Raw genomic sequence first — 144,179 nt, 5'->3', positions numbered from 1 at the left:
TGCGCAACTGTGATTTTGCATCAGATCTCATCTGACGGCTGCTATGAGACTGCATTTAATAGACAGGAGTTTCAAATTTGATGCCTGCCGAAATCAAAACCATTAAATGATGCAACAAGTCCAAAGCATTCAAATTTTGAAGGGAAACTTCACGTTCCAAATTCTACATGATGAAATTGGCAATTTGGGGTAGTGCTCAAGCATTCTTTTAATCCAGAGTACTTTTATTTGAAGCCGGTTGGAACTGCTTTAAAAAACCCACAACCAATCAGGGACCGAAAACTATATTCCTGCACTTCACGCTGTGGGGAAATCGCTGTGTGTGTTTTGGGAGGTGGGAGTGATTGAATGCGCACCCCGTGGTTTCAGGGTGGGATTTCCATCCTTCCACCAAGAAACTGTGACTGTTGGGCTGAAAGCATAAGTTGAAGAATGTATGCATGCAGCTATTGAGCTAGGGTTTGAATTGCAGACCAAAATCTCCTGCCCAGTCAAGCTGGTTGGACTGACAGACAAGCAAATTCTCCAGGATTTTCTAAGTGCCTGCTGGTTTGTGTGCTGCATGAGAGCATGAGGACGAAAGGTGGGCTTTCTCCATCCCACAATCCCCACGGAATCATGCTGCAATTGTTGCAGTGGAACTTAGGCAGTCAAATAGCTGAGCAGGTGCAACGGGTTGGAATGTTCTGTTACTTAAGCAACTGAATGGAGTTGTTGTTGTTGTTGTTGTTCCTGTGGAGAAAGAGAAAGTTCATTGTCAGTCTTCTGGGATTAAACACAGAATTGTTGCAGGCTGGGAGGAGGTCCCAGCGGGAAATGAAGCTAAAGAACTGGGGGCCAGGGGCCAGGAGTCCGAAGGAAGCGTACAGAAAGGGCAATTGACTGAGAGGCAACTGAAGGAAAACAAAGTGTATAATGAGGCATGATGAAAGATCAGAGGAGACAGGAAACTTAGGCAAAAGGCAAATAGGAGCCTCTTCAGTGTTTAAGATGAGGAGCTACTGGCTCCTTTGATTTTAGAGGAGACTACCATAGGCAGGCTTTTGAAAATTGCTGTTGTTCCTTGTACTGTTGGTTCATTTTTTAAGGCTTCATCTGCCTGGTGTAAGCAGCTTTGCATGGGGATTGCCTGGGAAAACAGCCTATTAATACATGCCTATTTTTATAGAGTTATATACAATGCTATATAAATCTGGAACATACACAGGTGAAACTCGGAAAATTAGAATATCGCTGAAAAGTGCATTTATTTCAGTAACACAATTTAATAATAATAAATAATAAATTTGTATTTATACCCCGCCCTCCCCAGTCAAAACCAGGCTCAGGGTGGCTAACACCAATAAAATTACAATAAGACATAAAAGAAAAGAAAACAATTAAAATACAGATTAAAATACAATATTAAAATTTAAAATGCAGCCTCATTTTAAGTAGTCCATGAATCCAAACCACACAGGGGTCAGACTGAATCCAATCCAAAGGCCAGGTGGAACAGCTCTGTCTTGCAGGCCCTGTGGAAAGATGACAAATCCCGCAGGGCCCTGGTCTCCTGTGAAAGAGCGTTCCACCAAGTTGGCACCAATACTGAAAAGGCCCTGGCCCTAGTAGAGGCCAATCTAGCCACCTTATGGCTCGGGATATCCAGAATATTGTTGTTTGTGGACCTTAAGGTCCTCTGCGGGGCATACCAGGAGAGGCGGTCCTGGTATGGTGAAACCAATATATGAGATAGATGCATGACATGCAAAGCAAGATATGTCAAGCCTTTGTTTGTTGTAATTGTAATTATTTGTCGTTAGGCGGGTCAATTATAAATGGAATGTAATTAATGAAATGTAATAGCGATGTTTCTTTTTGTATTATTGTAACTATTTGTTTTATTACTGTGGAATTTACAAAAGAAAGCATTTGTAAAAATTAAAAGAAAAATGAAAAATAATAAGTTGCATTACTGAAATAAATGCACTTTTTGACGTTATTCTAATTTTCCAAGTTTCACCTGTATGTGTATAATACTATGCATACCATATGCGATAATTCTTTGCATTTTTTAGTGGAACTGAGGATGTGGGGGCTCACTTCTAATCAAGATTAAGAAGCAAGATGGAAATTAAGAAGAAGCCCACATGGATAAGTTTGACATTGAGGTTTTCAGAAAATCCCATCCCTAATCATGGAGACAGAACTCAGTGAATAACACTCCACTGAGTTACAGAGATGCAAATGTAGGTGAGGCCACTAGGCTCATGTTACTGATGAGAAACCACTCAAACTAAAAGAATTCCCTTAAATCCCACGCACTGTTGACATAATCAGGTCTCCAAGTAGTCTCTCAGAGAAGACTGAGACTTATTACCAACCAAGATCTCTTAACTCCTTGACTTTTGGGTAGCTTTCTTTAAAGGGAATTCATTCATTGCTGCTTTCACGCAACAGTTTGAAGCCTGACTCTCCTTTGGGGGGTGGGGCATTTTCTTTTGGCAGTAGGGATGGGAGCCAGGGGTGCCAACCTGAATAAAATATTGAGAGGGGCAGGTAAACCCTGCTCCACATAATCAATCACAAGATGTGATGCACATACAACATTAAAATGGCAATTCAGCTGTGGAGTGTGTGGAGAAACAGTTCCCCTTAAGCCTAATTTGTTATGTTGGAAGCTGCTAGATATTCCAGAGTAATGAAACTGAGTGCATATCTGTTCTTTATCAGGCTCTCAAGGCCAATGCTAAGGGAAATTGGTTAAGGAAGAACTTGTGGTGTGAGCAGGTGCTTGCTGCTTTAGCACAGGAGGGGTAAATGCCCATTTTCTCGAAGGCTCTACCAATTGGACATCCTGATTGGCTGCCTTGGGTTGTGAGACTTGGAAGCGTTTGCTTATATTTGGGCTATTGTGTGGCAGCTCTCATTGCAAAGGGATAACTAGTACCTGTCATGACGCCAGATTGAAGTCTGCCCTCCAGCTCAACTTCCAGTATTCTGTGTAAGTGTTGCTTAATCTTTAGTCAGATAAGATAGTTTTGGTGTTTTCTTTGCTTTTAAGTTGCTTTAACTTGTTTTGTTATTTGAAACCCCTTTTCTCCAACAAACCTTGTTTTTTAAATAGGAGATACAGTGGTACCTCGGTTTAAGTACACAATTGGTTCCAGAAATCTGTACTTATCCTGAAGCGTACTTAACCTGAAGCGAACTTTCCCATTGAAAGTAATGGAAAGTGAATTAATCCATTCCAGACAGGTCCGCGGAGTACTCAACCTGAAGCGTACTTAAACCGAGGTATGAGTGTGTGTGTGTGTGTGTGTGTGTGTGTGTGTGTGTGTGTGTGTGTGTGAACAGCTTCTAGGATCCGTTTGCATAAACTTAAGCATAAAGTATCATATACAGTACAACCCTGTGCTTGTTTATGCAAATGTAAGTCCCACTGTGTCCAATGGGACTAACTCCAGAGGACGTAGGATTCATATTGCTGTCTGAGGCAATATTAAGGTATCCGAGGACCATAGGAGAAATTAGATCTAGCTTCTGATTTCTCTGGCAGGGAAGCAAAAGGGATTGACAAAGATTCTCACTTTCAGCCGGCTTCTCAGTGCTGGTAACAGGAGAGGAAAAGCTTCTTCGCCTTTGTTTGCTGATGTCAGTTATTAAGCTTTTATGTTGCCAACTCCCATCAGCCCTGGCCAGTATGACCAATGATCAAGAAACAAGGGTGTGAATTCTAGTCCAACGACTTCTAGAGGGCACCAGTTGGGCTACCACTGCATTGAAGTGTTTACCACCTTTCAGAGGTGAGAGTGTGGCTGCTACCATTTCTCCAACCTTTCTCCAATGAAAATAGGGACATCCTGTGTTAATTTCCAACGTGGAAACAATACACTTGGAATTAAAGCACATGAGTATGTTGCATGGGAAATCTTCTGACGAGGTTCTTGTTCAGTGACTTGGAGCTGTGATAAGTAAGAGGGGGGTATTACGGTACTCCTATCACTCTTTCATGATCCAGAACCGTGGCTGCTTGAAATCTGAAAATGTTTTAACTGGGAAAGTCACAACACAATGCCTAGGCTATATAAAGGTGCATTGACATGCACAGATTGTTAAGTAATTTTAAAACATGATTGACCCGGTAGACATCTGGTTAGCAAGTAACGTGGATTACAAAATGAATAGATTGCGCAGTGGGAGGTTGAGCGGAATATAGCACAGATAGCTCTGACACAGGCAAATATGGTTGCTATTAGTAACAAGTTAAATCTTTGCAACTCAAAGCCACCCAATATGAAGTCTCGCATTACACTAGGGAAAAAGGTGTTTTCAGTTGTTGACGTTTAAAAGTGGTAGTAACAATATTAAGGTTGCCTCAGTCTTTGAATGGAAAGATGACAGATGATTAAATTAATTCCTGCTGCACATCAGTGCTATTGAAGGGGGTGGTGGAATGGGAAGATTTGCACAAAGAATGCAGGAAGAGCAAGTACGATGTAGCTATTTCATTGTTCAGGCAAGAGAGTATAGGTTGGAATACTGTAATCAAATAAGTACTTTGCAGTTAAGATGGATGAGCTAAGAGGAGGAAGCCACTCTTCCCAGTCAGTGGCAGAGCACATGCCCGCGCTGCCCAGGGCGGGTGCACTCCCAAGGGGGGCAGAGGGTGCCCTCCCAGGTGCGGGATAGTCGCTCAGGTGCACGGAGTGGCGCTCACCCTGCAACTGGGGGCAGAGCGAGCCGCCCACCCGCAACTCCCAAACCTCCCCCTGAGCTGTCAAAACGAAGGGGGGGATGTTGCCAGCAAAGTGGCGCAGCTCCACACTTGCCACGACAGCTCGGGGTAGGCTTGGGAGTTGCGGGCGGGCGGCACACCAAATTCCACCCCCCTCAGCGAGGACACTTGGGGTGGTCCAGCCCCACCGCACCCCCTTCCTCCGCCCCTGTTCCCAGTGGACAAGCTACAAGCTCACTCACTATTTTCATACGGGTCTGTGATGCTGCCCAAATGTGGCCAATCAGGGATAGTAAAGATGGAGATCTGAATGTTTTGCTCTCCTTCCAAGGTGGCCAGTCTATAACTAGTCTAGATGTTACACTCACCTGTTGAGTGTTTCCCACTTCCTGACCCAGTTAGCAGAAGCTAACTGTGTTTCCCTGCCCTCGGCCACCCCCTCATGGATTTTGGGCTGTGACAGCTAACCACATTTTATTTTTTTTGGCCGTATTTTCTTATATGACGGACCCAATTCATGCAGGGAGTTATGCTTCACACACTGGGGTGGAAAATGTGCCTTGGGAATACTCATCACTTTGGCAAAAGTAACATCCAAACTGGAAAACTCACAAGATAGCTCTAACTTACACCCTGGTTATATACACCAGCTATGCTAACAACAGTATGTTTCCAACAAGGTGAAACTATGGCCCAGAACAGGGCTACCAAGTGATTTTCAAAGGCCCCGTTCCCCTGAATTTACTAGTGGCAATAGTGGAAGATTGGATGGCTTCACTGGCAGCTTCAGCAGTAGCACAGAGCAAGAGTCTGCTATTTAGAGGTGGTTGGAGCAATCTGGAGGTGTGCTCCGATCTGCTCCAATGTTTCCTGAGTGTTGACAAAGCATCTGAGCAGATTGGAGTGCTCATTCTTTTTTCTGGAGCAGAGCACTCTCGCCTACTCTTAATGTCAGTGGGTTGTTCACCACCACTGAAGTCGTCACCACCATCTCTCGTAACTGGAATGCCTCTCGTTGCTCACAATAGTTTCTCTCATTCCACCACTGCTGCTGAACTCAAGCGTATGACTGGGAATCGCGGCATCACAGAATTGTAGTTTTTGAAGAGACCACGGCAGTGTTCATCTAGTCCAACCCTCTGGGGAGTGTGGGGTGTGTGGGTGTGGGTGTGCATGCAGGTGTGGTGAGGAGGGATGGTGGAGAAAGTGCAGACCTAATCTGCACTTTCCCAAACAAAGATACAAACCAAAACACAGCCATCAAGCCGAATAATGTGTGCCGAAAAGTATATACTAGGGTAAAATGTGCATATAAATGCATATATTAGTGAAAACACACATTTTATCATGGGTAGTGGCTTTGTATATTAGGCAAAGTTGCATAGAATAGTGTGTATGTTAGGAGAAATTTGCAGTAAAATGCTGGTGGATTTTCCCAAGGAGTTTAAGAAGTAATAATTGCAAGCTAATGTGGAAGTCAGAGCATAAGACCGGGGGGCGGGGGGGGGGGGAGATGAACTGAACTGTGAATGTGACACTGGTGCTAAAAGAGGTTATGTACCCCTGATTATAAACCATCTCTGCATGTTTCGATTGCATCCCAATACCCATTGAACTTGGTGGGATTTGCATCTGAGAACATACGTAGAGGGGACTGAGCTACATCAGAGAAGAAAATATTAGATTTCTCACCATTGGCGTTGTGCAGTTCTTCACCATTTGTGAAAATGGCAAAGTGCACCTGGGATTAATTGGTCTGCTATTTTACATTCAAAAATTGAGGCAACTTTCAGGTTTCAGAACCTCTTTCAAATGTCAGCATCTTTAAAAAATCCATTGTACTCCACAGAAATTCACATGAAGAAATGGAAGTGGAGATCAGAGATTCACTAAAAGAAACAGGATATATAGGTTCTGAATAACTCTGACATTTGATCGAAGCTGCCAATCAACTTTCTTTTGGTGATGTATTTAAATCATACAAATAGCATCAATTTCTATTACCTAACCATCTTCCATATAACAGAACTATGATCAATAGCAGTAGGGGGAACCTTTTTCAGCTGAAAGGCTTCATCCCCAAATGTAGAACCTTCTAGGTGCCAGCTTCTTTACCTGAAGCAAAAGTCATCAGTGCAATAAGTACAATTCTTACCTTTGTACAAGAGGCTGCAGTGCTATAAGTCAACTTCCTATGTGCTCCTAAGTGGCCAGGCAACATAGAAATGCAAGGATCAGAAAATTCTGATCTGGCAATGATGGCGACTGTCTAGATCTGCTGGGGGTAAGGCTGCCCACAAGAATGCATGTTGCTCTCTACACCTTGACCCTGTTAAGTATAACAGATTTTATTGACACAGAAATGGGAAATGAAATGTATGTGTATTAATGAAGATTCAACATGAGGAAAATCTATTGCTAACATTGGGTTTTTTCCACAGTAGGTTTCTAAAGGACTCTGAGTTGTAACTAGTTAATGATTACCTGTTGATTGTTTCTCTACTCCATGCTGAGAGTGAACATTGGATCATGTGATGAAGGTAAAGGTTAAGGTAAAGGGACCCCTGACAATCAGGTCCAGTCACGGACAACTCTGGGGTTGCAGTGCTCATCTCGCTTTACTGGTCAAGGGAGCCGGCGTACAGCTTCTGGGTCATGTGGCCAGCATGACTAAGCCGCTTCTGGCGAACCAGAGCAGCGCATGGAAATGCCGTTTACCTTCCTGCCAGAGCGGCACCTATTTAGCTATTTGCACTTTTGACGTGCTTTTGAACTCCTGCAGTAGGTTGGCAGTAGCAGGGACCAAGCAACGGGAGCTCACCCCATCGCGGGGATTTGAACCGCCGAGTTGCCTTTGAGTCTTTGTCTCCTAAACTCCATAGAGTGAAAATGTAAATGAAGCTCGCCTGAAGGGAGAGTAAGCAGCCTAAGGCCATTGGAAGCTGGAATGCAGGTTGTGGGGAGAGACAGACCTCTGCTTCTAGGTCTGTATGGGTTATTTCGTATTTTCTAAGATGCTGAACCTGTGCTGGACAGCACAAGACTTTGCACTTTATTGAACAGATTTAACAAAATACATTATCAATCAATTTAACCAATTACATTCCCCCCCTTTTCATACCCTCCCCTCCCTCCCACTCCCACCCTCCCCAGACTTCCCTCAGCTCCCCTCTCTGATTTGCTTGTACGTAATGTTTTCTGCATGTTATAAAATTGTACATATCATTACCTTATCTAGCGCATGTTCTACTAATAAATTGCGAATGTTTATTCAAAACCTGCCAAGGAGTCAAAGTCCTTTTGTTGTCTTTTTAAAGTTTGTAAAAGGTTCTCATTCTTCTTTGAAGTCACGGTAGTCCTTCTCACGTAGAGCCAGTGTGATGTAGTGGTTAAGAGCGGTAGACTCCTAATCTGGGGAACCGGGTTCGTGTCTCCGCTCCTCCACATGCAGCTGCTGGGTGACCTTGGGCCAGTCACACTTCTCTGAAGTCTCTCAGCCCCACCCACCTCACAGGGTGTCTGTTGTGGGGGAGGAAGGGAAAGGAGAATGTTAGCCGCTTTGAGACTCCTTCGGGTAGTGATAAAGCGGGATATCAAATCCAAACTCTTCTTATACGTCAACTTTGCCAGTTCTGCATAGCTCATCAAGACTTTGCATGGATATTTTGGTTGCACCTTTGATGTTTATGTTCAACTTTTGAAGAGTTTTGCCAGCAAAACTTTGAATAATATTTTTATGGGCCTGTACAATGATTCCTTCCAAAAGGAGTCAGTTCTTATACTTTCAGTTGCTTCAAACTGTGCAATATTAATAGCTGTGTTGTTGTTTAGTCGTTTAGTCGTGTCCGACTCTTCGTGACCCCATGGACCAGAGCACGCCAGGCACTACTGTCTTCCACTGCCTCCCGCAGTTTGGTCAAACTGATGTTCGTAGCTTCGAGAACACTGTCCAACCATCTCGTCCTCTGTCGTCCCCTTCTCCTAGTGCCCTCAATCTTTCCCAACATCAGGGTCTTTTCCAGGGAGTCTTCTCTTCTCATGAGGTGGCCAAAGTATTGGAGCCTCAGCTTCAGGATATGTCCTTCCAGTGAGCACCCAGGGCTGATTTCCTTCAGAATGGATAGGTTTGATCTTCTTGCAGTCCATGGGACTCTCAAGAGTCTCCTCCAGCACCATAATTCAAAAGCATCAATTCTTCGGCGATCAGCCTTCTTTATGGTCCAGCTCTCACTTCCATACATCACTACTGGGAAAACCATAGCTTTAACTATACGGACCTTTGTAGGCAAGGTGATGTCTCTGCTTTTTAAGATGCTGTCTGGGTTTGTCATTGCTCTTCTCCCAAGAAGCAGCTGTAACAGACCCTAAATGCAGGTATGAAAGGATGAATGGTGCAGATGTTTTATTTGTGTAGAAAGCAGTCTTTCATTTGTCAACATGGAACAGTGCACCAAGCAGACACACAGAAGTCTCAAAGTGGAGCTGCGCTTGATCACACTGGGGGAGACATGACCATTTGAGAATGGTTGAAACTGCCTGAAAAATGAAAGATAATGTTGGTAGGAATTTTGTTTAGTGATGGGTCCCCATGGCACCATGCAGAACACCATCACAGAGCAACACAGGCCTCCCGTGTGACCTAGGTGAGGTTATTTGTCCTTCTGCTAGACCAAGCAACAGTGGAAATGCCATTTAGAAATAGCATCTTGTAACTGGACACTGAATGTGTAGCTTTCCTCCACAGTAATTGGCTCTTGTGATGGTGGGGAAAGTTTCTAGGGAGCTAAGTGCTGTGTTGTCATGGCCCATCATGGTTACGGTTTCTCTTTTGTGCATTTACTTAGCTGCATTCCCACCATGCTGCTGCAAGATGTTGGTTATTGCTTGTGAGGTCACGCCAAGTGATTTCTATCTGCTGCTGAGACATTCTGCGTCTTCATGTGCAAACATGATTTCACAGATCATGACCATCTGTTGTTGCCACAATGAGCTAAATATCAGGCATTTAGCAACTGCAGTCCTTGAAAATGATGCCATGCTTCTCTCTTTCTCTCTTTCTCTCTCCCTCTCCCTTTCTCTTACACACACACACACACACACACCCTTCCATGCAAGCAGTCATTTTAGCTTTTATGGAACAAAATGATTGATTGATTATTTTTTCTGTTCTTCAGCAGAAACAAAAAAGAAGAAGCTCCCAGCTTGCAGTGAAAATTAGTAAGATGGCACTGCTCAGACTTACAGTCAAAGAGATGTGGCATGAAAGGAAAGGGAATTGGGAGGGAGGAGGAAAAAAACAAATCCAGGCAGTAATTATTTCTGATCTGATTATTACAGTGAATTGTCAGATATTGCTTCAATTAAAATGCTGCTATTTGTACTTTGACCCTTCCCTTGAATTTGGATACAGGCTTAAACCACAGGAATACACCATATGTGTATTCATAGTAAAGGTAAAGGGGCCTCTGACCATCAGGTCCAGTCGTGTCCAACTCTGGGGTTGCGGCGCTCATCTCGCTCTATAGGCCGAGGGAGCTGGCGTTTGTCCGCAGACAGCTTCTGGGTCATGTGGTCAGCATGACAAAGCTGCTTCTGGCGAACCAGAACAGCACACGGAAACGCCGTTTACCTTCCCGCCGGAGCGGTACCTATTTATCTACTTGCACTTTGATGTGCTTTCGAACTGTTAGGTGGGCAGGAGCTGGGACCGAGCAACGGGAGCTCACCCCGTTGCAGGGATTCGAACCGCCGACCTTCTGATCAGCAAGCCCTAGACTCTGTAGTTTAACCCACAGCGCCACCTGGGTCCCTCATGTGTATTCATAGGGACTCGCTATTTAAAATTTCCTTCCGGATCTGTTTTGAAACCATACCAATATGGTATGTGAGGCATATTAGTATCTCACTTCCCAGGAGGCTCTATGCATTGGAGAATGCCAAATCTTTCTCTTTTTAGGTCAACCAACACGGACACTTTCCAAGCAGAAAATATAATTCAAAGTGACAGCTTTCCTAATAAACTTTCATGTTGGTCCAAAAACGTTTTACATTGAGGGGAATTTCCCCACACACACACACACATTTGCAGCCAACGCCGTACGTTATAGTGCTTGAGCACTCCTCTAATATTCTGCTTTACCTACTCTATTTACCTACGATATCTCTCTGGGGGTGCTGTTTGGATTAATGAGTGTTTGAAGATGAAATGTATTTACACACTGTGAGAGCAAACTATTACATTTATTAATTTCCATTTGTATACAGGTTATAGATTTTCCTTATGCGTATGCATCTCTCTCTCTCTCTCTCTCTCTCTCTCTCTCTCTCTCTCTCTCTCTCTCTCTCTCTCTCTGAATAGGTAAATTAATTTTTCAAATAACATACTGATTTTTAAAAAGAGTTTTTAGCACATGCTTGTGCTCATGGTGTAGTTCCTACAAAGTTGGCCACTGGAGAATCATTATGTGTTCTCATTTAGGTGATACAGTCTGCTAGCATATTTCTGTTCACATAAGCATCTGTTGTACCAAAAATAGAAGTTTTATTTTTGCAATTTTCTTCTGCATTACTCAGCCCTTAAGAATAATTCAAGGAGAACACTTGGTGATATTAAACTTAGCCATACTTTGAAATCAATGGCCTTATGTCTATTGATTTTGATGGGGTCTGTTCTGGTAATCACCCATTCACTTCATTGTACGATAGCTGCACTCTTCTCTTAAAGGAGAGTCAGTTTTTACTGTCCAATTATGATTGGAAGCTTGATACGATTAGCAGCACAATAAATGCAATCACTGGTTTAGCAGAACAAACTAGTGCATTATTGGACTTGAGCTAAACTCTTCTTGGCAGGCAAGATCTTACAAGTGTACTGAGTACTCTGTTCTGTTGATATGGCATTGCCATATCTGTTCTGTTGATATGAAATGCTTGCCTATTTCATGTGCACTGTGATTGTGATGCCATGACAAATGTTTTTTTTTAAAAAAAAAAAAAATCATATAATGGATCAGGCCAAAGAAGGCAGGAGAGAAACCGCAGAGCAGATGCCAAACACCAGTCCCAAGTTTTCTTGCTCAGCATTGGAAAGCCCACGCAAGAAAGTGATAAACAAGAGGCAGACATAGCACTGCAGATTGGATTTCCCATAGTTCTTTGCTGTTCTGCAATAAATAGCAGAATTCACAGGTGTGGCACTAGCCATGCAGTAAGTAGGGGAACTGCAGTTGCTTTCTCCTGTGAGCCGTGTGAGAATGTTCAGGGTGGCAGGAGAGGATATATTGTTTATTAATAGCCTTACTAACTTGCGCTAGCAAGTTTCTTGACTTAACAGAGTTTACATTCCCCTTTTACATGCGTTCTCGGTAAGTTCCCTTTAATCCCTCTTAAAAGAATAAAGATGTGACAATCTTATTCAAAGTCAATAAAAGAAGTTTACTTACATCAGTTCACAGTTGGATTCCTGAAGGCAGGCTTAGTTACAAATATCTACATGTGGATCTACCCCATATGGGGAATAATCCCAGTGTTCTTCTAGCTGAGAGCTAGCAGTGTAGTCCTAGCTAAAAGCTGGTCAAACAAAGAATGAAGTGAAAAAGAGAGATGTGTGCTGCGTGACTCATCCTTTTGATACCTGGACAGGTTAGGTCACGCCCACCTATCACATGCAAAGGGAAGGATGCTGCAGCCTGGAGGAGCAGGAAGTTTCAAATGGCTGGACCAAACATTCCCTCACATGTCTTCTCTAACATTACAAGAAATGTTGTACTTGACTGCTCTCAGTGGATTACGTTCCACAAGCCGGAGTGGCGACCGGTAGCAACTGCTTCAATATGGAAGCAGCACAAAAAAATGTTTCAAATAATTAATAAATACATTCAATTGTGGAAAGGTCATGGTACGGAATGGTGCTTAGTGAAGACAAAATAATAATATAAAGTACCCAAAGCAACAAGTGGGTGAGTCAGGTCAACGGCAAGAGAAATTGAAGGAGTGTGTTAGGGAAAGCAGATGTGGAACATCTGAGTCATCAACATGCGTTTCATAATCTCTATGTAGGATGGTGGGGATGTTGTTGGAAAGGACCATACCTCAGTGGTAGAGTACAGTGGAACCTTGTGTTACATACCGTCCTCCTTACGAATGCTTCGGGTAACGAGCTCTGCCAACCTGGAAGTAGGTGCTCCTGGTAGCAAACTTTGCCCTGGGATGTGAGCAGAAGTCATGCGCCGGCGGCAGCGGGAGGCCCCATTAGCGAAAACGTGCCTCATGTTAAGAATGGTTTCGGCTTAAGAATGGACCTCCGGAACGAATTAAGTTTGTAACCGGAGGTACCACTGTATCTGCTTTGTATGCAGAAGCTCCCAGGTTCAATCTCCAGGTAGGACTGCCTGAAACCCTGGAAAGCTGCTACCAGTCAATGAAGACAGTTCTGCAATGTTGGCCAAACTAGGCCCTCCAGCTGTTGTTGGACTACAACTCCCATCATCCCTAGCTAACAGGACCAGTGGTCAGGGATGATGGGAATTGTAGTCCCAAAGCAGCTGGACAGCCAAGTTTGGCCAACACTGCAGTACTGAGTGAGATTGATCAATGTTCTCAGTCCATAAAAGGTAGCTTCCTATCCTCCTAAAATGGTGAGCCCACTATCAAAGCCTGGGGTGATGTAGAACAGGGATGGGGGAACCTAATGTCTGCCAGATGTTGTAGGACCTTTGCCCCAGCAGTATGGCCAGAGATGCTCAAAGATGGATGCTGTAGTCCTCATTCCTGATGCAGAGTTGATATAGGATGGCAACCATCCTCAGGGTTCCTTCCAACTCTACAATTCTATGATTCTGAGATCTGTGAAGGAACATTGTGTGGCAAAGATCAATGAGATCAAGTGGGTACCTATGTGGGGTGGGGGAAGGCGATATTTCAAGCAAACTGATCCAGAGCTGTTGTGGACTTTAGATACTAACAGTAACACCTTTAATTTGGTCTGGTAGCATATCGACAGCTGGTGTAGGTTCCTGAGTAGGGTATAACACGCTGAGAAGGTCTCCCTCCTGTCAGCATATGTGCAGCAGAATTCTACCTTGTGATGTTTCCAGACAGAGGCAGCTTGAGGGTGGCGTTACCGCTGTAGTTGCACTGGGTGCCGAAACAATGCTGGGAGGCGGCGGCGGGGGGTGCCGACTTTTAGCATCACACTGGGTGCCGCTGAAATTTGAGAGCCCAAATTCCACCACTGTTCCAGACCAGCTGCTGTTTCTTGACCTTATGATAAGTAGTAGCGCTGTCAATCTGCTGAAGCATGTAGGTCTCATCAGTGGCTATTTCATGTTCAGTGTTGCAAACAGCAGGTCAATGAGGCTGCGACCAGCTGACCAGGCAGAACAATAGGAAAAACAGCTGGGAAAGTCACCTTGCAGAATTGTGACTATGGACCTGGGAGGATGAGCAGCAGGCTGTAGATTTTTTGTGTGTGTTATGAATTAAAAAAACCCAGTAATTAAGTTAAATGATATTAACTCCTAAAATTTTACAGTCTATATTTTGGAAGTCTGTAGTTATTACTGTTGAGTGCAGACACTCCTTCCACAACATTATGTAGCATTTTAGTATTCAGCTTTTCAGCTTCCCCTTCTGGAAACAAGCCTAGTAAGTGATAATGATGAAAACTATAAATAGTAAAGGCTGCATGTTGTTGGTTTTCATTTTCCACTTCAGTTCTGCAGTACTAGTTTGGAAATCGGTGCTCCTTAAAAACCTGGTGCCCGTGTAAAAATCCTATTTTTATTACTTATTAATTTTCTATACTGCCCTTCATACTTAACATAGTAACAAACAAAAACAATTACATGTGCGTGCCCCCAAGTCATAGATTTTTAAAATTAGCCAAAGGCGTGGGAGCATATGAAAGTTTTTGCCTTGTGCATAAAGATATGCAAGGAAGGCACTAGGAGAGCCTCCCTGGGAGAGCATTTCAGAAGCAGGGAGCCACTGCAGAAAAGGCCCGTTTTTGTGTTGCCATCCCTTTGGACCTCTCATTCCTAATTCCTTTGGATCCCCCCCACCCCCATTACAAATATTTTATATCAACAATGTTTCTCTATATTCTAGCCTTGCACTTTAGCATTAACATATTGTTATTCAGGCTATAAAATCAAAGCCTTCCCTCAGCGTTCCTACTCCTAGATTGTCTTGACAGTAGAATGACTCATCCATAATCATCGAATCGTAGAGTTGGAAGAGACTACGAGGGCCATCTAATGCAGCTGCCTGCAATGCAGGAATCTTTTGCCCCGTGTGGGGCTTGAACCCACAACCGAGAGATTAAGAGTCTCATGCTCTTGGACTGCTCCCCTGCCCTAAAGATTTTTTGATATTTCTGCAAACCAGGGGTTGCCCTGAGGTTGCTAAGGCCACTCTCTGTTCATGTGGATGGTCATGATGAGGAATAACTCATGCTTTTGTAAGGTTCAAGTCTTGACACTAAGTCTATGCATTTCTCTTTCTGCAAAGTCCTTCCAAAGTTCTGCATTACCTAGATCTTTCTTATTGGCTGTTTCGGGGTCTTAGATGCCCAGTTTCCAAGCATACTGAATTCTCTTCAGCAGTAGAGGATGGGGGAACATAAACCTGATAGAACATCTAGAAGGTCACATGGGTGGTGTCTAGGAGGTCACATGGGAGATGCCTTGGTCTCCATCCTCCTCCTATTGATTTCTGTTTGATGTTATTATGCTCATATATTTCATAAGCTGAAGTGTGTTCACTGGTCTTGTTTTCTAAACACATTTTAGCATCTTAAACCTTAACTGTTTACCACCCACTTGCCCATTAGGGCAGATTAAGAACTCATTTTCACAAAGTGGGAGGCAGGGGGGAGGGAAGTCAGCTAAGTATGGCAAATGCTATATATATTTTCTCTGTTTTGGCACAGTATTCCAGAATACATTTTTAGAATGACCAACACCAGAGTCCACTACTGCTCAAAATACTTCTGGTAGCGAGAAATGCTGGAAAATCAGAGGGCCCATCTTTAGACTCTTGGTGACATACTAGAGGCTACAAAGCATGCTTACTGCTGACAATCAAGACAATTACTGCTGCCTGAATGGTTTATACCAAATTATGGATTGCATTGACCCCAATGGCCACAGCAGAAGCTCTTGGACGTGCTCAGAGGCTTCCATTATGTCACCAAGAATGTGAAAATTTAAGATGGGTCTTCTGCTGCCATTGATCTTTCCTCCCACCTGTTCTTCTCACAACTACAAGGTAAATTTGGAAAAGGAAGGAAACTTTAAGCAAGAAAGACCGGGTGGGGTTAAGCTGTTAACAAGCTACCCTGATATTGAGATGTGAACTTGGCATTTGCTTGTTGTTGTAGTTTTTGGACCCATCAGTTTCAAGGTTTGCTGTATATGCCAATTCAGATCATATTATTATATTATATAATTATTATTATTATTATTATTATTATTATTATTATTATTATATATTTTGTAGAATTCTTTCTCTTTTGGATATGTGTGTGTGTTTAGGAGGGCGGCAGGCTGCTATTCATACTGGAAACGCAGAATTGTGTCCTGAAGCCGTTGGCCAAATTTTATTCCAATATCTCAATGTTTAAGAGAGATTATGTGCTGTAAACAAACTTACCAACTAGAGAATACTAACTGGGTGAATTAATAGCTCTTCTCTCAACGAACACTCTAAGCATGCAATAACTCTATGCATTCATATTGAATGCTAACTCTATGCACAGCTTATGTTCTTTGAAAGGCAATTTTAATTTTGATTCCGGGCTTTCATCCTTTAATTGTGTTTTGTATTCCTGGCTTTCATCTTTTATATTGATAACTGTTGCCTTTTCTGGCAAATATCCATGGTGTGGCATTTTTCTCTATCTCTGTTTAGGTGGATTTGACTTATGTGACCTCATGGAAATAGAAAATGGATATTGATTTATTAGAACAGTGGTTCTCAAAAGTCAGATCTACATGCATCCATGGAAATAAAATCAATTCTTATGGGCCAGAGCAGTCTAGCTCTTATTAACCAAGCGATTTCTGGTAGTTCAGTACAGGGTTACTATAGCAGAATTGAAATGAGAAACAACAGCAGTAAAATCAGATGTGCATGGCTGTTACATTAGCAAACTTGCAGAGTTGCATCCAATCCCTCTCTTTTTCCCTGGATTGTATTTGATTTGTACTTGCTTTTCTACTTACACTGGAGTTTCTAATACTGTATGTCTCTCTGCTGATCTCTGTTCTAGCAATTCTGTTAAGTTATGTCGCTCTGCCATTGGCTCCTCTGTTCCAAGCATGCCAATGTTGGAATGCATTGGGGAATGTTACAGATCCTCATTACTTAATTTAATCCTATGGGGGCAAAGAATAGAGCACGTATATTTACCGTAAAAAAAAAGATAAATCAAGTGTGGACATTTATCAGCTTTTGTAAGGCTATATCTTTTTCCAGCACTTTTATTTCTTCATGCCCTGCTATAGTTGTTTTGTCTGCAATGATGTCTTCTTTGCAAGAATCTGAGCCTTAGGGCAGATTTCCCACGTGAAGATGTCTTCAAAATTTAATCTACGGAAGAACCTGCCTCACAGGGATAATTCCCAGCTGCCTGCAGATATGATTATTTCCAAAGATGCATATAATGTCGCTAAGTCACAAGGTGCAGGGATGTAATTAAACTATATGTAATGGAAAATTAAAGTGATAAACAATTAAGGCATTGAAACCCAAAAGAATTCAGCCCTCATACATTTGCATAAAAGGTCAATATTTCACCATGTAATGAGGATTAGAATCTTAAGATGATGATGATGATGATGATGATGATGATGATGATGATGATGATTTTATTCATTAAATTCTATACCGCCCTTCATCTGAGGATCACAGGGTGGTTGAAAATATAAAAACACAAAAATACAGGAAAACACATTTCAACAAGTTGCATCAAGAATATGCAGGCCCTTCATGAATAATAGGAAGCAATGTTACACAGCAGTTTTACTGGCTTGCAGTTTGTTTCCAAGCACAGTGCAAAGTGCTGGTTATAAAGCCCTAGCTCTGGAAGAGGTTACCTGTGAGTCTGCCCAAGCACAGATTTTCCAGAGAGGCCTTCTATTGACCCCCACTAACATCTGAGCCTAAATAGAATAGGCACCCTAAGGGACTTTGCTCATGGATTCCATATAACCTTTTCTACCAGACTTTTAGAAGACATCTGAAGGCAGCCCTGTTTAGGGAAGCTTTTAATGTTCACTAGATTATTGTATTTTAATATTCTGTTGGAAGCCACCCAAAGTATACATAATAAATTATTACTATTATTAATTATTTCTTAACCAAAGAAAACGTTCTATGTTGATAATGCATTGTAAACAAGTCCTCTTTCATAAATGCTGCATCACTTTTGCTCTGATGCATAGCTATGCTTAACTTTTGACAGTATAACTCAGGGGTTCCCAACAAAATTTTCTCGAGGACCCCTCATCGAGCCGCTATTGTGACAAGGACCCCCATTAATTCCTAATCCTAAAATTAAAAAGTGAGAGCCAAATTTAGAGTCTTTTTTATACGTTTTTTTTACAGTTACAACAGAGTACTCCATCAGTATACAGTTAGTTTTAATTTTCAGTTCTTAATGAGATGAGTTAAATCTGTCCTTTGAGTTCATTATTTCTGAAATATTAGGTTCCAAACTTGAAACTTTCACTCTGAAATCTGACTGCAAATCTCTACCTGCCTACTAGTCAGCAGAAAATAACTTTTGGCTCCATTAGCACCTTTTTATTAAACAATTTTGGCTGAGTGAAACATATCCAGCGCCGTGGTGCGAAGATCCCTCCGGCGCCCCCCCCCCAAAAAAAATTCCCAAGAATTGACAACCTTTTTTAGGCAGGGGACCCCCAAAGTTGTTGACCATTTTTAGGAAAGGTTCCCCAGAAAAGAAGCTGACAAGAAGCAGCGGGTGGAAATTAGCAAATGCTAAGGAAAGAAGGGGTGAAAGAGATAGGGAGGGAGGGAGGGAGGAAGGAAGGAAGGAGTCAGAGAAAGAAAGAGAGGGAGGGAGGGAGAGCCGTGCACAGCGCCCAAGCGGCTCTTGCTTTTCTTGCTGGTACAGCGAGCTGGGAGAAGGGACGGACTGACAGGAGCTCCCGTCCACCACCACCCCTCCCAGCTCGCAGCAAAGCAAGCGGAGCAGGCTTGGTAACTGGCAGCTGGGGGGGGGAATGGGGCATCCCAAAAGTGCTCCTCCTGCCTTCCGTGCCTGCGTTCCAACGGAAGGCAGGCAGGGAAGGCAGGCGGCTCAGCCCGGGAGAGGCTGTTGCTTTTGCAAGCAGAGCTACAGCCTCTTTGGGGCTAGAGCGCCTGCGTTCCGTGGGCTCCTCTAAAGCAATTACTTCGCTTGCTTTAAGGAGAGCCAACAGAAGGCAGGCAGGCGGCTCAGCCCGGGAGAGGCTGTTGCTTTTGCAAGCAAGGTGACAGCCTCTTCGGGGCTAGAGCGCCTGCATTCCATGGGCTTCTTCCACCCAGTCACCCCTCTGTGCAAAGGGGGCTGATTTGTAAGGCGCCCGCACTGCTCCCTCACTGACAGAGGGGGTAAGACCACCACCCAAAAAAACAGTGGCCCCCTCTCTCTCTGGGGGTGGGGGTGGGCGGTGGAATGGGGTGGGGGAGGGGAAGGCGCAGCTGCCGAGGTGAAGAGGTGACCTCGCACCCGCTTCAAAGCCTCCCACCGGGTCCTGAATTGAGGGAGCAGGGGCGCCCAGCAGCGAGTCCGCCGCCCTCCGCCGACTCGGGAGTCTCGTTGGGTCTCCTCGGAGGAGGCGGAGCCACGCCAAAAACTCCACAGAACAGTGCTGCTGGCCACAGGCAGGGAGAGGGCGGGAAGGAGGCAAGCGAGCTCTGGGGCTTTCGGCGTGGCGCCTCCTCCTCTGAGGAGACCCAAGGAGACTCCCGAGTCGGCGGAGCGGATTGCTAGGGGCGCCACGCCGCTGCAGCAGTGCGTGGTGTTCCCGCTGCGCGCGCACCGCTCAGTACGCGCATCTTGGGGAGGTGATCTTGCGGACCCCTCTGGCATAGCTCGCGGACCCCTGGGGGTCCGCGGACCACTTGTTGGGAACCACTGGTATAACTTATTACTTTCATATTGGCATTTGGATCTCTTAGGAGTCACTCTTAGATACAATTGGAAATGCTGACATCTTCAAGCCAATAAGGTGTGTGTTTGTTTTTTCTGTTGTGAAGAATTCTCCTCTCCTCCAAGTTTAATTTCACCGAAATGAGTTTATACTATGATAATGTCATTGTTATTGGTGATTATGAGCTTTGTTAATTTGCTCAAAGCATATCGGCAAAAGAAACTCGGAAACAGAGCTGAAAATTGGAGCAAGCCAGAGTCTTAGCAAGGTCTGCTTAAAAGATCTTTCCAAAACAGCAGTGCTGCTGCAGTCATTACGACAACAATGCAGGGTTACTGATGCATTTCTAAGAATCCTTCTTACAGAAAACAGTTTGCCAGCTTTGATCAAGAACAAAACCATCTTGAATAGTAATGTGATTTAGTGGGCTCTTTTTCATTTTCTGAAGTAAACCTTTATCTCTCCACAAATCATTGCTAATCACAAAGCTATTTTACCACTTTTGTAATCCCTAGCCGATGCCTGAACATAAAGGGAATTATCATTCCATGTAATTTAGGAAAAGAAATATACATGTTCACGATCCATGGGCCAAACACTACATATTCTGGATATGTGAAACCCTCACAGGTGCAATTCCATCTTGAAATCCATCTTTTCTGGTTCAGCTATATGTCAAGAAAAAGATTTCTGCCTTTAAAGATTTTGTCCTGTTCTGTTGGCAGTACAATGCTGTAGAATAAAGTTATTGCTGATAGTTATTGCATGATAGTTGCACGTGCTAGAAGTGATTACATATGTATGCCCTGCTTGTAGGGACACTGCAACACAGATTTAGTCTTAAGGCTATACAAGCAGTTCGCCATTCTTAAGCATGCATATTGTAGCCCAAGCGGCATTGTACTAGGTGAGATATTGGCTGTTCTCAGGAATGCATGTAAATAGAATGTTTGTTGCCTGGCCCTACTTATGTTAAAGTACATTTCCTCAATGAAACATTGAGAGTAATGCAGATTCCAGTAAGTCTGCTTGCAGATTAATAAACCCAGAGCTTTTTTTCTGGGGGTACGCATACCCCTAAACATTTTGTGAATCTTTGTACTTTTGTCCATTTACTGTATTTATTTCTCTCGATTTGAACTATAAAATGGTGATTTTATTGAGTCAAAATGAGAGTACCCTGAAACTTTTTTATAGAAAAAAAAGCCCTGCATAAACCTTAAAACCCCCAAATTTCAAATAAAAATATTCTCCAATATTATACTGTATAACATATGAAAATAGGTACAGTTGTCTAATAAGTGAGAGAGTGCTTCATCATAGTGTGGTGGTGGCCCAAAGGGCTACAATAAATGTGATAATGTGTACCCCTGGAAATCATTGAGTGCGCTTCTATTAGAGAAGTTATGGTAACCTGTTGCTTTAAGAAACTGATGATTTTGCAAGTTGCCACCCCCTATTGGGGCAAAAATACAGCTAATATGTAAATCACAAAGATACAGCTGAAAGCTAGAACATCAATTGCTACATGGTGCAAATGGCTACACATTACACAGGTTCCCAACATGCATACTAATACAATGTAGCAGATCACGGTAAAAAATCAACACTGAATCAGCAAAATTGCCAGTGCTTATTGCGAAATTACATGAAATGAGATAGAGTAATGATGTACAGCAGTGGTCCTCAACCTTGGGCCTCCAGATGTTTTTGGCCTACAACTCCCATGATCCCTAGCTAGCAGGACCAGTGGTCAGGGATGATGGGAATTGTAGTCTCAAAACATCTGCAGGCCCAAGGTTGAGGACCACTGATGTACAGGACTGGTGAAAATTGAAATGCTTTGTTTGAAACCTTATAAATACCACTGCCTGAACCATCGGGCGGGGTTGCAGTTTTGCAGAACGATCCGACTGTAACCTATTGCTTTGCAAATGTTTGACTCCAAACCCCTCAAGCTTCTGGGTTTTATTGGCATAAACTCAGGAGATAAGCCATTTTTGGCTTACAACAATAGTGCGATAGGAAGCACACTGCTGCCGCCACTGGGTTGTAAGTCGTGCTGAGAATGGACCCACTGACATTAATGAGGTAGATTCAAGTAACAGGTTTCCCTGGCAGAACCTCATGCAAGGAGTGCTGCTAACCCAACTGGGCTTTGCTCCTCTATTTCCCTATTTCCTCACCTGATTGGCTTGAGTGGGTTGGGAGAACCCACAAGACAGTGTATGGGGATGGGGGGAAATTTCTTCCGTCAGGCAAGGAGAAATGCTTGTGATGATTGAGTGGGGTCTCCTTAGCGCTACACTGAATTGCCACCCACTGGACCTTAGTTACGTCTTTTAATTTATATGGGTGGGATCCAACCAACTTCTTATATCTGTGGACTTTTTGAGTCCACGGCTCCCTTGACCAACTACATTCTTTCTGCGGCACCCTTGTGGGGCTCAGGAGCCCAGTTATGTCACCTCTCACACTTTTCCGAGCACCCTCCCTTGTGAAGTGTTCCCTCAGCCTCCTCTCCTCTGGCACTTCTTTAGTTTCGCTTTTACTTAGTGTCAGATCACCAGCATCCATAGAGGTGAATACCAGGTCTAAGGCATGTCCGCGGCTACGAGTTGGGCCAGACTTATTTGTAGAGCCTAATTGTCTGAATTGTGTTGTTAAAGCACCATTAGCTATGCTCTTTGTATTTGTAGACACTGCATATAAACATTTTATCAGTGAAACATCTGCTTGTTTCATTTTTTAGGTGCTAAATGAGCATTCAGCTCTTGTTCTGCACAACATGTAAGAACTGAATTTAAATCAGTGATTTGGATACTAAAGCTCTTTATCACGACTTTCCATTTTTAATCTCAAAGAAATGTTATGCAAAACAGTGTGCTGGATGTTGTTGTTGTTTTTTATAAAGTGCTGTACAGTAGCGATGGGATTTGTTGCTGGCGGTTGCACATGTACATTACTTATTTCTAGGCTTCATTTGGTATATTCCACAAATACTCTTCCAAGAAATCTTCCGTTATTATCCCTTCTTACATATAAGTTGTGCCACATGTTTAACAATGGAATGCAGGGCTTTTAGATTGTACGTGGGCAGAAATATGAGAAATGTAATAAGCACAAGCCCCACTGATCAGAAGGTCGGCAGTTCGAATCCCTGTGAGGGGGGTGAGCTCCTGTTGCTCGGTCCCAGCTCCTGCCAACCTAGCAGTTCAAAATCACGTCAAAGTGCAAGTACTGTAGATAAATAGGTACTGCTCCAGCGGGAAGGTAAACGGCGTTTCCGTGTGCTGCTCTGGTTCACCAGAAGCGGCTTTGTCATGCTGACCACATGACCCGGAAGCTGTATGCCGGCTCCCTTGGCCAGTAAAGCAAGATGAGCACCGCAACCCCAGAGTCGTTCGCGACTGGACCTAATGGTTGGGGTCTCTTTACCTTTTGCCTTTACTGCACAACTTGAGTACACTTATTTGGGAGGAAATTCCCTTGAGTTTCCAGGTAAGCATGCATAAATAACATTGCAACGAAAAAGACTCCCATTTGGCAGATATCAGAATCATGTAAAGAACCCTCAAAAAGCAGAAGAATTAATAACTGTATGGGATATAAAGAAATACATTTAGGTAAAGTAAGAAATGTGAACTGAGTTCAGTGACCAATAATTCTGTCCTCAGGATGAGGACAGAAATCATGTGCCAGTGGCGGGAGGTCTCATTAGCTGATCAGCAAGCCCAAGAGGCTCAGTGGTTTAACCCACAGCGCCCTATATTTCCCCTTCACTAAACCACTTACCAGTACATCCCGATTCAAGGCCACTGTGGGAATCAGAATGTGGATTACATGGGTGTTTTGGCTGATGCAGCAGGACCCATCTCAAATTGTTCTCCTCTAACTATGCTGTAAATGGTGAATGGGAAAACTGGGAGGAGATGAGCTGGGAGCTGACAGATATACAGGTGAAACTCGGAAAATCAGAATATTGTCGAAAAGTGCATTTGTTTCAGTAATGCAACTTGTTATTTTTTCTTTTTCTTTTAAATTTTACAAATGCTTTCTTTTGGAAATTCCACAGTAATAAAACAAATAGTTACAATAATACAAAAATAAACAAAAATAAACATTGCTATTACATTTCATTAATTACATTCCATTTATAGTTGACCCACCTAACGACAAATAATTACAATTACAACAAATAAAGGCTTGACATATCTTGCTTTGCATGTCATGCATCTATCTCATATATTGGTTTCACCTTTTAAGTTGCATTACTGAAATAAATGCACTTTTCGACGATATTCTAATTTTCCGAGTTTCACCTGTATATGTTTCTAATGAGGAAAATCCTTATACTCCACTTTTTCCCACCAGGTGGGCTCAAAGAAGCTCAAAGAAGATGTCCACATTTTAAAAATACATCAACAGTGTGCAATTATTGACAAAAGAAGCAAAACCTGCAAAAGAAAAAAAAACACTTTAAGAAAACCATATAAAGGAACAGCATAAGGTACATATTTATTTATTTATTTGTAGAGCTTTCTATATTGCGTCAACATATAAAATACCAGTGTAGTGTATATTTTAAGGCATGAAAGCATATATAATATGAAATGCGTAAAAACAGTGGAGCATCAAGATGGCTGTGTGATGCTACAAAGAAAGTTTGCAAGACTAAGTAAGTAAACTAAAGGCATTCAGATGAACACCTAACGCAGCTATGTTTTAGTCAAATGCCTGAAGGAATGCAGTGTCAGGACCTGAGAGATATCACTTGAGTGGACATTTCAGCACTATCCAAAAGGCTCTGCTCCTAGGAGCCACCAATCACACCACCAGTGGCCTCAGATGTTGACCTGAGCATGTGGGGAGATTAAGTCACTGGTATAAATCATGGGTACCTTTGTGGAGCCTAAGTTCTGCAGTCATGTTTGATAGATAAGACTACTCACACACTCCCGTTTACTCCAAGCAAAGAGATGGAGGGAGGTCTTGGTTGGGCCAAGGGGAGAGAATGTGCAGAGGGCTTTCAAAAAAAATTGCCACTTTGATGTTTAAAATGGCACCCAGTCAAAAAAGGTGTGATGCACATGTTAATATGCTAGGATCTGAAAGCAATTCAACAGATGGTTTTTAATATATAAGATATCTATGTGCATAATACTAGCAGCATTCAGAAGAGATTGCTAATTTGATGTTTTGAAACGCGCATGAGGTTGCCACACCATGAGACTTAGAGAGTTCCAAAAACCGCTCACTCTGTATCCTCTCTCTCAATAGGGAGATTTGATCTTTAAAACATTTTAGCTCAAACCAATTCTTTCCTCCTGCACCCTCCAACCCACGCAGTGACACCCTCGAGTCTCATGGGAAGAGACGACACCCAAAAGGTTTTGCTGTGCCCCACAGGGGGGAAAGGTCTCATCTGCGCTGGCCCCTATTTTCTACCCCAAATTCCCCTTTCTCTGCCTTTCTGGCTGCCACTCTCTGCCTTCTCTGTTTGGGCCCACAGCAGACTTTACGGCTAGTATCACCCCTCCTCCATTTGTGCCTTGGTCCCACTGCGTGATAATTATAGCCCACATTACTATGCACTTTGTGTCAAGAAAGTATATTTTAGTTGAGAAGGGAAACATATACGGAACCACTTATCCATGCCCGGGTGTGATGGAGCAGTGCTGTTGCTGCAGTGCTGGAATTTTGCAGCATTTCTTTCCTCCTTTGATGAAATTAAGGAAGTGGGTAGCTTCTGGTGCAATGTTTGCAACAGGCAGAGTGACAAAAAAAAAAGCAGCTACCCAGAAACTAGCAAGATCTCTCAATATTATTATTAATTATTATTTGGCAGGATTGGACTTCCACCAGCAGCACCCTATCAAATCCCTCCATTGGGTGACTCTGCTCTGCATTGGCGAGCGTCTAATCCTTTTCCACTTCAAGCTTCCCCTGTGCACACATTTCGATCTATGCTATTTATTTTCCCTGTAAGTGCCACTGCTCCGCCGTACAAGCTGGCACACACCGGCCTCCTGGGCGACCGCCGTGGCTTCTTTCTCTCTCTCTCCCCGGGAGCGAGATCTGCCCCGGGGGGCGAAGTGGGTGTGTGCGCGCGGAGTAGCGGAGACGGGGCCTCGGGGCCAAAGCCAGGTGGTGGGCGAGGCGAGGGCGCCCGGGGTAGGGTAGGGAGGGGTGGCCTTTGGCACTCTCGACGCCGGCGCCTCCTTCGACCCCTCGGCGCGAAATGAAGGGTCGGGAAAAGAAGGCAAGGGGCAGGCGGGGCTAAAGCAGAAGGTCCGCAGATGATCGCAGGCAGTAACTCACGCGCGCAGCCAGAGACGTCTTCTGCCGCCGCCTCGCCAACTCCCGCCTCCCACGAGCCTGAGGAGGGGGAAGAAACCCACGCGAGTCGTTTCCTCCGCGCAGGCTGAAGGGCGGCTGAGCAAGAGAGCAATGTGGATTGATCCATTCGCTTAGTGCTGAGCGGGTGGAAGGGAAGGGGGAAGGCGAAAAAGCAGCCTCGAGAGGGGAAGGACTCTCTCTCTCTCTCTCTCTACGCCCCCTCCCCTATTTTTTAATGTTATTTTTACACGCAGCTCCTTCGGCGGCGAAGAAGCCGTAGGAATGGGTGGCAGCAGAGCCGCGGCTGCTGCGCCCCAGTTGGTGGCAAGGCGCCTCTAAGGGACTCTCCTCCTCCTCCTCCTCCTCTCTCCCTCGGGGACGCACGCCATACGCGGCGCGCACCCCCAGAGCAACTCCTCAGGCGCGACGAAGCAGCTCGCTCTCGGAGTGTTTTTTGTCCCCTGTCCCCCCGCTTCTGAGGGAAGGAAGGACGGCAAGAAGAGGAGGAAGAGGCTGGGAAGAAGAGGACCTGCCCAGAGATGCCTTTGTGCCCGCGAGAGGCGAGGAAAGGGCGCCAAAAAGCGGCCGCCCGCCTGGCGGACTGCGGCTAGTTTGTGCCGAATCCGCCGCCTCTCTTCTCGCCTCCCCCACCCCACCCGCGCAACTTCCAGGAGCGGATTAGGAAGAGGAGGACGATGCCCGATTGAGCTGCCTGCTGCTGGAAGGTAAAAAGATAAAGTGATGGTGATACCCTTGCTCCTCCTGTACGTGGCGGGGTCCTGCTGGGTTTGAGTAGGGGAAGGAAGAGTTGATTTCTCCCCCCAAAAGAGGGAGACGGGGTGGGTGGGGTGGGGAGGGGAAAGAAAGAAGGTGGTCCAAAAGAGCAAATGTGTTTGTGTGTATTGGAAACAAGGGGAGGGAAACAAAAGTAAGAGAGAGGAGAGGAGAGGAGGAAGGTTGGAGAAGAGAAAAGAGGGAAGGGTGCAGCAGTCATACCAAGTCCTACCACCTTCTTTCTTTCTTTCTCTCCTCCCTCCCCCCCCCAACCCTACAAACTGTGGATTGGCGACACTGGCTAGCCTGGGTGTATTATGTCTGCACTGCGAAGGAAATTTGGGGACGACTACCAGGTAGTGACCACCTCGTCCAGTGGCTCTGGTTTCCACCAGCAGCAGGCGCCGGCACACAAGAAGAAGCGCCAGCGGTTTGTGGACAAGAACGGCCGGTGCAACGTGCAACATGGCAACCTGGGCAGTGAGACGAGCCGCTACCTGTCAGACCTGTTCACCACCTTGGTGGACCTCAAGTGGCGCTGGAACCTCTTCATCTTCATCCTCACCTATACGGTGGCCTGGCTTTTCATGGCCTCCATGTGGTGGGTCATTGCCTACATGCGAGGTGACTTGAACAAAGCCCATGACGAGAAGTACACTCCTTGCGTGGCCAACGTCTACAACTTCCCCTCCGCCTTCCTCTTCTTCATAGAGACAGAGGCCACCATTGGTTATGGCTACCGATACATTACGGACAAATGTCCGGAGGGCATCATCCTTTTCCTGTTCCAGTCCATCCTGGGTTCCATTGTGGATGCATTTCTCATTGGCTGCATGTTCATCAAGATGTCCCAACCTAAGAAAAGGGCAGAGACGCTGATGTTCAGCGAACATGCTGCCATCTCCATGAGAGATGGCAAGCTCACCCTCATGTTCAGGGTGGGCAACCTCCGCAACAGTCACATGGTCTCTGCACAGATCCGCTGCAAACTCCTCAAAGTAAGTTCAAGGCTCTCTTTCTTGTCATCTGTGCTAACCACACATGCACGTTCCTCTCTACATTTCATATTTTTTTTCCAAGTTTGCACTCTACACCTTTCTTCATTAAACGAGATTTCATTGAAGCATTCATGCCTCCCTTTTTGCCTTTTGCTCACCTCTTATGGTGTCTCCTTTGCCTCCATGCAGTCTTCAACACTTTTAAGTTTGTTGGATCTGCTGTGCTTTTTCATTAGAACCTCAAGGTCTACCAACCAGAGCCAGGTGTTGAGACATACTGTATACGTTAAAGGAAAGAAGAGGGTGCCTCTGCCCATATCGTTTTGAGCCTTGGAATTGGTTTTCAGTACCAGAGCTCCTAGTCATTTTAGACAAAAGTCCACTCCTCAATAGCTTTCTTCATTTAAGCTGCTTCATTTTGGTGGGGAAAGTCATTTTGTTGCTGTTGTTAAGCAACGAAGAGTAAGAAACTTTTGCAATCAGATTTCAAATCTACTAGCAGATCCCGATCAATCTACTTTCTGCCCACCCTATGGAGATCTCTCGGCACTTCCTTTCCTTGGTTTTCCAGCTCTAGCGCAGTTGCATTGTCATTTCTCATCAGTTCTCTTCAGCGAATATCCCCTGCCTGTCTGTGGTTCCTTTCTCCTTGTAGTCCCTACAGCACCTTTAAAAGGCATGGATTCCTTCATATCTTTCCCAGTTCTCAGGGCATACCCCCTTTCCACAGGCAAATTCCAAAAACTGGAATTCACAATAAACTCTGAGACATCCAGCCTTTAAATCAAGACTCCCCTACCTGCTTCTTTTTGTAGTACTGTGTGAAACAGTCCACCAGCATGTTACCTGTTTAGAATCCTTTAAATCCATTAAACCAGTTATTCTTATAAGTAAAATGGAAATATTCTTGCCCCCCCTGGAGTGTTTGGTGCAGTTTAATAGAACAAGAACAATATGTTTTTCAGAGTGCAATCCTTCAATTGAAAATATTGATCACCCCCACATCATAAAGGTCAACTGAGTTCAGTGGAGTATGGGTGACAAATAGTGATGTCACATGTACCTTCGAAGGACTCGTTTTTTCTACATCCAGAATATTGCTTTGCCTCTGTTTTAAGACCGATCAGATAAACAGAACCCACAATCTAGAGTTGCTCCAATAGCCTCAGGTCAAAATAATATTCTCCACCGGCCACATCTATGTACACAGTTAGCTTGCTTAAATGTATACCATGTGATCTGAATGTTCTAAAGCACCATATACCGTAGATGTATTATCATCACTGTCCTTGAGGGTCTGTGTATAGGAGTATAGCTACAGCCTTTTAAACACCCAGTTAAAATACTGTCTACTGTACATGGTTATATAATAACAAATAAGGGCAGTTCATGCCACCGAGGCTTTGTGAGATGCAGTGCTGTCTATCTCCTAATTGTTGGGACTGCTCTATAAGCTCTCACGCTCTTCCCTTCCCTAGTTCTTCCTTCCTTTCCATTTTGGAGTTAACTACAGTTACACCTGTTGTGGCATTTTCACTACCCTGAATCAGTGCCAAACTGCATTTTGCAGTCGTGATTAAAGGCAGGTTTGCAAACTGTTTGGGCTAACTATGGCTAGAGTGAATACTGGTGCAGAAAGTAATGCTAAGCTTAGCGTGGAGGAGATCAAAAATAGATTAATGATGAAAGACTATTGTGACAATAAAATCTAGAGCTCTTTGTTGAGAGGGACATGTTCTTCTCTGGTTTTGTAATTCTTGAAGGCTGCTGTAACAAGAATCCCCCCCCCCATTCTGCTAGGTTTCCCCCCAAACACTCTTTCAAGACTTTGTGGTAGAGGCTTAATGGGGCTGAAAGTCTTATTGCATTTTAAGTTGATGGAGATAACACTGGCTTCCTGGGACTCTCATTGTGGGTACTAGTGTCACTCATGAATGAAGATTGTGAAGAGAAAGTTCCATATAGGTTTGAGTAGGTTGCCCACATTGCTTTTTAGCACTGTGGGCTAGATGGGACTTTTATTAATAGTAATTGAATCCGAACCCCTAAACATCAATACAACATCCAAGAGTGAAGAAATTCAAAACATTAAGAAAGAGGTCAACAATAGTTAAACCTTTGTGTGCTCAAGGAGTCACTGGTTCAATGAAACTTTTAGTGACACGCCTAGTTCTTAATTGATTGGATAATGAAAAGTAAATTACAATAAATTTAGGAAAGTGGACCATGACATAGCACACCCCAAGCTATTATTTATTAAAAGATGATCCTTAGCTGCATTAGGATAAAATTCATAACTGTGATAAAAAATGCATGAAGAACTATTGCAGCTTTTCCTACCAAGACATACTTAAAAAAAACAAAACCTGGAAATTTCCACTAATAAGCATTGTAGTCACAACTTTCCAGTTTCCATGTAGAGAAGTAGCTTTTTATCGGCAATGTAAATCAGTAAACTAAATTGCAGGTTCAGTATCCTCATTAGTATTTGTCTGGAGGGCACCGACATATACCACAGAATGGACTTTCATTATTAGGCTGTAATAACCAATTATGAAGTACAGACGATGGAATTTAGCACAACCCTGAATTTAAATTAATTATTTCCCCGAGTTCTGATTTGCGTCGCACACCAGTTACCATGCTGATTGATACATTATGAAGTTGCTCCTTTCTATAACATTGAGATGTCTCTGCATATGATTTACTAGACAGCTGAAGCAGCTTTCTAGAGTTAGGCAGTCGCTCAGAAAATGTGATCAACTTTATAGGAGGGAACCATACTTCGCAGCTACATAGCTGTGTAGTCTACGCTTGTCCAATGAGTAGATTGTTTCAGAATATCTTTAAGGATATATTCATTTTAACTCTTCTGAACATGTGTGGGTGGGGAAAAAGGGGATTTAGACCCAAAGCATTAAGAATTTAATGTTGTATTTTAAATGTGTACAGTGTCTATCTATCTTTCATACTATATGCTGTGCCCATTAACACAGAATGATAGTTGCACAGATGTCATGCTTGTGTGTGAAAGCTGAATTGCTGAACAACCCCAAGAAAAGAAAATAGTAAATTGTGGATGACATACTTTAGGGTGGAGTAAAGGATTTAATGCTTAAGAAGCATCACAGCAAATTCAATAAAGTGAAATCTAGATCCAATGTCAAAGTGGCAGTTATCTTTCCCCTCATCTCTTGACTACAGAGAGCAATGTGATATATGTTTGTTGAAAATAATTTGAGGTTGAACAAATTAGGATTGTAAGGACATCATATTTGGAAAAGTTAGCATAGAATATGCATTTATTTTGCAAGTATGAGATCTCAAAGGAACCCATTCAATCATCTTAATGTTCAGTTCATACACTCTCTCTCTTTTTTTTAAAGAAAACACTGTCATGTTGGTGAAGCAAGGTTCAGAAAACATGAATCACAGTGAATGGCACCTTAATTTGGGTGGTATAGTTTGTGAAGCTAGGTATTAACAGTAGATGAAGAGAGATAATTCACACTAAAGGGCCTGAGTTAGATGGTGGAGAGAGAGTAAATTGCATACAGGGAGATGGAGCGTTGCAGTGGGGTTAGTTCTATTTTATTCTAAAACATATTTATGTGTTCTAAAATTTATACCCAATCAGCAATTCAGGAATGGCTCTAATTGGTGGGTTCTCTTATTCACACCCTTGTGAAATAAATAGGGCCAGGCAAGGATACGGCAATGTTCACAGGCTGTTGTCATTCAATTTGGTGGGGTTTCCCTTCAAGTTAAGAAAACAATGTGGAAAGAAAGAAATTAAGTTCCCCAAGAATGATATTAATGAAAATAGTTGGGTTGTATCCAAATATGTCATATTCAGAGTATGACAGAGCAGTCCTAAGTTCCCCATTTCTGCTTCCTCGTTAGATAGGTTGTGGGGAGCAGGTGGATTGGGCCAGATCCCTGTGCCAGCTCTAGTCTGGCATAATGATCAGGTCCACGTAAGGCCTGATGCCAACTGTTGCTGGCTGTGAGAGCCATTCAGGATCCAGTGGTAGGGACTTCTGCGCTCAGTCTAAACCCTTTTGCAGCCTGGCATACAGATGGTGGTGGTTTGATTGATTGAAGCCTTTTCCATGCACCATTGATTTCAGTGGAACAACTCTGAGTGTGACTTAGCCCAATACAACCCCCATGTATTTGATCAGCTGATATGAATTACAAGCAACTCCTCATTTACACGGAGGTTGTGTTCCAAGGCCCTGTACACATTACTGGGATGTGCTGAATCCCACCCTTTTCTGCCCCCGCCCCGCCACCTTGCAGTATCAGTGGTCATGCGTGTTCCAATCACACATGGGGAGTTGCCTGTAGTTTTAGAACTGCTGTTTTAAAATATTTCAAGCTTAGCCGTATGTTTGGCCAAAATCACCTGCCTAATTAACAATGTCTGCTTATACTGCTGCATGTTAACTGTAGTTGTACGCCTAAGTTCCAAAAAAGAGTAGCAAATGTTTCTGAATACAGTTGCTGCCTGATAGCAGTAGATGCCGGAGGAAATACCGTGTTTCTCATATTATAAGACATGTCTTATATTTATTTTTTCCTCAAAAAAACACACTATGACTTATTTTCAAGGGATGTCTTATTTTTTTCCTCCTCCTCCTGCCGCAGCCGGCATTGCTGCTGCGCCTATCACTATGTCTTATTTTCGGGGTATGGCTTATATTCCTTGAATGCTTAAAAATCCTGCTATGGCTTATTTTATGGGTATGTCTTAAAATATGAGAAACAGGGTAGAAGCAATATCGGAATTAATAGAAACATTCACCAAGAGTAGAAAGTGTGGCATGTGGTGGATAGAGTATTTCCTCAGGGTTCAACTTCTCACTGTATCATAGTCACTGAATATTCTTGGGTATTTCAACAACTTTCAGCCTAACTTATTCACAACATTATAGTGAGAATAACATGGTGTAACACCATGTAAAGCATGCCGTGTCCCTTGAAAAAAAGACAAATTAATATAATAATTGAATATAAATAGAACTGAAAGAAAACGGACAACAAATTCTTAGTCTGAATAACTTCAGAGATTGGTCAAGGGTCATAAGAAGTTCTTCAGCACACACCCCTCAAATAATAATAGTGAAAATAAACAAAGGTAGATGCATCCAGCTATATCTGTTCTAGACTGTTTCCCTTACCAAACTAATGTTCACTTTTGAAGTCTCTCTTGTGGTCTTCTCCTGGCTCTTACCTGCCCAACACTACTATCTAACACTTTTTAAAGGTTTCAGGCCTTTCTCTGTCTTGCAGCTCTTCAATTTTCTGATTCCATGACTAATTTCCCCTATTTCCTAATCTTCTAGTTTGACAGTATTTTCATTTTTCCTGCCAACATTTTAGGGATGTTGCCAATCAGAAAGGGAATAGTTTCTGTTTCCCATTAACTGCAAGGTTCCTAGGTTGTGAAGCCTTGACCCTTCTTTGCAAAGCGCCCACTAGCAAACCTTTGACCTTCCTGTGCTCCACTTCCCCTCTGAACTTTTAACTCTCCTGTGGTAGAGAGCACCTGAAGCAGGAAGGAACCATTTCATAGCAACCAAATAGAACACGAAATGGTGGAACAGTATCATTTAGTCACACACTGACAGAATTGTTCAAGTTCCAGAGCCGTTCAAGGAACCCTTCCCAGTAATTCAGATACTGGACTGTTTCATACCGAAATGCAGAACAATTGCAGTTGCCTCTTGTCCTACAGTGACACAACTAAAAATGATGTACACACTTTTCTTTCGCTTGTTTTAGCAGCCACATCATGACACCCAACAATTCTCCAAAGCTCATGAGCTGCTGAACGTTTAATTATAGTAAGATGTATTTATAAATAATTCATGCATGTTCTGTAATGTTTGGCTCCTTCCCTCCTCCCTTTAAAAACAGCATTTCTGCATGATCTTTTTGTTTGGATTTTCTCTTGGATGATTGATAGTGGGAATTGTTGGCAAGGATGTGACTTGCTGTCACTCTCTTTAAACTCACTGTATTAGCTTGTGATTTCTCTCTCTCTTTTTCTTTCTCCATGTTTTACATAGTCTCGGCAAACCCCTGAGGGTGAATTTCTCCCCCTCGATCAACTTGAACTGGATGTAGGTTTTAGCACAGGGGCAGACCAACTTTTTCTTGTTTCGCCACTTACAATCTGCCATGTGATAGATTCCAAAAGCCCCTTCTATGACCTTTCTCAACGAAGCATGCAGACGGAACAATTTGAGATTGTTGTCATCCTAGAGGGCATCGTGGAAACAACTGGTGAGTACAGTGATCTCAAAGTTGCTCAAACCACATGTTTGTGTTTGTGTTCAAATATTATTCCTCCCTACCTTGGCACTAAAGGCAAATAAAACAAAAGGTTATTTATTAATGTTGATATTGCATTAACACACAGTAGGTTGTACATGAGGTAACCGAGTTGATGCTTTGGATTTGCTTTCCCTGCCTCCAAGACATAGTATGATAATAGGTGCCTGATAGATCTGTCCTGGGCAGGTGAGGGGAATTCATAGGAATTCTAATTCTAATTCCAGTATTTTCCACGCAGCCCTGTTTAGAGAAGCTTTTAATGTTTGATGGATTACTGTATTTTAATATTTTGTTGGAAGCCACCAGAGTGGCTGGGGAAGCCCAGCCATATGGACGGGTATTAATAATAATCATAATCATAATTTTCCAGAAACACTGCTATGGAGACTTCAGATCAGAATACACATTACAAAACCACAAATATAGACCAGAGCTGAATTGTAATTGTGCAGAGGTTGTAGAATTGAGCCCCACCTCTTTAGTAATATGTTAATTAGGGATTTTGTTGCTGCTACAAGTGATGAGTCTAAGTTGTGGTCCTCTGAGTGTTTAAAATGTTGTGCTGTCTTTTAAATCTGTTTTTAGAAACTGTGTTCAAATGGTTTTATTGTATTGTAACCTGCTCTGGTGTCATGATGAAAGGTGGACTTGGATTTTTCTTGCAAGTAATTAATTAGCCTCACTTTGTGAAATTTGGCTGGAGAATGTAAGAAATAATAATCTTTTGCATTCACTGTAGCAGATATGGATTAACTTTGGGTGCGCATACAACCTTCAAATTATCTGCAGTGGTTAGCTCCGGATCCCCTTACACCAACCTTGCATGGAGCAAAGGAGTGGGTTCCAATGCTAGAGAAAGTTGTCTGTCTGGTTAATGCAAAGCATATTACTACAGATATGTGCTTATCCCTCCAAGCTATATCATGCTCTGATCAAGGGGAGCAGTTTAGAGCCTGTTAGTGCTTCTTACCTCTGTTTGGTCTATCCCCACTTGCTTCCTACGGTAGTATGTCAAATATGTTTATGCTACTACAACAAATGAGCCCCTCCAGTTATTCTTTGTGTTTTGTTTCAGTCGAAATCCAGAGTTGTGTGAAGGCCACACCAGTTCCGCTTGCTTTGGTGGTTAGGATGTTGCTTGTTTTGTATCCCTTTTTGATAGTAGGATAAAACAATTCAGACTGTAGTAGAAATGAAAGGGGAAACTACTGGAGCTCAGAAACCTAATCAATATGGTTATTAGCAATTGTAGCTGGAGAATTGGAGTTGAGTGTAGAATCAAAGGCAGCTAATAATATACCTAACGGAGAAAGGGATGGTGCTGTAAGTTGACAGAGATGAAAACGGAAACTGATTTCATGCAGGAGACGTATACATTGGGTTTCTGTGCTATAGATTGATTTTATTGAATATGTTTCAGAGAAGAGAAATGGCCAGTGATATATAGGTAAGGAAGCTAAATCCAAATTACAATGTGGGTTCATTCAGTGTACATTCATTAAACCAAGAAGGTTCGGAAAGTTAATTTTAGCAGTAAATATAGTGGGCATTCTGATACCTTGATGAACTGCTTGCCCCAGATTGAGCTTTGCTATTTCCTTCCTTTGAGCGTGGAGACCAAGCATCCTCTAAATGTCTTGACAATGATAGTGTTTTAACAGTTGCAATTGTTACCAAGGAAATCCTGATTTATAGTCATGAATATCGTGGGGCAGTTCCAAGGTGGAAGTGGCTGTTACCCCATTGAGCCACATCTCAGGGTGGACCTGGTTTGGATGTGAAAACATTGTAAAACAGTGTCTGTAAGCCTATACAGGTACATACTTTCCTGGTAGTAAGCCGTTTCACTCTTTAGTTTGTGTAGCAAAGCAACCTAAACCAGATTGTAAAAAAACAAGTTAGCAGAAGACAATGTTGGAGAAGAGTAGTAAATTTCAGTCTCCCAGTAGTTCTGTTTTCTAGCAAATGCTGTAGGTAGCAGAAATGAGTCAGTTTGAATAGTTTACTCACATTTGTACGTAGGACTTAAAATTGTAAGTCAGTTTGAAGTGCATCACAGTCCTAACATTAATTATATTAAATAATTCTGATTTTTAGGTTCTAAAGGGCTTTTTAACAAATGGATCATTGGGTGGCTGTCTGCAAAATAGGGTTATAGAGAGTTGGTATTAATTTAAAACTTAAGGAATCTGCATTTAAGCAACCTTTAAATCAGTTATGGGAATCCTCTATCCTATGAGGCTGTTTTCCCCAAACAATGACCACCTGCTCAACACCTGACATAATATGTGACCTCAGGCAGGAAAGGACATGAATGGAATCAGCTGCACTAAATAGTTCCTTGTTAGGGAATGACTAGTGGTCTGAGATTATGGGACTCCTATTCCAGCAACATTTAGAAGGCCACGGGTTGTCCACCACTGTATTAAAAGGTATGAAGCATTATTTCAGATTTGTGATTCTAGTTTTGTTTTATTGGGTTTTATAAACAAGAATAATGTTATTCAAATAAGTATACCAAGTTTCCTCTTGTCATTTGTATAATCACAAAGTTAGCATAATAAATGTAGAAAAATATCTACAACATGTTTCATTATTAATGGTCAATGTATAGGTTCTTGGTTCATGAATTGGTTCCAACAATTAGGAAAAAGAAGGGAAAATGAAAAGGGGAAGAGGGGGAGGGGAAATGGTGAGGGGGTGAGGCTGGGTGCTTATGTTTCTATCATTCTACTGGGGGGGGGGGTTGTGTCAGTGTTACTTGTATGGGTTCTCTTGCTATATTTCCTTGGTGGTGAGAGAGGTTGGGGGGTGGCTTAGAGTGTGGTTGGCTGTCTTTGGTTGGCTGTAGGGAGAATTGTTTTTATGTGTGAGTGGGGTATGAGAGTGTATTTTTGAATCAGGTTAGCCAGATTGATTCGTATTCTAGTTTTGATGTACTATGTGTATTTCAATAGCATGTCTACTCAGTAGTAAGCCAACGGGGCTTATTCCAAGGTTTAGGTTGTAGCCTAACGAAGGGTATGTCACCATGCCAGTGTGGTGTAGTGGTTAGAGTGTTGGACTAGGGTCTGGGAGACCCAGGTTCAGAAAACCACTCAGCATGAAATTCACTGAGTAAAGGTAAAGGGCAAAGGACAGTGTTCGAAACTCCCATTGTTCTAGGCACATTTTGCGACAGGGAATTTCATTAGTGCAAGCAGTTTATGAGCTCTGAGCCGCAGTACTAAGATTTCAGATTAAAAGAGGAAGGAAAGGAGGACCTTTTTCTGCTTCCCCACTTCCAGCTACTCTCTGAAGACTGGAGAAGAGACCCTCTTAAGAATATTAGCTGGGTGGGCAGGGGAAAGACTGGAGCATGTGAAAAATGCACATAATATTTTAGCTGTAGTCCATTCATTTTCAGCTTTGTATTCTTATTTTTAAAAAGTGCCTGGACATTCCATTGTTGCGCCCATAATCTAGGTTTAAGGTGCCATTTAGCTCCTTGCTTTCCCATCTCAGTTTCTAAGATTGGTAAAGGACCCCTGGACGGTTAAGTCCAGTCAAATCTGACTATGGGGTTGCGGCGCTCATCTCCGCTTTGAGGTTGGGGGAGCCGGCGTTTGTCTGCAGACAGCTTTTCTGGGTCATGTGGCCAGCATGACTAAACTGCCTCTGGCGCAATGGAACACCATGATGGAAACCAGAGCGCATGGAAATGCCGTTTACCTAACCGTCACAGTGGTACCTATTTATCTACTTGCACTGGCATGTTTTCAAACTGCTCGGTTGGCAGGAGCTGGGACAGAGCAACGGGAGCTCACCCTGTTGCGCAGATTTGAACTGCCAACCTTATGATCGGCAAGCCCAAGAGGCTCAGTGGGTTAGGCCACAGTTAATCTTGGGTAAGTCACAGTCTCAAAGCTTAAAGTACCTTTCAAGATTGTTAATAAGGATAAAATAGAGATGGGGAAGAGGGAAACTGTGTGCAACCTTGAGATCCTTGGTGGAAATGTGAAATATAGATGTAATACAGATGTGTTCTTACATTGACCAGGTCAGTGCCTTTAAACCCTGATCCAGATATTTGGGGTTGCAATTACACCTCCTGAGCACTTTTTGTTTCAGAATTTACACAGAAGTAGATGTACAGTGTAGTCATTATAGAACATTGTCACCTGCACAGTAGTAAACAATACTTCGAAATTTCCAAATAGGTACCGCTACAGAGGGAAGGTAAACAGCATTTCCGTGTGCTGCTCTGGTTCGCCAGAAGTGGCTTTGTCATGCTGGCCACATGACATGGAAGCTGTACGCCGGTTCCCTCGGCCAATAGCGCGAGATGAGCGCCGCAACCCCAGAGTCGGTCACGACTGGACCTAATGGTCAGGGGTCCCTTTACCTTTACCTATTGGGAACATAGCATTGAATTCAAAGCACTACTGCCTCAATACTGCAGAGCGTGCAATTCAAAGACTTCCTGAAACATACAAATAATAATAATTCAGTGCAGTTATTGGGCAGCATTATTGGTTATGTACCTGATATTAAAGCCCTAGTACCTTAAAGCAAAATGTAAAAAGCATGGAACAATGATCTACAAAGTAGCTCTTAAGGTTTTTGGGAATAGGATCATTTTCTTTCTCAGTCATTCCTAAAATATCACTGGATTATAATTCAGAAGTCTTTTAAACCTTAGCCAGTTTACATTTCACTTGTTTGCCCTGAGCATGGGATTCTTCAATGAACAAAAGAAATTTTCAGATAAAGTTTGTAAGAGTTATTCATTCACAAACATTTTTACTAGCCAGGCTACCCACTTATTCAATGCACGCAACACTGATAATAGAAAGGGGGGGTAGAAAAGGAGAAGCAACTGTTGCAAAAAAAATAAAAATAAAACCTCTGCTTCGTCACCGGTCACCTGGAGGCAATTCTTAATCACGAGGGGTAAAGATTTAAGTTGCTGGGTTGCAACTATAATAATAATGTACAGTAACTGAGAAAAATCTTACCCCAGATCCAACCCATATTTGTTGTCATGCATTGCCTGCGTCTCATTCTGTTTGTCCACCCTTCCCTTCATGTTCCTGTACTGAATGTACAATTAGCACACAGGTCACGATAAAACATTATGGCAGAAATGATGAGACATTAATAGCTGAAGCCTAGGGCTCTGGCAGGTCTCCCAGCAGCCATAGGATTTTGAGGACAGAGGGGCCGGAATCCATGGGCACAGCAGTAGGTCAGTATATAGGGACTGCCTTATTGCAGCTGTAAAAACCTCCATGGCTATTCCTCAACAACTGTTGGTGCTCCAATGGAAGAGGGGTAGAAAAGGCAGCATTCTGGGGTGTGTCATGAAGGGATCTGCTGGGTCCAAAGGCACCTTGATTCCCTGACGCATCCCTAGAATACCTCTTGGGACTATTGGGAGGGAAAATAAGAAAACTGGTGATTTGACAAGTTGCACCCTCTTACTTAGCTTCTTTCCTACCAGCGACCAGTGCCAGATTTATGTACTGTATAAGCTAAACAAGCTATACCTGAGGGCCCCACTCTCTTGGGTCCCCCCAAAAATTTTTTAGGAAAAAAGAAACCTAGATGTACATTTCCAAAATATAAGATAAAAAACAAATAAAATAAAACCTACATACAGCAGCAGTGTTTTGTGTTGTGTAGGCTCCTATTTGTTATGTGCAAATGGCTTTAGATACCTGTCAGGTCCATAAATTGCCATATAGAATATATTCAACACAAAAACAGTGGCAATTTGTTGTTGACAAAGGACAGCTGGACATATAAAGGGCCCCATTACCTTCAGTAGCTTTTGACCCAGCCCAGTAGGATTGCTTTGTAATGTAGTCATCATGCAATGTTATTTTAAGTACAGTGTTGTGAAGTTGCCCTCTGTTTATATAAAATTGACTTGCACACAAGAGTCAGCCTCATGAGCGATTGATCAATACAGAGGTAATAAAAGTGCCACATTGAAGAGTTGTGTTTTTCTTCCTTTCATTTGCAAAGAGCTCCCCAAAGGTACTACTTGATCCATGCTGCCTCTTCCTGCTTCTCATTAAGATCTTAATCCTGAGCATTCACTAGGGCTAATGTGTCAGAATAAACAGAAAAGGTCTTCATGCTTACTATTTATAAAGCTTATTGAATTTAAATGGAAATCCAATACCTGCCTGCTTGTACTAAGCTTTTGGGATAAATTTTGCTTGGGTAAGCTACTTGCAAAATAGTATAATGAGCATGAGGCTTAAATATTCCGTTTCTCCCTCTTGTGAAGTACACACACAGAGATTCTTTTATGATCAAGTCAACAGGCAAGCCTTCTCTTGTTAAACGCTCCCTGTTTTTCCCAAGACATCGGAGCATTGCAGAGAAAAACAAAATCCCTAAAATAGAAATTGTGTGTGGTGCTCAGTAGTGAGAAGGAAGAGCTTTGGGTGGCATCCTAGCTCTGATTTTTTTCCACCCCCTATTCACTCTATAAGCTCACTTCTACCATGTTTTGTTTGTACTGTATACGTGTTATTAGGAGGTGCATGTTGGAAGTCTATACTGTCTTGAATGTGATGCAAATGCGTACAGTTCCAGTAACACACCTATTGCATATGCAGCTTTGATGCAAAAAGCTCAGTGCAGGGACAGTACCGGCCTTCTGCAAACTGTGGTGTATAAATACACCATACAGTAACCTTGTGCTGTATGGATTTCCCTAACCATGGATAGTGAAAGCCAGCTTTCCCTCAAACATGGTTTCAGTCTCTGGTTGTGAGGGAGACACAGTTTGTACTAACCATGGTTTTCGTCAGTATACATAAACTGAGAAACTATGATTTGATGAGAGGAAGGAAGAGGGAAAAAATGCTCCAGAAAGGATAGGTGGGCAGGGGGAGAGATAGTTCGTGATTTGCAAACTATGATTTGCAGAGAGCCATGTGCACAGGCCAAAGTGTTTAGTTTTGTTCATTAATTCTGGTGATTCCTTAGTACTAGGAAAACTTTTTATTGTAGGCAAAAGAATGTTCTGTTTCTATGACCCTCTTCCCCATTCTGCTTTTTGGAAAGGCAAATATATTGTCATTAATATAGCATGTTGTTGATGGTGATATTTAGTCCAGTAAAAAAAAAAGTTGATTAAAACTCTTGAAAACATAGAAGTTGTCTCTTTTAAATCTGTTTTCTTAATTTTATGAGCTTTTCAGCTGTTCTGAAGACATTGTTAATATATATGCTAATATTTGACAGAAGTTTATATCTACAAATGGGAATAAAAATACAAAGTAGCAATATTTTGGGATTATTTACAGAAAACTGCAAGTAAGTTTCAGGTTGTGTTGTAAATTTCCTCAGCTGCCTCAGAAGGGGTTCATGTAAGTACTTTGGGCTTATTTTATTAATTCTTTTCATGGAGAGGACTAAGCAGATGTTATTCATCTATTATTGGTATGCTTTTAAAATTGCAATACCTGTCCTAAAACAAAAAGTAATAAGTTCCCTGAAAGCATTTTAAATAACAACAACAACAATCTTATTGTCTGAGCTTTGAAGCAGAGCCAAAAAGAAATCCTCGGCGTTTTAAAAATAATATATTTAATCTGGGTGCGACAAAACTATCAAATGCTATTATAGGGAGAAATGATACATTGGAAGCCCTTTGCCTGCTTATCTGTTGTTGGTAGCCTAATAAAACTGCAGTGTTACCCTGCAACACAGTGATAAGCTACAGAACGTATTACATGTTCCTAGCTAATGAGAATTTGAAATACAGAGAAACCTCAAAGGAAACTGGTTCATGGATTCATTCTTAATGCTCTCTGAAAGTGTTCTTAATGTTATTTCAAGAACACCTTTAGCCTTGTTTTCTACAGACAGAACTTAGACTGTACTTGTCATGTCGGAAAAAAAAGAATAGTTCATCACAGATCTGTATTAAAATGGTTTCACCAGGGTGAGTGGGAGAGACTGAGAGCACCATAGGCAATATACACCGGCGAGCCTGGTAGCTTGCCCCCTGCATTTGCCATGTCACATTTGTGTGTTCAAGGACAGTTACCAGGTTCTGCTGGAAAGGTCAGGGAGTGAGCAGGGATTGGCATATTTCATGCCGGGGGACACTAGGGGCAATGAAAACCTCCAGAAAAAGACTGTCGCATGTCCTGGCCCCATAAGACTCCTGCTTTTATATTTCACCAGCTTCCGAGACTGTTGAATTGCTGATATCATTTAACTTTTTAAAAATCACCTGCACCTGTCCTTGTTTGCTAAAGAAGTACTTGCTCAAACTGAAAAGTCTTACTATGCATTTGATAGGATGATCATGTCCCCCCCCTTTTTTTTTACCACAACTCAGTCAGTTAAACAGAATAGACACTAACCTGTAGGGAATAAACAATGAAATAAAGGTGCTATGACGATTACTCATCCAAAAGACCCATGTCCTCTTTTCCATTAGAATATGTTGGCTCCTCAAAATAGCACAGAAGCTCCAGATTTTCAATGGTTGGGTAGCCTTCAAAGCTCCAAGAAGGGACCCATTTTCACTCTATGCTCTTGAGGACAAGGCTCTGTGCTTTTGCTGGTACACAGAGCACAGAATGGGTGGGATAGACACTGTAGGCTTGCTGGTACAGACAACTGTTAGGCTTTCTAATTCCTGGCTTTCTGTTCCATTAGGCTTCAAGATCAGGGGCTACCCTTTCCCTCCCTTTCTCACTTTACTTTCACTGTGGAAAAGATTCCATATACATTGTGTCTCTGGGTTTTTTTGGGGGTAGGGGGATAGATAGGGATCCTATTTATTCTTTTAGATCAAGTGTGTAAGCTGTATGATTCTCTGTTCATTAAAATTACACTCTCTGAAGCAGCATCCATATACTCTGTTTTTTTAAATTGATATGGTTTTAATTGAATGTTTAATAAACCAATCTTTCTTTATTCCTCTTTTTTGATAGCTTCCTTTTTAACCAGGCCTTTGGTTGATCCGATTTACATCCTATGCCCTTTAAAAATGTGGTTTTTTTTGGGGGGGGGGAGAGTGCTATAGGATTGTTATTTTTGTTTTTATTAGGCATTTTGTGTTTTTATATTCTGTGAACAGCCCCAAGACTGTATAGGGCGGTATATAAATTTAATTAATTAATAAATAATAATAATTAGGGCATAAGGTTAAGAGTAAATACATATTCACAATGGATGCATATTATAACTCCAGCAAAAACCTCTTGGGAGTGTACGTAGGATTACATGTGAGGGCTGAACCATTCATGTGAGTCCCAATGTCGACATTGTAACACTTATAATCTTTTCCTTCAAATTCAGACCTAGAATTACCACTCACACCTTGATAACTGTAAGATTAGACTACCCGTGTGTGTGTGTGTGTGTGTGTGTGTGTGTGTAAACTTCAATCAAAACAAAATGTACTTCTGAAAGAGATGATCCACCAGGAACACATTGTATGGGTTATTCTGGCATAATATCTAGTCCCTCTTGTGTTTCCAGAATATTCTTCCCATCTCTTAGTGGTGTCATGGCCTGCTTTAGCATACCTGGTGACAACCTGAGAGAGGGCCTTCTCGAGGGTAGTACTTCTATTATATAACAGGCTCCCTTCAGAGGTCTGGTGAACATCCATGGCTGTATACTGTCCCTGGCAATTCAAAATATTTTTGTCTGCCCAAACATTAACTTGATCCTGATTCGTTTTTATGCTCAGTGATTCCCTGTGTGCTGTGTTTTATTCTGTTTCTTAAATAATTTTACATCTTACATTGTACACCGCTTTGATACCTGTGCAAAAAGTGATGTATATGTTTTTAAATAAATAAATTCTGCTCTTGCAGAATTGGCTTAGGTTCTGTATCCCCGTAGGGAATGTAGAAACCTGTGGCCTCCAAATACCTCAGACGGCAACTGTCATTATCCCTGACCATTGAGCATGTCAGCTGGGGCTATCATTAAGCAACATCCAGAGAGCTACATGTTCCCCATCCCACTCCACCCCACCCCTGCCTTAGAGATTGCCTTCTTTATGTTCTCACCATGGCCACTATCTTAGATAAGCAGGGAGAAGTTTAATAAGCATACCATTCATCTGCATGCAGAGTAGTTTCTCCTGATCTCTAGAGGAGTTACCTAGAGAAGTTACCTCTTCTGTGGCACAATTTGTCACTTGCTTTCGTGGGTTGTTGTGGGTGTGGGTTTTTGTTGTTGTAATCTTCCAAAGTGCTAAAGGATTTAGTTTCTTTTTCATTGAATTATGCATCAGCATTCAGTGCAGGAATTTGAATTGGTCTCTTTTCCTAAATTAAAAAGTTATGAATTCAATTGGCAGTTGTCTTTTTGACAGATAATTAAGAGCTGCCTTAGTATATACAGTAAGCCCACAAGTTACATACATTTAACTTGTGTGCATTCAGCTTTACGCACGTAGCAAATCTTTCTTTCTTTTTTATTAAGAAGTATTGGAAAGGTGCTAGGTTCTAGGAAAAATGACTGGCAGTCCCACTCGGCATTGAACCCAATGGGTTTTGACTGCGTAAGTTGCAGGCTTACTGAACTAAGGCTTTTCATAATGCATTACAATTAAAAACACTAATCCAAACAAAAGCCACAACAAAAAGAAAGAACGAAAGAGAAGAATACAAAGTTCTCTCTCGCAGGCAGGTCTTAACTCCTGTCTCGCACAGAAAGAGACTTCCTTTTCCTCTCCCAGCCTCCCACCCTAAGGGAGATCTTCCCTTCTGTGCCTCTCACACAGGGTCCTTAATCTGTGTGCAATCCCCTCCTTAACCCAGAGTAGAGGACAATAACAACAACAAAAAACAAAGTGGAGCAAAATAAAAAATAAATCAAATTAGAAGGAAAAATAACAAAAAGATAAAAATAAGGGACCCAGGTGGCGCTGTGGTTAAACCACTGAGCCTAGGACTTGCTGATCAGAAGGTCGGCGGTTCGAATCCCTGTGATGGGGTGAGCTCCCGTTGCTTGGTCCCAGCTCCCGCCAACCTAGCAGTTCGAAAGCACGTCAAAATGCAAGTAGATAAATAGGAACCGCTACAGCGGGAAGGTAAACGGTGTTTCCATGTGCTGCTCTGGTTTGCCAGAAGCGGCTTTGTCATGCTGGCCACATGACCTGGAAGCTATACGCCGGTTCCCTCGGCAAATAATGCGAGATGAGCGCGCAACCCCAGAGTCGGTCACGACTGGACCTAATGGTCAGGGGTCCCTTTACCTTTACCTTTAAAAAGAATGAAAGAATGAGAAAGAAAGAAAGAAAGAAAGAAAGAAAGAAAGAAAGAAAGAGGACTTCCAATTCTTCATCTCAGTTGTATATATAAAAGTTATTCAAAGTATTCAAAATGTTTACTCCAGGGTTGTATCCAACTGTTCTTCCTCCTACTAGGCAATGGTTACTCAGGCTTCAAATCCAAGCATCCAGAATTCCCCCCCCCCTTCCACACAAAAAGTCTAAAAGAGGTTCTCCAATTACTCCAGGCTTCCTCAACCTCGGCCCTCCAGATGTTTTTGGCTTACAACTCCCATGATCCCTAGCTAGCAGGACCAGTGGTCAGGGATGATGGGAATTGTAGTCTCAAAACATGTGGAGGGCCAAGGTTGAGGAAGCCTGAATTACTGTTAGTTTCTCCTTTTTTTAAGGTGGTGTGTGTTTGTCTGCTAGTGGCATTCCAATTAATGTTGCAAGAGCTGTGTAGCCCCAAACAGCAATTTCCCAGGATTCTAATGTTGGTCTTAGTATAAAGTGTTTTAATTTAATACCTGGTTAGTAAGAGGTGATGATGCTTAAAAGGTGTTTAAGCAGCCCTGTGGCGTGATTGGAGGACTTCGCAGTCCCATGATAGACAATGCTAATGTTAATTGAAAACTGCTTTGAGAGTTTACGTGAATGATCATTGTTGACAATTATACAAAAGTGAGTAGGTAGTCATTAAGTACGTGAGCTAGAAGATGAGTTTGAATCAGGAATAGACTGCTTTTGTAGATGAACAGTGCTGTTTCCAACATTTTGGACTGATGCGTTAGTTCAGGACAATGGAACTTCTCTCTGGCACAAGGCACTTCAGTTAATATGGAGTCTTCAAAAAGGCTTAAAGAAGAACGAGGAATATTATTAGTTGTAATCATGTTCTGACATAGTTTTAGTCTGTGGAGCTTTTGAGTCAAAGGCAGACAGAAAGAGGTGGGGGAACTGGTGCTGCTAAAAATGGGAAAGATGCAAAAACGAACATGTTTATTTCCAGGCTGTGCTGCTTTTAGAATTCCAGTAAGCCAGTTTGTGCTTTCCATTACTTTAGTGAGTGCGTTGCGCTGGTGCTCAACCAACCAGAGCAATGGGGGGAAGGACAGGCAGAAAAAAATTGGTAGTTTGTATAGAGTTTGCAGTGAGTTACCAAATTTTTGTATGTACATTTACACTATACCTTCGTCTGTTGCTTGTGAGGGATGTATGATCCATGCTGTAGCTTCACTTCCCTTTCAGTGTTTTCATGAGCAAGTGCTAGAGCAATAAACAAGAGGGATTGGCTTGTGCTGTGATCCAGAAAACTGTGGTCTCCGTGGAATCCATAAACCCGAGAAGTGCTTGAAGCAAGATGTTAATTCCCAGTTTACTAAGCACTTGTGATCTATATTCCCCATGCAACAAGGATATTTGTATTTTCTTTAGGAACGGTTGTATAGTAAATGATGCCCAGGATGCAAGTTAACCTTTGGGTAATGGTAATAAAATGAGAGCGCAAGCACGGATGTGTTGCATTGAATCATAGACGATCCTTGAACACAGGTATTATGGTGATGAAGGGAAGGTAAATGGAGATCAGGCGTCAGTAGTTCCCAGAAAGGAGCCTAGCAATTCTTGTTATGTGTCTTGCGTTACAGCATTTGGTTTAGGACACATTCTGTTAGAAAAACCCCTAAACAACCTTCCTACCTTGAATATTTTCAAATGCATGAATGGGAGAACTATACCCGAGAAACCTGGGACTTCCACTGGGAAATAAATAGCACCCCCAAAGACGGTTCTCTCCCCTGTCTGAGAAATGTAATAAAAGTTGCATACCTTCTGTCTTGATACCACCATGTTGTGTGCTTTCCTGACAACAGTACCCAGCTATGTTGCACATTCCCCTGTTCACACATGGAGTGTGGGCAGAGAAGAGAGACAGCGCAATAGCGCCAGAGGATGAGTAAGTTCTACCACACACACACAATGTGCCATTTAATTCTTGCCCTAAATCACTTGTCCCACAATGAAGTTCGTGATGAAAAAGAAAATACCTTCAGTCCATATTTTGGCAAAGTCTTCTTATTTCTTTGATTGTGAATAGGTGTTTACTTTTCAGGTTGTATACAGTACTGTATCTTGGTGCTTGGTGGGTGAGCTCTTCACAGAAGTCATCCCACCTGCCTTTTATACCACATTCAGATCTTTACATTCTGCTTCCCTAAAATGCTAGCTATCAATCTTATATTTTATGTGCCCCAATGCTACTGAATCCTTAACTACAGTAATTGCAAGTGCAAATTAGAATCTGTAGGTGGTTCTGTGTGGATTTTTTTTTATAAAAAAAATAGAGCAATATTTCAGAAAAAAATATGAACAGACGAACCTACTAAACTAACAAAGACAAGCAATACACTGTATAAGACATTAAATTTGCTTTTATTAATAAAACATTGTTGTGTCCCGTCAGGATTCCCTCCCCTCTAGCATTTTAGTCCAAATCCCCTCAAGACAATTGGTCTGCAACCCTGTACAAACTTTGAATGCTTAAATCCAGCTGAAGCTAATAAAATCTAAGCAACCTAATTGTGTAAAGAATTGCAACCTTCATTTGAAGAAATATCTAGGCTTCCCTGATTGCCAAGACTGTATCACCCGCTAGGTTTTACTGACCTTTCCTACCCCAATTTTTCTTATGTGTCAATCCCATCCTTGCTTTCAGTTTGGAAGATAACGATGGTTAGCACTACGTTTGCACAAATCAGCATTAGCACAGATTAGGTACAATTCCACATCTGTTCATGGTTTTAGCTGTGCTTTGATGAACAACAGCATCATAATTTGTATACAGCGTGGTTGCAGACAAGCGCCTAGCAGTTACCCAAAGACTTTCATAGCAATCAAAAGACTCATGTATACATTCTGTACATATAACCTCTGTCAGTATTTTTCTTTCATTTTGCTGAGTTAACTAAAAGCTTGCTTTAAAAAGCACATATTAAATAAGCCACAGAATGTATGTATACACAATGTACTACATTATTTCCTCAGTGCCGCAGTGATAGAGACGTGCGACTGTCGGTATTTAAATTCTGACCTCTACATTATTGCTTAAAGCCAATCACTTTCAAAACATGTTGCAATTCAAAATTGCTATTAGAATGTCAACAGTGTAATGTATGTCTCAAATAAAACCACTAGCACAACATCAACACATTTACATGACTATATTGAGATGGAGAACTTGCAGGGAGGAGGAAAGAATGCAACAATCCCTGACACAAAACTGAATTGGTTATTTCCCCTCTCTTTCTAATGTGGATGACAAATAGTATCTACAGTATGCAATACGCTATTCTACTCTATGGTTTGAATGAATAGCTGTTCTTATTGTGCACGTTGTTATACTTGACAGTTACATCATTAATAAGCCTGAGTTATGTGACAGCAAGCATTACAGCAAACCAATGCTATACCACTGTTCTTCCAAAGAAGCTGGCAGTGTTATGCTCATTCACCAGTCGTTTTTCAAACATAGACTTTGTTTTTTTTTTTTAATATAATTTTTATTAGATTTTAACAAGAAATACAGGAGAGAGAAAAAGGCACAAAAAAGAAAAATACAACAATCAGAAAAAAAAGAAAAAAGACAGAAACAAAAAACAAAAACAAAAACAGATTCAGGCTTCCTCATTTCCCCTTCTTGAGTTCTTATTGTTAAAAATAGTTCTCGCATTTTCCCATTCTAACTTCACATTCTTTTTTCTAAGTTTCAACTTTTTCATTGCTATTATCCATTCTCCTTATACTTTGACCTCTTTTCTCTTAACATCCTCTCTCCAAAATTATTATTATCTAATCTCTAATCTCTTTTCCCTTACCCAAAAATATATAAGATTCGCATCCAAATTTATTACCCATTTACTTCCACCCACACAACAAAGTTCCCGCCCCCCCTTCCCTGAAATCGAAGTCTCCAGATGTATCAGCCAGGTTCTTCATACAATCCTTAATACATTCCGAGATCAGACCATATTATTTCAGACAATACCAGATAATCCAGAACCCCTCAACCCACCCCTAGTCTGTCCCATACCAACTTTTGCCGAACTCTTGCCCCCCTCTTCTGTAATTCAAACATAGACTTTGAACCCAAACTCTGAGGGCCACCAGTAAAATGGTAGTTTTATTTTAAAGCTGCAGGGTATGATGGCAGGAAAGCATGTATTTGTGATTCTTCATACTCTTTCTTGCCTACTTTGATAAAACATTGCGACCAAAGAGCCAAAGAATAGTCTGATTGTCTTGAATGAGTTTTGCACTCACATATTCTCCCTGTCATCTTGGTTTGGGCAAATCAAGGTTTGCTTTGATGTCCAAGTTGAACAAATTATGGTTTATGCAAATCATAGGTTCCCACCGAATTGTGGTTTGAATTAGGTTTTCACTTCCGATGCGGAGATCATGTCCGATTCATAAAACTATGGGGAACTGTGGCTTGTTGAAATCAGGAAGAGGGGGGAAATGAAGCAATGCATGTAAGGGACTGGAAAGGAGAGAGCAAATGTGCCTGAATCCCATTCATGATTGCCTAAACCACGGGTGTCAGACCCAAGGCCCGCGGGCCAAATGCGGCCCGCGAGACCTCGCCATGCGGCCCGCGAGACCTCGTCATGTGGCCTAGAGCGCCAGAATGCAGGGGGCGCTGAGCAGCCCGCCCGCCGCCCGCTGCCGCCACTGCCACCGCCGCCGCCGCCCTGTGCTGCCTGGGGCCGACTCCCGCGTCTGCAGGGGGGCGTAGTTGGCCCCCTGCACCAGCCCCTCCCCGCCGCCGCATCATACCCTCTGCCAGCCAATAGGGCTCAGGGGGGCGGAGTCCAGCTGCAGCGGGAGAATTTCTCTTTGCTGGGCTTCCGGCGAGGCATCACGGCGCGCGCCACGGAGCTCCTGAGGGCAGCCAGCGTGTTCGCGCTGCCCAAAGGGCTCCTAAGCCACTGAGACCACCGCCGCATGAGTGCCGGGGGTTCCTGTTGGACCCCCCCCCAGCTGAACAGAGAGAGAGAGAGAGAGATCGACCCTACTGCGCAAGTGCCATTCATTTCCATGGGAGTTCGCCCTGCAAAGCCCCCTGAAATGAATGGCGGCGACAAGAGTGGGTCGTTTCCTGAGCCATTGAGCAAGGTTAGTGGCCGCTGGAGACGCAGGGAGGGAGGGAGGGAGGCTCTCAGAAGCAGCCGGAGCCCACCCGGGCAGATTAACCCTTGGGCTGCTGGGTACCATCAGCTCATTCACCCGCTGCCTTTCTTCCGCTGCTTTCGAGAGAAGTCCGGTTAGGCGGCAAGGCTGGAGTTGCAGGCTGATGCAAAGGAAGGGGCTTGAGGAGCTGGGGACGGGGAAAGAGATCTCTGCTGGCACCAGAGAGGGATGGCTGGTCGGGCAGTTTCAGCTCACGGAGGATTGTTTTCTGTTTGAGAAGTGGGGAGGCTATTGACAGGGAAGCGAGCGCTCACTTTCCCTCTGGAGAGCTCAACAGCTGCTCTCGGGCTGGCAGCGCCTTGAAATCAATTTTAAAGAGAGGGAAAGGGGAGGAGAACAAGCGGGGATGGATGGAAAGAAGGCGGGAGGGAGGGAGGGAGAGAGAGGAGGGAGGGAGGGAGAGAAGGAGGGAGGGAGGGAGGGAGGGGAGGAGGACAAGCCGGGAGCCTCTGAGGGGGAGAGCGAGAGAGCTAGGAGACAACGGGGAGCAGCCGCTTTGCAGCCGCCTCAAGATCTCACATCTATACACTCTCCGATCGATGGCAAGGAGGGATAATATTTGTCAGCTGCAGTCCTCCCCCACCTTTTCCATTCTAACCCAAGAAGGGAGGGAGCTAATGTCTAAGAGGCATTTCCTCTCGGTTCCAAAAACAAAACAAGAATTAGCCCATTATAAAAGAGGAGAGAAGAACCCCGCAAGCGAGTAAAATCTAGTCAGAAAAGTTTAAAAAAAAGTTAATGCCTTGTGTTTGCCACATGTGTAATAAACAGTGTTTGGCAATATTTGTATGTTTTTTTAAAAAATTACTCTCTGTTACCAAAAATCATTTTTCAATAAATTGTACAATAATTGTACATTTGAATACCTACTTGCCATTATTCTGACTATGTTTTTGCTTTCAGAGCTAGTTATTACTTACATTATTACAAAAAACAGTAATAATTGAATGCAGTGACAATAATTTATAATAATAAAGAGTGGACACATAGTCCTACAGATACAACCGGCCCTTTGAGGGTGAGCAAACTGCTGATGCGGCCCCCCGATGAATTTGAGTTTGACACCCCTGGCCTAAACCATAATTTGGTTGTTACTGCTACTGGACCAATATCATCAACATTTTATTTGTATGCTGCCTTTCCATAGTTAAAAACAATGCTCAAGGCGACTTACAACATGACAAGATTTACATAATTACAAAAGTCATAAACAATAAATAAACCGCATCAAAAAAATACACAACCAAATGGAAAACAATTTCCACCTAATTTGAAATCTAAAACTAAGAATACAACATTAATATCACAATTTAAAATGTGATAGGTAAAAAATAACAGCATTTTTTTAAAGAAAAATGTTAATACATTAACAATATGTAGCTGATGAATTGGCTTGCTTGTCATGTTTTGATGTGTTCTAGGCTAGGGTTGGGCGATACCTGGTTTTCAATATCATGATATATTGACAGCTAAACATTGTGATATATCACAATGTCTGAAATAAGGCTGGAACTTAAAACGATCTGGGAAAATATTGGGGGGGGGGGGAGAATCTATATTTGATGTGTATAATTAAATGAAAATTTACTCAGTGATAGTATGCTTAACTAAACCATTTCTGGAGAAAGCATTTCTGTTCTGTTAAGGGCTTTATATACCCATAGTAACACCTTGAACTTGGCCCTGTAACAAATTAATTAATTTAGTATTGCAGGTTGCAATAGATATTAAGATGGGAATATTAGTTGTTAATTTCATAGAAATTTCATAGAAATTGTAGAGTTGTAATGCACCCCAAGGGTCTTCTAGTCCAGCCCCATGCAATGCTGGAATCTTTTGCCCAACATGGGGTTCGAACCCACGGCCCCGAGAGTCTGGTGCTGGAAGTCTCAAACCCACGACCCTGAGAGCTGGAAGTCATAACCACAGAGTTTCCTTGTTTTGAAAGTCACATCCGAAACTTTCCCTAGCCAATTCTGTTAACTAACCAAATGCATATTAAATAGATTTCCTTCCTGCTATTAATGTAAATGCCTGAGGCTATCTTACGTGGTGCTGAGAAGCAGCTTTTATCCAGCATAATTATTACCCTCGCTGACTCTTTATTTCCGCCTTATCTAAATTGATTCACGAACTGTGCCGCTCAAGTCAATATATACAATTAGTTCTATAGCCTGATTAATACTTTTCATTGGGACTAAATATGGCTAAATGCAATTACTCTAAGTCTTGCCTAACTCGAAGTTCATCTTTACTCAAGCATACTGTGTTCATTTGCATACTGCCATATATTGAAACAGGCCCCACACACTGTGCAAAAGGCACACACCCCTTGTTGTTATTGTCTTACACTGAGCATGGTGTTCATGGGAATCAGTTTTGGTAGTTTGATATGAATGTGAGGCAGAGAAAGGGCGGGGAGTAATATAAAGTGTATCACCACATTCGTGATTTTATACTAGTTGCTGTTCTAATACACTAGATTAGATTATTGTGATATTACACTTAATTTGTTATTGTCCCTTTCTCAGTCACACATTGTCCATGTTTGTGTGTCATGGCCAGTTCCCAACATCCTATGTTTTTTGAGTGCTTTGAACTGTCATGCTCAGACAGTGTCAAAGCAATTAGCAGCAGACCAAAGATGACACCTGCTCTTGAAGCCAGGTCCTGTGGTAGGATGAAAAGTCTTGGAAACAATTTCCACTTCCCAGGGATGGGAAAGGTCACGGGAGAAGCTGGGTTAACGGTGTAGGGTTGAAACGAAGGAACAAGACAGAAATTTTTGTGAGGACTCCAGTTCATGCCCCAGGGCTTTTAATAAATAATGGTGATTATTGTTGCAGCCTTTCCAAATCCGGAAGCCTATACTGTACAGTTATGCACAGCATTTGACTTGTAGCTGTTTTGTGAACACACACACACACACACACACACACACACACGGCACTTTCTTTTATGTTTATTTAGACTGCTGTGAAGTGACAGTGCTGACTGTTCAAAGCATAAGGGGTCACTTTCTGTAAGATAGTTTGTGAAATTCAAGTTTCTGAACTTAAAGAAGTCTTTGCTTACCTGAGTTGTTCTGGCATTTTTCAAGGCATTTGCTCAATTGCTGTTGACAGACACAATAATGGCAATTTGATTTGAACATTACAAGAGGAAACGAAACCCTGTAGGAATTCCAAATCTGTTATTAGTGTGGTGGGTTTTTCTTTCCTTATCAGGAGTGGGGAATCCCATATACATAGGGTTCTGGAATTAAATATTCACAAATATATCATTTTACTAAATCTCCTCCTAAATATTTGGCATTCTGGACACTACTCTACTGTAACCATTGTTGTTTTATCTTTCTTATTATATATCCTGTTATGTTTATAATTTGAAACATCCAGGATCATTTCATCTGTTCTGAGTATAGGAAAGTGCAAGACATAAATGGTCAAGCAAGCAAGTAAAGTCATGAGGACAGAGGCTTTTGTAGAGCAGAGCTTGCAGTCCACGTGTGGACATTGTCAATGCATTGTGTATTCTAAGCTTGGCAGGATTAGGTACCATAACTTGAAATCTGCTGTTGGATGCTCAGCTTTAGAGTTGTTTCCAATACACAAAGACAGACAGAATAAAAATACAGTGGTACCTCGGTTTATGAACACAATTGGTTCTGGAAGTCTGTTCATAAACTGAAGCGTTCATAAACTGAAGCGAACTTTCCCATTGAAAGTAATGGAAAGTGAATTAATCTGTTCCAGATGGGTCCACAGCGTTCATAAACCGAAAATTCATAAACCGAGGTGTTCATAAACCGAGGTTCCACTGTAGGTAAAAGGCACCTTAATGAACAGACTTGAGATTTTCAGACACTTTCTTACTACATCCACTTGTATCCCTTGGAAAATAAAAACACTTCTGAAGGTTGAGGACTGCACTGCAAAGCAGTTTGCAAATTGGCACAGAGGGGTGTGTTTATACATACATATATACTAAGAATATAGGTGTGGGGGTATCTGGAAATGGTTAAAGATATTTGTATTGTTGGGCTCTATTCTGATTCTACTGTTGTTGTTGATTAATCTAGTGACTTTCTTCACAAAAGTGACCCAAAGCAACTGACAAACACAACCTCTATAAGTGACTTACAATTACCTTTTTAGTGACATCTAGACTATCTCTGTCTATTTCAGAAATAATCTGAGGAATATGGATTCTGTTGCTGAATATCCTTCAACCCCATCTGGCCTCCAACTTGAGTCCAGAATGGATGGCTCCTTTTCCAAGCCTTGTTCTTAATTTCCTTTCCAAACTCAAGGGCATCAGAATTGGGTTGCATTGCATACCGAGCCTTTATAAGGTTCTGGACACTTCTCCAGCCTACACAGAAGCATTAAGTAACAATAGCAACCATGAGAAATGCATGTCCTGTGGCTTTGCTATAATTGTCCAAGTCCCAGTGAAGGTCCTGGAATACAGCACAGGGATGGTGACCTTTCGGCCTCCAGGTGTTGCTGGACTACCCACCATCCCTCCCCTCCCCTCCCCTGCTCTTATGGGGTACAAATGGCCTGCAAAGGTTGAGGCGGGGAGTATTTGTCCTTGGTGCTGGGGAACCAGAATTCAGAATCAACAAGTCCTGCTATCTCCAGTAAACATGAATTTAAATTCAGCCTGGCTACCTCTTGTAGAGATGCTAAGTGATGAAACTGGGCTCAGAGTATAACTGGCAGTTTCCCACTGCTTCAAATGAAAAGATTGCTTCCTATTCCAGACAGGTTGCAGCCTTCAGCAGCAATAGGGAGGCGGTTGCTATTTGAAAGAAAGCTTGCTGAAGAAGGTTTACTATTAGAAGTAAAAGAAAACATGATTGTTATAGAAGAAAAATAAGGAAGAAAAGGTCTAGATGAGAGAGAGTACCAGTTTGAGAACATCACTATCTCTTCCTGTCCATTTTCCTTTGTTGATAACCAGGCTGACTGAGCATCTTATAATTTAGGTTTATAGATGGTCTACATATAATTCAGTAGATAGAAGATACGTTGCTAGTCTATTTGTGTTTTGAATAACCTTAGTTTCTGTTTACCTTTCTTCACAGTCCAGAGGACATTTAGATTATTGATAATACTGTCGAGGTGTAATGACTGGGCAGGGATTGGAAAAATGTGGGTTCAAGGTCCGTTCCCCCGTGAAGCTTTCTAGATGACCTTAGACCACTCACTTTATTTTAGTGCAACTTACTTTTCAGAGTTGTAATGAGGATAACATGGAGGCAGTAGAATGAACTGAATTGAGCTTGAGCTTCTTGCAGTAAAGGCAATATAAATATAATAAAGGAATATATATATTGAAGCATGGCAGGACAAGAAGGCAAGTGCCTTCCTGAGGATCATGCCACCATGATTCCTGAGGAAATGGAGAAACGCTGTTGCCTCTATGAACTATCAACTAGCAAATCCCACTGTGGCCAAATCATGGGTTTAGACTCCAATATGTCCTTTCTGGTGGTGGGTAGTACTGTGTCTTTCAGCCCTGTGTTTATTTCTGCTACCTGAACATAATAATGGCACTCCTGTTGTAAGGCTGAAAACAATAAACACATGAGATAAGTGTAGGAGTATCACTTTAAATTTCCTAACACATACTCACAATGGGGCAAACCACGTGCCACTTGGTTTTATTAAGTGAGAATCGAGTGTTGCTGGGCAAACCCCAAAGCTGGTTAGTTGACTCTGTAATTGATCCATCAGCTTCAGTGCATTCCTGTAGCAATTTGCTTCAAGGAGAAGGGAGCATAGACAATGAGGGTTGAGGGTGGGAAGGGATGACAGGGACTTAAAAAAAAAAAATCAGCTTCAGTACCAACAACATCTCGATGATCACAGGTCTTGTCTCCCACCCACCCCCACCCCCAGTTTTAGAGAACATATTCCGTGTGTGAGAGGATAATGTATTTATGTGCATCTTAACAGATAATTTAAAGCTTATAACAGAGCCCACGAATCCCAAAGGTTTCCCCTCCCCATCAACAAAGGGAGTTAGTTATTTTGTTTTCTTCGACCTCACTTCCCAAGAAGGATTATTGGTTTTGTAAATTCATTCCTGAATGTTTTTAGATTAATAGCTTTAAGTTGTACAATGTATTCTATGGCAGTGCCACATTGCTGAACAGAACTGCCTTAACAGAAGAAGACAAACACTCTGCACAAATCTCTTAAGTGACATAAATTGGTTTTCAGCAAACAGCTAGTTTTAGATAGCAAGGACTGAAGTACTGTAGTTCCATTATGGCAAGGACTTTGGTCTACTTGTTGGAACTTCCCTTCCTTCTTCTTCCCTCTGGGGGGAGACGCCAGAATCTGTTCTAGGGGTTCCTCCAACCCTCTGGAGCAGAATTGGAGAGGGTGGAGGGCACATGAAATCCTTGTGCTAATGGATGCCTCTTTAAATACAGTGGTACCTTGGTTCTCAAACTTAATCCGTTCTGGAAGTCCGTTCCAAAACCAAGACACACTTTCCCATAGAAAGTAATGCAAAATGGATGAATCCATTCCAGACTTTTAAAAACAACCCCTAAAACATCAATTTAACATGAATTTTATTATGAATTAAAAAAAATTCTTACCTGCACTGATGATAGTCATTGTGTGGATAGAGTTTCTTTTTTATCCATTTCCGCAGTTGCACAATCAATCAATCAGTAGCTGAACTCGGTTCCACACAGTCACAAAAACAAATTAATCTCAAAAACAAAAATGCAAAATAAATAGCAAAAACAAAAACACCAAACTTAATCTGTTCCGGAAGTCCGTTTGACTTCCGAAATGTTTGAAAACCAAGGTGCAGCTTCTGATTGGTGCAGGCGCCCCAGAAACAATTGACGACAACCGCATCAGACATTCGTCTTCCGAAAAACGTTCGAAAACACTTACTTCCGGGTTTTTGGTGTTTGAAAACCAAAGTACCACTGTATGATGTAGTGATACTTGTTGATCTTAATGATGGAGTTGTGAGGTTTAGGAATGAGAGATTTGTTATTGAGGGTTTTGGCATAATTATTGATGTATTTGTTCTAGATAGACTAGTTTATGGCTGTTTGTTGTGATGTTTGTGAACAAAGGAGAGGCTTCCCCCATCCATGCATCTCTGCATGTGGGGTTCTTCTCTCTGCCTTAAAATTTTGTAGTGCTTGGAGTAGCACCTTTATTGATACGGTATCCTGTCTATTACACAGACTTCCTAAAAAATATTTCTAAGCCACATGATGTTTTCCGTTGGATGATCAAACTTTGATTAGTGGAAAAGGCATCTATGTTCGCTTTGAGGCTGCTTGTCTTAACATATTTTATAATTGCTATTATTTTACTTGGCTTACATTTTAGCTGTCATGATTTAACAGTTTTTGTGTATTTCTTTGAGCGATCTTGGATGAGCAACTGATATACTTTATAAATATATAAGAAGGAAGTTAAAGTGTTAGTTCTGAGATTTTACACTTGGCAGTTGTCATGCCCTTCAGCATATGTTAGAAATATTGTTATTTTTATTTATAAATGTATCAAAATAACTAGATCCTTGCACTGTCATAAACTGTTTTAATTATTGGAAGACTTCCCCCTAATTCAAAAGAAACAAGGGCATATTACACAATGCAGATTTAGATAGTTCATGATCATTCAGGAGTTGCGGGGAAAAAAATTCATGGCTTTGGGCTCAACATGCATATATCTTCTCTCTAATTTACAACCACATGCTTTGAAAAACATCCACATTACAATGTTTATCATCGGAGGCTGATCAGCTTTTGTGGTTATTCAGTAAGCTAATACTTTTTTCTTTTATTATTGTATGGCTCATCCCATAGCAGCAAATTGTATAGCAAAGTACTATTTCAAACTATGCATGCCTTCAGGTGATAGTATGGTGTTGTGAAAGCATTTTGTTCAGCTTCATGTTTAGCTTAAAAAAAAGAGAAATCACCTGCCTTCACAGTGAATACTGTTTTCGGTAGTAAATACTAGTTAGAGCTTTTTGTATGTTTGAGAGTAGTTCATTATATAGATACTTGAACGAAGCATGCATGCAGAAACATGCATTATAATGTTCAGAGTTGTTGTCACAGTTTCACGACTCTGTGTGCAGGCACTTCAATGCAGTGGGAGGCCTGTGTTTCTCTACCTACCCATATGTATCATGGGACATACTTGTGTGCACCAGCAAGATATTGCTTTCAAAGTTGCCTCTGTATTCATGACTAATATACAAGTCCCATGTTGATTTTTGTACTTTTATACAAAGTACTGTATAAAAATGGCTGGAAATTTGATTTTTTAAAAAAATATATGAAACTGTAGGAAACAACTGTTTCCAATCCAGTCTATCTCCTGAATTGAAGATAGAGATTTAAATACACTTTAGAAGTTATAATTTGGAAAAAAGAATGTGATTCTAGAATTGGGAACTGCAAAAGTTAGTGTGTTATTTAGAACTCAAGAAGGGGGAATGAGGAAGTCCGAAATGTTTAGATCTGAAGCTAGGTAGTAGATTTTTTTTTATCTTTTTACCTTTTTCTTTTTTTCTTTTTCTTTTTTCTATTTCTATTGTTATTGAAATGTGATGAATTTTGGGGAATAAGATTTGTTGAAATTGCTTTATATCCTTTCTGTATTTTTCTATTGTTCTTTTTTTTCCTTATATAAAATCCAATAAAAATTATTTTAAAAATTAAAAATAAATACACTTTCGATCCTTAACATACTCCTTTGTCCAACAACAACAACAACAACAATTTATTATTTCTATCCAGCCCATCTGGCTGGGTTTCCCCGGCCACTCTGGGCAGCTTCCAACAGATGATTGGAATTAAAACATTTAAACATCAGTCATTAAAAATTTCCCCAAACAGGGTTGCCTTCAGATGTCTTCTAGTTGTTTATTTCTTTGACATCTGATGGGAGGGCATTCCACCGGGCTAGTTATTTGTGTTGATTAAGGTTTTTTTCGCCTGATGTTTGTGCTAATTTGTGTTTGGATGGCTTGTGGCCCTTCTGCCCAGAGGAGGAACCCCCAAATGCACCAGCCCATTGGGATGAGCAGGAAGGGGGATTCTATCAACAGCCAGTAGACCAATCCCTCTAATCTTCCATCTCATCAATTGCATCTTTGGGCATTCTGACATCAGCATCCAATTCACCAATCTGCCTACCTGCCCCACCCCACCGGCATGGGTTGAAACCTAGCATAATGGCAAGCTGGGCAATTTTGCCATTTTTTAATGCTCCCATCACTTGGTACGCATATTCCTAATGATAAGGAAAACTCCAGGATAATTGTTCAGAATGTGCAGAATTTAAATGCAACAGTGCATATTTTTAAAGACCAGGTTAAAACTGTCTATAAGCACTCAGCCGGATCCGCCTATTGAATTTTGGTGTTGACACTTTACATTAGCCAGCTCTATTGCTTTAACAGCAAGAACCGAAGAAGGCTGCAAAGGCAGAGTTTCCCCCAAAGCAATCTATTTTAATAACATTTTGTTCCAGTGTTTAGAATGATTGCATAATTGTCTTGTCTGATCTGGGAAATGTCGGTGTGAAGGGAGTTCTTCCAACATTTAATGAAACGTATTGTTACTGAATATCAATGACAGAATGATGACCCAGCATGATTCTAATAAAATATTAATGCAAGTCAGCTGTCAGGAGGACGTGATGAAGGAATGGCCTATTAACATTTAGAGTGGCTTCTTATTTACAATAGAGAATATGTTGAAAAGGATAGTCTTTTTTTCCTTTTCCTTTTGAAAAACTGGGATTGCAAAAGATAACAAAACAATGAATAGTCCAGACGAGAATCCCTTGCACTGCAGTAATAATAACTTGCTGTTATACAATACATGATTACTGTGCTTTGGATCCCTAGAAATTGTAATTATTATATTCATTTTTGTGGCAATCCTATACTCGCATGCCTAGGAGTAAGTCCCATTGAACTTAATGGATTTACTTCAAAGTAGATATAAAGGTAAAGGGACCCCTGACCATTAGGTCCAGTCTTGACCGACTCTGGGGTTTTGGCACTCATCTCGCATTATTGGCCGAGGGAGCCGGCGTACAGCTTCCAGGTCATTTGGCCAGCATGACAAAGCCGCTTCTGGTGAACCAGAGCAGCACACGGAAACGCCATTTACCTTCCCGCTGTAGTGGTACCTATTTATCTACTTGCACTTTGACGTGCTTTCGAACTGCTAGGTTGGCAGGAGCTGGGACCAAGCAACGGGAGCTCACCCCGTCGCGGGGATTTGAACCGCCAACCTTATGATCGGCAAGCCCTAGGCTCTGTGGTTTAACCCACAGCGCCACCCAAAAAGTAGATATAGGATTGTGCAATAAGCAGTGTAAAGCTATGGACAGCAGAACAGTCCATACAAATGTGCAATATGTCAAGGCATACAAAGCGTTTATATAACAATGAAACCCTGTGTACTTACTTGGAAGAAAGTACCTTAGAGTTCAGTGATGCTTACTCCTAGATGAATGGAGTTTGGATTGCAGTCTAGGTCTGAAAGAGTATTGTTTATTTTGTGGTAAACTGATACAGGGGAAAATGGAAGACAGGGGTTACCCCCCCCCCCCCCGGTTTTACCTTTTAGCAAACATATTTGGCTAGCAAATTCACTACAAGCAATTGTCTTGAGAAGGGAGTGGAGAACCACAGGATAAGAAATCTAGCACATGCAGACCTCCAGGAATGCTCTAGTCTAATGCATGGGTTCATTTTATATTGTTCTTTGCACTCAGGCCTGCAACAATTTTGTTGTTGTTTTATTAAGTCAGTTAGATGTTTATTTTTCCCAGGGCAACCCAAAGCGACTTACAAACAAATGAGCAGACAACAAGCCCCACATAGATACATTAAAACTAAGAGACAAATGCATCAAAAACACCCCACCCACTTCTAAACGGCTACAAATTCCTGGTTACACAGTCATACCTTGGATCCCGAACGCCCTGGAACTCAGACGTTTTGGCTCCTGAACACTGCAAACCCAGAAGTGATTGTTCTGGTTTGCCAACGGTCCTTTGGAACCCGAATGTCCGAAGGGGCTTCTACGGATTCTGATTGGCTACAGGAGCTTCCTGCAGCCCATCAGAAGCTGCGATTTGGTTTTCAAATGTTTTGGAAGTCGAACGGACTTCCGGAACGGATTCCATTCGACTTCCAAGGTATGACCGTAGAGGGAAGTTTTTTGCCTGGCAACTAAATATATATAATGATGGCACCAGGTGAGCCTCCTAGGGGGAGAGCATTCAGTAAATGGGGAGCCACCACAGAAAAGGCTTATTTTTGTGTTGCCACCCTCCAGACCTGTTGTAGAAGGGTCATGTGCAGAATTCTGCTAACTCGTCCCCCCCTCCCTCCCTGCTCCTGCTGAGCAGGAATAATCTGCATGTGAACAGCAGCCGGGGAGTAGGTACCTGGATTCCATGCCTGAAGACATGAAAGAGATTTCTGTTTTTGTGTCATAGCCTGTGGCAGGCAGAGGAATTGACATGGTACCACTGTGGTGCAGTAGGGGGAAAGGGAGATTATTGCTGAATTGATACCTATGGGATAAGTACAGCTGCTGTGACACCGTGATCACCATCTCCAAATCCCCCTTAGATGGGGGGAGGTTTCTGCACCTTTGCTTCCATGTGTGGGTCCCATTTTCTTAAATTAAGTGAGGTTTATTACCATTGGTTGCAGGGGGAAAAAGCGTTTTAAAATGTTAAAAATGCATTTTCAAAAGCATACAGCTCAAACAGTTATTAGTTACCAATAATGACTAATAATGCTAGTTTCAGGGAAGTAAAATAGACACTAATTAAATAACGTCAACAATCTAGAGGGTTTTTTTTAATCAACATGTATTGGCCTTCTTAAGAGAAATCTTAGTAATACCCTGCTATTTTCTAGCAGAAAGATTCATTATGTAAATCCTTATAGAACACATTTAGACAGCTAATTCAAGCTGTTCTTCTCCTCAGAAAGATGCCCCAAACCTACCATTATAAAGAAAGAGGGGAAAATCTATTGCAGTTTCTTAGCGGTTTCCTGTTAAGTTTTCATTTCTCCATTAGTTTGTCAAATTACTATAGAGTATAATAAGTGAACAAATCCGTCACTTGAGTGCATTTCTGAAGCTTAGTTTCAATCCCTGCAACTCTGATTAGATCAGTGTAAGATGTCATGCACAACGCTGCAGAAGTGGTATGCTCCACATATTCATTAATGCAGCTCAAGTCTGAAAATAATCTGTGGTTTTCTTATTTCAAAGAGGTAAGCAGGAAAATTCTCAGCTTGGAGGAGTTATTTCACCCCATAGTACAAGCAGAAGGCCAAGTACTGTTAAGTACCGCAGCATTCAATATGTTTATGTTTTCTCATTTGTATGACAAGGAATGGCTTCGGTATTAAAAATGGATTTATTGGTTTGCATTTTAAGTTCCCACGAACATATAAAAGCTGGCAGCTCATTTTCTGCCCATGTAATATTTCAGCGTTGCTGTCATTCTGGTTCGTATTACAGATACGCGAGACATGGGAGTCTGCCACTTGTTTCCGTGCTCAATCATGATATGACTGCTCGGTGGAAAAGGAAATGCTTCTTTGTCTCCACCGTGGCTTCTGCAATATATTATGAGGCTGACCTATTCCAAGCACTCTGCAGTCCCATGGATCTCAGCTGCCTTCAGTTTGTTGCTGATGTTGAAAATGGTCTTTTTCTCAATAAGGTCATTGAGTATGGGGGGGGGGGAATTTGTTTTCCAGGGAAGAAGCAAGAGCTTGAGGGTATGAAACTCAGTTCTCTTTTTTAAGTTCAAGCCTGTGTTGTTGAGACATTGGGAGTTCTTGTCTTGGCTCCCAGTAAGTTTCCGAACAAAATTCAAAGTGTTGGTGCTGATCTTTAAAGCCCTAAATGACGTCGGCCCAGTATACCTGAAGGAGCGTCTCCACCCCCATTGTTCTGCCTGGACACTGAGGTCCAACTCAAAGGGCCTTCTGGCGGTTCCTCACTGCAAGAAGTGAGGTTACAGGGAACCAGGCAGAGGGCCTTCTTGGTAGTGGTGCCCACCCTGTGGAATGCCCTACCATCAGATGTCAAGGAAATAAAGAACTACCTGACTTTTAGAAGACATCTGAAGGCAGCCCTGTTTAGGGAAGTTTTTAATGTTTGATGTTTTATCGTGTTTTTAAATTATTTGCTTATTTGTTTATTTATTGCCTGTTGTGACTAGTGGATGGGAATATGAGGTGTAGTGTAGAGCCATTCAAGGGTTTCTGTCCCTCTCCCACTTAGTACTCAAATCACAGGGATAGATGGCTTTCTAAATATATTGAACCATACACCCACACACATCAAATATTTTTCCACAGCTGGAGCAAGAGAAAAACCTTGTTCTTTGTATTCCTCCCTCCGCACCTGTTGCAGATACCCAAAGCTATGAATGATCTTGCCAATGCACAACCTGACCTGTCTCGTTTTATAGAAATGATGTTCTTCTTTCATCCCATGTGGGGAATTGATCCTTTGCATGCACAAAGCAGTTTCAAGGGCTTGAGACCCAGCTGCCACCTTCCCTGTCGCTTGCTTCTCCTTCCGCTCCTTTCTCTCCCCACCAAGGACCCAAAACGTACAAGGAAAGGGCAAGAGAACAAAATCAGAAGATGAATTTTGAGCAGTGACAATGCGGGCAGTGAAGAGCTCCCGCTGCTTGGTGGATTGTCATGTTCCTGCCAAAGGAGGGCATGGTTACTACATGTTTTAGTGTGTCTTTCGGGAAATAGGTTACAGGAATAGGTTACAGGAAATATGAGGTTTTGGGGTGGTTTTTTTGGTTTGCAATCCCAGTTCTCTTGTGGGGTAACTCTTCAAAGCAGCTGAAAGCTGGGAATTCTTCTCCAGCTGAGTTTCTAACCTGAACTTGAGCAGAATTCAGGTGGTTATAATGCTTGCTTTTCCAAACTCCCAGTGTTTGCTCTGGATTTAAGCTTTGTAAATTAATACGAGCATCTTCACACAGAAGAGCTGTGGATATTCCGCAGTGAGAATTAACATTATCCCATTTAATCCTGCTCTCTGTTTGAATTTTCTTTATATAAAGCAGAGGGCCTCGACTGTATATTAATACAGGAACCCCCTGCCCCACAACCCATCTTTCAGAGCCTTAAACTACACTTGGATAGACTTTTTTTTTAATGCACATTTTTAACCTTCTGGGTTTACTACAATGGTACCTCAGGTTACAGACGCTGTGGGTTACGCGTTTTCAGGTTGTGTACCATGGGAAACCCAGAAGTACCGCATGTGCAGAAGTGCCAAATCGCGCCATGCGCATGCACAGACGCGGCGCTGCGGGATACAAACGCTGCGGGTTGTGGACGTGCCTCTGTCATGGATTACTTCTGCAACCCGAGGTTCCACTGTATTCCAACTTTGTTCATTTGTTTGTTAGAAACAGCTGTGGCGTGTTGGAAAAGAGTGGGTAGAGACACTGTGGCACTCTCCCGGCAATGGTGCTGCCACTTACCTCTTTGAAACCCAGCCAGGTGGGTGAGGTATAAATAATAAGTTGTTGTTGTTATTGTTACCAGGGAGGAGATGAGGCAAGGTGACAGCTGGAGGCCCTGGGTTGGTGATGACAGTGTCACAAATCCATATGTATTTGCTGAGCTGCATTCCTATGTTCATCAATTTTTTTTTTATTGCATTAGCATTTAGCCATGGCATACAACCCAACGGAACAGAACAGAACAAAATTCCTATGTTGGCAACTGGCTGAGCTGTTGCCACTGGGAACGGTGGCACGCCACCCTTCTCGCACACAGCTGCTGCTGTTCAGTTTTGTGGTTAGTTTTAGTACTTTTTATTATTATTATGAAAACTGCCCTGAGCATTTTTAATGTAAAGGCAGTCCAAAAATAGAAAGGACTGCCTTTCCATTAGAAAGGCCTGCGATCAGCAACCTGTACCTAAATAAGCAATTAAAGCCCTGTATTTTGATCTCCCAAGTCCGTATTTTTTATTTGGATTTTAGCCATCATCACAAAGCAATCCCAGAGCAGGGCAACTACTGTAGAAACTCAAGAAAGGTCAATGAGACCTCAGGGAGAGCCTCAGGGGCAGCAATTAACAAAATAAACATCCAATCCAATGAATACAAGGTGATGAAAACCAACAAGAGTCAACGCTAGCCACAACCCAATCCAAGAAGGGAGGGCATTCCTTAGCTGGGTTGTCAGCACAGAGAAGAACTTTGCCCAGGTTGCTGCACAACTGATCTCAGCTGGCTGCAGCACAGCCAGTGACCTTAACATCCTGGCAAGTTGGTATGGTCCATGACACCCATTCTTGCTTTCTTTTTCTTTTCTTTTTTTTCAGTCCAAGGAATACAACAAAAACCAGACGCTCCCAGGAACTGCCACATATGGCTAGCTGGCTGCACTTGGGTTGGTGTAGAATGGAATTTAGTTTCATAGCTTTGTCTGTTATGGAACCGTTCATGATGAGGCTGGTTGTGAGCTATCTTATTAATGCTGCCCCTTTCTGACATGTTTTGTATAACATTCAGGAGACGCGCTTCCTTCTTTATTAAAACAGGTTGTAAAGTCAAACTGTCTCTGAGGTATTCCGTGCAGTTAATGCCTAAGCTGTTTAGCTGCTCATTAATTGTCCTTTTATCTAAGCCGTGGTACTTTATATGAAAGTTGAGGCATTGTGGTTGCATTAGAATGTGACAATAAAGTATTGTTTATTATTTTATGAATGAGCATAGGTGAGCCTTGGGCTTATGTGGCCACAAGCAGGAAATTTGAAGCATTCACTTCTGTTTTTGATTAATCACAGTTTAGCATTATGTTTGAATCCAATGATTAGGGTTAAGTGGTTAATCTTAACAAAATATTTTAATATTTTGTTGGAAGCTGGCCAGAGTGGCTGAGGGAAACCGGCCAGATGGGCAGGGTATAAATAATATATTATTATTATTATTATTATTATTATTATTATTATTATTATTATTATTATGACTTGTTGAAACAAGCAGCTTCATGAGTCACAGTTTGAACATGGCTTGTTTTGGTAAACCATAGTTTGTCAAAGTTTGGACATAATGCTAAAGCAGGGGGCCACCAAACCCTTTTAAAACCGTGGTTTGGATTTTAAATGAAGTGCCATGAACACCATTCTCTGTGGTCTCCCCTTGTAATTTGCATGGGGAAAACCCTTCCCTTGAAGCCTCCCTCAACAGAAATGGTCCCATTGAAGCCTCCACAGAGAGGGAATTCCAGAGATGAAGTACCCTAGCTGAAAGCAATCTTTCTCCCTTTCCTACCTACCTCACGTCTGATGGCTGAGGCACTTGGAGAAAACGAATGATTGCAGTATATAGGCAGGAACAGGAATTACTCTTTGGCATAGAAGACCAGAACTATGCAAACAGGGACTACATTTTAAGTAGATTGGGGGCAGGGGCGGGGGGAGAATAAGGGATCAAGAAAGGGTGCTGAAGAAGATTGTGTAATTTTCACGTGCTTGTGAAGGTCGTATTTTCTATTCTAAATGCTTTTGGTAGTGCTGCAGCAAAGAGTCCTCAGCTAATGTGATTATAAAGATAAAGATGGCCTGCCTCTTGTTTCTAATTAAAAACTGTTTTGAAGTGCTGCTTATCTTGGCTATAAGACAAAGGGTGCTATCGCGTTGTTGCTTATGAAACACATCAAATTGTGTTTAACGCTATGTGTTATTTTGGATGTGTGTTTAAAATAACAGATCACAGGGTTTTTTACAGACATTATAGATCAGTTATCTTCAACCTTTTTTGGAACCTACTTTTAACCCAAACATGCATTTGGGGACCCACTTCTTAACCTTTCTCCATATAACTGTGTGGTGGTTGTGCTCCTGCCCTGTTGTGATCTACTAGTAGTTCCCAAAAGAGATGTGGGTGGTGCTGTGTTCTAAACCACAGAGCCTAGGGCTTGCCGATCAGAAGGTCGGCGCTTCGAACCCTTGCGACAGGGTGAGCTCCCGTTGCTCGGTCCCAGCTCCTGCCAACCTACTGGTAGCAGTTCGAAAGCACGGTGGCGGGAAGGTAAATGGCGTTTCTGTGCGCTGCTCTGGTTTCGGTGTTCCGTTGGGCAAGAAATGGCTTAGTCATGCTGGCCCAGAAAAACTGTCTGCAGACGAACGCTGCCTCCCTCAGCCTGTAAAGTGAGATGAGTGCTGCAACCCCAGAGTCACCTGCGACTAGACCTAACTGTCAGGGATCCTTTTCCTTTACCTATTTTAGTAGTTCCCAACCCACCATTGAAGATCAGTGTTCTATATTATGTGAATATCTTGTGCTATACAGTGACATCTATTCAGTTATCAGTGATGGCCAAACATGGACCTCTAGCTTTTTTGGGACCACAACTCCCATCATACGTAGCTAACAAGACCAGTGGTCAGGGATGATGGGAACTGTAGTCCCAAAACAGCTGGAGGGCCAAGTTTCGCCATCACTGAGTTAGGTCTTTGTGCTACCTTTTTTATTTTTTGTATAGTGCTTGTTTTGTACATTGTTTTAGTGCTATATACAGTCAGGATAAGTCCCCCCCCCTTTCTAAGAGGCTCAGATTTAACAGCTGGGATTTCCGCTATGCCAATAGTTACCAGGTTCCATTTATTAATGAACTAACACAGGCTTCCTCAACCTCAGCCCTCCAGACGTTTTGAGACTACAATTCCCATCATCCCTGACCACTGGTCCTGCTAGCTAGGGATCATGGGAGTTGTAGGCCAAAAACATCTGGCAAGCCAAGGTTGAGGAAGCCTGAACAAATATATACCTTTTCAAGCCATGATTGGTCTGGAATGGAAAGTAGTTGATGGTGACATAATTGGGCAAGCATGAGCAGATGACAAATACGTGTGTGTGTGTGTGTGTGTGTGTGTGTGTGTGTGCTTGCTTGCATGCATGCATGCATGCAGAGACACACATACATGGACACAGACTAATTTAGCTTGTATTCCATGACTACTTCTTCTGTACAGTACTTTACTTTAAAAAAACCCTTTGATATGATTCTTAGGTGGAATCTACACACACACATATTAAAAAAAACACTGTGAAAATACCTTTTTAATAAAAGTTTTGAAAAATGCATTGAATTTTGCATAGCTCACTCTCGCCATCTGGTGTCACATTTGTATATTGCACTTTTCAACACATTTAAAACGTTTTATTTGCAGCTGTGTAGATGAGTCCTTAGACTGCAGCCTTATCCACACTTCCTCTTGTCGCACTTGGGAAAACTGCTCAACAATGCTCAGGTTTTCTGCATAATTGCTGTTCTTCAGATTTAGAGCTAAAGACCAGTCTTTCCCTGGGAAATGAGTGAAGCAAGGGGAAAACTTATTGAACCCATGCCCAGAAAGTGTGCCCTGGAATAGACTTAATATTTGGTTCCTTAAATAAAGGGTCAGAATCCATTTCTTTATTCTTTAGTATTCTTTTATTTCTCTCTGAAACATTTTATTGTTTTCTTTTACTGTGCCGGTATTTCAGTTTTTTATATGTTCTTAGATTTAGATCTTGCTGAAATAAAAAAGCACTCACATATATTTAAATGTCTAAAAGTAAGAGTGAGTAAAAATAGGTAATGTGAATTGCCAGATTCACTGCTTAAGGCATGTTCAGTCCTTGATGTAGAATTGGCATTTGGCTGAGATTTTTGTATATGGAGTATCACGATTTCCTAAATCTCATTATCACAACAACTGTGAAACACAAACACACACATCCTTTTCACCTCCCCTTTGTGGTTTAGCATTTTATGTGAAATGTCTTGCCAGAGTAGCATTAAACGAATATATTCACTTTTCTACTCAGTGATCTTAAAAAACAAAACAAAACATAGCTGTCACTCATGTTGCCATAAACCATATGTCCACTGTATTAGGGCCAAATTCTGTGGATAGATGCCAATAGAAAGTTCCAGTTAGCATCAGTTGAGTAGAAAAAGATTTGTTTATATCCAAAGGAATTAATTATTTTTCTGTTACCATTTTAAAAGGCATTTTTTAAATTATCTGTAGTGAATGCTTTCTTTTACGAAATTACTTATTTAGAATGGAAAGCAGTGAGGGTGAGACGTTAGTACGGCTTCAAAAGCATTTAATATACTCTCTTTTTTTCGTGCATATTATAATTCTAGTGTGTGAGTGCACATAATGATTTCATTTATTTATTTTTTAAAAACATTTTATATGGTTTATCTCTTTCATGTTGTAGTTACAAATTAACCCATGCCATTCTAAAGCAATTGCCCTGGAAGAAAAAAAATGGTGGCCGGGGGGTAGGGGGTGGGAATGCCTGACCAGGACTATCAGCTTTGCATAATTCTGCGCTTTCAAAGTCATTGTTATTTGTTATTATTAAGTATCCGGTTCTGAAACTCTTTGCTTATGCTCTTAACTTAGTTACTCGTGGTGGTTTCATCACGGTTGCAGTCTTCCTTTTCTCTTCTGTAGCATGAGACAGCCTTGGACAGATTAGTATGTGATGGGTTTTGTTTTGTTCTTAAAAAAAACACTCTAAGGCACAATATTCAAATGTACTTTATCCTTGTTATAATAAAACTCGTATCTCATTTATGGTGTCTTCCAGTTTCTTGCTGATGAATTATGTTACGTGTCTGAAACAGCAGAGACTTTAATTAGGTTTTAATCCTAAATTACTAGCTCTCATAGATTTTATGACTTCTCCTAGACTACTAAATGTATGTGTATCGATTTGGTAGTTTGCAAGAAGGAGGGAGCAGAGGAGAAAATGAGAACATGTTTCATCAGTAGGTGTTTGAACACCCACAGCTGCTTCTTAATTTTCCTCTGGTGATAATTCTGTTTACATTCTTTTTTCTGATTTGTCTTTTCCCATTTAACAGTGCAGCATTAAAACAAGCCTTTTCCCCCGTGTTAACCTTTTCTGATTATATAAGTTTTCAAGATTTAGAGAACTACTGTATTTTGCTTATGTGAGCCTTCTCACTTTTTTCTTACCTCCTTTAATTGCCAAGCTGTTCTAATTAAGTGACCTCTAATTTCACCCTTCACTTGATCCTGTTTGAGGTTGACATGAATGTTTCAAGTTCAAAAGTACTTTAGGATATGCACTTCATGGTCTGAGAGCAGAAACAAGTCATTAGGACTGGGGACTTGTGACTCAGATATGTTTGTGAAGGTATATTAAAAATCACTGGATGTGTAAAAAAAAAATCTATATATCGGTAGTCTCGTTCTCCCAATGCCTTCCTTCCTTCCTTCCTTCCTTCCTTCCTTCCTTCCTTCCTTCCTTCCTTCCTTCCTTCCTTCCTTCCTTCCTTCCTTCCCCAAACTTGGTAGCAAACTGAGGGTCTGAAGATATGAAACATAAGCCTCCCTCTAAATTCTATCATGGATTTTTTTTACCAGTTAAAATTAGCTTCTTTTTGCTTCTATTTTGCACACTTAATATGTGCTTAATTCATACATAGTCCCATTTAAAGCATCTGTGTCAGTCTAAGTCTGCAAATCAAGAGGTAACATGTGGCTAATGCGCTTTGTTCTTCAAATAATTGCACACATTTTGGTAAAAGATCCATTCTCCTTGACGTGTGACAAATGCGGAGAGCTTTGGGGATAGGCAAATTTGGTGATGAAATTTGTGGGTATAAACACTGGAAACAAAGCAAAATATTTTAAATCGTTAGCAAGGTGAATTGAATAGCCTTAAACTGGAGTTAAGCAAAATAATTTTTAATCTTGTAGTTTTTAAGGTGTTTGGGGGGACTCCTTTGGAAATTGTGGCCCAGATCAGATCAAAAAATCCATGGCAAGAGTCAGTGGAAATGAAAGGAGTTAGCTGAAAAGAGATATAACTATTCTACAAATATCTATATGAGGAGTAACACAGGACTAATACTATTTTGTTGAAAGATAATTGTGGGAATGAGATCTGGTACCTACAACAAGTTTAATGTGTAAGGCGGAAATAAAGATTTTAAACCAATAAGATGTACCGTTTTGAAATAAAATCTGGATAGAAAAGCCTTCCTGGAGCAGTTGTAAATATGCTTGCAATAGATATCTTACAAGATTTGTTCTAGTGCATCAGAGGTTGCTTCACTGTGGCATGAAGAGCTTTCATCCCACTTAAAAATAGTGGGTGTATTTATGGAACCTCACTTTATGTATGCCCTAGCCTAGCCAGAGAGAGAGAGAGAGAGATGGTCCTTTAGAATCGTTTTCTTCCATATTGTCCCAAAAGAAAGTCCTGTTTTTGCAATATTTTGTTTTGTGCTAGAGAAGAACACAACTCACTTGTTTCTCTTATTTGAAGCAAATCACTTTAGAAGCACCATAATGCTGAATTCTTCTTGTCTCTAATGAGCTGGTTTGTGGCTGATATGTGGAACTATAACATGAATGGTCTTGAACTCTTTCACTTCTATATGTTACTTAATCTAACTTAGTTACTACTCAGTGGAGTTCAACCAAACCACCAGTGTGCAATAAGAATAACATTGGTAATTCCCTCCCATTCTGTTAAAGTGGAGATTCTAGTTTGTTTGTCATCACCATACTGAACCACAATTATACATACAAAGTACATAGATGTTCTTTGTGGCATGTACATGTAGATGTAGTATGTGGCAAATGAATCGAATAAGGTTGCATTCTTATACTGTGAACTTGTACCATTAGTTTACATTTTATGCATATTAAACTCTACTACAAAATAAGACTCCCAAGTGTCGGAATCATTTATGAAACAGAGACTGGTGCTGAAGTTGCTTTGTTCATCTATAGGAAATGAAGCCTCTTCATACCTGCAAAAGAAAAGTGTAGACAGGTCGTACTTCGGAAGTCGAATGGAATCTGTTCCGGCAGTCTGTTTGGCTTCCAAAATGTTCGGGAACCAAGGCGCAGCTTCTGATTGGCTGCAGGAAGCTCCTGCAGCCAATCGGAAGCCGCCGAAGTTGCGGCAGAGGTTCACGTTCCAAAGAACTTTTGCAAACCGGAACAATCGGTTCCAGGTTTGCGGCATTCGGGAGCCAAAACATTTGTCTTGCAAGGCCAAAACAAAAAAATTTTTTTTTCTTCCAGTAGCACCTTAGAGACCAACTAAGTTTGTCATTGGTATGAGCTTTCATGTGCATGCTCACTTCTTCAGATACGTCTTGCAAGGCGTTCGACTTCCGAGGTACGACTGTACAGTACTAAATCTTTACCATGAGTTTACTTTATTTAAAATGATACAACCATGTGACATATCCTTTCAGGATTTCAGTACTGCAAATTCTCATCAATCCCTTCAAAGGGAAATAAATTATTAAGGTTGAAAATACTGAATGGAATAACTTTATTATAAATAGTTAGACTTTTCATTACATGTTATCTTTGTACAGCAATCTTGCATTTCCCCCCTCCCCTTTTAAACTGTCTTCTAATATTGAAAATCCTTACTTGTTCAAAGACTTTTTAAAAGGTGCAAGAGTTGTTTATTTATCTGTTGTTCCAATCTAGTTCTATGGTACTGATATTCTAAATAATTTAAAAACATTCATTTTTAATTAGTATGTTTATAGTTTTGGTGCAAGCTGCAATAAACCTCTGGACACCATACACAATTTCTTTATTAATACTTATATATGATGGTTATGTAATATGTTATACTTTTTGATTCCTGATCTAGACAAGACTTGAATTTACATATCAGTGGCAAAGGGACTTGTTCATGTTAGCACATTTTGAGTGTCCCCCCTCCATTGTACCTAGCATTTACTTTTTATTTCAGTATTCAAGGGGGAAGGGAAATGGTGCAATCTGTAATGCACTCTATTATTCCATTCTTTTAAGGTAGTGTCAAATCTTTCTCAGCAGGTGATTCAATGCTTGCGAAGTAAAGAATGCATTAACAAATTTGTTTTTGTTTTAAAAAAAACATTACTGCTTGAAGGGTTGAGCTTTTTACATAGGGAGCTTCATACTGTGAACACTCTCTGTGTTGATAGTATCTATCTTTAATGTTTGTATGAACTGTCATACAGTATTAGCTATATCAGCCGCATCCCCTAGAGCGAGCAAGCTGACACAGCGGTCCATAGGGTCTGGGCTTCACTAGAAGTTAAGGCACATATAGCTGTTCCATGTGCCTTGTGTGCTCCTTTCCAGTATGCCTAGTTTCTGGGCTGACCAACCTATGAGGGAAGGTGAGGCAATCGCCTCGGGCAGCAACATCCACAGGGGCAGCAGATCCTGATGTAGATCTTTACAAATATAGAGGGCAAATGGGAGAGGAGAGGAAGAAAGTCCCATTGTGCGAATGTCTACTACAGTATCAAGTTAGGCTTTCTGTTTCTTTGCCCAGTACAAAGTCACAAGCGACTGTGTTGCTTAATACCTGGATCTAATTCAAGGAACTAATGCTTGTGTAGTAGGATTTGGATGATTTTGCTTTACTAGTGGTTTTCTCCTATACCAGGACAGTTTACAGTAAGTGTGGGGCTGTAGTAATGGTGGCCATGTTAAATGAATGTCACCTGCTGTCATTACTGACTACTTTGGTTGGACTTTTGTGACTTCAACAGCTCCTTGTGTTTTAGCCCCACCTTATTTGTTGACCGGTGAGAGCCTGATTGGCTGCTGGGATGCCTCGCGAACCTTCAGGGAATTAAACGCAGAATTTGCACAAGAAGTTGAAACATTTTGATACTGAGGCTGCTGGTTTAATTCTTCAAGCGTCTCCTCTTATTAGTCTAGCTCTCTATTTAGTCTAATCTATTTCTCAGATTGCTGCCCTTGGACTTTTATATCTGGTGTCAACAGACTGTTTGTCTAACATTCTTGCCGCTTTGCCTGAAATTCCAAGTTGGCTTCGTTTGCCAAAGGTTGTGGCTGCAGACTGGGGCACTCTGCAAAGATTGTCAGATTTGTTTGAGAATTCCACTTTATTTTAGTTTGCCTTGAGCTGTGTCCCTGGGTGTAACCTGGATCTAAGGTTTTGGGGTTGACACCGACAGGTTTTTTCCTGTAGGCTCACCTTGGCACAAGCCTGCACTAACCTCAAGTGAATGAAAATGATTAGAGATAATATTTGTTTGGCAATGGAAAGAGGCAGATGGCTCTGCTTCCCTTCTCAAAGTTGGGATGCTGTAGCAGCAATGGCCCAAGTCACTTTTTCTGCAGATACCACTAGTGCTGCTCTGTGAGATCAGGGTATAAGGTTAAAGCTGCACTTGTGTTGTAGTTCATAAATTAAATACCACACCATGATTTTCTTGTATGAAAAGGCTATCTCTAAAAGGACCTTTTTTCAGTCAAATAGTTGAGCATGCTCGAAACCTGAACTTTTAAAAAAATCCATTTTATTGCAGATTGGATTTTAAAGTGTAGTGAGTGCCTGAAATGTCATCGTCTATCAAAGCTGTTTAAAAGCTAAAGCTCTATTCCCAGAAGCATTTGACCCGTATCATATCTAATATGGTAATTTAAAAATTACTATATAGCAATGCATAAGTATCTGCATAGCTAAGAATTATGCACTTATTTGATCTCTCCTCTGAGGAGAATTATTTTTAGCAAGTTTATTTTTACATGAATGAAATAGAAATTTCACGGTTCTCATCAATGTTTTATTTATATGATACATATTTATATGAACCATTCAACAAAGTCAAGTACAGTCTTACTGGATGGAGATATAATTCACAATTCAAAACTTCCCGGAAAAATGTTATCAGTGGTAGCAGTGGGATAAAATTAGCAATAAAACTATGCACTTAAAAGTATGTCTATACTTTATACTGATATTACAGAGCTGGCATTGAAACAAGGATCCAGTATCAGGCTAAAGTTTAAGCCCAAGATTTGAACAGCTACTAAGACCCCTAGATCCTTTTCACATGTACTACTAGCAGTCCAGGTGTCCCCCATCTTAGATTTCTTCTGCTGGTTCTTCCTGCCTAGGTGCAGAATCTCACATTTGTTCAACAACAGATGAGGCCAGGACAGAACCCTATGGCATTCCACTTGTCATTCTTTTATATAACATTTATATAAAACTCTTTTATATGGATTGGGTCTAGGCTACCTGAAAGATATCATCTCCCTATGTGAACCTGCCTGGGTACTATGATCCTTGAGTGGGCACCTCCTCTCAGTTCCATTACCACCAGAAGCATTGTTGTTGGTGACTTGATAGAGCTTTTTCTGCGGCTGCTCTCATGTTGTGGAATTGCCTCCCAAGAGATGTAAGATTGGCATTGCCTTTCCGCCAACCAACTAAAACCTTCCTATTCAGATAGGCCTTTGAAAACTAAGCTTCAGACCCAATCACTGGGTTGCTGTCAGGGCAAACTGTATTTTACTTGCTGGCATTGGATAGGTTATAAGGTACTGTATTTTAATTATTATTTTTAACCAGCTTGTTTTTAGTATTCTATAATTGATTTTTTTTTAAAAAAAATGTTGTAAGCCACCTTGAATCCCAACTTGGGAGAAAGGCAGGATATAAATATGTTGGATAATAAGTTAAGGAACCAACATTATATTTTTAATGGGAACTGTAGCATTTCACAATAAACTTTTGCTCCGTTCCAAAAGACCAACCTTTTGTAATTCCTTAGCAACAATAACTTTTGCAGGAGCAGCTAGTTAGCTCTTGTTAGCAAACAGCATATTTACTTGCTTGGGGCACATATCACATTTCTTTCTGTTCCTATTGAGCAGACCATTCCACTATGAAAACCGAGAATGTTTAGCTTTTGGTCAGGCTCAGGTTATTCATGTCAGTTTGGATCACAAGCATTTAATATCAAGTATGAATTTGGCAAATTGTTACTAATCCAGATCCACATACTGCAGTAAATACCAGCTGTCACAGTGTGTGGGCATATGCACAAGAATTATTCACCAAGTAAAACTGACAAGGTACAATAATCTCATGTTGACTTTTCCATATCAAAAAAGTAACATGAATCGGTCCTTGGCGGCCAATCGGGAGCAAACTGTGTGTCTTCTGTTCCATGTCAGGAATGTGGCTTCTGTTCCATGAGCGGGTGAGGTAACTGAACACAGTGGGAATCATATGCAATATCTGGATTATCAAGTAGTATAGGGTACTCTGGGGACATAGCTTAAATTTCCACTTTGCCTGTACGTTACTGCATTTTTACTGTCGGGCTGCTCACAATCGCTTGGTCTCAATTAGTGCTTGTCAGGGGGACCCCTTACAGGGAACCTCCCCCAGTCATCCTGACCAGCACTTTGCCCAGTGATAGTGCTAGCAGCGGGTCAGAAGGAGGGAATGAGGAATGGATATATCCAATAGTGTGCAAGTAACAGCATGTTCTGTCCTATATTGTCTTGTGTTATACTATAGTAAGCATTAGAGGGGCTTAACACTACTGCTGACATTTTGTAGACCAGTCATTTGCCCCACAGTTCTGTATCTGGTGAGGAAAGGGGGTAGGAGTTCATGGTGTTATGGTTGTCCATTATGGTCCTCCTTGCCATGATTCTTCATCCATGTTGACATGAAATCACACAGGCCTCACCATGGGACTGAAACTGCCTTGGTCATGCTGGTTGATGATCTCCGGCGAGCTAGGGACAAAGGTGAGAGCTGTTTCCTAGTTCTCAGAGGCTTTTGACACCATCGATCATAACATCCTTCTGGACCGTCTAGAGCAGGGGTTCCCAACAAAATTTCTCGTGGACCCCTCATTCAGCCGCTATTGTGACAAGGACCCCCATTAATTGACTTACTTGCTTGAACATCAAATGCATTATCTTCCTCTTCATCTGTAGGCCTTTGTCGTTTTAACGAACCACTTTTTAACCAACGGTCCATTTTTAACTACGCGAACTGTAGCTTCCGAGAAAAACAACGCTTTGTTTAAAAACACTACTCTTTTGCAAAGAGGCAGCGCGCGCCAGAGAGGGGAATGGAGAAGACAGGGTACCTGCGCAGTAGCGCACAAATGAAGCCAACGCGCGCAAAGCATCTTGGGGAGGTGAGCGCGCTCACCTCTTTGCAAAACAGGTGTATGCGCGCGCTGCCTCTTTGCTAAACAGTAGTGTTTGTAAAGCGCCACCTAATGGCATACAGCAGAACTACTGCCTCTATCTAATTCTAGTTTTGCGCTAGACTCTGCTCATGCAGGAAGCGGCCAAAACAAAAAATTTGTTATCATACGAAATATATTTAATATATTTTTAATTCTAATAGCATCTTGCGGACCCCTCTGGCATAGCTCGCAGATCCCTGGGGGTCCGCGGACCACCTGTTGGGAACCACTGGTCTAGAGGGGTTGGGAGCTGGGGGCACTGTCATACAGTGGTTCTGCTCCTTCCTCCTGGGCCGTGTTCAGAAAGTGGTGGTGGGGGATGAGTGTTCAGACCCCTGGGCTCTCACTTGTGGGGTGCCTCAGGGTTCTGTTCTCTACCCCATGCTTTTTAACATCTACATGCAGCCGCTGGGAGAGATCATCAGGGGGTTTGGGCTGGGTGTTCATCAGTATGCGGATGATACCCAGCTCTACCTCTCTTTCAAATCAGAACCAGTGAAGGCAGTGAAGGTCCTGTGTGAGTGCCTGGAGGTGGTTGGAGGATGGATGGCGGTTAACAGATTGAGGTTGAATCATGACAAGACAGAAGTACTGTTTGTGGGGGACAGGAGGTGGGCAGGTGTGGAGGACTCCCTGGTCCTGAATGGGGTAACTGTGCCCCTGAAGGACCAGGTGCGCAGCCTGGGAGTCATTTTGCACTCACAGCTGTCCATGGAGGCGCAGGTTAATTCTGTGTCCAGGGCAGCTATCTATCAGCTCCATCTGGTATGCAGGCTGAGACCCTATCTGCCTGCGGACTGTCTCGCCAGAGGGGTGCATGCTCTGGTTATCTCCCGCTTGGATTACTGCAATGCGCTCTACGTGGGGCTACCTTTGAAGGTGACCCGGAAACTGCAACTAATCCAGAATGTGGCAGCTAGACTGGTGACTGGGAGCAGCTGCCGGGACCATATAACACGGGTCCTGAGAGATCAACACTGGCTCCCAGGACATTTCTGAGCACAATTCAAAGTGTTGGTGTTAACCTTTAAAGCCCTAAATGGCCTTGGTCCTGTATACCTGAAGGAACGTCTCCACCCCCACTGTTCAGCCCTAGACACTGAGATCCAGCGCCGAGGGCCTTCTGGAGGTTCCCTCATTGCGAAAAGTGAGGTTACAGGGAACCAGACAGAGGGCCTTCTCGGTAGCAGCACCCGCCCTGTGGAACGCTCTTCCATCAGCTGTCAAGGAAATAAGCAGCTATCCTAATTTTAAAAGACACCGGAAGACAGCCCTGTTTAGGGAAGCTTTTAATATTTAATGCTGTATTGTTTTAATATTCAAATGGGAGCCGCCCAGAGTGGCTGGAGATACTCAGCCAGATGGGCGGGGTATAAATAATAAATTATTACGGTATTATTATTATTATTTTATTAAACCATTTGTGGGCCATTGCATAGACTTGTTGGCAAGACAGGCATGATGTATCAACTGTAAAATGTATTGGCTGAGCTGCCAAACCCTGTGGGCCACAGCTGTTAAAAATAGCTGCAGAAAATCCTCTTGCACTACTGTTGAAGAAACTGTAGAAAAATCCTCTTACAGTACTGTGAAGTTGTCCCACGAAGCATTCGTAGAATCTGTGTGGGAGAGAGACATATCTAACAAATCTTTAAAAATAAAGCACTCTCAATTGATGCAAGGAGAGATTATCAGAGATTTGCAATTTATCCAGATTGCACAAAAATTAGCCTCAGGCAAAGGAATCATTACCATTAAAGATTTATACACCAATGCTTGCAACTTTGGCAAACTTGTAAACAAAGTACTGTATAGAAAAGTTTTTGGGAACACAGAGCTCACTCTGTCAAAATGTGCTAATAGGCTTGGTGTACTAGATCCTTTTATTTAACTTCAAGAGGTTTAGATCTTAATTCTATTAGATATGCTGTGTGATCCTCTATGTTTATGCTAAAGGAATATAAGTAACTTTGAGATACTTGGGGCTTGAAGAAATCGAGCTGAACAGCAATATCCTCTAGTCCAATTCATTAACTGGCCAAATGAAAGTCACTATGTTGATTTTGAGACAGGAGCATGCCTTAATCTGTTAAAAAATGGTTTACTATTTGTGAACACTTACTTAGCTAAATGTACTTCATGGGCGGGGGGAGGGGGGATACTGGTTCAATATGACATCCATTGATTATAATGGGTATTTTATCTGTTGTGTTGCATCTTGAATAGATAATTCAAACATTCAAGATACTTCTTGGTGTTACTGCTGTCAAGCGATAAACATACATGATGTGTGAACTAGCTGGAAAGTATGGCAAATTTAATCATTATTCAGGATTTCACAACATAATATCCACTCTTCCCTAAGATATTCATATTGAAAGGTTGGTAATAAGCACATTGGCTCTCAAAAACTCTTACAGAATTGGTTAAGAAATGATTTGTGATCCTTAGGCAAAATTTAGCCCCTTATTCCTTTTTAAAATATGAAAGTCAATTCAGGCTAACAGTACTATTACATAAGAAACACAATGGAAGTTCCACAAGAAAATTGCCTCAGACTGAATCCTTCTAAAATGAAAAGTATGCTTCTCCATTCTGAAAAGCCTTAGGGCTTCTCAAATGGGCAATGATGAGTTTTTACAGGCTCTTCCTTGTAGCTAAGATTTTCTCAGCCACTTTACAGGTAACAGGAACAATAAAAGGGCTTAAGAGACCCAATATTTTGTGGGTCTACCCTCCTTTCTATTTTCTCTTCAGAGAGAATGAAACTGTTAATGCTACCTTGTAAACCTAGGCTAATCTGTGTTTTGAGTAATTACATTCTACAAAGGAAATTCCAGCCACATATCTTTTTGAATAATAATAAACTTTGCCATTCTTCATTCAAGCTGTAGTACTCTCTCTCTCTCTCTCCGCCCCCCCCCCCCAACTCCTCCTGAAAAGCTAATAGTTTAAGATATACCGTAAATGTGGTAGTGGTGATGAAAGGCAGCAGGGTCTGTGACACACACACACACACACACACCGGCTTTATTGGGTCATAGGGTAGGGTATAGGTTGGACTGGTAGGATGGTTCTGTTTTAGGACAGAATATACTTCTCTTTGTTAGCGCCAAGAAAGTTTGGCTTTTTCTCATTTAGGCTGGGGGCCTGTGGCTAAAGTTAGATGTCATGTGGTAGACGTATAATCAGGTCTCCTATATGGTGGTTCTTTACTTCAAAGTACTGTAACTGCATTGGGCTCATATTTTGATCAAGGAGGCAGTATTAGAGATCACCAGCTGTGCCTGGTCAAAAGGCACTTTGTGCCAGGGAGGATATTACAGAAGTAATGCACTCCAGTCAAGAATTAGTTGAGCCGAGAAATTTCCCGCTAACAGTGTCTCTGCCTTATCTGAGTTGGGTTTCAGATTTTTGGCTCTTAAGTAGTTTGTTACAGCACTGTAAAAAAAGCACATGCAAGAATTGCCTCTTTAAAAATTAAAAGAAAGAGGGGGAGAAAAATGGTTTAAAGACATTGCTAGCTGACAATAATTATTCCATCAATTCTAACTTAAATGTATAGATTAATTTAAGCAGTCCATGGGTAGAATTCAACATAGCACAAGGGAGGTCTTTCTTTTAGCATGAACATTTCTGCTAGCCCAAAGAAATAATGATGGTGGTGGTGGTGATATAATTTATTATTTATACCCGTCCATCGGTTTAGGTTTCCCCAGTTATCTCCCCTCTCCTTCCCCATCCACTGTTCAGGGGGTGGTTTTCCCAACCCCCCAGAGAAGATTTGGAGGAGGTACTACAAGCAGTTATTGTGCTTGCTTCCACTAGTGGAATGGCCTGGTTGAATCAGGCCCCATATGTCCAAATAGGTATAGATACTGTAGCATGAGCTTCGGGAGTCAACCTCCATCTCATAAAGCAAGCTCATTGTTACTCTTTAATGAGAAATTTCGAAGATGTTACTCTCCTGCAGCAAAATCAACATGGAATCTTTGGGCACCTTGGAGGAATAACAAATTTATTGTGGGATAAGCTTTTGTGGACCAAAGTTCTCTTGGGTCACCCAAGGGCGTGCATGTATAATGGGAAGTTGTTTGTTTCTTTACAAAGTGAAGCCGTGAGGCCAAGCAATGGAAGAGTATTAGTACTTGGGTCATAATACATTTCCGAGCACAAATGAGTACAGAATACAATTTTTTGACTAGCAGCCATTGGTGACAAATAGACATACCATAGCAAAATTAATGAACACCAGCTCTTTAGCAACCTAACAGCTCTCAGGATTTGTTAAGACCAACCTCCACCAAGTCAAATTTCGCTAATAGAAACCCAAACTGAACTCATGGCAGTCTCCTGAGAATTTTGTTGCTGCTGTTGTTTTTAGTTGTTTTCAATGTTTAAGGCCTATTACAAAATGTCTTGGGAGACTGACATTTTTGCCTGCTGGTTTCTGAGAGGTTCCCTTTTTTATGTCTGTCCATAAAAAAATGGTTATACTCAGAAATTAGTGAGTCAACATTTTGGTCTCCCAATACATTCTATAACAAACCTTAAGGTCACTATGCTATTTTTAAAAAGTGTGAAAGGCTGGTTCCAGTGTGAAGCTGCCAAACTGAAATTAATCCGCAGAATTCAGACATTAAAAATTGCAACTCTCAAAAAGTTCTGGAGCAGATTATTGGATTTGGCTAGTTTGCCTTATCCATATATTCCTCAACATGCCTAGGCCATTGAAGCTGTCCAAAGGGTGTCTCTTATGGGTGACCTAGCCATCTGAAGAGCCGAAGGTCACTAAAAGACCAAGAGCCTGTTTAGTGGTGGCACCGTAGCTGGGTGATGTATGATGTAATTGTAGAAGAAGTATTGGAGTTGCTGTAAATATGTACTATTTTTTAAAGTGTTGAATGCAGCTTCACAGAAGGGGTTGGTTCATACTATGTGTAGGCATGATATAACAGCTGTCAAATACGGTAGGTTTTCCAGGGTGTGGAAGCCACACAGAAATATTTCAAAGTGTGTTTTTCTTGGTCTCTAGCCAAGATTAGTGCCCCAAGACGAAGGTATCTGCTCACAGAAGAAAACTTCTGTGTTATCATCCTTCTTGGGATTGGGAACGAGACGAGATTATAGTTCCTTTTGGTTCATCCCTTCCAGCATTACGGTACCAAGGTAAACCTTACTGCATTGGGATAAAATCCACAGTGGTGAACAGGTGGTCAGTCATTTCTGACAGAGTCACAGTCACAGTGGTGAACAGGTGGTCTGTCATTTCTGACAGAGGAGAATACTGAGATTGAGTCTGGTCTTCCTTCCTCTCGTCCCTCAGCAAGTGATTGGCACTGATAAAATTGCTTCCCCTGTCTATTCCATCTCATTGCCTCTCATTATTTTAATACTATCTTTAAAAGGGGAGAGAGATAGAGATAGAGATCTATATTCAAAATGTAAAAAAGCTTTGCTTGGCATCACTATTAGGACAGGAAGAATTCAATAAGCATTACTAAATTTTGCTTTTTCCCCAGGACTATCTGTATATATTATTCACGGTTGTACAACTTGTTTGCTTTTATGGGGATTTGCATTTGCGTTCGAAAAAATAAACAAGAAATTAAGTGAAGTATGATGCAACAACAGCTTGTCTCCTAGCAACACCATAGATACATCTGCATTGTGTTAATATAAGTGAACAGTCTCTCCCGGCATGGCACCATTTGCCCAAACTTTAATTGCATTTTTAACAGGATGATCATGACTGGTCTTCTCAGCTGTATTTCTGTAATTAGCTGCTAAAATATTGTTACAGTTCGCTAGCCAGTTGCTGTCCTGCTTGAAATGTTGTTGTACACTGTATAATGAACACTGTAGGAGGGAGTTGAAAGGAAAAAAATGAAATGGTTATTTGCAGACATCTCTGCAAGTAAGTAAACAAGTCTCCCATTTTAAGGTTCCTAATTTAGCATTAATTAATGTGCCCCATAAAATATAGTAGTGAATTTCAACCTGAGTACATTGTACAGTGCTCAGCCATGGAGGCCATGAAGTCTCGAGCCAACAGCAACCTCTGTACAGATATTGAAGTCACCCAAGATTATCATTTATGGTCCTACAATAGGCTTCCTCAACCTTGGCCCTCCAGACTACAATTCCCATCATCCCTGACCTGCTAGCTAGGGATAATGGGAGTTGTAGGCCAAAAACATCTGGAGGGCCGAGACTGAGGAAGCCTGTCCTACAACAATAACCCACAGACTGACAGGCGGATACAAAAGGCTGGTGTGAGCAGGTGTTTAGGGCCTCATAGATCAACACCAGGACCTTCAGAACAGACTGAAAGCCAGTGGAGCTCTCTGCACTGGTGAGATGTATTCCTGACAAGTAGTCGAACATCTGTAGGGTTCAGGGAGGGTGAGCATTGGAATATGGATGTGTATCCAGGTTCATCTGCATTTGCAGTATGTTTGAAATGCTGCTTACATGTATGGCTCTTTTGTTCTGATGCAGAACAGTCTGCGTTCCTTTAAAATATGCCAATAGTTCTGTGTTTTGTCAAACTGCCGTCTGGAACGGCACATTTTTAATATGCATGCCACAGAATGGAAAATCTGGTGTATCAAGAAACCTAGAATTTTTGCACCAATGCCTGCAAAAATGAACCAACTGTGGCATTTGTTTCAGTGACCGTCATCCTATGAAGATGTTAAGACTACAGTAATAAAATGTGTTTGAGTGCACTTGGGATATTATCATGAGTAGAAAATTGTATTATAAATGTATTTAATAATTAATACTGCTTTCATAAAGGTGTACAGTATGACAGAAGGACATTCAATCTGCAGTGCAGCAGTCCTTGTAGAATAGCTTCTAAAAATATCCCTTGGCTCTCAGGAGAGCAATATCGTTCTTTCATTACCCATGAGAGCATGCACAGATGCTACCATATAAAACTTTCAGCATAAAAGCATATATCTTCCATAATGGTGAAATATTGTGGCTTCTGCTTTTTTTTCATTTATACATCAAATATTGAAATCAAGAAGTGCTTGCATTAACATGACGAGACAATTCTGGGCAGTCTTGGTAACATTTCTCACATGGGGACTGCTGTTCCCCCCCCCCTTTTATTAAGGGTGGTATTCGGCTAACCTTTACTCAAGAGTAGACCCATTGAAATTAATGGCCCTAAGTCAGGTTTATCAGTGGGTCTGCTCTGAGTAAAATATAGCTGGATACCAACCTTAATGCTTTTTCTCATGCAGTTACTGTATTGAACTGGAAAAGATCCAGCAGACATTGTAATCCTCATGCCCTGAATGACAAATCTACTCCCACCATTCTCTCAGAGTGTGTGGCATATCTCCTCAGGCTGAAGGTGGCACAGCCAATTTACTTTTGGCCCCTTCTCTCCCTCCCACCCCCCTCCCCCACAATATGAGAGTGCTTATTGAATTAATGGATGGTGCCAAGGACCAATGATTATTACTATGTTTTTATATATGTTGGAAGCTGCCCAGAGTGGCTGGGGCAACCCAGTCAGATGGGGGGGGGGAGAGTACAAATAATAAATTATTGTTATTTATTCATGAAACAACCACTGGCTTTCCTTAACACCCCTCTAGAATTTAGAGAATGCTTTTTCCTCTTTAATCTTCTTTGCCTGGACAACAAGAATTGCTTTTCTACCAGCCACTAGTTATTTTTGTGAAGACCTGAACTTTTTTACATCAACTAATGTTGGACTAATTTGAAAGTTACTCTAATATATACCAACCCCGCTTAAAGATTGGGTCATATCCAGATTATAACACAAGCAGAGCAGAAAAGTGGGTCAATTGTTACGTCCCAGAAGAGTCTGTGAAATAAGGGATCTGTTTTAATAAGGGGCATAGGAGCCACCTTTAGGGACCAAGGTCCCTACACCCTCCCATAAAATATTTGAGGGGGCCACCCACCCACCCAAGTTTCTGGCCATTGCCATTCAAATGGTGTGTGTGTACTGCGTCTTGTGATTGATTATGTGGGGCGTATTTTATTCAAGTATGCAGGGCCGGCTCTAGGGGTAGTCTGGGTGGCGCAGGGTGCCAGGGCGCCGCCCCGCGTGGGAACCGTGCTGCGCACTGTGCCCGCCCACCAGCCGCGGCTAGAAACGGAGCGGGGCAGGGGCACCGGAGCCATCTCCACACCACGGCGCCCGGGCGCCCGACGTGCTTGAGACGGCCCTGAAGTATGCCCCCCTGTATACTTGCAATGTAAATTTTAAGCCTCACACCTGATGCTTAACAGAACAAGTACGAGTTCTTGAAGATGCTTTTTGTAGATCTACTGAGGAATATGGGGCCAACAACAGTGACTAGCCAGTTTCTTTGCTGTAGCACTGAAAAGAACAGTGCATTAAAAATCTTGTCTGTATTTTTCCCTCTCTGCACTGCCCATATACAGATGTATAATTGCGGCTTGGTCCAACACTATTACAAGTGAACTTGTAATTGATTGTACAGATGTCTCCCAAACCAGGCCCACCAACCACTTCAAATAGAAACCAGGACAACGTTTGTACACATGCCACACAAAAATGAAAATATTGAAAATCCATTCTGGATCTTCCACAAAGGCCACTTTTACTTTGCAGTAAAAGATTTTTTTTAGAATATTGTTCCAGAATAATAGCTAAATAATGATGGTGTCATGTAGCACCGTAACAAAAATTAAAAATGAAAAAAGCCAGCAACTATACCACTATAAATGGTAAGTGCGGAAAGGATCTAAGTGTCAATAATGATATAGACTAGGCTATAGCCGAGTAGTATAGCATGTACTTTGCAAGCACAAGGTCCCACACTCAGTCCCTGGCATTTCCAATTAAAGGATCTCAGATTGCAGTTATGAAAAAAAAGACTGCATGTGATTTTGGAGAACCATTGTCAAGCTTGGAGCAAACAGCAATGGAGTAACTAGTCCAATGGTCTGATTATGCATAAACCCAAACTAAATGAGATACCATTCATGCAGTTGGTGGTTGCACTTTTTTAAAAGGAATGGGCATGTGTGGAGCCTCCTGATCCATATTGGAAGTTCTTTGCCATCTGCCTAAGTTCGAATCCACCTGCATTGAGCTCCCATTTGTGAATAGTTGTGCATCTTCTCTGGCCCTAAGGCAGCTTCATACGCTCATATGGTCTGTGTGGCGGTGGTTGCATTAATTCTTCTTGCAGGGAGTTGTACATGTACAGTAATGGCTCCCTGTTGCTGATACAAAACCTACTTCGCATTGCCACACACCACATAACTCCTCAAAGTGAATGTGCACTCCCATTATCATGGATGATAGTGATGCATATATACTGCAAAGAGCAATTGAAAATAAATCAATAGATATCTTGCTTATCTCTGTTTCTTCTATGAAAGGCAATAGCTTCTTGATCAGAAGGCCACTTTATTCCTTAGCTCGGCACATTTTCTCACGCATTAAAAACTTTTAAAAATAATGTATTAATGAAGTTGTCAGTGTGGTTTTCCTCTGGTATTTTGTTTAGGAGAAGTTAATTCAGTGTGATAGTTTTATGTTCATTGGGGTGCGGGGGTGGGAATAGTACTGTCTCCAGCTAATATTTCATTCCAGTTCCAACAAATGAATTACAGTCATACCTCATGTTGTGTCCGCTATGGGTAGCGTTTTTTCAAGATACGAATGCCGCGGACCTGGAAGTGTTTACTTCCGAGTTTCACCGTGTGCACATGCGCAAAAGCGTTCTGCGCGCTTCGCGCATGCGCAGAAGCACTCTATCGCGCTTTCGTGCATGCATGAAAGCGCTGCTCGGGTTGCAGACTTTTCAGGGTGTGAATGGCACCCCGGAACGGATCGGGTCTGCAACCCAAGGTACCACTGTATTCTTTTCATCAGTCAAATTTACTTTTTGTTGTTACCTTCATAATTGTTTGAAATGGTCTTCCTTTGTTGGCAATATAATTTCATAGACTCATAGGAGTGTAGAGTTGGAAGGGACCCCAAGAGTTGGACCCCCTGCACTGCAGCGCTCAACCCCATGACCCTGAGATTAAGATTCTCATGGTCTACCAACTGAGCTGTTTGAGAACTAAAGAAATACTGGTGTGCTGGTTTTTTTTTAATGTGAACATAGTTCCCACTCTATAAAACAGACTTGTGCACTAAATTCAGCTGCTTTCAAAGAAAGTGTCTGGTAGGTTATCTGTTCATAGTAATGTCAGCATTTCCACATATATGAACTTCTTACACCAGATGATTTTGAACAAATGTATTAGGCATTGTTTAAAGACAGTACCCACTATTGAAACATGTTGGCAGAGAAGATGGGGCGTTGTCAAGTCTGGGTAAGAAATGCTCTTATATTTTCAACCAACATGTCTGTCAATCAAGAGAATGTGGAGGGAGATTTGCAGAGGAGGAAGATAGTCCCTTAATTCTGCTTAGCTCACTTGCTGTGCTGACCTTACTGTCCCATCTTCTCCGTTGATACCTCTTGTCAGGGAAGACGGAAAGAGAAGCTCTTGCAATGTAAAGCTCCTCTGTCCCTGGTAAATAATGTGCCACCACCCAAAAAATTGAATTGTCATTGAATCTGACAAACAAGAACTGCAGGCGTCCAGTCTTGATTCATTGGTAAAAGGGTGTCCCAATAAGGCTCACTGGACTTGAATGTGTGATACAATGGTTACAAGATCTTAAACCTCTTCATTTAGTACAGTTCAGAAGACAGAATGCCCTTAAATCCTATATCAAAGCAGACCCACCAATTATCCCTTTGCACAGCCATTCAGATATGCTATTCCAGGTGAGGTGTGGTAGCTTCTATGTGACTGTATTTGGTACTTCTTTGCTTAATAGGCTTAGAAGTAACAAAAAGAAGAAGAATTTGGGGGCTTGGAGGTGACAGAAAAGATGAGGAATTGGGGGGCTAGACTGCTGAGCACTGCATGCTCCAAAACAGCTTCTGTTTGAGAATTGAATTTGATATAATAAAAGTTCACTTTATGTAGCATTGTTATATAGGCATAATAATCTTTAAAATGCCCTGCCGCTGTACCAGAGCCAAGCACCAACTGGGTAGTTTGGCAGCCCAGTTATCCTGCAGTCCTGTGCAAGGATAGGTATTTTTAGATACAGAATATAACATCTTTGCATTTGTAAGTGCATCTCTCATGCATTCTTAAAGCCTTGAAGTGCAGCTTAGCACTCTAACAATGTGCAAGAGAGAGAGAAACAAGGCATTAAGAGTGCTCCTAGTGGAGCTAATCATCATGTTCTTCCTCATTCCGCTGTTCATATTGTTTTTTGGCCTAAGCTATTTTACAAAGAAACTACCAAAACATTTTGGCTTTTTGCATCCAGAGTATTAGAGATTCCCCCCCTGCCCCCACCCCCGCCAATACACACAAACTTGCTTCCATTCTTCTCTTAACCCTACATGCATATTTTCAGTTTTCTTGGCTAGATATCTCATTGCCACTGCATTCTTTTTAGTGTCCTATGAGGGAGCAATCACTCATCCAGGGACTATTCCAAAATGAACATAATATTTCTCCATCTGTTATTATCTAAGGCCAGTTTCAGACTATGATGATGAACAATCTCCTGCTTCCTTCATTTTGCTGTTCTTTAATGCTTATATAACAGCTTCATAGCCCTGAATGAAATTCTGTCCCTTACTAATAGGTGGGGGGAATGTTTTTCTCTCTCAGCAACTGTCTGGTCTGTCAGTCATCACTTGACAAATGCAGACAACTCTGTTGTGAATGAGTTCAAAATGTGCTCCAATGAATGACTTCTTATGCATCAAGCACCCCTTTGTTTGTTTTTTAGGTCTGCAGGGTTTATGAGGATATTGCAGTGGTTTGTCTTATAGGTCCATTCTTGAGTGCAATAAAGGGGCTGCACACAATCTCTGCTATGAAATAAGTGGCCCAGAAGCCTTGTGATCAAAAAATTGTTGTGAGAATCGGCCCACAGTTCTAGAACTATAGGATTCAATCTGCCGCAAGTGAGCATCGGATTTGCATGCACATAAACCCTGAAATCCTCAAGGAAAGCTAATTCATCCTGAAATATTTAGTGCAATAGGTTTACGAGGTGAATGGTTAGCACCAGTACTGTAAATGGATTTGCAGCTCAGTAGATCCCAATGTATATATCATGTAGGGTTGTATATACTCTTGATATCATATGGATTATTATGTTTTTTACAATTTGAGGTTATTATAGTAAGGTTATGTCACACCTCACTATATGTTAAGAGCCAAAGAGTGGATTTAGCCTAAGATAGTTGGAGACTGGACAACCATCTCTTGCTTCTCTTGCAGATGTTCTCCCTCTGGAGTTTGAGCAAGGGGTTAAACCAAATGGCTTACAGGGTTTCCTCCAATTCTATGCCTGTATGGAATATTCCTCATTACATTGCATAGAGCACATACAGTGACTTACTGCTCATGGTCTTTCAGAAGAGACAGCTCTCACTATAAATGATTGTTTATTTCCACTTGGTACATTCAAAATAGGCTTTGGTGGGTTTGTCAACTGAATACAATTTAGAGCATTCAAAAGCCTGTGTAAAGTCTGTGTTTCACTGATGAAGCTGCCTGGGAAGAGCACTAAAGGATCAAAGCGGTGCTGTACACTTTATGCTGAGCATCTAAAAGCAGTGTGCTTTACTTGTTTTGATACGCTGAAAGCACAATGGCAGCTCTCTGTGTGGTTCCCCTGCAAAAAGGCAGCCGTTGCTTATTGCTGAGCAAAGGGAAATGGAGGATGCTGTCCTCCTGAGCAGAGAGAGCATCGCAAGGTACCTGCAGAGGGCGCCGTAAAAGTGTGGGGCTACTGATTAGCTAGCACGACCTCACACAGGCATGGGCCAGTACATCAACAGTCTGTGCCAGGCACCGGTATCCGCTCAGCAGCAAAGTGCTTCTACAGCTCTGTAAAGGTTGGCCAAACCATCCAGAGCAGATTTGGGGGGCACATGGTGGTAGGTGCTGGAGGGGGAAAGGAGAGGTCAGGTAAATCCCATTGTGCAAGTAGAATGCCACAATTCAGTATGGAGACTTTTTTGTGCAAGGTGCTTTTACTAAAGTATCTCTGAAATAGGAACATTTCTAAAATAAGTCCCTTTCAGAAAACGATTTGCTCCATTGCCCAAACGAAGAAGGCACTATGTAGCAGAGACAGTTCTGAATACCACGCATTCCCCATTGATTCATACTGGTTTAGATACCACCACAGTAAATGTGGAAATGAATGGTTTGATTAAGATTGTAGGAAGCTGAATAGATGGAAGGGGAAAACGCTTAGGTGCTGTTGTAATAGGTTGCAAATGGGATTTCCATACTTTTTGAAGTACAGTTTATTTAATCTGCAATTACACTGCTTGCTGCTGGTTTATTAGGCTTGCCTTAGAATGCTTTCCAGTTCTTTGCTTTATATAACATAAATGCAAGTTGAATATGCCCTGGAAATCCAGTGCTTCGTGGTCTGTTGAATCATTACATAAGCTTTTCCTTACCTTGTTAATTATTTTTAAAACACAGCTTTCTATTGCACTTACCAAAAATGTGTTCCAGGAGATGTGATTTATTGCTTAAGCCACACAATTTGTTCTTCATCCAAGATAAAACAAAAGCATTGATATGGAGCACAATAAGGGTTGTGGTTATCAGTGTGAGGTCTGTGCTCAGAAACATTGTCAACACATTCCAAGAAAAGTGCCTGAATGTAGGCACTAATTAATTCATCTGTGAAACTCTCTGGAATTAAAGCTACATTCTGAAGGAGCTTTCTAATTGAGAGTAAATGCCTCATTAGTGCTGAGCATTTCAACCTGAGAACATCAGAAAAGTCAAACAGAATAATTAATAGCATTTGGGTAATGGAATAAACTAGTTACAGATGTGCATCCAGCAGTTGAGGCGATTAGATTTCAGAGTTAACCGGTCCTAAAGCAGTGGGGGTAAGTAGTCATGCATTTATACAATAAAATAAGAAAATATGCTAGATTGAGAAAGGACAGCAGTAATTAATCAGTTACTGTTGCAGTTGTCTGTCTGTTTACTTGAGATTAAATCTGTGTTTTTTGTTTAATTTTCTTTGAGTGGACATGTATAGGATTGTACTGTAAATGTGATAAAAGGAAATGCAAAGGCTTTTTGATGTGGCATCTCTAAAATACTTGGGTTGAAAAAGAATATAGGCCCAAACAATCACCCTGTTCTCTTTGCTGTAACAGTAACACTCGGGCATTATGATGTTGCCAGTATTACAAAGCAATTACAGAATGGTGGCTAAAATTCTGATCAGTAGGTGAATTACTGTTCACTTAGCAAATGTGGGAAAAATTAAATATAATGTTGAATGGAAATGCCAAGCCCTTATTAAATATATCTATTGGTATATCTCTCTGTGCCAGAATCTAGGAGGGCTTTGCAGATGAGAAGATAAAAACAGACTTGTTTTTAAATCACTGTTGTTGTTGTTTAGTCGTTTAGTCGTGTCCGACTCTTCATGACCCCATGGACCATAGCACGCCAGGCACTCCTGTCTTGTCTTTGTCCATGGAGTTTTCTTGGCAGGGATACTGGAGTGGCTTGCCAGTTCCTTCTCCAGGTGGATCACATTTAGTCAAAACTCTCCACTATGACCTGTCCATCTTGGGGGCCCCTGCATGGCATAGCTCATAGCTTCTCTGAGTTATTCAAGCCCCTTCGCCACGACAAGGCATTGATCCATGAAGGGGTTTAAATCACTACTATCTGATTATATGAGGCAAAGTAAACAGGGAACAGTCTGGGATACAACTGGGACAGAGGGAAAACTGATATTAAGCTCCTAGTTCAGTGGTGCCCCTGAGTGCAACAAGCCAACATTAGGAGGGCCCAACAGTAAGCTGATGTGTAGCAAAAAACAAAGCAGGTACACTCAGAAGTACTTTTGAGTTCAATGGGAAATATATCTCAGTAGCTGGGTTTAGGATTGTATACTTAGTCTCACTGACAAAGTTTGGCCCATGATTCTAATCTAAAAAAAAAGGCACTACAGCAATTGTCCAATGATGAAATATTAAAAATACTGGACAACCATTATGGGTATCATTTGCAGGGAGGGCCATAGCTTAGTGATAGAGCATCTACTTGCATGCAGAAGCTCCCAGGTTCAATCCATGGCATCTTCAGGTAGGGCCGGGTGTGTCCCCTAACTGAAACCCTGAAAAGCCACCATCAGTCATCTAGACAGCACTGAACTAGATGGACAAATGGTCCAGTATTACACAGTTTCCTGTGCTCCTGACCTTAGTGCTTATACATGTGTCATACATGTGAAGAGGGCTCCAAATGGAAAAAAAACAGGGCCATGTTACTGGCATCCATAGGCTTAATGCATCCGAGAGTGGAGGTATAACATAGCCGTCATGGCAAAGAGCCATTGATAGCCTTATCCTCCCTGAACCTGTCTAACCATCTTTTATAGTCAACCAAACTGGTGACCAAATTCAGTGGCTGAACTGCGTGGTGTGTGCACAAGTACAGTACTTCCTTTTGTCTGTCTTCCAACACTCGGTTTCATTGCATGACCTTGAGTACTGGTAGTCACTGAGGACTGGTTAATGTGCTTCCTTTGGCGGGTGATAAAAGCCAATTTGGCATAGTAGATTGCGAAATTTCTCTTCATCCAGGTTATTTTGATGCTATAGTTACTTAACTAATAGCTATTTAAAACTCAGCCATATTAACACCCACATTACTGTTTTGTTCTTTGAAAAACATGCACAGTGCTGGCAATGTGACTGTTACATAAAATCTCCGTGGAGGCTTTGCAGTTGTAGCATGTTAGTGAATTAATACAACATGGAACAGATAAGTGGTGTTTCCAGCTGTTAGAGAATTTTTAAGTTTATTTGGGATTTTATTTGATATTTTTAATTTATCATGTCGCCAGTCTCAAGGTTTTGGTTTTTGTTTTAGTAAGAAATCATTGTTATTTGTCAGTGGTTCAAGAGTCTGAGAGATCTTAGTGTCTTGTTTAAAAAGTGTTGCATTTCTGACTTCATAAGTTGTGTCATGTTACATCACCTATATCAGGGGTAGCAAATGTTGTCGCCTCCAGATATTAATGGATTATCAACCCCAAGCTTTTTGAAAGTACACAGTGTCAACTGAATCACTGCTATCTATATGCTTGTTGACACTCTCAAAGAATAAGATAGTGAGACAGGACTTATTCTTACAGAAGCCATGTTGGGTCAGCCTCAGCAAGACTTGTTCCTCTATATGTTTGCTAATTTGTCAATGCATTCCACCAGCTTTCCCAGAACAAGAATTAAGCCAACAAGGCTGTAGTCTACAGGATTCCCCCAGAATCCATTTGCAAAACTTGACGCTGTCTTGGCCACTTTCCAGTTCTCAGGTACCAAGGCTGATCTTAGGACGGAGTTGTATATTTTTGTTAGCAGATGCGAACTCCCAGCTAAATGCCATCTGGACCTGTTACTTCTACCACAGCAGTAGGAAGTTATGATACGTTCTTATCTAAATTCAGCTGAGGAAATAAGGTATCATTAAAGAGCTAAGAACCATTCAGACCATCACCGGGATGGTTTTCATTTTGTGTATGTGCATGTAAGAGAGAAATGCTTAAGTCATTTGGAATGGCAGACTCAATTAAGAGTAAATATTTATTTTTAGATATACCCCTTTCATTATCAAATTCCAAGGGTGTTTACAATGTACAGTCATACCTTGGAAGTTGAACAGAATCCGTTCTGGAAGTCCATTCAACTTCCAAAACATTTGAATATCAAAGTGTGGCTTGTGATTGGCTGCATGAAGTTCCTGCAGCCAATCAGAATCCCCTTCAGATGTTCGGCTTCCAAAAATAGTTCGGAAACCAGAAGTCACTTCTGGGGTTGCAACGTTCAGGAGCCAAAACGTTCGATAACTAAGCTGTTAAAAACCAAGGTACGGCTGTATATTATAACAAAATATATTGAAAGGTAGATGTATTAAACAGTATATATTAAAACACAGTAATGTGAAAACAGCACAGTAAAACACAGTAGAACACACACACACTCCCTAAAGGTTAGATTTTAAAGTCTGTGCATACTTGACAAAAAAGGGTCTTCAACTGACAGCAAAACTCAGTTAAGATTGGTGCCTTATAACAAGAAGTCTGCAAATGTTGGCATGCATGTTAAATATGTGCAACATCTATGTCTCCTTGTAAAAATAATGTAGCCTGTGAAAATACAAGCCTGTAGGAGTTCAGTGTTCAGAATGCATTTGATACTATTGCTTCTTTTTAAATAAAACAGTACGCTTTTGTTTGAATTAAACCATTGAAATAAATTATGTCCTTAGGGAACTAAAGTGTTCCTTTGTTTTATCTCTATCATATGATTAGGTGTGTATGATAGTATGCTCTTTAATATTAAGCAGATGGTTTACAAAATAAAGGAATATATATACTCCTTTCATTTTTCTTCTTGTTTCCTGCTTGAATTTCCTTTTCTGTCACTTGCTTTAATCATGGTGATAGTTATGCCCACCTCACCACTAACTAAAGAAAACCCTGGCTTTCTTCATAACGAATGTTTGGTTATCTATTTAAACACTGGTTTCAAAATTTGGTTACAGAGCACTGAGCATAGCTTGGGCTATGAAGATTTAACTTGTCTGAGAAGTTAGGGAGCATGCAACTTCATGTGGTGTTGTCAGTCTAATCATGGTTATACTTTGGGAACATTACACCTATGTGAGCATACAGGTGATGTTTTCCACAAAAACTTACATTTCGCGAAGTATAAGTTTGTTGGAAAAGCTCAACACTATAGAATTCACACCATAGAAGTGAAATGGTACATAGGTAGATACCGGAATGTCTTGGTGTCACCTGTTCATTCTTTCATGAAGACCTTCTGCACCCTTCATTGTCTGTTAATATACAGTGCTACCTCGGTTTAAGAACAGCCCTGTTTACGAACGATTCGGTTTACGAACTCCACAAAACCGGAAGTAGTGTCCCAGTTTGAGAACTTTACCTCGGTCTAAGAACGGAAACCTCGGTCTAAGAATAGTGGAAGGGCACCGGTGGCGGGAGGCCTCATTAGGGAAAGCGTGTCTCAGTTTATGAACGGTTTCAGTTTCAGAACGGACTTCCGGAACAGACTAAGTTCGTAAACCGAGGTACCATTGTATAAGTATAAGTAGAAGGCTGATGAGTACTAGGGTACCCATGTAAGCTACACCTGATGAAATTCTCTCTTCTGTACAGCTTTTAAAGATGCCAGAGCTCAGTCCTCTTTTTATCTATCCATCTTAATAAATACCTTGCACATTGTGTGTGTGTGTGTGTGTGTGTGTGTGTGTATCTGTATATATCTGTGTGTGTATACACACACACACACACACACACACACACACACACACACACAGCTTTTTATGGGGGTACGCATACCCCTAAACATTTTGTGAATCTTTCTACTTTTGTCCATTTACTGTATTTCCCCCAATTTGAACTATAAAATGGTGATTTTCTTGAGTCAAAATGAGAGTACCCCTAAACATTTTTTAAAGAAAAAAGCAGTGTGTGTGTGTGTGTGAGAGAGAGAGAGAGAGAGAGAGAGAGAGAGAGAGAGAGAGAATTCCTAGCTTTTCTTGAAAATGGTACCTTTCCATTCACTTTATTTCCTTACATTCTCCTGCTGCCTTCCCCTAAAGCCCACTGCAGTGTACAGTAATAAGTAATAACCCCATAATGACTTTGGAAATATTTTCTTAGGGCACTGTCAAACACTTAATTCTGATTCATCTTCTTGTTGTTCCAAACTGACAACATAAGAATAATGGTGAATATTGTTCTGCTTTTTCTGGTTATAGTCCACTAAAGGTAGCAAAAATTGTACTAATTACATCCCAAAAGGTTTCTCTGTCTTGTTTTATGGCTCTTACAAACATTAAAGCTATTGATGTTTGCTTAATTAATACTGAAGGGTACCCTTAAATCCTTTGTCATTTTGCTTTTATATTTCAGTTCAATTTCTCCCAAGGCTTTTCAGTAAGGTTGATATTAAGCTTAAAATGTGTCCTTATATTGCATGTTCTCACAACAATTTATAATAAATAGGAAAGAGCTTTATTATGTATATACTCCACATTTTTGACCTATTTAACGGAGGCCTTCAAGGCAACTAAAATACTCTAACAATAAAACAAAATAAAAATCAAAGTGCAAGGATCAGCATGAAAAGCAATACCCAAAACAGCAAATTTGTTTATACAGTGCTACCTCGAGTTACAAACGCCTCAGGTTACAAACGCTTCAGGTTACAAACTCGGCTAACCTGGAAGAGTTACCTCGAGTTGAGAAATTTGCCCCAGGATGAGAACGGAAATCGTGTGCCGGCGGCGCAGCGGCAGCAAGAGGCCCCATTAGCGAAAGCACGCCTCTAGTTAAGAACAGTTTCAGGTTAAGAACGGACCTCCGGAACGAATTAATCTCATAACTAGAGGTACCACTGTAAAAGACAGGCTTAAAAAGCACAGTTCTTAGCTAGTGCTGTAAAACAAGGTTTCCTGCGCTGAATTTCACAATCTGGGTGCCACCTCGAAGAAGTCCACCAGGAGCAAATGAAATCTTTGGTGGGCTTTTAAAAAAGAAAGAAGTTAGTACCGTTTTTAGGAGACTTGAAGGAGAGGGAGACTGAAGGTAAAGGAATTCAAGGCTGCAAAGGCCACCAGTATGCTTGGTGGAAACATGACATTAATTGTGTCCAGTTACACCTACAAGAGTTCTCAGTGTACACAAAAATACTGCTGATTTAAGAATTTCAGCCAGTGTGGTTTACAGAGTGAAGATAACGTCACATTTGGGTTGGAGACTGAGGTTCAAATGCTTACTTGGCTATTAATGATTCTGGGCATCTTGGGCAAAATAATAATAATCAGAAACGTTGCATGATTTTCTCCTAGGAGGACCAACTCTTGTAAAGACATACTGTATGGTAATATTTAATCAATGAAGCCCCGGTACAAGGCAGGAAATTAATTGAAACAAATCCATTTTGAGCCAGTGATTTCTTTTGTGTGCTTCATTTACAACTAAATGCATCTACCATATGCTCAGATGCTCCTTTTTTTTTTTTTTGCATTCCAGCTGCATTTTAATTGCTAGTTCAATCACAAAACAGATCTCACACTGGGAATTATTTGAGGTGAATGTTGACTTTGCACACCACAGTTTCCAGTATTCTTATTTTTCAACAGGAAAAAAATATCAAAAAGATATTGACAAGCACATCGTTCTGCCTTCAAAATCACAGCTTGCAATGTAAACTAAGAATAATATCCAATGTCACACCAACGTAGACAGTGGGACTTCTTCCTCTGCTCCCTCTTGCAGCCTTTCATGCCCCCAATCTGCTCTGGAGGGACCCCCCACAGTCTAGAGCAGCAGGGGGTGCCAACTTGAATGAAATATTGTGGGGGCCCAGGTAAGCCCCACCCCACATGATGCAGTGCACACACACCATTTGAATGGGAATTCCCATCAACTTTGTGGAAGCCTGGCCTCCTCAAATATTTTATTGTGAGGACTGAAACCCTCCATGATCCCTATGTTGAGTAGTATTGGGGCTGTGGGAGGGACTGCATAGAGGAGGAGAGGAAAGGAAAGTCCCATGGAATGAGGGAAAAGTTACTGTGCAAATGGGCTTTTTTGCAGACTTCTCAGACTTCCTAATCATTATAATAAATGATTAGGAGCTAGTGAAGATTTAGGGGCATTGAGCCAGCACTTCAACCAATATAACTTAAAAAATCAATAAATGGAAAAAAATCCATGGGAAGAATGAAGAAAGTTGACATTAAAATTGGGGTCATTGTGAGCATACTTATCTTTTAACTTTTAGTGCTATAATCTCTGCATTAATAGCCGAGAAAGTTCATTCTTAGTGTATGCTCGCATGCATAAATGGCCTTCAATCGTGATTGAACGTTAAGTTCAATGAATTACCAAAGGGGAATGTTCAGTCATCCATATAATCCCATGAAGAAGAGTGTATGGGGTAAGCAACTGAAGAAAGAAATTTGTCAACATACTATCAGATATAGAATCAGAGTTGGAAGGGACCCTGAGGATCATCTAGTCCAACCCCCTGCAGGGCAGGAATGTTCCCCCTTTCTCCAAATTAAAATATGTGGGTGGGTTGGTGAGTTTTGTTTATAACCAATTGGTTTTATTTAGATTCTTCATTCAACATATATCCACATTCAAGTTCTGCCACACAAAAAAGTATTTATATCCTTTGAATAATAAGCAGGGCTTGGTTCAAAAAGCAATACTCATAATTGTAGGTTTCATTTCCTAATAGTTCTGTCATAGTGTTACTGATTCATCAAATTATTCATCTAATTATTTACTCCATTATGTGAGTTCAACTTATTTCCTTGTAAACTTGACTCACTTGAAGGCAAATCATATTCAAATATTATGTCAGTCACAACAGTAATTACAGTAATAAGAACCTACTGTATGTAAAGGAAAAGATTCTCATATTTAAGGTGGTATACTTTCTTTGTTTGTTAAATATCAGTAATATATTAAGACATACTTGTATTCTTTCGGACAATTCATGCAAGAAGACATATTCATGGGGGGAAACTCTAAGTTTCTGTCCAATTAGCAATTGTTTAAAAATTAGCTGTTTGGGGCCCTTTTATATCTTCTTTCTGTATACAGGATACCTCTTAGCTGTGTTTCTGTTTATATTCACTAGGGCTAGGCTAATCAGATACAAGCACCAGTGAATATGTGGAACAATTGCAGCATCATTCTGCCCATGGCAGTGTACAACAGGGATGGTCAGAGAGCCAGTGTGGTGTAGTGGATAAGAGTGGTAGTCTCATAATCTGGGGAACCGGGTTCGCGTCCCCGCTCCTCCACATGCAGCTGCTGGGTGACCTTGGGCTAGTCACACTTCTCACATAGTGTTTGTTGTGGAGGAGGAAGGGAAAGAATATTGTTAGCTGCTTTGAGACTCCTTAGGGTAGTGATAAAGCGGGATATCAAATCCAAACTACTCTTCTTCTTCTTCTTCTTCTTCTTCTTCTTCTTCTTCTTCTTCTTCTTCTTCTTCTTCTTCTTCTTCTTCTTCTTCTTCTTCTTCTTCTTCTGTGGTGCCCCCCCCCAGATGTTGTGTACTCCAGTCAGCCTCAGCGGTGTGGCCAGTTGCCAGGAATGATGGAAGTTCTAGGTCACAACATCTGGCATGCACCACATTGACCCCTGCAGGTTTGCAGACCACAAACGTGCTTAACAGAAAAGTATTAGATCTATCTGACACATAGCTTTTTCAGGTTACAGGTAGGTAGCCGTGTTGGTCTGGATCGAAGTAAAATAAAAAAAAATTCCTTCAGTAGCACCTTAAAGACCAACTAAGTTTTTATTTTGGTATGAGCTTTCGTGTGCAAAAGAAGTGTGCATGCACACGAAAGCTCATACCAAAATAAAAACTTAGTTGGTCTTTAAGGTGCTACTGAAGGAATTTTTTTTATATAGCTTTTTCAGTCACCTCAAAAGCACATTTTTGTAGCCTCATAATAAGACTAGTGTGAATCACGAGGAAATGGTTGGCGTGCTTGGAGAGAGGGGATTTCTTCTAAATGTCAGGATCCAGTGTGTGCTGTCAGTAGTTGCCAAGTTAATATCTATAGAAGAGGAGAAAAAGAGTCATTGTTCTAGCTATTATAGTTTTCATTAAGAAGTAGTTTAAAGCTAACTGAAAACTGAAATCCTGGGAAGATTGGTAACTACAGTAACTATCTTTGGTCTCTGCTTATCAAGTATGTAAATGAACACACATGGAAGCCTGATGCTGAAATTTGAGTGTTAGGAAGAATCCTCACCATTACAAGTTCTGCTGGCAACACAGGGAAAAAAAATTACTCTCAAGACAACTATTTTTGTTAATTTTAATGTTGCCAAAATGCAAATACAAACTTCTTAGATGTCCAAATATTCAGAAGGGACTGTTTTGCAAAAATACAAATATATATATAGGACTGGGCTATCCATGTAACCTTGACAGGACACAGTCAAAGTATCAGTGGAAAAGTTAAATTTCCATATAACACAGGTTTACTTTAAAAAGAGACACACTGGATTACTTCAAAACTGCTAAGAACTTTATTTGTTGGTGTTGATGAGGATTGTTATTGCTAGAATTAAAATGTTCTGTTTTCAGTACACGGTATATTTAACTTCTAATTTCTCCCTTCTGACAGAGTGATTGCTAGTTTCCACTATGCCTGGACATAATGTTCCAGTTGAAGTATTGTGTGGACTGAAACAGTATTTTTTTAAAATCAAAAACTCTTCAAGTTGTAAAATCCAGTTGTTTTGCACCAAAAGTTAGTGCAAATTTGGCTTTTGTGTAGTAGAAAGTGACTGGACACTATTCTAAGCTAAATCAGCAAAGTGTTCCCAATCTGAAACAGACCTTGATCTGAAAAGTATGTTTAATTCAGTGATAGCCACAAAGGCTATTTGTGCTTTGTAAACTTCCTTGCATGATGGAGAGCTAAATTTGAAATTACCTGTTTATACTTTTGTTGTGATTTGGGAGCGGATCCAATACGTAGTTGTGCAAGCACTCAAATATAAAGGCTTCTGAGCAAATGCTAGTTTGAATTGTCCATGGGATTTGCAGCCTTATATATTCAGAGAGCAAGGGCTTTCGTGCCCTCTTCCCTCATATGCTACCTTTCCTTAGCAATCTCCCAGCTGCCTTACTCTGAGAAATGGTAGTTGCCAGATTTTTAATTCAGCCCTAAGTAATGCAGCTGACCAAAGCAATAACAGGCTTATGAGGGCTGCGCAAATATTCAGCTCAAAATCTTATCAAGGTTTGTTTGGGTTGGTGATAGAGTAGGAGAGCTAGGGAGCAGGAAAAAATGGGCACTGTGCCTTCGTGTTCTTCTTTGCCCTTCTAGGGAAATCCAGCGTGAAAAGTACGTATACAGGCATCACCCCACTTATGTGGGGGTTACGTTCCTCCCCATGTGCATAATTGAAATCACAGGGGGAGCACCTTCTGAGAAGCCTCGAATTGCCCATTTCCCTACCTATCACTGCCCAATAGAAACCCGATGCAATCGGAGGCAAGCATATCGCATTGTTGTTGTTTAGTCGTTTAGTCGTGTCCGACTCTTCGTGACCCCATGGACCAGAGCACGCCAGGCACTCCTGTCTTCCACTGCCTCCCGCAGTTTGGTCAAACTCATGTTGGTGGCTTCGAGAACACTGTCCAACCATCTCGTCCTCTGTCATCCCCTTCTCCTAGTACCCTCAATCTTTCCCAGCATCAGGGTCTTTTCCAAGGAGTCTTCTCTTCTCATGAGGTGGCCAAAGTATTGGAGCCTCAGCTTTAGGATCTGTCCTTCCAGTGAGCACTCAGGGCTGATTTCCTTCAGAATGGATAGGTTTGATCTTCTTGCAGTCCATGGGACTCTCAAGAGTCTCCTCCAACATCATAATTCAACCTTCGGTGATCAGCCGTCAATTAAGCATATCGTATTAGTACCCTATATTTTAGATTTGAGAGTCCCTCTTCCCACCTCTTCAATAGAATGGTACCCACTAGGCAAAATCTACCTCTGAAAACTTTTGTTCCTGTTTTTAGCATTTTCTGATAGAAGCGACTGAATTCTGGTAGAAAAAAGCTGATGTTGAACTATTAATGGTGGACTTAACCTTCAGTTTTATGACAAATAAAACTGGCAGTCAAATTGAGGTGCAGTTCAGTACTGACTTCAAGCTTTTTGTACAAATCATTAGACTGCCCCTCATTTCAAAACACTATTTTATTTCATTTTTTAAAAGGAAAACTTTTTATTTCATTTTTTTAAAAGAAGACATTTTCCTTGAATAGCATCTTTCCTTTTCAGAAAAAAAATTATTTGAAGATGTACACTCATTTTCAGAAATAGTATGCTAAGTTGAAAAAAGGGGAAAAAAATACTGCTGAGGCTGTGATTCAGTGGAATCTACAGAGAAATCCTTTCTTACAAAAACCCAAAGCCTAAAGCTTTCACAGTTCTGACAATGACACAAGACTAGAAATAGAATAGCATTTCTCTATCCCCCCCCCTTTTTTAACAGAACGACTGCTAAAAACCAAAATCTATTAGCTAGGGGGAAATGTGGGACTAACGTATTTAAAAGGCAGAAGTTGGCTGCATCATAAAGGTTTTGGATGACAGAGGCAAAAGTATTGTGCTATTCTTATGAGGTCCTGTTTCTATTGTGACCATTGTGCACATCATTTTGATAATACATTCCAGATATATAGAGAGAAATAGACAGAGATAGATAGATACCGTAGATGATAGATTTATTTATTGCAGCATCTTAACCTGTCCCCATTTGAGTAGTAAGCTTATGCATCAGTAAAAGCAAGCTGTGTATCATGTGCAGATCTTAACAAAATAAACTCTAGGTTGTATCCAAGTAAGTCAAATTCGCTTTAGACATAGATAGACTCTTTGCATTAAATCACTCCACCATTGCTTCATATATGACCCTCTATTACGGAAGTCACCAAAATGACCATCGCAGACTGGAAGGAAGGATGCACACTAGCACAATGTACATATGTGCTCTCTCTCTCTCTTTGTGTGTGAGAGAGAGGGAGGGAGGGAGGGAGGGAGGGAGGGAGGGAGGGAGGGAGAGAATAGGAGCTTGCTATGTGGATTTCTGCAAGTGTATGATTTATGGTCATTTCGAGGGATAATAATAGTAAAATAATTGCCTTAGCATTATGCCTTTAGAAAGAAGCTGTGGGTTGCTGGACAGCTGCAGTTCTTCTCTTGAATTTTAATATTAACTTGCCACTGCACATGTTCTAAATACCCATTTCCAGTGACTATCATTTATCCACTCAAGTGTTCTTGGGACAGCAGGAGGCTAGTATTTTCCCCAGCTGACATTTTAATTGTTCTCGTACTCATATTTATTTCAGTTATTTCTATCATAATAAACACACAGTTCTCCAGATCATGTTATACCTTAAAATTCCTTACTCTCTGGTTGTAGTATATGGGTGTGTGTGTTTTTACAGTATCTGTTACTAGGTAACAAAGCTGCTTAGTAGAATGTTCTGTTCAGTTGTTCTATTCAAAGCTACACAAAATGGAATCTTGGGTTTTCTTAAGTGTGTCACATTCTTTTGTTTGAGTCTTTATTTCATGAATTGTAGGATTGACACCTAGCGCAACTAGCCAAGATTTTTCTTGTACTGGAAGATCGAGACTTGCTGTGTGTTCATTCTAATGAAAAAACTAAACTCATTTCACCATGTTTATACTGTGGCTTATTTTATACAGTTCATGAGGCTGCCCGTGTTCTGTGCTATTCTTAGCATTCTCCTCACCTACCTATATTAACACACAAGTGCAAACAATGCCAATAATAAAAATTGACCGCCACGTCAGTCAGCTTCAAATACAAGTTCCAGGCTCTCGTTGCAATTCAGGTTTTTACTCTGCAAATTTGTAAACGTGATGGATTTCGTTTTGGCATTAACTCCAGCCCTTCTCCCATCATAACCGAAGGAATTTTCAAAATGCTGCTCACCAGGACTTATTATAAATTCTAAAGAACTTCCATTTCAAAGCTGAGTACAAGTACATGAAAGCAACGCCAACTGATTTCAAACATATTTTATAGGGAAGTGTGCTTGAAAGTGCATCCTTACACTCCAGTGATATATCTATTGGTGCTGCTTGGAATGAAGTAGCTACAGTGAATATATGAGCAGCTCTTTCTTACTTCTCCGGTCAAATCTCATACTCCTTACTCAATATACTTATAAGGCAGCTTCTTGTAAGAGTCAGAATAACTTCTATGTCAAATCTGGATGTGAGATATAAAGCATATTGACCTGTGCTGTTGGATAGCATGGCACAATAGTGACTGACAGCTTCTGTTCCCTAGAACCATTTCATTTTGTGAAAATACAGTGGTGGCAGCCTATATTGATCAAATTCATTATAGCCTCTCCTCTTTTTTGGGTGTACTTTTTCTTTAGTCATTAACTTTGACCCATTATCGTAATCTAGGATAGTCAGTCAGCATTGACAAAACTGAATTAGCTGGACAAACAGTTGTCCACAAACACTGTCCATATGAGCTTCCTATGGGAGTCGAGCCCTTTCTCCAGCCAGTCCTGTTCACATCATTACTTGGCATTCTGCTGCCACGTGGTATATACCCTTCATTATGGGGATCATGACTCCAGTCTGTGCATTTACGGCAGCACTAGAGTAAGTGAAATATACTCGGAGTCGAGAGTGAATTTCATGCTCTTTATTCAGCTCATAGTCATCAAGGAGGAGAAGAGAAGACGAATGGCTCTTTTCCCAAAACCATCTGCTTATATACATTATTTACACAATGGGCCTTGCGTGATTGGCTACTTCAGGGCTACACCTGTGGGCCAATTATATTGTGGATTGACTTCTGCCTGCAGCCTGATTGGCTGCTCCTACAGGCCAATCAGGTAGCAGATTCACTTCTGCCAGCCGCCTGATTGGCTGCTCCAGCAGGCCAATCAGGTTGCGGATTCACTTCCACCTGGAGTTGGATTGGATAGCTCCCGCTGATTCTGAATCCTATTGTTCTAGGATTCAGCTCAGTACATAACACCCCTCCCCTCTAAGTTCCAGTCCTGCCCGGGAAGTTGCATTCGTAGTCCCCAAGGTCTGCTGGCCGCCTCCGTGTGCGTTGTGGCCTGGGGTGTTCCTTGGTCAGGGGTTCTGGTTCTGGCTCGTGTTCCGAGGCTGCTGGCTGTGCCGGGGCTGTCTGGTCTGGCGCCACTGAACCACTAGGTTGTAGCTCTGGTTCCGGTGTCCTTCCAGCCTCGGGGCGCCCCTCTGTGCCTACTGCTTCTGCTTCCCCTGCCCACCCCTCTCGCTCTACAGGCCTCACTGCCCTGCTGTCCCCTTGGGACCCCTCTGTCCCGCTCTCCTCCCGGGTTCCTCCTGGGAATCGTCGCCGTAGCTGGTCGCAGTGGCGGCGCCAACATTGCCCCCCTTCCGTCAGTACCTCGTACGACACGGGACCGGTCACCTTGGTGACTGTGGCGGGTACCCATGCTGGGCCTGCCCCAAAATTCTTTGCATACACTGGGTCCTGGGCCACAAATGTCCGGGGGTTCCTGCCTTTCCCCACCACTACCTCATCCTGAGCTCTGTCGGGGTGAAGTCGGTCCAGTCTAGTTGCAAGGCGCCGGCCCATTAGTAGTTCAGCGGGGCTCCGGCCCGTCGTTGTGCTTGGGGTGCTGTGCTGTGCTAGAAGAAATGCGGCAAGGCGGTATTCCCAGTCCCCTTGTGTCATGCGGCGGAGGCTGTCCTTGGTGGTCCGCACCATGCGCTCCGCTTGGCCATTGGTGGCAGGGTGGAATGGTGCTGAGCGGATGTGGCGGATGGCGTTCTGCACTGTGAAGGTCTGGAACTCCTCTGACGTGAATGCGGTTCCATTGTCCGAGACGAGGGTGTCAGGGAGCCCGTGGGTTGCAAACAGCTTACGTAGTACCCGGATGGCTGCCGCCGTAGAAGTGGACAGTACCAGTGCGACCTCCAGCCATTTGGTGTAGGAATCCACCACTATGAAGAATGTTTTTCCCTGGAAGGGGCCAGCGAAGTCCACGTGCAAGCGTGACCATGGATGTCGGGCGGACTCCCAGGGCTGGACTGGGGCCCTTGGGGGATCCGGGCGGGATTCTTGGCAGGTCTGGCAGTGTTGGACCCAGGCCTCTATCTCTCTGTCAATCCCCGGCCACCACACATAACTCCTGGCAAGGGCCTTCATCCTCACTACCCCTGGGTGTGTCTCGTGTAGGCCTGTGAGGACCCTTTTGCGGAGGGGCTGGGGAACAACAACCCTGCTTCCCCATAACAGGCACCCCTTGTGGGCCGACAGTTCATGTTTGCGGTTTGTGTAGCCAGCGAATTCTGGCCCGGGGCTGCTGCTGGGCCATCCTCGCCACACCCAGTCCAGGACCCGGGAGATGACCCTATCTTTTGTGGAATGGTGCGCAACTTCTTGTGCCTGAATGGGTCGGTCGGGAAGCAGCTCCAGGGTCATAACCTCTTGCGCAGGCGCTGGGTCGGGGCCTGTTTCTGGTAGTGGTAGCCTGCTGAGGGCGTCTGCGTGGCCCATCGCCTTCCCAGGGCGGTGGATTAGTGCATACTGGTAGCCGGCAAGGAAAATTGACCACCTGAGGACATGTGGAGACAACACTTGGGGGGTCTGCTTCTCGGGGGCAAACAGGCCAAGCAACGGCTTGTGGTCAGTCACTATGGTAAAGGGCCGCCCGTACAAGAAATCATGGAATTTTTTTACGCCCTTCACGATTGCCAGACCCTCCTTGTCAATCTGTGAGTAGTTTCGTTCGGCTGCAGCAAGCGTCTGGGAGAAGTATGCCACCGGCACCTCTCTTCCATCCGGGAGTTGGTGTCCCAGGACAGCGCCGATGCCATAGGGAGAGGCGTCGCATGCCAGCACCACTGGCAGCCTCTCGTCGAAGTGTGCCAAGACCGAGTTCGAGACGAGCAAGTCCTTGACTGCCTGGAATGCGGCCCTTTGTCGCTGGCCCCACACGCAAGGCCCATTGTTGCTTTCGTCCTCGATATTGCACCCTGAAGGTCCCCACCCCCATTGTAGGGACCTTACGTTTCTGGAAGTCCCGGAGGGTGAATGGGGCCGGCCTTAGTTTGGGACCCCCATTAGGGCACAGTTCCCTTAATGTTCGGGCCGAGATTATGGATAGAGTTGAACCCGTGTCCAGCTCCATGCGGCATGGGGCTCCCTCTATCTGTACCTCTATATAAATTTTCTCTGTGCTGGGATGGGGCAACTGGAATACCTGGTAGTCCGTGATCTCCGTCAAGTTGCCTTGGTGCATGGTGCCGTGTGACCTGGGGCTCCTGGGTCGGTCATCTGATGCTTGTCGACGGGTGAGTCGAGCCCGACACACCCGGGCGATGTGTCCCAATTTTCTGCACTGCCTGCACTCTGCGTTGCGGAAACGACAGGTCCTCCTCTCGTGGTTCTCCCCGCAGCTTGCACAGTTCCCTCCTTCTCGTCGAGGCTGCTGTGGTGTGTGTGCTGCTTGAGTGCGCCGCTGTACTCGGTGTACTTCCTCCCTGTCAGATTCGGATTCGTCGGTGAGGTCTTCGTGGTAGACCCTCGGTTGGGATGGCGGGGCCGGTCGTGCCTCTTGCGTTGACCTCTCGGCGGCTTCGGTTGCCAGGGCTTCCTCCAGAACAATCTGGAACGTGAGGTCTTTTTTGGCGTAGAGGCGTCGTTTCAACATCTCGTCCCTCAGGCCACCGACGAGGCGGTCACGAAGCATGTTCTCCAACTCTGAGAAGTTGCATAACCGGGCGGCTTGGCGGAGGGAGGTCGCAAACCCAGTTATGGTTTCCCCCGGGGCTTGCCGCTTTGCGTAGAAGGCATTTCGGCAAGCTACCACCGAGGGCTGTGGTGAGAAGTGCTCCTTCAGCCGTTCCATTATTGTTTTGTAAGAGACGGTAGCGACATCTCTAGGTGCAAGGAGAGCCCGGGCGATTTCAAACGTCTCCTCTCCACAGACGCTGAAGAATGTCGCCCTCTTCATGGCATCGTTGGTGACTTCTTTCGCTTGCAGGAGGAAGTTGAAACGGGCGGCGTACCCTTCCCAGTCTCCTGATGCTGGTTTGAATGGCGAGAAGCTGCTGTCGGTTGCCATTCTGGGTTCCTTGGGTCCTGGAGCTGAAGCCTGGATGCACGGTGCGAGGCAGCGGTGCAGCAGGTGGCGGTGCTGCGGTGCAGTGCGTGGTGGCGGTCAGCTCAGCAGGATCCCACCTTCGTCGCCAGTGAAATATACTCGGAGTCGAGAGTGAATTTCATGCTCTTTATTCAGCTCATAGTCATCAAGGAGGAGAAGAGAAGACGAATGGCTCTTTTCCCAAAACCATCTGCTTATATACATTATTTACACAATGGGCCTTGCGTGATTGGCTACTTCAGGGCTACACCTGTGGGCCAATTATATTGTGGATTGACTTCTGCCTGCAGCCTGATTGGCTGCTCCTACAGGCCAATCAGGTAGCAGATTCACTTCTGCCAGCCGCCTGATTGGCTGCTCCAGCAGGCCAATCAGGTTGCGGATTCACTTCCACCTGGAGTTGGATTGGGTAGCTCCCGCTGATTCTGAATCCTATTGTTCTAGGATTCAGCTCAGTACATAACACCAAGGTTACCAGATTTTTTTTTCAAAGAATCTGAGGACACTTTAAAAAAAAAAAGAGGGAAAATAAGTTATTTTTTTAAATTTATTTAAGAATAAGAAGTAATATCTTCTCTTCTGTGGTCTCCTCTGTTGCATGGCCTTCCTCTGGGCCCTGGCCTGCTCTCTTGGAGCGTTGCCGCCATGGAGTACGCTTGGGTCGGGTTGGGCCTGGGCTCGGCCAAGTGTCCTTGCCCTCCCAGTGCTCTCCTACCTCTCCTCCTCTGACCTTTTTTCTCCCTCCTCTTTCTCTTCCTTCCTTCTCTTCTTCTCCTCCTCCTCCCTGGAGCATCACTGGGCAGTCGGCTGGGCGCTCTCACTCCTGGCTCAATTTTTGGGTCGTGAGGAGAGAGGTCAGCAGCAGTCTCAGCAGCCGAAAGCCAGCCGGGTAGCACAAGTTGGCTCTGGCTGGCTTCAGGAGCTGCTTGCTGCTGTGGCGCCCATCATTTTGCCTCGCCGGAATTTCCCGTATGATGTGCCTTGTGCGTGACACATCAAGCCAGGAGTTGGCCGCCCAACCGACTGCCCAGTAGAGTTCTGGGGCCAGGAAAACCCCGGAGCCGACGCAGGGGGGAAAAAAGGAGAGGAGAAGGATTCATTCCTTACTAATAAATCTACAACATTTTCCAGGGACATTAAGTGAAATCTGGGCACATTCCAGGGATGGATTTTGTCCGGGGACAGATTTGTAAATCCGGAGACTATCCTGTATCTGCTTATATCACTAGTATGGTGCTGTATGCTTTGTTTCAGTGAAATAGCCTTTATTATGCACATTCACATATACAAACAAGGCATATATCATTGTCATACTACAGCATATATAATAATTTCCACTTTCGGTGTTCAGAATACATAGTGTATTTTAATACTGTGCCTTCAGGGCTAGAAACAGACTACCCTTGTAGGCATTGCTGGCATAGACAGAGGGATAATGATGGACCGTTACTGAAATTTCTTCCAAGTAAACCACCAGTATGGCTCTGCATTGCTTGCGATCTCTGCATTGCTTGGGACCCCTACTTACCTCATTCATTCATTCATTCATTCATTGGTTTAAAAGCAGATATTTCCAAAATACAAAATACCAAACAATTGTAATTCATTTAATATATTTCTCTCCCCCCCCTTTGTTGAGTGGGCATAAATGTAAAGATCCTGCTTACCATTTATGTGACATTTCACAGATCTCCATTTTGGCATTGCTGCATACAATAATAATATTAAGTCTTACTAACTATACTATCCCAGATTATGATAATGAGTCAAATTTAATGACTGAAGAAAATACACACACACACACACACACACACACCAAAAAGGAGGGACTATATTTTCACAAAATGAAATTGTTCCAGGGAGAACAACACAATCTAAACTTGCAGAAAAAGTATTTATAGTACTGGTGCAGAAACAAAGCATCTAAATTGAGGAACAAAACAAAAGCTCCAGTTTTCTCTGCAGCATTCAAAAACAGCCAAGAAAAGAATGAGAACTCTGCATGGTTAGATTTTAAATGTTGTTATTGTGGATGCATGCATTTTTGCATCTAGATATGTTTAAGAAAAGCAAAGGAATACAGATCTTTTGTCTGGTTTTGTGTTGGGGATATATTCAATTCGTTTTATTTGTTATTATTTGTATGTATTCCAGTAAAGATGGAGATACTGCTATATAGGCTCATTTGTAGGAGCAACTCAAAGGAATTCAAAAGGCCTGGACAGAACAGAAATAGAGACCATATTTTTCAATTCAGAGAGCTTCAGCTCAGCTACCTGTGTGGTTTTGTGGCGTACATGTCAGACTAGAACAGTGGCAGCCCAGGTTCAAATCCCCACCCAACAATGAAATTCGTTCAGGTCATCTGGATCCAGTAACTATATTTCAGTTTTAGTCTTTAGGTTTGTTGGGCAGATAAACTGGAGGGGGGGGATATAGGATGAGCTTCTTGGAGGAAAGAGGTGATATAAATGTTCAAATTCAGCTTTTTAAAGTCTTGTCACCTATGTAGCCAAAATGACAACAGTCACATGAACAGGGGGAGGTAATCCGTGTGACGGGGTGAGCTCCTGTTGCTCTGGCCCAGCTCCTGCCTACCTAGCAGTTCAAAAGCACACCAGTGCAAAGTAGATAAATAGGTACTGCTGCAGTGGGAAGGTAAATGGTGTTTCCGTGTGCTCTGGTTTCCGTCACAGTGTTCTGTTGCACCAGAAGCGGTTTAGTCACGGTGGCCATGTGACCCAGAAAGCTATCTGTGGACAAGTGTCAGCTCCCTCAGCTTGAAAGCAAGATGGGCGCTGCACCCCATAGTCACCTTTGACTGGACTTAACCGTCCTGGGGTCCTTTACCTTTACCTTTTTTATAGGACATATTAGCTTGATTCTCAGTAGCTTCCATTGAGTTCTATGTGACAAAGGAAACAACCCAAAATCTGGGACACTGTTGAGCGAGAACTCATATGGTACACTCCATCCCTCTCACTTCCATTCAAACTTTCTAAAAGCTCACCTCAGCCATCTTAAGCCATTTGCTAAATTCTTGTTGGTCCCTACTGAGAAATAAGTATGTGGTGTGGGGGCCCAGGGAAATGACTTTTTTGGATGGCTCCTTGCATACAGACCTCCTCCCCTACTGAGGTGCATTTGGCCCCATCTTTTCATAGTTTCAAGTGGCTTGTTTAAGATATACCTGTTGGGAGCAGGAGAGACTTGACTAGATAAATAGCTGCTGTTGCTATAAATTGCTACTTTGTGTGTTGTTTTGATCCATTGCTTTGTGTATTTATATATCGTTTCTATCTTGTTTTTGTTGTAAACCACCATGTGGCATGCAACGGGCGGCATATAAATAATTTATAATAATTAGTAAATAATAAAATCCAGGTGCTTTCAAGTGTTTGTACTGAAAAGAGCCAAGGAAACAGAAGAACATCCATTTTTTTAGCATGCATCCCACACTTCGCCACATAACAACAATGATGTGTGCTGCCATGCCCTAAACATTTAAATATAAAAATAGTAGAACAAAGCCTTTTGTGTTTCCTCTCAGTGTGATGTACTATTTCCATAAAAAAAAGAAAGGAAGCAAAATATGCTTGACATTTTCTGTGCTTGTTGCCATAATATTTAGGGAAAGTTCACACATTCAGGTGGCTAAATCACCACATTCTGGGGTCATCGGGGATCTCTGCCCCTTCTCTCTCTGCTCCAATTCTGGTGCCTTGATTTCAGGCGAAAAGAAGCAATGATCCATAGTGATTTGTTTCGTAATGATTTATGCTATAGCCGTTCCACGCCTCCAAGTTATGAAGTGACAAGTGCAAATCACCCTTCATAGTCCCTTTCCTTTCTCCGTATTTCTCAAAGCCATTAGAAGACCCTCTGATGCGTTTTCACATTTTCAGGATACTCTTACAGAAGCAATAAGAGCTCTTCTGTCTCTTGCCTTATGGAATTCACACGAGGTTCACAGCTGCATCCACACAGAATAGGCCCATTTATCTATATTCTACAGTCAGTCATCTACTGTACCCAGAAAAGATGCATGTGGAATGGGTGATTTTCACTCAACCTATGCCAAAATTATATTGGTTCTAATCCATTAAGGCCATGCATTCTCCCTTTGCTCATCACTCTAATGTCATGGGAAGCAGTAGGAACTGTTACACTATCTCTGACACAGTGGAGACAAGGTGGTGGAGACAACCCACAGAAGATGTCGCTCCAAAAGACATGGCAGATTTCAGAAGTGTGCATATGTCGTTGAATAATTTAGTTTCCCAACCAGATCTTTTGAAGTAGTCTACAGTGGTACCTCGGTTTATGAACACAATTGGTTCCGGAAGTCTGTTAATAAACTGAAGCGAACTTTCCCATTGAAAGTAATGGAAAGTGGATTAATCCGTTCCAGACGGGTTCGCGGAGTACTCAACCTGAAGCGTACTTAACCCGAAGCATGGGTGTAATTGGTTCCGGAAGTCTGTTCATAAACTGAAGCGTTCATAAACTGAAGCGAACTTTCCCATTGAAAGTAATGGAAAGTGAATTAATCCATTCCAGATGGGTCCGTGGCATTCGTAAACCGAAAATTCGTAAACTGAGGTGCTCATAAACCGAGGTTCCACTGTATAAACATAGCCTGTGTACGGTTGGCCTACAGATTGCATGTGTAGGCAAACCCTCACCCCGTCCAGGCTTCCTATCTTTTTTTTTTTGGCTGAATAGTCTGACCACATTCCATGCCCCCTGATTGGGCTGTTCTGGGGGAGGTTTTTGTGGGGGGTAGGAGCTGAGTGGACACACTAGTGCCCAGTTCCAACTCCCTTCAAATCTTGGGATTTTTCCTATTGATTTCCATAGACAGAGCTGTTTATGGAAATCAATAGACAAATCCCAAGATTTCCTGTCACTGGGGAAATAGCTTTTAAGTATGAACCTAGAAATAGGCCATAGAAATAATCATATCTGGTTCTCTCCAGACTTTTCATATATATATGTGTGTGTGTCTCTTCTTCCATCCCTCTTTTCCAGCCACTCTATTCCATTCCCACCTCTATCAAGTTTTCAAGTATCCCCCCCTTTTTTTTTCATTCAACAGCCTACATCTTGTGGGCACTGAGCACACTTCTAATAGAATCATAGAACTGTAGAGTTGTAAGGGATCATAAAGATCATCTAGTCCACCTCTCTGTAATGCTGGAATCTTTTGCTCAACGTGGGGCTCAACAACCATGAGCTTAAAAGTGTCATGCTCTACCAACTGCTTCTCCTGTATGTATGTATGTATGTATGTATGTATGTATGTATGTGTGTAATACCTCTGCAAACCAGAGGCTGCCCTGCTGGGCTTTGTGTCTTGGTGGTCTTGGAGCACATAGAATGTTGGGAGTGGAACACAAATACATCAATCTTGATTAGGTCAGTTGTGCTCATTGCACTGTTTCACCGAGAGTGGGGGAGCGTAGGTTGGCTGAAGAGGAACTTTGGAAGGCTCCATGTCAGCAATGCAAAGGATTTGAAGCCTGGACCCAGGGGTGGTTTACTAATCTAGGGTAGGCTTAGAGACTGCCAAGAGGCAAGTAAGAATGATCCTGGGAAAGCCTGCTGGGTGAGCCACAGCAGTTGGCTCATCTGAGCTTGCTTCCGGATAACAACACTTTCTCTCCAGTTTTGTTGGTATATTAGTGATTAGATCAGGGGTGGGAACTTTTTCAGCCAAAGGCTCAGTGGTATATTTATAGCATCTGGCACCCTAGGGCAAAAAAGTTTTGCCCTCCCCAAAATATAATAATACTAATACTAATACTAATATTACTAATAATAATAATATAAATAAATAGTACAAATTTGTGGGGTTTTACTCCTGAGTAAATGCATATAGGATTATGCAGGATGATCTGCACCAAATGCATGAAATATAACTCCATCATGCCAGCAAATGGGGGAAAAGAGAGAGGGTAGGACACACACGCAATGGTGCAGTGGAAAAAAAAGCACTTCTTAGCAAGAAGTACTCTTGCGGCAAGGTTTTGCAGCAAGGGGGAGTGATAGACAAGTGGCGAGGAGAGCAGCAGAGGGGTGCAAGCGAAAGGAGAGGGTTTGCTTGTTGGATGCAGAATGAACTGAAAGCAATCAGTGTTCTGAGTGCGACCCCCTCCCACCTCTTTCTGCCTTCGCCTGCATGCTTTCTTACTCGCTGTCTCCGTGAGAGAGGCTGTTCTGGAGTTGGCCTCCCAGGCGTATTACCTTTGTGTGTCCTTATGATTGCTGTGGCTCTGATGATTACAAAGACTTTGCAAGTCTTCAAGTGTTCTTTCCTCCAAACGGAAGCTACCGTAGTCCTGAAGGCTCCTCTATATTTTCTGTGTCTCATAGAGCAAACGAAAACTGAAGCAAAATGATTTGCTTATAGGAATGAAGGAACGCATCAAGTTAGGGGGAAATGGTTTTTTAACATTTAACTTCCATCTGTGGTTGTGTAATAAACTATAGACGCACAGATAATGGCAGAGTGCTGAAAGCACCTGTCTTCCAAGTAAAGATAGCATTACTGTCTGAAAATGGCAAGCAGTTGTTCCCTAAAGGCAGCAGTTAATTTAATATTTGAATTGCATTCAGTGTTAATACAATTTGGTGAGCATCCTAAGTATGAGATCATGACAGGAGACATTTTCATCTCCTATCTTGTGAGAGGTCTCAAGTACATCTCGCCAAAGTAATATTTTGCTGAGCACCAGCGTAGCATAACACAGTTGTCGCAACTCAAGAACTGCAACTTTCCAATCTCTGAGTACAAAAAAATATTACAAGGAAGTTAGAAGTAGGGCTGAGCTCAAAGGGGCCATTTTCACAAAACGTAGTCAGCAGCATAAAAAACCCCCAGCATCCTCCCTCGGGCAGCTTTTCAGGAATTGCATTGGAATGTGAGCAAGAGCGTTTAACCGTGCATACAATTGGATTGGCTGAGCTCATCCATATAATCAATGTAGGCAGAACTGCCCTCTTAATTCACTTCACTTGTCCACAGTGAAATAGCACCATGACATCATCCCATTCATTCATTTGGCTGGGATCACAGTGGGGGAGGGAGAAGATGAAGTCATTTGAAGGGGGAAATTTTGCCTTTGGAACCGCAGAGAGGTGAGGCAATGACAGTGGATACCAGCAAATAAGTGGTTAAAAAACCTGGCAAACCTGCAGCAAAGCCCTAGTTTGAACATTGCATTAGATATTATACTATTTAGCATATAAAATGAATGCTGCAGTGACGTAAGTCACTGTTTGAATTTATTACCTAAGAGAAGCTTTAACTGAACTTTTTCAATCCATAAAGATATATTGCTAATAGGTTTATCTTGCTTTGGCCTTTTAAGCTTTCACAAAGTTCCCTTTGGAGATTTGGAGCTAAGTTCGAAAACAGTGATAAGCTTGAGGAGAGCAAAATCACTCAATAATAATAATAATAATAATAATAATAATAATAATAATAATAATAATAATAATTTATTTATACCCCACCCATCTGGCTGGGTTTCCACAGCCACTCTGGGCAGCTCCCAACAGAATTTTAAAAACATGATAAAATATCAAACATGAATAATTTCCCTAAACAGGGTTGCCTTCAGATGTCTTCTAAAAGTCAGATAGTTGTTTATTTCCTTGACATCTGATGGGAGGGCTTTCCACAGGACGGGCGCCACCACCGAGAAGGCCCTCTGCCTGGTTCCCTACAACCTCACTTCTCGCACAGGATGATAAGTGCTGACATAACAGAAAGAGCATGTGGTATAAGGCAACTGTGGCATCTGCCTGTCCTTTGGGGCTAAGCACCAGTTTTACTACAAGTAGAAAGGGAAGTTGTTGCATGTGTGCTCTTTCTCTTTGCCCTATTTGTCTGATTTGTGAACAAGAGACAATTACTTGTGAAGTGCCACAAAAACTTTCAAGCTACCCAAAATAAAGTGAACTTATAATGTCCGATATAGCAACGTTCTTACAGATTCTTGGCCAACGTGTTGTATGTGTTGCACTGTCTTTATCAACAGCACAGGTTGCTTTTTTTCTTACATTCTTTCTCTTTGCCCAGCAAACGTTCCTTAAAATAACATTTTCTGAAATGGTTTTTCATGATTTTCAAACAGTACTGTGCTCAGTTCTCCTTGAAATTTGCTCTTTTTTCAGTTCAATACGTTGAAGCAGGGGGCATTGAAAATTGCAACTCCCTTCTTTTGAAGCAGCGAAGGACACTTGAAGCATGCATTCAGGATGCAATCTGTAAGGACTGTCTAGCCATCTCCACTGCCATTTCCTCATCATCGGCAAGAGTAAACTTGGTTGGGAGCAGGAGACAATGGGTTGGCTGAATAAACCCATTGTGAGTCGGAGCCAAACACCACATTTTCAAATTGCCCTAATTATAAACTGCTGGCCTTAGTAGTTCAAACCACCAATGCATGCTGCAAAGATTGGACTCATTTCTCTTCCTATTCAGGGGTTGGTATGAATGAATCAACCAACATGGGAAAGCCTCAATTCCTTCAGCTTAAAGTAATAATTCACAACAGCAACAATGATCTGATACTGCAGCCACCTGCATTTTACTGCCACTGTGCACGTTTGGAATTTTTGAGAAAGTGCTTCAAGTGCCACTCTCAAAATGGCTGCCATGGGGACTAACACGTCACAAAATGTTGCTGTGGGAGATGGCATAGCACAGAATGGCTTCCATGGAAGCGAAACGTAACACCAAACGGCAGCTCATTTCTGACAATACACAGGGATTGTGTCATGTGTTTCCAAGTGAAAAGGGACCGTGTTCATGGTTCGTTTTACCAGAATTGAAAAATAAGCCTGTGGACAATATAAACATTATGAATTTCATTCTAGTCCACTCGGTGTTAGTTGAAAGCAGAATGGCAGGATCTAAACTGTTCCTGCATACCCAAAGAAACCCAGCATGGTCAGAAAGTGTAGGTATTTGTAATGTGGGGAGTACTTGGGGTAGCAAACCAGCATACACTAATTAGGTAATGTGACATAAAAGCTGGCTTGAAATAGTTCTGCAATTCAGCCTTTCTGAGGCATTCTAGTGCTCCTGGGATTAAAATGCATTTCTTCATTAGCTAAGATGAAAGTTTAACTAGTCTCCTATCTTAGCTGAGGCTAAAGCAATTACATTTGTGTTTTAGCCTTGTGTATGGTCATAGATGGGCCTTAGAAAGCACTGCTAATAACAAGGCCAGTGGAAGTGATGATATTCCAGCTGAACTATTTAAAATTTTAAAAGATGATGCTGTTAAGGTGCTACACCCAATATGCCAGCAAGTTTGGAAAACTCAGCAATGGCCAGAGGATTGGAGAAGATCAGTCTACATCCCAATTCCAAAGAAGGGCAGTGCCAAAGAATGCTCCAACTACCGCACAATTGCGCTCATTTCACACGCTAGCAAGGTTATGCTTAAAATTCTACAAGGCAGGCTTAGGCAGTATGTGGACCGAGAACTCCCAGAAGTGCAAGCTGGATTTCGAAAGGGCAGAGGAACCAGAGACCAAATAGCAAACATGCGCTGGATTATGGAGAAAGCTAGAGAGTTCCAGAAAAACGTCTACTTCTGCTTCATTGACTATGCAAAAGCCTTCGACTGTGTCGACCACAGCAAACTATGGCAAGTTCTTAAAGAAATGGGAGTGCCTGATCACCTCATCTGTCTCCTGAGAAATCTCTATGTGGGACAAGAAGCTACAGTTAGAACTGGATATGGAACAACTGATTGGTTCAAAATTGGGAAAGGAGTACGACAAGGTTGTATATTGTCTCCCTGCTTATTTAACTTATATGCAGAATTCATCATGCGAAAGGCTGGACTAGATGAATCCCAAGCCGGAATTAAGATTGCCGGAAGAAATATCAACAACCTCAGATATGCAGATGACACAACCTTGATGGCAGAAAGCGAGGAGGAATTAAAGAACCTTTTAATGAGGGTGAAAGAGGAGAGCGCAAAATATGGTCTGAAGCTCAACATCAAAAAAACCAAGATCATGGCCACTGGTCCCATCACCTCCTGGCAAATAGAAGGGGAAGAAATGGAGGCAGTGAGAGATTTTACTGTCTTGGGCTCCTTGATCACTGCAGATGGTGACAGCAGTCACGAAATTAAAAGACGCCTGCTTCTTGGGAGAAAAGCAATGACAAACCTAGACAGCATCTTAAAAAGCAGAGACATCACCTTGCCGACAAAGGTCCGTATAGTTAAAGCTATGGTTTTCCCAGTAGTGATGTATGGAAGTGAGAGCTGGACCATAAAGAAGGCTGATCGTCAAAGAATTGATGCTTTTGAATTATGGTGCTGGAGGAGACTCTTGAGAGTCCCATGGACTGCTAGAAGATCAAACCGATCCATTCTTAAGGAAATCAGCCCTGAGTGCTCCCTGGAAGGACAGATCGTGAAGCTGAGGCTCCAATACTTTGGCCACCTCATGAGAAGAGAAGAATCCTTGGAAAAGACCCTGATGTTGGGAAAGATGGAGGGCACTAGGAGAAGGGGACGACAGAGGACGAGATGGTTGGACAGTGTTCTCGAAGCTACGAACATGAGTTTGACCAAACTGCGGGAGGCAGTGCAAGACAGGAGTGCCTGGCGTGCTATGGTCCATGGGGTCACGAAGAGTCGGACACGACTAAACGACTAAACAACAACAACAACAACATGGTCATAGATCTTATGTTCTGAAGCCAAAAGTTCTACCTCATTGAATGCAATAATTTGTATTTGATCATTTATATGTTGGCAATTTGGATGCCCTTTTCGGTAGGAAAAATGCTTGTCAACAATAAAACAAAAGACAGAGAAAGAATAACTGCTAGGGTCTTCATGTAAGAAATGGTAATCTAGAAGCAAAAAGCGAAAGCTAAAATGCCATACTACTATTTATGAATGTTACAAAGTCTTTGTCAGTATTCTAGGTCATATTTTCGTTTGAGTTGTGATTAGTGTGGTTTAGTGGTTAGAGTGTTGGACTATGATCTGGGAGACCCCTGTTCAAATCCTGGCTGAGCCATGAAGCACAGGCTTAACAAAGGCAGCAGGGTTAGCCAACATAGTGCTCTACAGCTGTTCTTCAGTTATAGTTCCCATCCACATCAAGAGGGCCCCATTTTGGTTACTCTGATATAAAGAGTAGAAGAAGTATGGAAAATAGGAAAAGGAATAGCTGTTGCTTTCCCTTTTTCTTCTTCTGAAACATCCCTATTAAGGTTTTTTTAAAAATGGTAAAGGCCCCCAGCTCTTGGGCTTACCAGTTGGAAACATCCCTATATATTGCAGGGAAAAGAGAAAGGTGGGTTTTTTTAACCTTAGAGTATGCATCCCTCCAACCCTAATCTCCTTTTAAGAATATTTACTATGAGCCAATAGTAAATATTATCTCCCGGCCTCTTTTTTCCTTTTCCTCAACTAACAACCTAACACCTATTTGCACATGGATCTTGCTATACGGAAAATGGTTTGTGCAATTGTCTTCTCATATGCTATTAAAACCCAGTCTGAATTGCTAGTGCATATATTAACATGGGGAGTAGCACATAAAATTAAGATAACCTTCATAAACGGTGCATCGGATGATTGTTAATGTAAACATATAGCTTGCAACAAAACTTGTCTTCCTAAGTGCAATTAGAATGTGTTCAGGGACAGACATTATTAGTATACAGACTCTGTTAAATCTTAACAGGGCCATTAACTTAATGAAAGCAAGAAAAAGTGTCTGTCACCATAACTTCGTAATGAACCAATTCTTTTCCTCCTTGTTAAAAAAGAATCTACATAAAATAAAAGAACATACAAAAAGGAGATGAACATTAATCATTTGGTTTAGTCCCCTAATACAGTAAAGAAAGCCAGTACTTAAGACAATGGCATGGTAGATTAGAGAGAATATATTGTAATTCTGTATAACAGGCCTTACAAATGTTGAGTAGCATAATGTCATTATAATCACTATAATAGTTATTATTAGCTTTTAAACTGAACCTTTTGTCAAAGAAAAAGCCCAATAAAAAGTATAATTCCAAATGAGAAAAGGTGACATCTGGCACACTTGTGAAATCATTTCGGCTTTGAGAAGCATATCTGTGTAGCCCAAATCAAGGTGACAGAGAATGACATCAGTTGTATGAACAGAAAACATTCAGACGGTGCTAGGTAGCAGAGGTACAAGTGACCAGCAGTTAAGGCAAAATTGGATTGATGCTAGATGCTAAAGGTCATGTGCGATTGCCACCAAAAGCAATAACCCTGCAGCTCCTCCTGATAACCAGCTCCCATCTTGCCGCAGTATTCTGGACCACCTGAAGTTTCTAAACACTTTTCAAAGGCAGCCCCACACAGAGTGCATTGCAGTAACACAATTGAGATGTGAGTTGGACGTGACAACCACCCACTAAATACACCCACGAGAACAGACCTTTCTGTCGTGGTTCCCCATTTGTGGAATGCTCTCACCAGAGAGTCTCTCCTGGCACCATCACCTTTAGGTGCCAGGCAAAAACTTTTCTCTATAACCAGGTCTTGGGCCTTATGGCCTTTTAGAAGTGGGCAGGGTGTTTTTAATGTATTGAGGTGGTTTCCTTCCCTTGGTTTTAATCGGGGGTTGTTGTTTGTAAGTCACTTTGGGTTGCCTTGAGCAACATACAGTGGTACCTCGGTTTATGAACACAATTGGTTCTGGAAGTCTGTTCATAAACTGAAGCGTTCATAAACTGAAGCGAACTTTCCCATTGAAAGTAATGGAAAGTGAATTAATCCGTTCCAGATGGGTCCGTGGCGTTCATAAACCGAAAATTCATAAACCGAGGATCCACTGTAAAGCAGCTAACAAGTTTTAGTAGTATAATACATGAATTACTTTCATAGAATTCAGTTTGTAATATCTTACATCTGAGCAGTTGTCTGTTGTGGTGCTGTGCCTCGAAACTCTCATCCAAATGAACTCTACTATTCTTCTTTCCATTCTTTTTCCACTGGTGGCTTAAAGCATTTGAATATTATGTTGTATTGTGGTATACTGGGGTGGGGAGTATATATGTTTTATCTGCTGGTTGTGTGGTGCAATTGAAACAATGGTTACTCAGGCGTCAGCCCCATAGAGCTCATTAGGCCATACTCCATTGTGCACTATTTTTTAAAGCTGACTTGTTCACTGTTGCTTTTAGCTCAGCGCTTCATTTTGAACACTCCAATGTTGGGGCAAAAATAGTGGCTTACAACAACAACAACAACTGCACAGGTTTTAAAATGATTTACTTGAGACCATATATTTCCCTTCATACAAATATCTATTCCAGAATAATTTGATTGAATAGTGTCACCTCCTCATTTCAGAGACATGAATCATGCTAGAATTTCCTGCATTATTTAAATATGTATGACTTCTTGAATGGTTTAAATAGATATGCATATCCCATACCTTCTTTCTGACATCCAGATTGTGAAAAGACCATGTCGGAAGCTCTGTGTGCATTGCATGGCTTCAGGACAACCTCTGAAAATGTTTTTAAACAAGGCTGTTTACACAGTGATGTTCCTATATAGCTTTTTATCACAATTTTATGAGAATAGCACGTGCTATTATTATCACTTTACTTTGTAAAATGTATTTGCAAAACTCAATTTGTCTAGCTTATAAAGCAATAAAACTGAAGTTAGATGAATAGCGTTAGCTGGTTGCCCAAAGTAGAGTAAACATATTTATTACAGTAAACAGAACAAGGGATAATTAAAAGCAATAAAACACTGAAGGGGTATGAGAAAAGTTTAAGGTAGCAATATATTTAAAAGCCTACAGGAAAAATTTCTAAGATTTTTTTAAAAGGACGTTTTCCATATCTTAGATTCACCTATCCGAGACCCAGTCCCCATAAAACTACTGTTTTTTCCCATATGGAAGTATTTGTGAAATGTCATTTGCTATTAGTTAACACTGTGATTTCAGAAATTAAAGTATGAAGAATGGGGATACAGTCTACATAGCTAAATTGGTTACAAGTTGATTACAGGTTCCGGTGGATTGAGTGGATGAGACTAATAGTGGGTCTTACGGTCAAGAAGGCAGTTTCTGCTTGTGCTGTAGAGGGAAGTGAATGATAGATGGGGTCCGTCAACCTGGGAAGGTAGCCCATCCGGAGAAGGAAACGCTTAGGAGTCAACCCTACACAAATCTAGAATGTAGTCTCTAAGACAGTTGGATTGCATCTTGTACGCTCCTTCCAACAACAACTGCAACAAATACACCTTTTTGCCACTAATAGGCAATCTTATGTTGATCCTAGTAATTATGCATTACTGTCCATAGCTTTCCATAGTAACAGGTATGCAGATTTTTCAGGGAGACTAGCTAAAAGTGTAAATCCACACTAAGCAGGCATTCTTTTCTGCATAGACCCATTGCATAGAATTTACACTATGTACTGAAATTGTATATATTTGGTAAGGACTCCGTTATCCCAAGGAGAGCATTTTCGGTTATTGTCATAGAACTTACTCAAAAGAAAGGCTCTTGGAAACAAGTGGGGTTACTTTCAAATAATTTATTTAGACCGCAATCTGCACTGCTGGGGCTTGTGGTGTTCGGATTCTGCCTCTGCTGGGCTCCACTGGCAAAGGAGCTGTGCTTCCATTGTATAAGCCCCAACATACTCCTTTGGTCCAGGATGACCAAGTATAACATTCCTAAAAGCTGAGAAGCAAGAGCATCACTGGGGCACTTTTAAGCCTGAGGGCTGCATTCCCTTGTGACAAAACGTCCAAATGCTTCATATCAATGTTGCTTAGGGCAAAAGTGGACAGATCTCTTACTTACCTTTGCATAGTAGCCATGCAAAGGTCAGAGGCTTCTGCATATTTTCACATCTCTCCATCCAGGCAAGCGAGAAGCATTACCACAGTTCAATGACACATTCCAAGCAGGTTTTCATGGATAGTGTGGAACAGAGCTGTAAGGTGTGTGGTCTTTGGGGAGGGAACATGGTTTAGGGCTGCCGCCCCCTGGCTAGAGGTTCCCCACCACTGTGCTAGAATTTGGACCTTGTACTTCTCATATATACTCAATTACCCTAACTTGTGCTTCCATATACTTGTACATTTCTAAAACACTTCTAATTAGGGTACATGACTTTATTGCAAAGCCAGCTACTAATATTAAGGTTCACATACTATTAAGCCAGTATTTCCAGGGAAGGTCTTCTTAACAACTGCATACAACTCATAGAATCTCTTCCACCCTTCGTTTATCGAACATGAAGCATAGAAAACCCCAGGTTCCAGGTCCATGATGCTAAGGAGGTTTATAAATGGGCATGGTGTCTCTTAACACCCGATTCTCGCTATGACCTCTTGTGAACTGAAGTTTAGTCAAGGGAAAACCACTCGCAAAACTTGTGAGAATGTTTACTGAGCCTTCCCAGGAGCTGGAATCGAATCCAATTGCCCCTAAAAGGCAACACGGTGAACCAAGGAAGCTGTCGGGTTTTTTTGTGGCCTGCTTCAGTTTGCAGGGTTTCAGCAACTATATAGTTCAGAAACAGTGATGGAAGCTGTCTGCAGTAACAGCAACACAGAGATAATTATGCAACTCTTTTCTATGAATGCAGTGCTAGAATTGTGTGCCGTGCTGGATACCATTTAAATTGGAAAGTATTATCAGACAGTCCTAATGCACATATAAAAATAATAATGCTCATTCCCTTTGCCAAACAAGTTGAGCCCTGCTGTCACATCACATTTGTCACTGAGTGGTAATACTAAGGACAAAATCATGTTATATAATAACAACTTGATAGTGCAGGAGAAGCCTTTGTGAAGAGCCATCATTTCCCTTTCACAGCAAAATACAAAAACTGCTCCAAGGACACTTGGAGTGAGAGGGGAAAGCTTCACCAAGAAATGCAATTATACATAGCCTGCATACAATTGCAAGAGCATGGTTCTTTCATACTACCTAAGTTAACTGAAGCTCCAGATATCATGCAAAAATGCATTAATGAAAGCTTAGACAGTAAAAAGCAGTGCATCCCTTAGTCATGACAGTACACTCAAGCTTGAAGACAAACACTTAATTGTTGCCTAAAGCAGTGTGACATAAATGTCATTTCCCCCCTCCCAATAAGGTGTAACGAATCAGAATGCCTTGGAATGATTAGTTTAATAGGTTGTTGATTTAAATAGCGCTCTAATTCTAGCCTTAACACATTTTTCTAGTCAGCCCCTTTTACTGGTGAGCAGATCATTTAATACTTTATGCCACTTCCAGCTGCCTGCTGTGGATGAGTCTTCTCCCTGAAAATTGTTTTCTCTGAGGCTCTAGCATAGCTCTTTTCTCTGTGATATTCTGAAGCAAAAAGATTTCCACCTTCAAGGTTTACTTTTAAAGTGTATCGCACACACCTAATTTAAATAATTAAAGGGGTTTCTTTGTAAGTGAAAAAAAATCATGGAATTACAGTGTTTTAGATGTCTAGTTTTTTTGCTTGAGATAGAAGGAACTATCAATGAATCTAATTTCTAAGGGGAATCTTTATGGATCATCTAAGCAAATTTTGCTAAGAAGTGTGTGTGTAATACATATATATTACCCCTTTTCTTTCCTGTAACTTCACTTTCCTTAAATCTCTTCTCTGGAAGTATTGAAATGTACTTTCTCTTTCACAGTTTGTTTGGGCACCTGTTTAAGGGTGTTAGGTAAAGGTAAAGGGACCCCTGACAATTAAGTCCAGTCACGAACAACTCTGGGGTTGTAGCGCTCATCTCGCTTTACAGGCCGAGGGAGCCAGCATTTGTCCGCATACAGTTTTTCCGTGCCATGTGGCCAGCTTGACTAAGCTGCTTCTGGCGAAACCAGAGCAGAGCACGGAAACGCCGTTTAGTTTCCCACCGGAGCGGTACCTATTTATCTACTTGCACTTTTTGGCACGCTTTCAAACTGCTAGGTTGGCAGGAGCAGGGACAGAGCAATGAGAGCTCACCCCGTCGCGGGTATTCGAACCGCTAACCTTTTGATCAGGAAGACGAAAAGGCTCAGTGGTTTAGACCACAGCACCACCCGCGTCCCTTTAAGGGTGTTATCCATCCTTAATAAGTAGCTCAACGTAGATTTGGGAATTACTTTAGGATTGTTTGGGGGAATGCTGTAGAATCAGCATGAATCATTCAGTACTTAGTTTTTTGCACTAAAATGCCTTTTTTGCAGCTATATATTTTTATTTGCTGATCGTTATTTCTCATTTTCCTTCTGTGCTGCTTTTAGCCCATCTGTAGCATGCATGCATGAAGAGCAGCACAGGAACAATGGGGACACAATACACGGTGTTACAGCTCACATGTAACACTAAGGTGAGTGGTTGTGCAGGTACTCATAGCAGAAATTGTAGCTGCTTCACTCCTTTCCCAGCCCTGCTGCTTTTGTGCTACCTAGGGCTACGTTATGGCTTGGCATGGTGTTATAACCAAACTTGGAGTTGTAGTTTGTCTTGTTGTGGTTTATTTGGAGCGAGATAAATCACAAGCCCAGCTTCAAATCTAATGCTAAGCCAATCTATGGCTTCACTCTGGATATCAGGAGGACCAAAGGAGGAGCTAAGTGGCCACAATTTCTGCTTTGAGTAGCCTCATACTCATTTAAGCCATGGTTTGGCTTAGCATTACATGCAAACTAGATCACAGTCAATAGCTTTTCCTTCTTTGCATACTAAAGTGGAAAAAAATCATATTGATGGCAGGACATCTTAAAGCACTTTGCGGGGGGAGTGTAATACAACTTTACTTTCCCCCACCCCAGAAAAGAAAGGAAGGTAAATGATCTACTAATTGGAGATCCAATCTGGAATCAGCTTTTCCCTATTCTCTTTTCTCTCTTTTTGTTCGAGGAGGGGAGGGTAATTATGTTCGAGTTCTTCTCAGATTTTACTTGATCAATGACCACAGAATAAGCAGCAAACTAAACACTGAGACATCTTCGTTCTACCCTCGTTTGGCATTAGCCAAAAAACAGAAGTAAGGTGAATTTATACTTCGCCTCACAGGAATATTGTGGCCTTGGTTGGTTTTATTTCTAATAACTGCTTGTATTTTGCTTGTGGTGATGAAACCCATGGAATGTTTGTGAGCTGAACTGTTCAACTTAGTCCAGGTGTTCAGTGTTAAACTTTCTAGGAAGCAAACCTATCAGAAACTTCACAGAGGAGACATGGAAATGGAGATAGGTAGGTGCTTTGAGCATAGCTGAAATCACTTAAGGTATGGGCGAGCAATCTTGTGACCGGCCTGGGTATGGGATGAATTGTGATAATGCCTCTTGGTTTCCTGGAGGAGAGAGGTATATGCATATGCACCTCTGACTTTTGCAGGGCTGGAAATATAGAAAGCTAAGAGTCACAACCATTTAGCCACCCAGTTTTTGCCTCTGGCCTGCCCACCACTGCCTTGTGGCCCATGGAACATTACAGATGTGCTAAGGTAATGCTCAGGCCAAAAAGTGTTCCCTTGGCCCTAACATCAGAAAGAGCTCAGTGCTATGAGGGGACTGAAATAGGTGTCTGGTGAAGGGACAAGCAAGCTTTAAAAAAAGTGAGGCAAAGAGGACTGAAAACAGCCTAGGAAGAAGCAGGACTTTGCACTGTTGGCATGAAGGAAGTGGGCAGGCAAAAGGGAGGATTGGCAAGCTGGGGACTCAGGGCCATAGGGCACCAGGTTGTTAGTTTTACACATCTGAATAGGGCTGGTTCTCTATTGCATAGAAAGGGGTTTTTTGTCAGTAGTTGCTTCCAAAGTCACTGCAGCATTGTGCCTGGATAACCTGAAGGGGAGAAGACAGCAATCTGTGGAGGGGCACAGTTCTACTTTTACATACTCGTGAAATTAACTAGCTAGTTCCTTGACTGCAGGCGCCAAATCATTACGCACCCAGAGCCTCAGGATTTTGACAATGGCAGGGGGTTGCACAAACACCCTGCCACAAACAAATCCATTACTAAAATGATTAAGTAGGATCACCAACTACTTGAATGACTTAGGAATTATTTGTTACTCTTTAGAGACAGATAGTATGTGGTTTCCCTCTTTTATGAACAGCATCAATGAAATTGCCTTCTCACTTTTAATCCACTCCAGCTTTATCTCACTGTTTTCTTACAACTAAACTGCAAGGCTTGTACCTAATATCTAACGATGCGATGTTCATTTGCCACTCATTCATTTTATAGCAAACCTTTAGTAATGAGATTTCTAGCTGAATGCAGATCTAGAGAGGCTGGAGCTGATGGTCCTCGTGTTGGCATAATAGCCCAAATCCAATGTAGCTATAACTAATGAACAGCAGCAAATAAAGGACCTGGCTTGGCAAGACTACTCAGAGTAATTGCTCTGTGTCTAAAATTAATTTCTAGTCTACCCAACCTGTTGTGCTACGTGGTTTTTTTATGTGGTAATTTCATAAACAAAATTTAAGAATGAGCGAAAAACTGGGCTGTGATATAATTTATATCCATTTGGAAAATAATTACAAAAAAACACTTGCATATAATTGCATGCATGTATCTTTCCTCCCCAAGTGATGGGTTGTCTTAGGTGAACAGTAGGTTTTCCCCAGCAGTCATTTTGTAACATTTTCTTTACCAAGCTTGCATACAAAGTCATTTGAGCAGCTCTTGTGCCAGCCTAGTTGTGTTCGCAAAATGTCCCTTGGTTGGGACTACAGTAGCCATGGTTGGCTACTGTCAGGGATGATGTTGCCAGTGCCACCTGCCCCTCATTTGGGTGGGTGCATTGGAGCACTCCTCAATAGCAGGGATTTAGCCTACAAGGTAGAAAGGAAATTCCCTTTGGTATCAATGCTATGTTAGTGTTGTTGCTTATTTACTGTGTATACGGTTAGCCACACAGATGAACCAGTTTGCCACAGTCAATACAATATCCTTTGGGCAAAGGGTGTTACATACCGGTAAATAAGAATCTAATCTAATCTTTCACGTGATTCCTAGCCATAAGGATAAATCAAGGGCCTAATAAGAAGGGTGTTCCTCATGAAATGTTTTCCATGTGTTATAGTAAACCACTCAGTCGTGAAATTTGACTCCCATTGTTCTAGGCGCATTTTGTGACAGGGATTTCCATTTGTGCGAGCAGTTTCTGAGCTCTGGGTGCAATACTGTGCCTAAAATTTCAGATTAAAACCGCAGAGTGGAAGGAAAGGAGGACCTTTTTTCTGCCTCTCCACTTCCAGATACTGTCTGAAGACTGGAAAAGAAACCCTCTTAAGAATATTAGGGGCAAGGGAAGGACTAGACCTTGTGAAAAGTGAACATAATATTTTAGCTGCAGGTCATTCATTTTCAGCTTTGTATTCTAATAAAAAGTACCCCTAGACATTGTGTTGTTGCACCCATAATCTAGGTTTAAGGTGACATTTAGCTCCTAGCTTTCATATCTCTGTTTCTACTGCTGATTGGAATTCTAACCAAAGTATGACTCTCCTCTTCTTTCAGTAAGTTTGTGACTTCTTTGTTTTTGATCATAGGTAACAGTAATTCTGTTTTCTGCACATTAATGCATGAACTGAGTCTCCAAGAAGTACAATGTCATATGTCAGCTGTGTATTAATAATATATTCTTATTGTGATTCATATTTATGCATTTTTTTGGGGGGGGCAACAATTGAGAAGGTCTGCACCGTGCCTTGGATCCTCATGGCAAGCTGTTCTGTTATGTTATAGGTGGAAGCTTGTTTCATATGGTGTTTCTAATATGTGAATCATTGCCATGTTCCACTGTCATAAATAGACCTAGTGGATTAAATATGAACTATACCATTTTATTTCAAGTTATTGACCAAGCTCTTGTTTGCCTTTGAACTTGTAGGGATGACTTGTCAAGCCAGAACATCCTACACAGAAGATGAAGTTCTTTGGGGCCACCGTTTCTTCCCTGTTATTTCCTTAGAGGAAGGATTCTTCAAAGTAGACTATTCCCAGTTCCATGCAACGTTTGAAGTCCCTACAGCACCTTACAGTGTGAAAGAACAGGAAGAAATGCTCCTTATGTCCTCCCCATTAATAGCACCAGCTGTAAGTAACAGTAAAGAAAGGAATAATTCTGTAGAATGTCTAGACGGCATAGATGACATTGGTACAAAGCTACCGTCAAAACTGCAGAAAATGACTGGAAGGGATGACTTTCCTAAAAAACTGCTGAGGATGAGTTCTACCACTTCGGAGAAAGCCTACAGCATGGGGGACCTACCTTTGAAACTCCAGCGAATAAGTTCTGTCCCTGGCAACTCAGAAGAGAAACTGGTATCTAAAACCACAAAAATGATGTCAGATCCTATGAGCCAGTCTATGGCAGACTTGCCACCGAAACTTCAAAGATTATCCGGAGGAGGAGGTAGAATGGAAGGAAACCTCCCCCCAAAACTGAGGAAAATGAATTCTGATCGGTTTACATAACATGAACAGACATATTAGGTATTATTTCAAGTTTGAATCACAATTCAATCCAATTGAGCAGGAAAGCAAACACATTGAAAATTGCATTTGATGACTGGTTTTCCTTAAGAGTTACATGCACTCTGGGACATGTATTCCCCCAAATTAAGGACTCTTGTTGAATTCTACAACTTCAGTATAGGACCATATGAAAGCTAACAAGCTAATATTAATCGGCATGTAGTACACCACAAGCATGCAATAATAGTGTGCAAATTTTGCATATAGTTTTATGGCATGGTTCTTACTATATTTATACTGTATATTACTGGGGGGGAGTTTAAATGGGGTGTATTCTCCTATATTTCTTAAGCGTTAAGTAGTAGATAAAACATCCAAGTGGGTTACTAACAGGGCAGGTTATACATTTGTTTATAATGGGGACTATCCAGCCAAAGTAAAACATTTTAGGCGTGATCCATCTGCCCACTGCAGCCTTCCCAGCAAGTGGAGAGGTTATCTGCTGCCAAGCCTCCTTCCCTCCCTATCCCCAACCCCCGGTAAGTGGAGAACTATGCAGAAGTGCACATAAAGGACAATTTGGAGCATCCTCGTTCTTAAAATTAAGTAAGAGCTTAGATGGCTTCTATTTCCATCGATGGAAATGATAAACGTTTCATGTTGGCTGAATCTTGCCCAGTACCCTTTTACTCTCCTGATGTAAACTGTGATGTTTTGTTCAGACAGTTATAGTGCATGTTTCTTTGTTAGATTCAGACTATCAGTATTAGGAATAATGAACACCAATGCTTTTAGACTTAATCTCCTAACTTTATTGTTTACTTTTAACAGTTTCCTCCACTTCTTTGGGAGGGAGAGCTACAGAGATCCCTGAACCTGTGCTTTATATATATTTATATATTTTTTAAAAAAGTGCAATGGTTAGAAGTGGGTTTAATGCGTGCAAAATAAGGACAGCTTTCCATTTTAGACACAGTGCATAAAAATCCAAAGCAAGTAAGAGTGATTGGTGCTTAGAATCATAGAATTGAGGAGTTGGAAGGGGCCACGAGGGTCATCTAGTCCAACCCCCTGCAATGCAGGAATCTTTCATCCAACGTGGAGCTCAAACCCACAACCCTGGGAGATTAAGGGTCTCATCCTCTACTGACAGTTTAAATAATATGAAACAAGCTCTCTTCCACCATCCCTGACTATTGGCCATGCTGCCAGGGGCTTATGGTAATTGTAGTCCAAAATATGTGGAGGGCACCAGTTTGGAGATGGTTGCACTTAATATTAACCCCCCCCCAATAACTTGTTCTTCAGAGCCTTGAATAAAGCTGGATTCAGACAACTGAGAGCCTCCCCAGTAACTGCTTAGAACCTTAAAGTGTAGCATCTAAAATCCTGGGGGAAGTGTTTGACTTTAACAATGGTAGCCAGTGTCGTGTTCTCAAGATCTTGTTGGACCACAACTTTCATCATTAGCCATGCTGGCCCGGATGGTGAAAGTTGTAGTCCAGGCATCCCCAAACTTGGCCCTCCAGCTGTTTTGGGACTACAGTTCCCATCACCCCTGACCACTGGTCCTGTTAGCTAGGGATGATGGGAGTTGTAGGCCAAAACATCTGGAGGGCCACAGTTTGGGGATGCCTGGTTTATGTTATCACCATTTCAGTGCCACCTCACTGTCTATTGCAAGCCTCCTAGTCATCTGAATCTACTTGGAAGGGATTTTTTTTTTTTTTACGATGACTACTGCATTAAGGTGTGTAGCCTTTGTTAGTTTAGGGTGCTTTCTCACACTACCAACCTTGCCTTGTGAGGCAATAATTATCAGATACATGAAAGCAGAGGAAGATAAATGGTGACTATCTGCCAAGACTGCATCATCAAAAATATTGCAGCATTAGCACCTGTTCTATAATGACCCTGGGCCTCTCCCATTTGGTGCACAAAAATGTTTTTTTTAAAGCACCTTTTTAGCCCAGTCTAAAACTGACATTATCTGCTAGCAGAATAGGCAAGCTCAGGGGTAACGATCTGAAGTCATACAATGAGGAGCCATCAATGTTGCTATATCAGTATTGATCCCTTGTGCTTGCCTCTGCGTACCAGTGTAGCAGCCAAAATGCTGCTGAAAGTATCAGGATAATGGTAACAAATTTTGCACATGACCTCTCTTGTAAATAGGCAAATAAGTCAGAGGTTCCTGGCAGGAGACAGACTTGCATAGGAAATTTCATTTTCCAGGGATGGGATTGCTTAATTCCAGCTAATACAGAAATCAGTGGTTGAGATGGGGGTTCACCCTGGTGAAAAGCAGCATTGATGGGTACAGACTTCTTGGGGGCCCAACAGATACTGTCATGATCTGCTGGGCTCTGTGGAATTTCAACAAAAAGCCAAACATAATGGTGGTAGGGGAACCAATAGGAGGTGTTTCTGCCAATTCCTGTTTAGGAGAAACTTAGCTATAAAAGCACAAGCCTTTTGTTCTTTGCAATCTTAGACAAGGCAAAATTGAGCTCTTAGGGTTTTCCCCCCCCCTAGTTAACAAGAATCTTGCATGTTCAATTGTTTTGTGAAATTCATATAATTCTAAAGCATTAGTGTTCAATAATCGCCTGGAAGTCATAAGCTGAACCTCCCCCCTGCACTGAGACAAGAGCCACAATCCTAAGAATAGGATTGCTAAATGGAGTAATACAAGTAGCCCATAATATATAGCCTACGATAATTCCGTTTACAGTGTGCTGCACACATAAGACATCAGGGATCAAGGTGAATCATGCCAGAGGTGCCTGTAGGACCAGGAAAATGTTTAATAAAACCCATCTGGCTTAATTATAGAAGTGTTCTACATGCTATGGGGAAAGACAAATAAATGAGATTATCTGGCCAAGGGTAAAACTTTCCCAATAGGATGATCAGTCAAGCCCCGAGCATGCAAAGCAAGGGCAATATATTAAGTACCAAAACAAAAATGCTACTATTGATGTAAATGCATAATCTTTAGACAGTATTCAAAGAGACACACTAGGTGATCCCAAGGGCTTGTGTCCAACTAGAAGTAAAGTTCACTGCCTCTGCCCTCTTATCAGTTGCAGATCCCGATTTTGAAATCGGTGTCAGTTTGCCAAAAATATGAAGTGAGGGAATGCAACTAGAGAAACAGAAGTGCACACAGCTTTATTAGAAGTACAGTGCTAGCTGTGTAGCTATTCAGATCTAGATCTTACTCTGCTGTCATGGAGTAGATCCAAAAGAAAATGACAACAAATTCAGAACACAGCAAAGCTCCGTGATCTGTATACCAACTTTTGAATGGCAAACATTTAGTTTGCGTTTAAATTGGACTTGTATTTTTAATGTTGAAAAATAAAGGAAATGTTAGGTTCTTATTTTTTATTTTTTTTACAAATAATATTAGGAGAATTTGCCTGACACTCCCCCCAGGTTTTATACTGATTATTTGAACTGAGCAATTTTTATTTGTTTTAAGTACAGTACTACAAATAGAGGGCTAATTCCATGGATGAATGTGCATCACTTGATCTCTCATCAGTTGATTAATTTCACCTGAACTTGTGAACATCCACAAACAAAACGTTCTGGCTCAGTTGCAGCTAACCACTCACATAAGAGGGATTTCCTTTTTCTCTCTCCCTGTGGCAGCCTCCCCATGCATCCGAAAAACATGCTGCAGAAACGATGCGATGTATGTGGGATGCTGTGGTGGGAAGAGGGAATCAGCATAAATTTGGACTCCCTCTTAGGATTGCCCCATTGGACTCAAATCACTGGATCCTCCGTTTGCGCTGAGGCAGTATGAAAGATGCAGGATTGCTCTGAGGTGTCTGTTGCAGACATACCAGTCATTTCTAGATCTTGCCATCATCAAGTGCTCAACATGCATAAATGGGACTCACCCTGAGTGATAATAAGATGACTGGTAGCAGTGCCATTTTGACGCATATCTTCTAGATCACCCTCATCTCTGTTCTTTGTATAGTATGTAGTAGCGGTTATTCTGTGGAACAAAACAGGGTTAATTAAAACCAATGAATACTAAATCTGTCCCAAGTTTGGGATTCTGTGTGAAGCCATTTTTATTTAATAATCTGAAAATTGGTTGGTTGGGGTGGGGGTTTGTTTTGAGTGCTGGTGGGACAATAAAAAATTTAAGTTATTTCATTCATATGGCATACATTTAGCTAAATATGATTCCATATATACATTAGCATCTCAAAAGGGCTCTGAACCATTTGGAAAGAAAGAAAGAAAAACCCATGAATGAATGACCAATTCATTGCTCTGTATAACACAATGGCAAAAATAGTAGCAGATCTACCAAAACCTGAAAATAGTCAATCATTTTGTAAACTATAAGCAGTGAAAAGGAGACTATGCTACATTGCTTGTGGAGCCAAGGGGTGAAACCACAGGGAGATGTGTCTATCACGCCGTATTTGTACAAGCTTTGCATTTTCTTCCAATTTTGTTTACTAGTTTAAAATGTGTGAATTGAAATGCATGCTGTTCGACCTTTAGCTCAAACTGTCAATTCATTTCACTGTGTCTGTAATTCCATGCGAAGAAACACAGCAAAAAGTAGAGAACCTGTATTGTGACCAGAATTCCGCTGTGTGAATAACTTATACAGTTTTTTCCACACCCACCTTTTAACATCCTCTTTGGCAACATGTAATTTGATTTCTGTGGCATATTGTACACACACGTTAAAGAACTCACATTGTTTCTTGAAGAAAAAAAAACCCACTTCTCTGTACTTAAGTGTGGAGGCTGGACATTTTGTGCCACTTGCCTGTCTCATGCTTAAATGTTAACTTTATCCATTATTGAAACTTTAATAATGAATGAATCTTCTACTCTTTAATCATGCGTTAGGATCTGAGTTTGCATAGCAGCAAGAGCAGTTACTCATCTATGCAGTACAAGGCAATCTCTGTGCAGTGCAAAATTGCGCGCAGAAACAGGAGTGTTCAAAAGAAAAAGTTAACTTCAATTTATTCAAAGGACCTGAAATATTAAGCAAAAATAGTTTTTCCTCCTGCCGGAATTAAGATTGTCCAGCCAACCCTGCAGCATGCACTGTGTACTTAGATTAAAATATATTTGCTTTTAATCGATACATCAAAGAGTGGTTATAAAAAAATGGCAGTTTTTTTAAAGCAATTGTATATTTTTTCATTAGTAATCTTTTTTACTAGTCAAGCAGCCACTCTGGTTTCATCATTCGCTTTTCTGCCCGGCCCTAATGCTTATGCTACCCAGACAATTCTGTTTGACTGCACAGCAGGTCTGTGTTTTTGACTGCTGAATTTATGCTTGAATTATACTGTAAATTGTACATATTCAAATTAGAATCAAGTGATTGCATTTTCTGGCATGCACTCTATAACTGTATAAATGTACAACTTTATTTGGATAATATAAAAAAATTAACAAACTCTTGTACTCATTAATACTGCAAGCTCAGTTTTATCTAAAACTATATTAAACTTTCAGAAAATTATTGGATTTAAACACCAGTGTTTGTCTAGTTTATCTAATTATGGACTTTCTTAAAAAGCAAAAGAATATTCAGTTTGTTTTAAAAGTTGCATAGAGACTTTGGAAATAGCCTCAGAATTTGACTTATACCATATTCTTAATATATATGAGGGGCTTACTTCCAAGTAAACATGTTACTGTCAGGCTGTACTGCAAAGTATACCATGAAATACCCATTTGTTTAATATATCTGTGAGGTTTCTCCCTCCCTAAAACAAAGAAGGAATGTGCAAGCTGTTCTGTGAGCATATGTTTCTTATCTGTCACTGAGGGAGTCTTTCGATTAATAATCAGCATTATAGTGACACCTGGTAATGGAAAACAAGCATTACAACAAACAGAAGTAAAAATATTAAGACACTAGTCAAAAAGGAGAGAGAGACCGTATCTGCCAATTCATTGAGGATAAAAGGTAAAGGGACCCCTGACCATTAGGTCCAGTCGTGACTGACTCTGGGGTTGTGGCGCTCATCTCACATTATTGGCCGAGGGAGCCGGCGTATAGCTTCCAGGTCATGTGGCCAGCATGACAAAGCCGCTTCTGGCGAACCAGAGCAGCACACAGAAACGCCGTTTACCTTCCTGCTGTAGCGGTACCTATTTATCTACATGCACTTTGACGTGCTTTCGAACTGCTAGGTTGGCAGGAGCTGGGACCGAGCAACGGGAGCTCACCCTGTCACGGGGATTCAAACTGCCGACCTTCTGATCGGCAAGCCCTAGGCTATGTGGTTTAACCCACAGTGCCACCCATGTCCCTTCATTGAGGATACGTACTAAATCATATTGAATCCTAACCTCATTACCTTTCTGTTTAAAATTTATGATCAGCAGCCATATTTCCTTATTATGCCCCAGTGTTTTACGTATATTTGGCAAATACAGGAAAAGAACTCTGCTTTAAATTGTGGTGAACTGCCGGGTTCTCAGCACATAACTTGTTGAGCAACTTTCCAAACTCATTGCCAGCTGATCTGTTGTGCAAGCAGCAATCATATTCATTTTGATGAAGGGAGTTGATCTAGAATCAGGATTGGCCAAAGAGCTAATCACTAGAGGCTGCTTAGAGACCGTTACAGTAATCTAGGCTGCAGCAACCTCAGATCACATTCAATACATTTATATTTATTGCAAACCACTAAATTTCTATTAATTTCTAATGTTTGTAGAACCACCCATGGCTCCTCTTCTGTGTTCTTTGGACAGCAGTTAGGTACCAAGTCCTGATCACATTGCTTCTATTTAATGGAAGTAGTGGTCAAAGAAGTAAACCTGCAGCTTATTTTATGCTCATGCTACTTGTTCATAGTCTGTCTTTATACTGACCTATATTGAACATCAGAAGCCAATCAGAAGCCACGCTTTGGTTTCCAAACGTTTTGGAAGTCGAACAGACTTCAGGAACAGATTCCGTTCGACTTCCAAGGTATGACGGCACATGTATCTTGTTCATTTGATAAATCAAACGGCCTTGGTCCTGTATACCTGAAGGAGCGTCTCCACCCCCATCATTCAGCCCGGACACTGAGATCCAGCACCGAGGGCCTTCTAGTGGTTCCCTCATTGCGAGAGGTGAGGTTGCAGGGAACCAGACAGAGGGCCTTCTCGGTAGTGGCACGCCCTCCCAGCAGATGTCAAGACAATAAGCAATTATTTTACTTTTAGAAGACAACTGAAGGCAGCCCTGTTTAGGGAGGTTTTTAATGTCTGATGCTGTACTGTTTTTAATATTCAGTTAGAAGCCGCCTAGAGTGGCTGGGGAGGGTTAGGGTTAGGGTATAAATAATAAATTATTATATTATTATCATCTGTAACAAGACTGAATAGAGGAGCACACTAAATAATTCTTTTCCTCACTCCACTGCGCTTTCACAGCACACATCTCAAAATAAACATGCCAATTTATCATCTACAAATGAAATTAAATGTGTCCTATAAAACTCATTCAAGTCTTTTGAAAATACAAGTCCAGTGCCAAAGACCTGAATATATAAATAAATGTCCTCTCTACACTATGAAGGACAGCCATAAATAAAAGGAAAGTTTGTTTATCATGAGATTAATACCGTAAGTATAATGGATATTTGCTGTGCAAATACTTTGTTCAAACAGATACCATTTCACATTTGGACCTGCCTGCCCAGCCTTTCTCCTCTCTGCCTCTCCCCCATAACCTGCTGTATACCACAGTATGCCAGAACGTAGGCATGGGGCAACTGACAAAGATCGTTCCCACAACAAAATACGTCTGTGCTCAAGAGTCACCACATCAGATGTTGCCATTCTGTACCAAAATAGATGAACCCATGCAAGCAAAAAGCCTTTAGGTAGTAGGTGTGATGTGTAATGAAGAGGCGCTCACTGCATCCACATGGAATAGCACAACTGGAAACAGCTCCTATGCAAGGGGGTGCGAGAACGTGGGCTGCAGGATTCCCATGGACCATCATCCATGGGCCGGACAGGCGCAGAAGCGATTTCCAGTGCCGCGCTGCCCATGTCTGGAACACCAGAAATGGCTTCAGCGCATGTCCGCGGCTGCACAGAAGCAATTTCTGGTGCTGGCTGCCCATTTCCAAAATGTCTGCAGCGCCAGAAATCGCTTCTGCGGCTGCGTAGACGCAATTTTCGGTGCCGCTCGGCGAGTCCCCGTGCCGCGCTGGTTTACCGCAGGGGGGGGACTTGCCGAGCAGGTGGCTTGGTTCATGGGTGGCCTGTGGGCCGGATAAATGGCCCCCATGCGCCGTATCCAGCCCAGGGGCCGGAGGTTGCCGATGCCTGTGCTAGTTGGTCTGCTCCGCATCTTCCAACATTCAGCTTCATTGAATATCCCTGAGTTGTTGTGGGAGAAAAGCGTTTCACTGTCCGCTTTCTTGGTACCATGCACAATTTTATACACCTCTTATCACATCTCATCTTACTTGCCTTTTCTCAGAACTGCAAAGCCTTAACAGGGATTCGCTCCACCCCCTTGGTAATTTCCGTTGCCCTTTTCTGCACCTTTCCCAGCTTTACAACATTGCATATAGTGCTGTTTTTATATATAAACAAGTGCCGGAACTCACCATGAACGCCTCCCTTGTTCTCTTATAATGGCAATGGAGCCCACTTGAGAGGTGTTGGAACTGAGTTCCGGTGAGTTCTGCCTGGGGGAGGCGCCCTGATTACATATGTATGAAGTCTGAGCATTTGCACTAATGTGGTTGGTAAGAAAATATCAGTAAGGCCCTGGCAAAACTGAGACAAGAATACAAGTGAAATCCTTGACAGGGGATCCATCTCCTTGACTATTTTTGGTTGGGGGCAGAGGGAATCTGGGCTGTATTTAGGGAGAGGAATGGTGGAGGGGATGGAGGGCTGCTAGGCAGGAGGTCCACTATAGCCTTCAGCTGCTGGGTCTTGTTCAGGGCTATAGGTCACTAGCAGAGCACCTCTTATGCATGCAAAAGGTTCTAGGTTCAATCCCTAGCATCTCCAGGTGGGGCTGACTCCATATAAGGCAGCTTCCCATGTTCCTAATGGAGAGGCAGGTACAGAAATGTTTACAAAAACCATGCAGGAAAAGTTATTCTAGGCAACCCCCTCTGTTCTTCCCTTTCCCCACTCCCCATACCCTCTAAAGCTCATTCGAGGGAGTTAATTGGCTCAAACTGACCTTCCAGTGACTGGCAGGATATTTCTTTTTAATGTACCAGGAGTTACACTGCCATACTTCAAGCTTCCAGAGTTTCTCCCTGCCACAAGTTGTGTCACAAGCAACTTCTGTTTACCACTTTAAGTCCTCAGATTTTGATCTTTGCATAGTGTTTTAAAGTGGTATAATGTCAAGACACACTCTCTCTCTCTCTCTCTCTCTCTCTCTGTGTGTGTGTGTGTGTAATAAATTAGTGGATCATGAACATCAGAATCCATTTCTTTTCCTCTGATCAGTACAATTATTTATTTGCTTAGGCCAGTTTGGGCAATGCAACATTTAAAAAGTATTAAGCTTGATTTTAACTGCTGGTTGAGAGCACATTTTCTTCTGTGAGTGCTCTCCCCTAAACACAAAGTATTGAAAAAGTTAATTGAAAGCAATGGCTGTTGTCTGTAGGTAATAGGATCTGCACAAAAGCAGAATTGTGAACTTTCATTACAGGGGGGGGGGAATGGATTACATAGTTGATTTCAAAAGAAATGGACACTGGAGACACAGCAAAGGCAAAGCATCAGTTTTAAAAGCAACCAAACTATGTTTGGCTTGAATTCATTTGCATTTAATTGTATCCATTTCCTGACTTGCCTGGCTGAAGAGTTTGACTGCATTATGAGTTCCACTGTTGGGCTAAACAGTAGAATTTTAACCCTAGAATTTCTTGCTGAGAATAATTGGATAATGACTGGTTGACTGCTTTCTGCCAGTCTCAGTGATAATGACTGTAATGTGCCAGCGGATGTTAAAAGTTAATTCAGACAGGATTCCAGCAGCAATGACAGATGAAGAACCTGGAACTTATTTCTTTCAAAAGCTGATTGAGCTGGTAAAAATATGTAACAATGTAGTATCATTCTTATGATTTGGCACTTTTTTAGGGTACATGTTCTATAAAATGCTAAGCCACGACTTATTCTAGGATGTTCTTGTAAAAAAAAAATGCTACTAATGATACTATGAAAACTAATAAAATATATCAGGAAATTATCAGTTTTCATAATAAACAAGACTACCATTTTCATAGGGAAGACTATGAATTCAGTTGTTATCCTAAATATATAGAGCAGAGGTTGAATGAGAAATCATTTTCCTCTCTAAAACCTGTGTTGTATGTGTGGCAGGAAGTGGAGATGAGATCCGATTTAGAAGGGGATCCATACATAGAAATTGGTTTCCTTCAGAAAATGGATTGCTCAACAGCATTTTAATTTTTTCCCCCGCCTGGACATAATTTTAATTGCAATTGTGGATTGTATCAACAAGCAAACTCTTCTGGGAAACTGATAATAAAGATGGAAAAACATTTGATCTATTTCTACGGAGTCACCCTGATGTTTATTTTTAAAAACAACAACACCAGACTGTGATACAGCAGTTTTATGTGTTTCATCTAGGAGATTATGCACATGTCTTTGGAGTAATATCTCAAGTGCTTTTCATAGCAATCATCCTGTACTTGGAAATGCTGTAAACAGATTAACAAAACTAGCACTGCACTCATTTTAAATAGTACTTAGGTTCAAAATTAGGCTTCTTGTAAATGGTTCACCATGGTATCATTTTAATTTCTCTCAAAGTGAAAATGACAGATGTATGAATTTATATTATTGCAGATAGATAGATAGATGATAGATAGATGATCCACAGACCTACAGACTTAATTACTCTTTGCCAATGATGAAGTGAGACTTTTCAGAACATCCTGTAATGATTAAGGCTGCCAGACTAATCCCACTTGTTTAGGAGTAAAACCCATTGAATCCAGTAGGACTTACTTATGAGTAGAGATGATAAGGATCGCACTATGTATGCATTTACATGTTTTGTTGATTAAAATATTTCGATCCCCCTTTTAGAGAAAATGGTCTACAAAATAGCTGATGTCAAAATGAAGCAATTAAAGCCAGGGGCCATGGCCTCAGTAGGGTACCAGCCACCATGGTGAGATGACACAGGACAAGGGCATTCCTGCCCTTAGCTTCTAGTGCTGGGAGGTGGAATAGGAGGCAGGAAGCAGCCAGCACTACGCAACCTCACATTTGCTCAGTGGACCTGACTCTGACTCTGGTCTGACTCTGAATAAAGCAACTCCCTATGTTCTACAACATCAGTGCCAGGAGCGAACCAGCAGTACATCACACCATGAAAATTGGGGTTGACTCTTAGCAAGAACGCAATCTGCACAGGAGTGTCAGGCCCAGTGAGCACAGAAACTCGTCTCTGGTAGGGCTTGCCCCCATGAAGCAGTTGTTGAGAATGAAGGTCCCCTGTTTCGTCACAGCTGCCTGTCCCCTCCTCTCCAGGGCTTTCCCCCAAGCAATCGGAGACACTGCCTGCTAATTTCTCCAACCTGTTAACTTCTCTGCCCTTTTCATGCCTCTTCTGGTTCTGGGAGACAAAGGTGGATGGGAGCTTTTCACAGCAGCAGCAGCAGCAGCAGACACCCCATAACTTTTCACTAGCCTGAATCATATTTGCCTCTTTGTCTCCCTCCTCCCACCCTCGTGCTTCAGCTTCTGCCTCTGATTCTCTGCCACAGACTCTCCCAGCTCACTGAGCCCTGTTAGCTCTTCAGCTTCTAACACCTCTTCCCTGTCTCCCCCCTCTTCTCTCTGTGACCACTCACTGCAATCCCACCACCACTTCCCAGGCTGTGAGCCTTCCCCCCTTGGTTGTCCCCCAGCTGCTTCCACCATTCTGTGCCCAACCAGTCCATGACACCCATCATGCAAACAAACACCTGTATTTAACAATAATCCAGCTAGTAAGCTGTGGTCCCCAACATGGTGCCTGAGGGCACTATTGTACACCCAGAGACTTACCAGGCTGCCTACCAACCTCTCTAATCCTCCCTGGGCCAGTTCAAAAATTATAATGGTCCAGGCTTCCTGCCATGTTGCCTGTTTAGGCCCTTGTGCCATTTTGATTGGCTGGCAGACTTGGAAAAGAGGAGAGAGAATGGTCCTCGCTGCCAGTGGCTGGTGCCATTGCATCAGAAGAGAGGGTGCAGTTTTAACTGGACACCACCAGCAGAGGGGTAAGAGAGAGAAAAGTTCAGATTGGATGCGCCCAGATTGGATGCTGACTCCAGGGAGAACAAGAGGAGGCTGTGCCTGTGCTTCAGTGTTAGGAGGAAAGGTAAGTAATGGTGAGGGGTTGAATTAGAAAATGTAACAGCTGCAGTCTGGAGGGTGGGGAGAGAGAGAGAGAAAAGATGTACAACCACCCAGGGCCTGTTTTGGACAGGTATGTATGAGTGATATGGGTGGGAAGAAATATGGGAATGGTGTGCGTTGGCTGGCAGAGAGAGAGATTTGTCATCTTTGAAATGGGTGTTTTGCCTGACATGGAGAGAAATTGGGGGTGGGAACTGCCTTTTGTGAGTAGTTTGCCTGGAAGACAGAGAAATTTTCTCTCTCTGTCTCCAAAATTGGTGTGTTGCATTCTGTGAAAGTGGAACAAAAATTATTTGGGGAGTTGTTGTTTCCCTCTCCCCCTCCCAAATGGCTTTGTGTTTGGGGGCCTAAACAGCACCTCTGTCTAGTACTTAGAGGTGGGGTGGTTTTTTTTGGGGGGGGGGAGATTTATAGAAATGGGTGTTCTTTGACTGAATGCACCTACCACAGCAGCCATTTTGCAAATGGACATTTTCACATTGCAGGCATTTTTTGATCACACGCACTATGTTCTGCCCTGAATTCTGAATGTGACCATAAGACCAAAAAGGTTTGGGTCTTCTATATCAAGCCACATTTCCCCATTAGTGAACACATCACCTATCACAGCTATTGCATAAATCAGTTGATTTTACTTTTCTCAGTTTGGGTTTGACTTTACTTAATCTGTGTTTTACTTTTCTATAAAAAAAAGTTCTCCATATTTTGCACCCTAATATTTGACCTTCAATTTGTAATCATATCAGTAATTTCGGAACAGTGTTTTTTCCTTGTGGGGATAGAGGAATGAATAACCAGAGAATTCAGTTTTTAGAAGAAAACAGAAAGAGAAAACATAAAGGACAGGAATGCCTTGAAGTAAAATTGCATTGATACTGATTAAAACTAAGATAGCAACATCAAAAAGGGCTGTGTAAAAAGCCAGTGTGTTTGAACACTGTGCCATTTCCCATTATCACATTATTGCAGAAACATCTGTGATAATCTCTTAATTATGCACAAAGAACAGAATTTTGGGGTTTGTACTTGGTTGGTTTTAGGCTACATCCAATTGTTTCATCCCCAGTGGGGCATAGGACTGGCCTAGGTAGGTCGGATTAATGAATTTCAGAAGCTGGGCCTTTGTCCACATGCTCAAAAACTATTATTGGAGAAATACAGTATTACACTACACACACCATTCACCTTCTATTATGCTTCTTTCTTTAGCAGCTACAGAGGCACTTTGTGCTGAACATAAGACCTCCTTATGGACTGACAGGGAAGTATAAAATAACCAAAGAAACAATTGATCCACCCACTGCGCTGCTAAAACCAGTTTCCTTGCATCATTGCAAATTGCCAAAGAACCACCTCATGAGCTGAAGTGCAGTGCATGTACTTACCTGTAATACTTTACTGTTCCTTCAGGGAAGTTAAATGGCCTGAGGTTGATTTAAAGTAAGCACTAATTTAAA

At 41.9% G+C, this 144,179-nt stretch overlaps 1 protein-coding gene across 1 annotated transcript; it reads left to right on the top strand.

Annotated features, from left to right (window-relative positions):
* The first annotated feature begins 25,664 nt into the window (after positions 1-25,664).
* On the top strand, positions 25,665-135,825 carry KCNJ3 (potassium inwardly rectifying channel subfamily J member 3). Its single transcript, XM_035131749.3, has 4 exons — positions 25,665-26,942; positions 27,297-27,989; positions 34,064-34,280; positions 129,707-135,825. The coding sequence occupies exons 2-4, from the start codon at positions 27,309-27,311 to the stop codon at positions 130,291-130,293; spliced, it is 1,485 nt and encodes a 494-aa protein (XP_034987640.1). The 5' UTR covers positions 25,665-26,942; positions 27,297-27,308; the 3' UTR covers positions 130,294-135,825.
* Positions 135,826-144,179: the final 8,354 nt, after the last annotated feature.

The sequence above is a fragment of the Zootoca vivipara genome, chromosome 1 (assembly GCF_965207765.1).
Source record: "Zootoca vivipara chromosome 1, rZooViv2.hap1.1, whole genome shotgun sequence".
NCBI lineage: Eukaryota > Metazoa > Chordata > Lepidosauria > Squamata > Lacertidae > Zootoca > Zootoca vivipara.
Note: the sequence above shows the minus strand (reverse complement) of the source record. Positions and strands in the feature narration are given on the sequence as shown.

What these genes read in the sequence shown, in the direction of transcription:
- KCNJ3 (XM_035131749.3), top strand. Translation starts at nt 27,309, where the DNA reads ATGTCTGCACTGCGAAGGAAATTTGGGGACGACTACCAGGTAGTGACC. An exon ending in TCCGCTGCAAACTCCTCAAA is followed by an intron (nt 27,990 to 34,063) that starts GTAAGTTCAAGG and finishes TGTTTTACATAG; the next exon opens with TCTCGGCAAACCCCTGAGGG. An exon ending in GGGCATCGTGGAAACAACTG is followed by an intron (nt 34,281 to 129,706) that starts GTGAGTACAGTG and finishes TTGAACTTGTAG; the next exon opens with GGATGACTTGTCAAGCCAGA.